We start from the raw sequence: 141,132 nt of genomic DNA on the forward strand, positions 1-141,132 counted from the left end.
CCTCTCTGAATGTCTGTTTTTACCTTCTTGGGGAAAACTATGGTTTGGTTGCTTTGAAAGTGGATCCCAGTGGCCATGGTAGAGTTGGTGGAGAAGCTGTAGGGCTGTAATGCTGCCAGAGCCTGCAGCATCACTGCTGTGGGCTCTCAGGGACATAAGCATGTGTGCCTTACAGACATGCAGGTGATCTTTGGTCATAAACTCAACAAACATATCAAGCTATACATTCCCCAGGGCAAGATAATTTGCTCTCAGCTTTCCCAGGCATGGTGGGTTTTTGTAAGGTTATCCATGGTTAATTTTTTCACCCTTTCCTGTGCTGCTGCCCTGTGTCAGAGGTGCCAGGTGCTCATACTAAGGATGCAGAGAGGGTGAGGGAAAGCCTCCTGGTCTCTGGAGGAGTCGGTGCCTGTTCATTGGAGGCTGGGGGATCTCCAAGCCCCGGGGGCTCTCCTGCAGCGTCCATCGAGGACCAAGCAGGTCCCATGTGGTGGCACGGTGCAGCTCCCCAGCAAGCTGCCACCAGCAGAGGGGACTGCAAGACCATTTCACAGAGACTGGGGAAAATCCACTTTCCATAGACAATGAAGTGAGAGTGTTCAGATAACCTTTAGCACCCACTTACACCGGGTCAATCTCCGGTCAAAACTTAAAATAACAAACGCAAAGCTGCAGGTAGAGCTGCGGGATTTCTGCCTGCTTAATCTTTCAAGCTGCTTGTAATACAAAGTCCCTATTCTTTCCTAGGAAGAATTAAAAGACAGAATATGAAATCAGGAAAAGGCAACTTGTAAATGATCCCCTCTAGTTGCTATTCTAAACTTCTGAGCTGGAATCCCTAAGAGCTCCAAGGCTGCTTTAAAAAACAGGGAAGGATTTCTTTTCATCTCTTTAACTTGTTTTCTTTAAATGCACAATCTTTGGGGATCCTTTGCTTTGCTTTTCATTCATCATTTCTGCAACCAGCAAAATGAGATATTGCAATTTTGATTCTTTCCTTTAAACAAGCTCCTCCTCAAAGCCAGGGACTGTGGCCCCCAGGTGAGTGCCAAACAGCAATCGCTGTCTGGAGGAAACTGAGCACATTTCTCACATTTTAACATACACTGGTCTCCTCTGTTGTATGAAAAGGCAGGGAAAGCCCATGGCACTTGTTTCAGGCCTTCTTTTGCCATAGAGGTTGGAGGTGATGGCCAGAGATTGGAGACCAAGTAGGAAGGGCTGCTCTGTTCAGCCCCTTCCTTGGCACAGATGCTCTGCTTCAGCACTGCAGCTCCCAGCCCCCTCCCCGCACCTTCCAGTTTGTCAAAACTCACACAAAGTTACTGAATGCAGGATAGAACACAGCAGCTAAAAGCTGGAGCCTCACAAATGGAAATGCAGACCGGTTAAGATGCCTGGTGTTGTAATTCTCAGTGTGGAAATGTGGGTGACCAGCAGGATCATATTCCTGTCCTCTTGGTTTGACCTGATCTTGCTCTGAGGATCAGGGGAGAATTTACTGTTCTTAGACAGAAGGATTTCTTTGTGTTGTGGCCAGAAAACAAGTGCATTTGAAGCAGTTAGGATGTGGCCAGTGTGTCCTGCTGCTCTCTGACCTCTGAGCAGCAGGATGAAGTGTTACAGAATCCCAAAGGGATTTGGTCATCATGTCAAACCCCTTCAATGACAGTGTGCTGTGTTACTTCCCATTCATGCTGTGGTCAGTTGAGAGTTGGGTTTTTTGTGGAGGTTTTTTAACTCCTTGTTTGATTGCATTTTGGTTTTACACAGTTATTACTAATAGAAAAGGAACTTTCAGCAATTCAAGCACTGTCCCAGAAAACACAGAAGAAAGAATGTATATTATCCAGTTAATCCCTATTCTTTACAATCAGCAGTAATTGTATGTGATGATGTCAGTGCTCCAAACCTCTGACAGAGGACTCTTGCCTTGATCATGGGTGTTAGACAACAAAAGCAAGCAATGAGTGCAGTGTGACTATTCCCATTTTATGGAAACAGAAACCAAGATATGAGCAAAGAATTTTTGAACATGGATTTAAATGTAGTGAGAATTTTCTGCTTCTGACCAGCTTTTGTTATCTATAAAGGCTACTAGGTTGGACCTTGTACAGATATATCTTTTCACTCCCTCAGGCAGGGTTATCTTGAAAAAAATCAAGTAGCACAGATATTCCAGAAGAGCAATTACAGAAAAACTTATTTGGCAATAATTATGCTGGTTAGTGATTCAGCAGAGATGAGGAATTATATTTCAATCTCTGCAGAGCTGGCAACATTTAATCATTATGTTTGTGCTCAATTCCCAGCACAATGAAGCCCTGATTTCCACCTGGTGCTTCCAGACATGTAACAAGGCAAATTAAAATGAGTAACACTCAAGAAGTACATAACTCCTTTCCTGTGCAGCCTCTCCTATCTTTAAGCCCACTCATTCTTTCCCTGGCACAGCAGACTCCCTGATATTTTTAACCCAGTTCTCCTCTTAGGACATCCTTGGATTTTTCCCTAAAAAAAGCACCTGCCTTTCTGGTTACACTATTTCCCTTTCTCTTTTGTTGTGGGAGCATGTTTTCAGTTGGATAAATCCTCTGGCTGACACACAGTGAAGGACTGGCAGGAACATGCATATCCTCCCAGCTCTGGAGGGTTCTTTTATTTCCTTCTGCCCCACAGCTGGGCATTCTCAGGCCAGACTGTGCTGGGTGGCAAGAAGAGCTTCTTGGCCATTTGAACATTTGACATCTGCAGCTCAGCCTGCAGCCTCTCTCCTAGGGACAGCGCAGTTGTTACAGCCCATTTCCCTGCTGCCAGCCCTGCATTAATTATGCCACACTATAATCTTTGGCTGCCTTTGGTGAAGTGCTCTCTCCTTCTGTTATTTGTTTCTAATTGCTTTATTGCCTTATTTTTGAAAGAGTAAAATTCAAAACTGTCCAAATGGGTTCTGAATATAGCAACGGCCTGGTCACCTGATGGGCTCCTCAGCTGGGGTTAATCAGAATTGCTCCAGTTAACAGGGCTCTGCCTACCAGTACCAAGCACAGATCCTGCTCAGCTTTATGGAACCATTAAGAGATTTCCTTAAAAAATGATGGCTTTAAATCTTCTTTTACATAAATGGACTAGTGACATGCCTGGGGAAATAAAAACTCTTCACCTCATGACTGTAACTCAAGGACAGGTTAAATAAACACATTCCCAGTCCTTGCACCCCAAAACCATGCAAAATCATTTAACAACCAACCATGCTCAATCATTATTGAACAGAAATATCAAAGTCTTATTTTAACATTGTTATAGCCATTTAAGCATCAGAGAGACGTTGTCTGTGACTCTCTTTCCACTGGCCACAACTGTTCTGCAGTGTAATCACCTGTGTATGATAAAAAGGAAAGCTGAGGCACATGATTTCTTTGGTTTTGTTTTTTTTTGTTTTTGTTTTCTGGAAGAAACAGCACGTTCTGACTGAGCTGAGCCAACCAGGTTATTACATTAAATCAAGTGCTCGCAGTCTTTGCCAGAGTTGATTGTTTCAAATCTTGATACTGGTGCTAAACTGTGCTTCAGACATCTGGTGATTTAAATCACTCACTGGTGATTTAAACTGCCTGGTGCGAAAGGAGGTAGATCCTTAGGGGACAAGTATCAGCACTTTCTAAACAGCCAGCATCTCATAAACATCTTGAAGCCAAACGAATCAGCCCAAATGACTTCTGAAACCCTTGCAAAACCTCCTCAGCAGTAATTAAGGCAAGAGGAGCAGGAGGCTGAAAGGTTCATTCATTGCTCAGGAGAGGCTGAGTTGGCCCTGCATGAGCAAGGCCCTGCTTGATAGCATTGAAAGCCTCTGTGAAACAGGTCAGTGCTTTGGCTTACATGTTATGGTCTGTCAGAGCATCTCTCATGCCCTGAGCCGCAGGAGCACAGCCCCTCCACAGGCACAGGCACATTCCTGGCTGGTGGGCACATACTCCAGGCAGCCAAGGAGTTTGCTGGGGCTTTCCCTCAGGCCTGGGAGCAAGTTTTGCTTTTGCTCATGGGCTTGTCTTACTTTTCCTGAGAAATCCCCAAGGCAAACACACAGCCCAGGAGCTCAGGCTGCTGGCTGCCTTGAGATGATGTCTGACCAGTGTCATTAGCTGACATCCAGAGCTGCTGGAACACAACAGCAGCTTTGGAACACGCAGTCAAGGAGATGGGGCTCTCTGCTGTGCTGTGACCATCACAGAATCATTTCAGTTGGAAAACACCTCTGAGATCAAGTCCAGGCACAAACCCAACACTGACACTAAACCATGTGCCTAAGGGCCACATCTACATGTCTTTGGTTATCCTAAAATGCAGCAGGCTCTGCCATCCTCTCACTGATTATCATGCTGCTGTTCACCTGCCCCAAGTGCTTCCTGTTCATGGAAGATCTCTGCTGGGTTTTCTCTGTGAAGAGCTGAAAACACAACCCTTTGTAGCTTTCTAACAGGGATCGTTTCACCGAATTCAGCAACTCTTTAGAAGTCAAGATTTGAACCACGTAACATTTCAATTCCAAGTGGTTTTGACTGAAAACTGGCAAAGAGGATGCACAAATATTTTAGATGGAAGTGAAAGGGTACTAGCCCTGAATAAACCTGTTCATCTGTAGAGAGTTGCTCAGCTGCCTGAGACCAGCCAGGGTGACAAAGCACATTTCTGCAGGAAAAGTAAGACTTGGATGCACATAGCAAATAGCAGCAGGCTGTAGCTGGCTACAATAAATATACCCACAGAATGAGTAAATGAAAATAATGATGCTCTTTGCTAGGCTTACAAGATGACTTTGCTGTTTTGATGCATAATGCCTCTTAATTACATTTCGATACTTCTCTCAAAACAGTTTCAACAGGGGAAGCTTTTTGGAGATGAAAAAATTTGTAGTAAACACAAGATGCATTATTATATGTTATTTCGAGTTATGAAACCCATGGTAAGGAATTAATTTGTTTCCAAATCAGAGGATTATTTGAGACTCATTGGAAGCAGGCACAGGCATTTCTATCTGCTTGTTGTCACAGCAGGAAGGAGCAGCAGTCTGCAGTGGGTTGAGTCAGGATGTGGATTTAATCCATTTAGCTCTCTGGCTAAATCTAAGATTCCTGGCGGGGACCCTGACTGTGACTGGAGTCACAGCAGAGCCCAGCGAGTCCTGCCACCAGTCACTTGTCACAAAATCATCATCTTCAAGAATGCCACTGCAAACGCTTCACTGTTGGGCACAGTGGGAACCTCTTGACACAGGATACAGTGCATCACGAGTCAAGAAGGTAAGAGAGAGTGGGGAGGAAAAATAAAGCCAAAATATGAGCCAAACCAAAGAGGGCATCTGCTTGTAGGAATTCCTTGAAGAACAGCAGTGGGATCAGGTGGTGTGCAAGACCTGCAAGTTGCAGCAAGACTTGAGGAACTGTATATTTGGGCTGGGTGTTAACTCTAGAGACAGAGCCTGGGTGAGGGGACATTGTGTACTGGGATCCTGGGTGAGGGGACAGCCGTGTCTGGGATCCTGGAACACCCATGTGCTGGGATCCTGGGCGAGGGGACACCCATGTGCCGGGGTCCTGGACGAAGGGACACCTGTGTGCCAGGATCATGGGTGAGGGGACACCCGTGTGCGGGGATCCTCGGTGAAGGGACACCCGTGTCCGGGGTCCTGGGTGAGGGGACACTTGTGTGCCAGGATCCTGGGTGAGGCGACAGCCGTGTGCCGAGGTCCTGGGTGAGGGAACACCCGTATCCGGGATCCCGGGCGCCTCACGCTGCCTCTCTCCGCCCGGGGCCGCCGGGCCCTCCGCTCCCACCGTGCCAGCTCCACTGTACCTGATCATACATATTATGGAGTATTTAGGGAGAATTTCTTCACAGAAATTATGATTAGGCATTAGAAGGAGCTGCCCAGGGAGCTGGGGGAGTCATTTTCCCTGGACGCGGCTCTCAGTGCTCTGTTCTGTCACAGGCTGCACGCGACGATCTCAGAGGTCTTTCCCAACACCACCGATTCTGATTAGTAAAAAGCCCCGTGTTTTCACCCAAAAGCGCTTCTGGCTGGACACCACACGCCACCCAAAAAAAAAGGGCTTTTCCGTTTGGTGTTTCCTTTTTTTTTCGCCTTTTTGCCCCTAACCCCAGCGCCCGCTCGCCACCTGCCCCCCCACCGCCCTCCCTCTCCCTCACGGCCACACGCGCGCGCGCCCCGGGAGGCGCGGCCGCCCCCAGCCAATGGGCGGCGCGGGCGCGGGCGGGGCGGGGCGGGGCGCGGCGCGCGCCGGCCCCGCGCGGCCAATGCGGGGCGGGGCGGGCGGCGCGAACGGCGGCGCCGCGGGGCGGGCAGGACCCGGCGGCAGCGCCGAGCGCAGGTGAGCGACCCCGGGTACGGGGAGACCCCCGCGAACGGAGCCCCCCGAGCTGCGAGCCCCGAGTGCCGCGCTGCGGGCACAGCCCGCGGGGACAGCCCACGGGCAGCGTCCCGGCGGCGGCGGAGGGGACGCGGGTGGGACCCGGTGGTCGGCGCGGGTGGACGCGGGCGGGCGCCGCATCCCCCGTGCTGCGGGAGCCGCCGCCGCGGCGCGGCCGGGGATGCGCCCGGCAGCTGCGGCTCCGGAGGTGATGGTTTTACCGAACTCAAAAATAAATGGGAAAAAATTAAATCCTTCCGAAAGCTGGGGTTTTGAGCAGTGTGAGCAGTGCCAGCCATCTCTCGAGGTGGGCAGAGAAGAAGGTGAGAAGTGCGGTGAGCTCCGTGCAGGTTTGTCACGGCTTCCTAACCCTCCTTGCTGCCCTTGGGATCGGCCTGAGCTCCTCAGAGTTTGGGTTTTCTCGTGGGTGGGTGCCCCGGGCCGGGCTGTGCTATCCTGCCCCAGGCCGGGCCGTGCTGTCCCCCGGGCCGGGCCGTGCTGTCCCCCGGGCCGAGCCGTGCTGTGCTGCCCCGGCCGTGTCTCGGAGCACACACCTGGCAGCCAGGCTGGGTGAGACGGGCTTATCTTCCTCTCTGCTTGCCTTGGCTCTGAGGGACAATAACCTGCAGCTCTCTGTGTGCTGTGAGCAAGGAAAACTGCTGATCCTGCAATGGTACCACTTCCTTTAGCGGCTCTGATGAAGGTAAAATTAACATTCTGTTGTAGTTGTAACTCAGTGGAGAAGGTTTTGTTTAATAGGAAGCTGTTGCTTTTCTGTTTACAGTAGCCTGCAATTCCACATTAATCTTCCCATCATGTGTTAACTTCCTCCCTGGGAGGCATTTCTGGCAGCTTCAGTTTGTTCTGGAGTTTGACACGGGATGGCTTTGAAGTGTTGCTTTCCAAACTGGATAAGGCGAGCAGAGCGCTGCTATCTCAGTTGCTGGAAGAGAAGAACCAAAGCCAGCGTGCTGGGGCTGTGCTCCAGCGTGTCCTGTGCATGGTTTGGGTGTGAGCCCTGTGCTCGGGCTGGGGTGCATGGTGTGAATGGGATTAAACTCCAGGCAGAGCAATGATTTTGCTTTCCTGGGCTTGTTCCCTTGGCTTTTGCCTGGAGAAGGTCAGATCTTAGCAACCAGGAGCGTAAGCACCAGGCTTTTATCATTCCAGCAAGGAGTTGAGGCATGTCATGGGTTGGTATGGGCTGAAGGCTGGGCTTTAAGTCTCAGCAGGTGCCAGGCCACCAGGTCCCAACAGATTTCTTTCCTCAAGGGAAGCTGTGTTTGCTGGTGAGAAGTTCCTTCTGTCTGGAGCTGTCTCCAGCTATTTCTCCAGGAGTTTGGGATGGCTCTTGTGGGTTGGTGTGGGTTATGTGTGAGTGCTCCCAGGACAGCTCCTGGCTCAGAGAAGGTGGGCAGAGCTGCCCATGCAGGTGCTCCTGGAGTGAAGCTGTCAGGGGATCTCACCTGTCCTAGCATTGCTCAGAGCTGTGAGTTTCCCCTTCACTCCACACAGCCAGAGGATGCTGTACTTCTGCCATGGCAAGCAAGTTACCCCTTCATCTTTGGGATGAAAGCAAGGCTGAGCAGTCAGTCCAAAAGCCAAGTACAGAGTTGGCATGAGATAAAATGTTCTTGGCTTGTGTCTTAAACTGTAGCAAAGCAGACAACTCTGAGGACAACAATGTATACAGTAACCCTTGTGAAAATTCTTCCTCTTGTGTCTTTGTCTTCATTGTTGCTCCTCTGATTTTCAGTATTTTTTTCCATTTTTTTGGAGGGGGGCACAGGATGTCACTTGCTTTAAGAAGCAAACATCCAGCATGGAGGAAGGTGACCCAGTCACCAAAAATAAGTGGTTGAAAAGGGAATGTGTGTGGCTAGCTGTGGGAATGATTGAAGTGTGCAAATCAACTGTTGACATAATGCAGTCATCCAGGCAGTCTGAAGGTTGGTTAGGGATATTTGTGATGGATAAAGTGTTAGGTACAGCTGGTAAGTGGATAATACAAAAAAATGCAAAAATACCATGTGGTCAAGTATGTTGTTTTAATTAAGACAGTGGTTAAGCTTAGCATGGTTGGAGAAAAGTGTCTGAAACCTTCTAAATAGAACAGATCCTAATAACTGATAAAGTGGAGAAGGATGCTGATCTGAAAGATGGTGTGGTGGGAAGGAGCCACAGTGATTTCCATCCATGAGTGGGAGGGTGGCTGTTGGTTTGTGCTGGTGGGTGAGGTGTGAGTACATGTTCCAGCCCTTCAGAACAGGGGTGTTTCAGGCTTGTGTATTTGGGCACAGGTGGTGACTTCATGGATTGAGTCCTTAATCACAGAAAAAGATTTTATAGACTGTGTCATTGGTGCTGAGGTGCAGTCAAGGACTGCAGAACTTGCAGTTCTAACCGGCTTAGGAATTTGCAGCCTGGATTTGTTGGTCACTTCTAATGGTTTAAGTTTTTAGAAAGATTTTCATGTTTCATTGCACTCTTCAGTTTTATCATATATTTTGTATATTAGATATTCACTTTATTTTATAGTTTTGCACAAGTGATATGGATATAACCAGAGGGAGAAGCACAAATGTCATATGTCAAGTACCTGACAGTGTAGAAATTTTGTTTGTTTTCAGGTGCTGATGTCCCTGGATGGGGAAGTTCTCCTGAAAGCCCAAACCCTTTTGAGGACACAGCTTCTCTGTGGGCTGAGGCTGGCAGCTGGAAGGGAGGGCTGTCCCATGGCAGCTGGGAGCTTCATATCCCACAAAGCTGCTGCTTTAGGGAGTGGACCTGGCTGAGTATAAACCCTTGTGTTTTATTTCTTGATGGCACCCAGTGCATGAGCTGAGTCATGCTTTGTGCATAAGGTGTAGTTTGTTGAGGACTTGTTTCTTTTGGGTTGTTGCCCTGGGAAGACATTACTTTTGGGTGAGTACTGCTGAAATAGTTGTAGTTTTTGCTAGAATCTGTGTGGGATTAATTTAGGCTGCTTGTGTCTGGGGTGATTTCAGTGTTTCTGCAGAGTGGTGGCTGTGAAATGTTGTGATGAATTCTTCAGTATTGTTCAGAGAATCGATGGTGAAGTTGTTAGCTATTTAACAGTGGCTGCTCTAATTATTCTGGTGTGAGTGTAAACAGCAAGGCTGAGATGTGCTGGAGCAGCACTGGAATATGTGTCTTTCTGAGAGCCAGACAAGCTTCTCCTTTCTCCTGTTCCCGGGCTTTATTCTCTGTGTATGCCTTGGACAAGCAGAAAAGCCATGCAAGTCCAGCTTTCCTGTCTGCTGCTCCTGGTGCCATGTGGCAACTCCTTCCCTGAGGGCAGTGGAGCCAAATTCTTGGCCTCACTTTTTCTGCTGCCTTCTGCAGTTCCCTGTCTCCAGTGGTTTGCACTCACTCACTCACTCACTCACTCACTCACTCACTCACTCACTCACTCACTCACAGCAGTGGAAGTGAGGACTGTCCTTTTTAGAGCTGGGAGGTTGGTGGGAGTCCTTGCTGCAGAGCAGATTGAGCACAGAGCTGTGTGCCAAGGTGGAAGAGAGCAGGTCCCTGAAGCCTGCAGCTCCTGTGCAACATCCCATGAATATTTCTGGGGTGTGCTGATTGTTTTTCTCAGCCAAGTGACACTGTGACCTTGTGAGGACAGAGCATTGAGTGCTGGGGAAACCCAGGCTAAATGACACTTTCTGAGGATGTGCTAGTGTTGTATTTGTGACTGGTTGGGATGGAGGTGAGTGTGAATCAGTGGTCCCAAGGGGTGTGAGATCATCCTGCCCTGCTGACCAGGGCTGTGGTGCCTGTGTGTGGCAGATCAGAGCTGTGCTGGAGCCCTGCTCCCAGCCAGGTGCAGCTGCTCTCCTCCTGCTGTTCCTCAGCCCTGCCTCTGCTGCAGAGATTGGTCACAATTCTGCCTTGCAGTCTTGGGAGTGCAGCAGAGCTTGGACCACCCACTCCATGGTTTGTCTTGGTTGTGCTTTGCTTTTGCAGGGTGTATTTATTAACTCCAAGATTGTTTTGCTGTCATGAGACTGTCATGGGTGCCTGTCTCTTCTTCCCTCTCCCACTCCCAGCAGTAGTTCAGATTTCCGTTCTACACAACAGAAGTGAGTCCTAAACCCCCAAAAGAGGTGCTGAGGATGGATTTGCTGTACACAAATAATATGGGCACAGCCCTCTGAAGACCACAATTGGAGTTTGTCACATCTACAGTAGATAAAGCTGAAAGAATTGGGCAGCAGTAGCAAAAAAAAACCGAGCCAGCACAGCTTTGCAGAGCAGTGTGTGCATGTGTGTACCTACCTGAGGCTGCCTCTAATTATCACAGCTCCCCTGCTGTCCTGCTGACGAGTCCAGCCCTGTCAAAGTTACTCTCAACTACCTCCTGCCTTTGTGCTTCCTCACCATGGTGCTGGCAGCACGCAGGCATTGCCAGAGCTCTTCTCCTGCCCCTGCAGCTCCTCATGTGCTGGATGCTGCTGGTGGCCTCTCTGTGCTCTGCTGCTCTAATGTGGTCTCTCAGAAGGAATTTGGGATGCTCAAAGGGACCCCCCTGCCTAGAGGAGGGTCTGTAGCTGTTGCTCCACGATGGGTTTCTGCTTCCAGACCCTCCCTCTCCCTCATGCCAGCCTGCCCATGGAGTCCTGACTGTTTGTGGACAAGGAGCTGAAAGATGTGTGAGCTGCCTGCTCATTAGGAGCCTGGCAGGGATGTGATGTGAGCATGAACCACAGCTCCTCTGGGGAGGGAGGCTTCCTCCTGCAGTGTGTGAGCACTGACTGATGGCAGCATCAAAGAAAAAGGATGGATTTGCCTCTCAGTGAGTTGAGTGCTGCCTTGGAGAAGTGGGTTCTGTTGCTTCAGAGCTTCCTCTCCTGTCCTTTGCCAGTGCTTAGAGGTCAGTGTGGAAAACTGGGAGGGAAGGAGAGATGTAAGAGCCTGATTGAGAGATGTGGGACTCCAGGCAGCTCTTCAAAATGCAATTTATTACATCCAAGGTGTTACAGCAGTCATGGGTGACAGAGCTGTGCCCACAGCTGTCAGCTCCAGCTGCAGGCAGGCCTGGAGACCCTGAGTTTAGGTTACAATGCATTCTGGACTTTTCTTTTGGTTACAATGCATTATATACATTGGTTTTGGTTACAATGCATTATATACTTTTCTTTGCTGAGCATCTTAATACAGTAGAACAAATCTATACCTTAACTTTTATCTATAGCCTATCATAACTACTATAATTACCATTTTCATGTTACTGTTCTCCAATCACTAAAAGTCAGTACATTACAGTTTAAGCTAGAAGTTGTTTCTCAGTTTTTCTTGCAGTGGAAAATTCTGAGACCTTTTTTCTACCTGCAACATTTGCTGACTTGTTTGTCTGTGCTCTCTTTCTGCTTGGTAAAAACATCTTCTTGTTTGAGGTGGGTTTATCCTTTCCTCTAAGCCATAAAAACCCCTTCTGACTAACACACCCTTTGCCTTCTTGGTTATCCAGTAGGACTGGCTCAGCAATTCTTTTCTTCTATATCAAAACTTGCTTTAATTTCTATTCCTTCTTCAGATTCTACATTCAAAAATCTTTCTGCTAAGCACACATATCTGTGAGACTTTCTTGTCAAACTTTCATCCTTCCCAACAGAGAGAGAACTGGGTTTGGATACTGGTGATGTGTAGAAGGGGTAACCCTATGCCAAAGAAATCAAGGTACTTGAAAGGTAGGAGAACTTGGGGCAGTGTTCCTGTGACAAATTATTACAGTACCCGTGTGGAAGCCAACCACTTAAATGAGTAAAGTCCTAATTTTGACACTTCCTAACACCTGGTTTGGAAATGCTGTCTGGGTAGTGCTGTTCTGGGATATTATTTGTGCTGGACCCAAGGGTTTGGGTCTGCTTGCTAATGGTGTGCCTGCCTCAAGTGCAGTATGAGGACAGGAAAGTCATCTGCTGGCCTCTCACTGATGAGGTGCTTTGATGCTGAAATCTGGGCTGACCTTTCTGTGGCTGCCAGGCAGCTAGACTGACAAAGGTTAATGATATCTGAGGCCAGCAGGCAGAGTGTAAAACAGACCTGAGATGAGACCTTTAGCCCTTCTGTGTCAGCACCTCATCCCCAGGCTGACAGATGGGGCTGGGAAAGTGAAGCATGTCCCAGTGCAGGTTGTTAGGGCAGTCCTTGCTGAGTGCAGGGGGAACAGGGACCTGTCCCCTCAGGGCTGGGGTGTGAGCAGGATGTGAATTGTTACAGCAGTGAGAACAAGGGCCTCTGGCTCAGCTTGTCCTGTGGTAGTAGTGAGCACGAATTTCAGTGTTCTCAGCTGTGTTATTAATGTGCAGTCCCAGGTTAGAGAGATCAGGCCTCTCTTCCAGGGGGCTGTGTCCTTTCTCAAGCAGTTTGATGTGAGCAGTGCTTGTAATTTGCCTTGAAGAATGGTGCAAAGGCATGCTTTATTCATAGCAATTGCTGGAAGTCCATTCCTTAATGCCAGACAGATTGATTTAAGTCTGAATACAGAATGGAACTGGTATTTTTGGTTAATTTTCAGAATTTGCTGTTTCCAAGGAGCTGAAAAGTGTCTGTACTCCACCTGAATGCCACTGGATCTGTCTTCCATGCAGAATGATTATCAGAGATGCAAGAGGACAATCTGAGATTGTCCCACCTGTGGGAACCGATTCTTGTGTGGCACATCCTCTCAGCCACCAAAGGAATGAAAGAGCAAAGCCAATGCAGCTTTCCTTGTGCTCAGCCAAACATCTGCCTGCTTGCCTCATTGTTTATTGTGCTCAGAGCATAAACCTCACAGCAGGGACAGCATTTTCTCTTTGCAGCATCAGGCCCAGGTGCTAACACTGAAGTGCCACAGTAATGGCAAATAAGCCTCCAGAACTGAGTCAAAAAAATGGCACTGCCATTTGCTCTGGGGATGCACAGGGCACTCTGTGTTACCTAAAGGGATGTCGTTTGTTGGACTCCAAAAGCTGGGCTGCCTTTGGTTCAGTGCCTGCCCACAATCCCAGGGGAAGCTCTCCCTGCTCTCCCTTGCCTGCTCCATGCCTGGTGCACCAGCCTCCTGCTGATGCCATGGCTGCAGTGCCAAGGTATTTCTGAGGTTTTGCTGTGAGCTGGACAAAACCACCTGGGTTCATTGAGGGTGTTTTGTGGTTACTGCAAAGTGCTGAGAGTCTCATTCCACTCAGGCCTTGTGGAGCAAATGAAAGCCAGAGTCTTTAATATTCCATGCTCTTTAGGTATGAATAAATTTTTCCTTGCCCTGAAACCTTCTCCTGCTGTGAAATCCATTCCAATCTCTTTGTCTAAGACAATCAATCTCCTTCCTTTCCTCTCTGCTCCCATGCCCCAGCTTTTTATTAACCTAGAAATGTGCTGACATTTCACCATCAAACTGGTTAGGGAGCTCTGCAGAGTATTTTTGCAAGTTGTCAGTGTAGCTGCCTGCAAAAGAAGGGGAAGATGGCTCAGAGTTGCTCATTTCCTGGGGAATTTTGTTTTCCTAGCTGATGGCTTTCTGCAGAAGTGTTTGACAGCCCTGTCCATGTCCTGGTCTATCTGTTCCCCTCAAAAGGAAGGGCACCATTGTGTTTCAATGCATTTAGTTTGGCAGTGCTGTGGCAATCCCTGTCCCACCATGCAGGTGTACTGACTGGAGCCTGTCTGGAGTTGTCCCTTCCACTCTCATCTCCTGTGGATCACTCAGTGCCTCTGCAGTTGTTGTTCTGATTTTTTTGGCAAGAAGCCTGTGCCTCACACTGACCCCTCCCTGCTCCACTGCCCAGGAGGCTGAGGTGTTCCAAAATGTAGGAGCATCGGGGTTAGCAGGGTCGGGATGAACGGAGACGAGAGATCTCTGCAGCCAGGTCTGGAACTTGTGGTTTATTGCAAAGGGCCTGGGTGCAGGGCCCTGCTGGGATTTGGGGTTTATTGCAAAGGGCCTGGGTGCAGGGCCCTGCTGGGAGCTGCCAAACACAGCTCAGAGCAGGCTGAGAGAAGAGAGGGGCAGTGAGGATGAGAGGGTGAGAGAGTAAAAGCATAAGAGAGTAAACAGGGTAAGAGGCAAGAGCAAAGAGAGCAAAGTTCCCATGACAATATAATAAATCTTCTTCTGTGCTGAATATTCTGATTCTCACTAACCAATCCAGTACAATATACAAATCCTATAGCATTTACATCCAGCCTATAAGAATCACTACATTACCATACTGTGTTACATTTTAAACCCTAAAAACTCCTCTTTGGACCCCTTCTGCCAAGCTGTAGGGTCTGCCCTGACCCTTGGGCCTGTCTGCAAGCAGAGGGTGTTGTTCCATCAAAAGGGGATCACCTTCAGCTGGCCACACCATTGTTTTTCAGTTGTTCAGTAACTGAGGGATCTCAAAGCTTGCTTTCATTTCAATCTCACTTACAGTTTCCATATTCTCAAAATCTTTTGCCAGACAATCATATTTATAAGGCTTCCCTGTTTCATCTTCCCCACCACCCAAAGGAGTTGTTTAGTTCTGCAGTGAGCTGGGTTGGTGGCAGGGTGACTCCTGAGGGGCCTGAGTGCTTTCCTGGAGCAGGTGCAGGTGGCTGCACTGCTTGGGTTGGACTGAGCTGAAGCTTGTCTGGACCTGACAGCTGATACCTTGAAGCAAACTCATCCCAGCCACTCCTTATTTGCTGACATTGAGAAACACCATTTCCAACAGCAGCTTGGCTATTCCAAAGTCCTTGACCTCCTCTGAACCTGTCTGTGACCCTGGCATCTCCCAAGCTGGTAGCTGGGAAGTCTGAGCCGAACAAAATCAGCTTCTGATGTTTTCCAGCCTAGCAGTGCCTGGCTGTCCTGCCCTGCCCTGCCCCATCCCCTGGCTGCAGAGATTCACCAGAGCCAAAGGATTTGGGGGATCTGCTGAGCAGCTCCTGGAGCGGGCAGGAAGCCAAGAGCTGCAGCTCAGGCTGCTGAGATGCAGGGGGTGGGAAAGCCTGTCCAGAAGGGACTCTGAGGTCCTCTGAGGTCACTGTCAAATGTGAGCAGCCACAGCATCACACAGTTGTGAACTGACCTGCTAACCCTGGAGCCTTAAAGGTTGTGACAGGGAAAGGAATAAAACACCCCTCTGTTGTGCCCTTGGGAGCACACATCCTCCTTGCCTTGCTCCTGTGCACTGCTGGGTGTCACTGGCACCAGCTGAAGCTGCTCAAGGACTGAGGGGAGCAAAGCAAGGCAGTTCCTGTACTTTGGGAGCTGTAATGGGAACAGCTCCTGGGCGCTGGGGAGGGTGGTGCTGATGCTGATGAAAGCAGATTCCTGCATTAATACCAGATGGAATGCAGCTGCTCCTTCCTGTGAGAAGCTGGAAGCCTTTGGGTTCCCCACACCTCTCACAGGTGCTGGGAAGCAGCTGCTCCTTGTGTGGTGCCAGGCAGGTCCCACATCCAGCTCTGTCAAACCAAACATGCTCTGCTGATTGGGCTGGCCAGAGTCTCCTGTCAAATTATTTGTTCTGGCTGCAGTTTTGTCTGCTTTGGAAACTTGTCATTTTCTAGTCTTTGGAGACCACCTCCCAGAAAGCATGGAAATTGTGAGTATTTAGACATATAATAATTATGTAATTAAAATATTTAATTTTATTTTTCTTCTTTGAGTGTAATTCCTTTGATTTAAAGGGTGGTAGTAGCTAATTGGATTCTGGGCCAGACTTGCACAGGCAGCCAGGGGGGAGGGAACTGCAAATGAGTCTAGCCAGGAAATTGCACATTTAAATATAGTTCTTGGTAGGGTCAGCAACACACCCAAGGGACAAATTAAGAGTAAAATTTCTACTGTAATGTGTTCATTTTGCTGCAGGCATAATCTTAAGGAAAACAAGGAAGCTTGGGAGTGAGAGGAGCAAATTTCAGGTAAATGTCCCTTCTATAGTGCATTTGTTTGCTGCTGCAGGTCTCTCATTGGCAGGTGCATCCTTCTCCTGGCCCTGGGCTGTCTGGTACATTGGCTGATCCCAAGAAGAAACCACTGAAGGGATTTTTGGGTTTGTGGGTGTTGGTGGCTTCACTGGAGGATGGAAATCTGTAGTTTACATAATGCTGTGGGGCTGCTGCTGCTGTTAGCAGCTTTGGCACCACAGATCACACTGTGGGAGGGACATGGGACCAGCCACCACCTCACTGCATTCCTTGGGTTAATGGGGACAGCTTTCCCTGGGATTCTGCTGCCTTCTGCCTGCCTGGGATGGGGCATGCCCTCCCATGGCTGCTGCCCTGTGTCTGAACAGGCATTCAGGAATGTGGCTGGGCTCTGTGGCAGGAGGTGGATTCAGCCTGAAAAAAAAAATAAATCAGGGAATTGAAGCACTGAATTAAATATATCAGGGATAAATTAATCAGGGAATTGAAATTGAAAACCCCAGTGTTTGCAGGGGTCTCAGGATGAGGGAACAGACGAGGATCTGACTCCATGTTTCAGAAGGCTTGATTTATTATTTTATGATATATATTATATTAAAACTATACTAAAAGAATAGAAGAAAGGATTTCATCAGAAAGCTAGCTAAGAATAGAAAAAGAATGATAACAAAGGCTTGTGACTGACTGAGACAGTCTGATACAGCTGGGCTGTGATTGGCCATTAATTAGAAACATCCAACATGGGCCAATCACAGATGCACCTGTTGCATTCCACAGCAGCAGATAATCAATGTTTACATTTTGTTCCTGAGGCCTCTCAGATTCTCAGGAGAAAAAAACCCTAAGGAAAGGATTTTTCATAAAACATCTCTGTGACAAAGCACTGGGATTGTCCCTTTGGAAATCTGCAGCCTTGTGGTTTTCCTGTTGGGACCTGTGACCCTTTCACAGATGGGCAAAGTCATTGTCCCTGCTGGGGACATGTGAGAGGAGAACAGTGAGGGGTGAGCAGCCAAAACCCAGGGTAGGACATGGAGCACATCTGGAGTAACCCCTGGCTGAGAGCCAGCACTGCTCTCAAGTTTGACTAACAACATTAATTTTCCAGCGCTGCTTATTTTATTTCTTGATTCAGGCCTAGCTCAGACCATGTGCAGCAGAGCTCACCTCCTCCCTGGTGGCACTTGGGAACAGTCTGAGTTAGTCCTTGGCAGTTGTAATTTCCCTTGAAGGGTAAGTTAAAGAAATGTTGCTGGTGATGGGAGATGCAGGAGAGCAGCTTGGTTTATGTGTCCCAGGACCTCAGAGCCAGCTCTTGGTGCTTCCCCTTTCATTTTGACTGTGTCCCCAGGGGAAGGGCACATGTTCAGGGAAGGAGGCAGAGCTTGTTGGGAATGAAGCCTGATCCCACATCCCTGCCCTCTCTGCAGAGCTGTTCACTCAATTTGAATAAGATTCCACAAAAGCTGGGGATCATCCCACCTCTCCTGCAGTGTATCCACTGGCAGGTCTGCAGGTGTGACCAACTGCACTGTGCATCACTTGTTCTGTATATTCTAATTAAATGGTTATTAATTATTTTCTCTTCTTTTCATATCCCATTAAACTGTTTTTATCTCAACCCAGAATTTTACTTTTTTTTCCCCCCATTCCTGGAGAGGGATCTGTGAGCAAGCAGCTGTTTGGTGTTTACCTGCCTGCCAAGTTAAACTACAACTTTTAAGCTTTATTTTTAAAGCCTGCTTTGATTCTAAGCCCTTTGAGGCAAAGCTTGCCTTTCTTAAAGCATTAAGCACAGTGGGGCAGTGAGCTCTCTATTAATTGATGCTGTTGCCAGGCTATTGAAAAGTTGTAATAATGTGGCCAAATTTTCAAGGGTGGTCGAGGCTTTCTGCCTGGATGTCAGAAAGGGAAAGCTAATTAGAGTGTGAACCAAGGAGAACAGGCTGGCTGGAAGGAAATGTCATTAAGGTTCTCCTCAAGTGCCAGGTCAGCCCATGTCAGATCACAGCTGCCTCAACCTCTAAATTTCTTCCTCCTTCCCTTAAATTACTTCCAAGTGATTTCTTGCAAGTGCAACCACCTTTTATAACAAGAGAATGAAAACTGGCTGTTTGCTTTAAATACAAACAATAGAGGCTGGGCTGGGGCTGCAGAAGCAAATAGAAGAGATCATTTTCTAACCTGGGCATTTCCTGCTGACCCTGGGCTGTGGTCATGGGTGTGTGTGTGTGTGTGTGTGGTTTGTCCTCTCCCTGTGGAATTGGTGTTGGGATGTCTGAGCTCCCCTGTTTGTCTGGCAGGTGTGGCACAAATTTTGTTTCCTGAGCAGTGCTTGTCATGCTGCAGAGCTCAACTGCCCACAGAGCTGTGGAGACTGAGAAAATAGCTTCAGATGGGTTGTGGACAAATTCAGATGTGCTGCCAGGGCTCCCTGAGTGGCTGCTTGAAGCCAGGAGGTGCTGCCAGGAGGCCAAACTCTAAACTTTTCCTCATTATCACGGCTATTTTTAAGCTCTTAGTTTCTGCAGCAGCACTTCTCCCAACATCCACTGCTGGCCACTGTTAGAAATCAGGGCAGGGTGGATACATGGCTTGACTCAGAGTGGCTTTTCCTATAAATGCTCTGCTGGATGGTTTTCTAGAAGCTCTTGACTTCCAGCTCAAACTTGGTGCTGGTTCAGGAGGGAACAGAGTCACAGTTCCATAATGCACATGTGGGGAAAGTTTCATCTCTTGCAGCTCCCTCTCAACATGGAAGGTCTTGGTGTCAGCTAGAGCTGGGTAGGATTAGAACCATGTAAATCAGAGCTTTCTGTAACAAAAATAATTTATTTAATCTGTTTTCCTTCTGAAATAAGACTCTGTGTGAAAGACAAGCTGGATACCTGCTGTAAGTCTCTGTCTGTCAGTCCTGTCTCTCACTCTGCAATCCATCAGCTTCTGGAGCCTTTGTGCTCCTGGACTCAAGTGTCTTGCAGTGATTAGGGCTGCAAGGATTTATTACAAGTTTTCAAGGAAATGGGTGTCCAGGTAGAGGGGGAAGATGTTGTGGTGAGGGACAAGTGAGGGGCTCCATTCATTATTTCTGCTCATACAGGACACGGTGGCTTATGCTGCTTTCCTCACCTTCAGTCTCGTTCCTGCCATCATTCCTGTGCCCTTCTTTCCCTTCTCCTGCCCTTGATGCTTGCTTCTGGAGAATCCTTGTCCTGTGACCACATCTGAGGGTCAGCAGGGACTGCTCTGATTCAGGGCTGGGAGGGCACTGCTGGCCAAAATTGGGGTTATTTGGAGAAGCAATGGACAGTGATGGTGGGGTGGGTAAACAGCAAGCCTCAGAGCTACTGCAGGTTCTCTGTGGTGGAGCAGAGAGCCTGGGGACACCTTGGAGGTGCAGGATGCAGGGAGATTGCCTGACCACAAATTATACAGAAACCTGAACCCTCTCTTCACTGCACTGCCAACAAGGCTCACTCACATGGTGCCACATGGCCAAGCCATTGCTACACTGATGGAGCTGGTGTCACTTTTCATCCTCTAGGATGGCCCACCTTGGACTGCCATCCTGAGCCTTTCTGAGACTGTTTTTCCCTTTAAAATTTCACCTGGGAGCTTCCACAGGACACAGAATTTGTAGTTCTCTAATACTTAATTTTTCTCCTGCAGTGTTGAGCCCTCTTGCCCAGAGGGAGGAAGATGCTGTGGTTGGAGGTCAGGGTGAGCTGAAGAGTCTCAGGTTAAGCACAAATTTATATCATTAAAGGAGCTGGTGGGATGTTTGCATGTGGGTAAGAGTGGGCAAACTCAATCCAGCTCAAGTGCTGGCTAATAAAGAGTTTAGTACGGAAAATAAGATCCTCAGAGGAGATTTAATAACTGGGGAGAATAATTGTAAACTACTTCAGAATATTAACCAAAGGCTGAATGCATCCAATTAGCTTAATGAAGCTGGGTGGTTGGGTTCTTTTTTAATCAAACAGATGGGCAAAACATTATGCACAAAAAAATGAGATCTGAATACAATGAACACATTAAATTAACAAATAAAAGACAGAGAAAGGGTTTGTTTTTCAACTTGAGGAGTGAAATCCTCTACTGCACCAAATACTCAAAAAAGAATCTTAAATGTCACGGTGTCTTGAAAGTCTCAGATACTTAGAATTTTTATCTGCAATGGCTCCTGGGTTAATCAGGTGTGAGATCAGTGTCCTTGGTGTCCTGAGGAGTGTTTCCCTGCTGCCCTGTGCTGTGCCCTCATGTGTGGAGCTGCTGCTGGCCCCAGTCTGGGAGATCAGCTCCCACCAGGTTTCTCTGTCCTTGCTGCACCATTCCTGCTATTCCCAGCACAGACAAACTCCTCTCCTGTCTGTCTGACCAGTTTTACTGGGCCACAGGAACCTGGTGCAAATCAATGCCTTCCCTCTCCAGACAGGAGAGTCCTCTCCATGCAGACCTGCAGTGCTTATGTAAGTGTGAAATACAGAGCTGTAATATCAGCCTTGCCAAGGCTGGGAGTGTTTGCTCTAGCCTAATAGGCTGAACAAGCCATTTTGATATTAAGCCTATAATAATAACACCTTGTAGCTAAAGAGTGTGTTTTCCCCCATTGGTGGATTACTCAGCCCTTTTCTTTTGAGGCAGTGTTGAACAAAAGCAGAGACTTTCCCAGACTATGTTTAATTAAACACAGCTCGGAGATCTCTTCATTTCAGTGCTCTGCAGTCTCATCTCCAGGGCAGCTGCAAATGCAACTTGTGCTCTGCCCAGATGTGCCTGTGCAGATGTGCCCAGTGGTGGGGAAACCCCAGAATTGCTCCCATTTCTGGGGACCCACAGGCTGCAGCTGCTTTTGAAGCTGAGTAGGGATTGTTCTAAGCTGTGTAGCCCATGCAAGGGGCAGCTCAGCCAACATGCAACTCAGATTTGGGGTCCTAATTTCTACCTGCTCCCTTTTTTGGTTGCTGATGTGGCTTTGGGAGCATTTGGAGTGCAATGGCCTGGTTATCAACAGTCACATACAGAGTGAAGGCTTTAATTTGAAGGCTCCTCATTTCTGCCTTAGGAGTTACCCATGAGCAGATGGTGATTTGCTCTGGTTTTGCTTATTCTTGCAGATTATTTGCCAGATAATTTTTCTGACTAATCCTTTGGCCCATAGACTGTTTATAAACCTGGAGTCAGGTTTCGGGTAAAAGCCCTTGTGTTTGCATATTTGAAAATCTGTTCCTGTGCTGGCTTGCTGGTGTCACTGTGAGCAGGAGTGGCAAATGCCCTCTGCACCATGGGGGAGAGGCAGCTCCTGAAGAGGAACCTCCTTCCCAGTCACAGGATGAAAAGAACTATATTCATGCCTTGTTTGGGGCTTATTTTATTTTAACCTGAAGTCCTAACCCCAGCATCAGTGCTGTCACACATATTGACCTCCTGTGAGGTCACATTGATGGTTCAGATGGTGTGGAACTTCTGCTGCCACAGAATTTGTGCCCACAGCTCTCCCTGAAAAGTGCTGAAAGGCTGTGGTGATGATATTATATTATTGTTATTATTATTATCATCATTATTATCATTAATTGGCAGTGGTGATTATATTATTATCAATATTGTTGTTGTTATTATTGTTGTTATTGTTATCATTATTGTTGTTATTGTTTCCCCCTCATCTCTTACCACCTCTACCTTTTAAAAACAAAATCAGTCTCTTGGATGTCTCTGAAGAGCTGGCAGTGCTAACTGCCTGACTGATTTATTCTGGTGTTTTAACATTTACTGGATTTACATAACAGCCAAACAATCTGTTTCAGGAGTTTAATATAAACCCAGCTCTAGTGAGTCACATCCATGTTAGCAGCAATGCAAAGAGAGGCAGCTGGGGGAGTGAGGAGGTGACTTTTTCTGGCATTCTGCATGAGAATATATTTCAGGAGTGGCTGCCTGAAATATCTCTGACACCTCATAGCTGAGTGATGCTGCCAGTTCTCCTCTGCCGTCAGGGATTTGTTCTTAAACTTTGAAAGAGCAGTGGGTGCATCACATTGCTGCTCCCCCTGGGTCTGGGGGCTTTGTGTCCCTAGCCCCTGATGTGTAAAATACCTTTACCTGTATGTGCCTGCTTGGAGGAGGGAGTGTGGCTGTGGGAGCAGCAAGATGAGGCCTGTGGGGATTTGCTGTTTGTTTTTATGAGTTCAAAACCATTTGTTTGTGCCAGACTTTGTGGGGTTGCTCCCCAGGATGTACAGATCAGCACAGCAGCAAGTGGGGTACAGATAGTGCCAGCATTTCCACCTGGGCTCTGCTGACCCATGGGCCAGCTCTGGGGACAATCTGAGCTGGCCCTGTGTCCCTGGCAGCCACAGCAAATGTTGGAGCTCTGGGAAATCCCTGCAGGGCTCTGGGACTCCCCTGGCAGAGCCAGGTGAGCAGAGTTTGTTCCCTGGGCACAGCAGGAGTGAAAACCATCAGCAGGATTAACAGCAGGGGCTTCCCAAAGCCTGCTGTGTAACCTCAGGTCCTTTCCAGGCACTGTAACTTTGGGATTCCCTCCAAAAGGAGTTTTCTCCTATAATTGTATGAACACAGCAAACCTGACATGGGCAGCCTGTCCCCTCTGCTCCAGAGGCTCTGTCCCCTCTCTGCTGGTGGGGCTGTGATGTGGCTGAGGAATGTGGGTCTCCAGCTTGAGTTTTCACTTCTGAAAATCCCAAGCAAGACCCAGCTGGGTTTGAGCAGCCTGGTGTGTGCTGCTGCCTGGGTTTGAGGTCACTGTTTTCAGCTTCTCTTGCTGCTTATTTGAATTCTTGTCTTCAGAATGGAAAATAAATGCTGGCTGATGAGATCTATTACAGCACTAATTTTAGAGCATGCCAAACAGTAGGAAATTGTTTTCAATCTTCACTCTCATTTCTCCTTTATTTCACCCTTCCATTTGTGAAAATTGCCTTTGTCATTCTTCTAAGTGCCCAGTGATGTCCTGCTCGCTGATATCTTCAGGCATTCTCCTTCCAGCCCCGTTTTCTGACATTTCTTTGTTCACCCACTTGACATTGCAGTCAGAGGAGCTCTCTGCAGGCTTCAGGCAGCAGTGCTGGCACGAAGCAGGCACTGAGTGCTCAGCCAGCTGGGGTGTGAGATGCCAGCAGAGCCCCCTGTGAGCTGGGGGAGCAGGGGAGGCAGCACCACAGTGGAATTTCTTATCCTTGTGTGCCCAGGGCTCTGTAAGTCTTTCCAGCCCCACCCCAGCCTGCTTTCTTGATGAGCAAGAGGGAAAATATGAATTTCCCTCTCTTCTGGGGAAGAGTTTAAGAAGCAGTCCCAAAGCTTCAGTGTTTGTCCTTGGCATTAATGAATACCTGAGCCATTGCTCAAGAGGTTGGAGCAGGCAGCAAGTGAGGAATGAAAATGCTTCATCAGTGCCAGAGGGAACAGTGGTTCACAAAGTCTGGATTTTTAGGACATGATTCCTTTGGAATCATGGAAGGTCTCACTGGTTTGAGAAGAGCTGGGATGGTGGTCTGCTCTGACCAAGGTGACAGCAGACACCAGTCCCTCCCTGGCCCTGCTCCTGGCTCTCAGTGCTTAGCAGAGCCTCACTGAGCTCCACATTAAAGCTGTGGCACAACTCCAGTTGTTTCACCCTGTGCACTTTTCAGAGGCTCTCTGGAATACATTTCGTGGTTCTGGCACCACGTGTCCCTGACAGCAGCTGCTGTCACCATCAGCACAGAGACTTGGTGCCTGCCCTGGAGGGCTTTGAAAATCTCCTTCTCTCTCCTGCCCCCAGATCCCTCACCCCTCCTGCTCCTTCACCTTCCTGTCATCCCTTGGCTGGCAGCTGACAGTGGCTTTATCTCTCAAAAAGAGCTGTCTTTTGCCCTTTCTTGTGCTGGAGAGGGGTAGAAAGCTCCCTGCTCCTACCAATTACCATTCCATGCCTGTCCCGGGTGTGCTCCAAGGTGTCAGTCCCCAGGAATTCAGTGCTGAATGTCTTCAAAGTCTTTGTGAACATAGCTGAGATTAAACCCTTTACTGAACTAAATGTGGTAACAGCTAATCCCCTGGAGACAATCACCTGGGCCCTGCACAGTGAAAAGAGGCTTTGCTGCTCTGGTTAACTGCCCTGGCAAGAACAGTAACTCCTGGCTCTTTTTGGAAATGAAAAGCACCTCTCTGGGAGAGCTGAAGGGATTAGGTACCAGCTGGAATGTAAAGGTAGGGTTTCTGCACCTTCCTGATAAATTTGTAGCTTAAAACTCAGGTCAGGCCTGGTGGGATGGGTGGTTTTGGCTGAGTGTCCCTGGGCTGTGGTGGAGAGGGGACTGAGGGTGTCCCTGGAGGATGGTGGGGGTGAGCAGCTCGTGGTGCTGACTGCCTGTCCTGGGGAGCCAGCGGGGCTCTGGGGCTCACTGTCATAAACTGAACCCTGTCAAACTGGCCAGCCCTCCCCAAAGGGCTGGAGCTCATTTAAACCTTGCTAAGAGCCAAATGACACTAACCTTTTCCAGCCACTTAAGGCAAATGCCAGAGGCTGTGGAGAGCATTCCAGATTTCTTCACAACCCTGGTTTTCTTTACTGGGGGGAGATCTGCACTAATTTCTTGATTATTACTTTTTAACACAACAGTTTATTTCAAAAGCCTAATATAGAAATTCTGTCTACACTAAAAGCAAAGCTCCTGTATTTCAGTGAAGGTTTATTGGGCTGTGTTTTCAAGGTCAGGATTTTATCTTGGTGCTGGTTTCTGTGAGGCTGCATGGACCAACTGTGCCCTGGCAGGGGTGCAGCCTGAGCAGAGAGCATCACATGTGGCACTTGCTGAAGAGAGCTGCAGACCAGCAGCCTGACTGACTGAATGGATTAAAACAGGTGTATAAACTTTGTCCATAAAATAAGGTAAGACTGAGAAAAGTTTAAATACTTGTATTAAGTATTCTTTGTTCAGAGTAAATTTGAATGCTCAAGCTAGTTCCAAAATTCTGTTACCTTTCAACCTGTCTTTCTCCTGCAGAACTTTCTATTTTAAGTAAATAGCACAGAGTTAGCTCAGAAGGGAAAAGATACAAGTGTCACTGTTCAAAGTGTGCTTTATTGGTTAGATATTTATGGGAGACATTCAGGAAATTAGTAAACACTTGAAAGTATATGTATTATTTATTATTGTAGCTGATTCATTACCACTTGAAACCTTTTGGTCGGTGCTGTGGCTCTCTGCAGTCTTCACCAGGCAGTGCTGCTGCAGAGTCTAAGGTGGCATTTGTCCCAGTTAAATGTTTCAGGAGGTGCAAGTGCTGCAGGGGGAGTTTGAGCAGTGGAAGGTGACAGTGTGGCACTGAGGTGTGGGCCTGGGAGGTGCTGGGGATGGCTCAGCCTTCCAGCCCCAGCAGGAAAATTGCTGTTCCTAGTTTGTGGAGAAGCACCAAGGTGGGGTTAAAGTGTCTGATTCTGTCTGATGAAGTGATGACAGTCAGGAGTTTAAACTTGGCTCCCAAGCACTGGGCTGCCAGCAGGGAATTCTAAAATGCTTCTTCACTGCCTCTACAGCAGTGGAATAGAGATGTGCTTTGCTTTTTTTATAAAGCAAAGTGTCCCAACCATGCAACTGGTTCTGGATCCAAGGGCTCTCAGGGCACCCTCCAGCAGCCTGCTGGCTCCACGTGCTCCCTGCACCCATTACTTTATGTGAGACCATGCACCAGCATCTCTGTTCCTGCCCAGGCTCCTGAGCTGTGCCTGGAAATCCTCTTGGATTCATGCAAAGCCTGGTTGTGAGCAAAGCACAGATCCCACCCAGCAGTGCCTCCTGAAGCAATACATGTCCTCAAGCATTTGCTCAGCTCTAACAAGACTTAAGCATACAAAGCATGTGTTGAGATACTTACTTAGCTCTAATCTGCACATCTTGAAAAACAGTGTGATAAAATCACAGTGGAAGGGGTGGCAGGACTCTCTGCCTACAGCAAAGTGGATGTCATGCCCAGTTGCAATGGGAGGAATCCTTTCTACCTTGCTGTCACTGGCCATCCCTGCAGAAATTTTCTCATTTAACCCTTCCACAAAAAAAGTTTGCAGAATGCTGCAACCAGAAAAGTTCCTTCATCAAATGACTCCTCTGTGGGAGAGGACTGAGTGGGCCTGGAGAGGAGTGGAAGAGTCATAAGAGAGAAGCATGAAAATGCTTTTTATGGAATGAATGATTTCTGTTCCGGAGGCGGCAGCGTCGTATTTCACTCTAATTTGGGCGTTTTTGGGGAGCGCGTGATGGACGCCCCATGAGGGGTGCAGGAGGCTGTTTCTCAGCAGGCTGTCATTGCCCTGCTCCATTCACCTGGCAGCTCTCCTTGGAGACTTCTCACTCTGGTTGCCATTATCCATTTCCCACAGCACATCTCTGCAGCCTCTCCTGGCAGCCAGTGGCACAGGAGGGTCCATCCCACCCCTGCAGCCCCTCTGGAGCTGTGCTGAGGCTCCTTTCTCCTGGCTGTGCCTTTGCTGCACTGGAGAGCAGGAGCCTTCCTGCCCTAAATCCATCTCTGTCTGTGCCTTTGCTGCAGGTGAGCAGAAACCTTCCTGTCCTAGGTCCATCTGTGGCTGTGCCTTTGGTCCAGGTGAGCAGAAACCTTCCTGTCCTAGGTCCATCTATGGCTGTGCCTTTGCTGCACTGGAGCAGAAACCTTCCTGCCCTAAATCTATCTGTAGCTGTACCTTTGCTGCATTGATGAGCAGGAGCCTTCCTGCCCTAGGTCCATCTGTGGCCGTGCCTGGCCTCCCCAGCCCTGAGCTGGATGGTGTTACATCCACTCCAGGCTCACTCCAGCCAGCTCAATGTGCTTTTCCTTACTTTGCACATGCTCAACCCTGGCTCCCCTCTGTCCCTGACATGCTCCATCCCCCTGGGAAAGGACTGGCTCTCGCTGGGCCCAGACTCTGCTGGATCAGGAAGGTGCTGCTGGCACTGGGGCTCTGCTTTCTTCCATACTGGTAGTCCTGCCCTTATAAAAAGGGCCATTAAGAGTTTTGTTTTGCTGCAGTATAAACTTCAGCCAACTCCTTCCTCTTGTCCTGTCTCCTTAATGAGGAGTGTGTGTGTTAAATGCTGTGAGCCCAAGCAGAGTCCCATTGCAAAGTAAACAGCAGAGTGGGGCTTAGACAGGTCTGTTGTTACTGCTGTACAGGGCTTATGTTAATAACAGCTGCAGAGATTGAACCCAATCCCTTATGAGCTTTCCAAGAGTCTGATTAATCTGTTTAACAATGGATCTGGGGTTTTGTTTTGATCTTTTCCATAGGAGTTAAATTTTTGTCCCTTTCAGAGTAGCTGTGGATCATGTAAGCTCAGCAGTATTTTCCTAATTGGCTTCAGGTTTATTTCTATCCTTTATGTTTAAGGGCTTACAAGATGCACCCATCACCATGCATCAAAATGCTTCCTATGCCAAAAACACTTGATAAAAGCATACATGCATGTGCACACACTTATTTTGGTCTGTTGGAAAGTGCAAAGACATTCTGATGGAGGATCAGGTTTTTGCATGATTGTATTCTCCAAATAGTCACCTTTGCAAATCATGCTTTTCTGCTCATGCTGGCTCTGGTCCATGTGCCATTGGAGAAAGATGTCTTTCCAATGAGCTTTGGGCCAGGCCCTGTACAAGCAGAATTTTGCATTTATGTTGTTAAAGGTTCATACTGGGTGATGGCACTGGTGCAGTACACAGATAGGGTTGGTGACAGACCCTGATTGTCTAAAAATCAAGATACAGCAAACAGAGGAGAGAAGGGTGGGGAAGCAGGGGAAAGAGCACAAATTTTTAGCCAGACAAATCTCCCCTGGGCAGACCACAAATGCTCTGGCCTGCTTTGACTTTCTGAAAATTACAGCAGCAGTATGGGGAAGCAGAACATTTAAAGTGAAGATGCAGATGTTGAAGGTAACAGGATTTAAAGACTGTGTGGCGCAAAATACAAGGAATGTTCCACTATTTATAGCAGAAGCTTTTTCATCTCTTGATTCTACCTCTTCTTGAATGCACTCAGTGTTTGCTTTTCATGTGTGAATGCTTGTAAAAAATGGAGCTCCCTAAACAGACGTGAAATGTTTATATGAGTTAATGACTTCAGAGAGCTGTGCTTGTTTAACCCAGAGTGGCAGTGAAGCTGCCTTGGCTGCAGCCAATGCCCCTCCATGGAGCAGATCCTGTGCCAGCAGTGGGACAGGAGGGTGGTGGCTGCACACAGAGATCCATCCCTGGGGAGCTCTCTCATTATTGACCTCACTAATGAGCTTATGCTGGGATGGGAAGTGTGTAACCCCTCTGGGACTTGTGCAGAGTGAAGCCCTCAGCTTGAAATGGGGGCTTTATGGTCTTTACAAAGTGTTTTACCCTGGGTGTTTTCCTGCTGCTTCTTTGCTTCCCTCTGAATTAGTGGCCAGGAAAGAGCTGTGGCATTGTGTTGCTGGTCACCTTGGGCCAGTCCTGCCTTGTCCATGGGCTGGATGCAAACAGCTGAGGGGAAGGATTTGCAGAGGTGAGGTTGTCCTAAGGCCTCTGTAGAGAACTCCCAGAGAAAGGGACTAAGGAAATCACTATACCTGCCTCTCTCTTCCCCCAGGGTACAGCTATTTGTCTGCTCAGGGGATCCATCTGTCCTTGAATTCCCTTGTCACCATTCCAGAGGTATAAATTCAAAGGGCCATGGCACCATGCTGGCCTGCAGTGCTCCAGCAGCCCGTGAGTGATGGCCAGGGCAGCTGGAGGGGGCAGTGAAGCCCTGCTGCCCTGTGAGTGCTTGGCAGAGTGGCTGGACAGAGGCACACACACAGAGCAGTTATCCCAGTGGGGAGCAGCAGATCTCATGATGCTACAAGCACAGCAGAAGAGCTGGTGATTGTGTTTTGAAGGATGCCTTTAGCATGAAGGACAGGATGTGTTGGCCTGAGTGTGAAGTGGATTTGTGTTGGAGCTGCTGTGCACTCTTCCTGAAGGCTGTTGGGTTTTCCTCCCTCCTGGAGACATTGTTGGTGCATCCCATTCCATCACCATGGACAGCAATGGAGGGTGATGTGCTGGTGGGATTGCAGCTCTTCCCTTTATGCTGTGTGCCCAGGTGTCTGGGAGGGTGTGTGTGAGGGCATGTGCCATCCTGGGAGCAGCTGGGCTGCTGTCACTCCAGGGACCCCCATCCAACCCCTCTGGGGGTGAGTGTCAGCCCACTGCAGCTCAGAGGTGTTTGCTGTAATGTGCTGAAAACCATCTTATCCTCTGTTCATCTTGTACCTGCACCTGCAGGCAGCTGTAAGGAGCCTTTGTGGAGATTTTCAGCCTTTTCATCTTTCTTCATCAGTGCTGGCAGCTGCTGCTTTGTGGTAGCGTCAAACTTTTTCTGGGCTGTTGCTTTGTGTTTGTCTCTTCATCCTCAGGCCAGCCTGTTGTGTGGGCTTTCTTCCATTCTGCTTCCAGAGCTGGGATCTTCCCTTTTAGTTGATTATTTTGTGGTGAACTTGAAGTTCTTGGAGGGATGTGGGATGTAGAAAGGTGGTCAGGAGCCATGGGCAGACATGCTTCAGACAAGGAAGATCACTGCCACACCAGCACAGCAGATGTGAAACCAAGGCTGACTGTGTTTAGGGGATTAAGTCCTGTTATTTGACCTCAGATTGTGAGTTGTGGTGACTGGATTTAGAGCAAATGGATGAAAAGCTTTCCTCAGTGCCAAAGGGAATAATGAAGGCAGAGCAGCCTTGGCTCTGTGGAGGAAGCAGGTGGGTGGTGGCAACTGTTAATATATAGTCCAGCAGAGGCAAATTGCAACTTCACCCCTGATGAGAAATCTCTGTTCTATTACCCTTGTTAATATAAAGGCAGATGCTCACAGGGCTGGCCATTCAGGTGAAAACCCTGGCTGTGTTCTCCTGTGATTCAGAAAAAAAAAAATTCAGAAAACCTAAAGCTGTGGAAATGCAATGTCAAGGCACTGCTCATAGTGTGATGTCAGAGGAATGGTGTGGAACAACTTAAATTATTTTGAAGTTATTCCGCTTACAAGTGTACTTTTTGTGCTGTGCTGATGGAACACAGAGAAATCAGCAGCCCTGAAGAAAGGCTGTGCAGGGGGCTGCAAACCTGAACAGACTCATCATTTTGGGGGGCCCAGGCTGTTTGTGGGGGCATCACTGCTGCTGTGCTTAGGGCTGGGCTGTGAGGGGCCCTCCAAGGACAGGCCAGACCTCACCAATGTGCTCACCAGCATTTAGGAAAAGGGCAGGGGGACATCAGCCCCAGATCTCCTGTTGGATCTTAAGGTAGCATTTCAAAGACATCAAGGTATATGTTGGGGTCTGTTAAGAAGGATTCTTGGGGATCACATCTTCTCCCCAGCCTGTGAATGTATCCCAGAGGATGTTTGTGGAGATGAGCAAATGTGCATTGTGAGGTGCTCATGTTCCTCCAGAATGCAGAGGTATTTAAGCCTCATTAGTGGTTTGAGTTAATGCTTTTGCAGCTTCAGATGTGAGCTTTTGGGAGAGCAACAGGAGGAGGTTGAGAGCTTTTGGCAGCAGGCCTGGCACAGGCTGCAGTGAGCCCTGCTGGCATCCTGCTGCCAGCAGCAGGGCTGGGTTTGCCTTTGCAGTGCTGAGCTGCACAGGGGCTGTGCCAGTACAGCTTCACTCAAGTGCTGGCTGAGGCTGGAGGCATCTCCAGAGCTGATTTTCAGAGTGCTGTGTAATGCAGATTTGCCAGGTTTTGCTCTGCAGGGTTTCCTGGCTGTGCTCTGTCTATCAGAGCAGGACAAGATAAGCTGCAATTACCTTGGTGTTGGAAACAAGAGCTGCTTCCTGGCCTTGGAGTGCTGCTGCATTAATGTATGAAATGGATAAATGGTTTAGGTAATGAAATGACTTGGAGATGGTTATGGATTGAATAAGATTTCCAGAGCCAATGTGCTTACTCATCAAATGACTCATGTCTTAGTCACTTTTAGAATAAGTGGTTCTCTTTTGGGTGCTTCCAGAATGGGATGGGTGGGGATGAGCTGAAGATTCCACCCCTGCCTTTGATAATTTTTTTTAATAGCATCTAGAATCTGATGGAATGTTTCATCAGACAGAAGAGGAAACAGCTCTATCTTGTGAGTATGGTGTATCCCAGGGGATTTTCCTTAATTCCACAGCAATGTAAGATTTAAATGTTGCTGGTTGCTTCCTGGTCAGGCAGAGTGAGCTCAGGCTTTAGATTAGGCTTTTCAAGCTTTGTTATCAGCTTACTCTAGTGAGTCCCTTTTGTGGGTAGGTGCAAGTCAGAGTCTATTCTCAAACTCCTGTGCCACCAGCAGTGAGTAAAAACACCCTCAGATAGAAGCTGCCCCCTGAAACAGTCAACATTGCTATGCAAATAAAACCTTGTTCTCAACTTTTATTTTTATGTAATTATATTTTTTCTATTACCAAAATATTGATGCAACTGAGTTATGATTTTTCAGGAGCATGCACATGTGTCAACAAGTGAGTAATATATCTGAGAGCCTAGAGAAATTCCTTTATAATCCACTGTAAGCTTTATAAAGCAAGTAAACCTATCTGATCTTTCATCTCTCTGGTCTCACAGTCATAATGTAGGCAATTCCTGATGAGTGTGGGTTCCTGGTGGATCATTTGAGCTCAGTGGCACAGTGGGATGTCACTTGGTCCCTGTGGCTGGGCTGCAGCTGAGGGGACAGAGTCACACAGGGCATGACCTGGGGCTTTGCTGCTGGCTTAGGCTTTGCTAAGCTGGATGTGGTAAACTCTGATCTCTGCTTCCAATGATGAAAATGGGAATGCCAGGCTGTCAGAAGCAGGTCTGGAAGCACAGCCCAGTTTTGGTTTGTGTCAGGAATGGTGATGTGGTGTTGTTATAGGTACTCTTACAAAGGTGTGTTCATTATAGGAAGAGTACAAAGGTGCATGAAACAGGCAGAGTTCAGGAATCAGAAATTTGGGATTCTCTCACTGACCACTGAGGTGGTGTCTGGGTGACCCTGAGCAAGAGTGTCTCTTCCCAACTGCTCTGTGTAAATGTGGTTTTGGCCCTTGGTGAATAAAACACAGGTAGGTCATGGCAGGTGACAGGCACTATGGAACTGCATTAGGCAAGATTTTCAAAAACAGCTGAAGAATTGGATTTTATTGTTAAACAGAACTGGTGAAAGGAAAGCTAAAAATAGTTTTCCTATGTGTGTCTTTTGTCAGGTAATAGAGAATAATTCACAGGCTTGTAGGTTTTCAGTTTTCTGTAGTTGCCTGTGCTAGATCTGCTGGGTCACAGGTGTGGAGGATTTCATCAACAGTTCCTCTCAGATAATTCAAGTCAAGAGGAATCTATCACTTCCTCAAGAAGTTTTCTTGTTTGCTTTGTCTCTTAATTGCAGAAGAAGGGGGTTTTTTGAGGTTCTGTTTTAAAATATTTTTTCAATTCACCTAACTTATTTACCTATAGTTGCTAGCCTCAAAAGCAAAAGAATGGTACTTATACATTATAATATTATGATAATAATAATAATGATAATAATGGTAGTAGTAATAGTAATAATGTCAGTGTTTTGCTGTTGTTACTGAACAAAAAGCCCTTCCAGATGAGGATATTTCCAAAGCTGCCTCCAAGGGAATCAGCTCTCCTCACTGACCATGCAGAGCTTTCTGAGTTGCAGTGTGCTCTGGTGAAAGGAAGAAAGATGGATGGAGGTAACCCCTCTTAAGAGGATTAATGCAATGAGAGTTACTCTGATAATGCCTTGACAAGAGCCCTGCAGGCCTAAGAAAATGGAAATGTGGAAGAAAATGTTGTTGGCCTCCTGTCCTCCTGGGAAAGGAGCCCTGGGATGGCTCCCACAGTAACTGGGCAGCTTTCTTTCAGACACATGTGAAACACATTTCCCCAGACACTCCTATGAGCATTTCCACATGTTTTAGGCTGAGATTTTTTGTGTTGTTCACGCTTTGGCACATGGGTGATCATCCCTTGTGATGTCCTGAGAGCTCAGTTAAAGTTCAAGAATGTGTTTAAGTGTTTTACTGGAGTGGAGCCAGCATCTCCATCCCAGAGGTGAGCAGTGTGTTGGGAAACCCAGTGGCTGCACACAGGCAGATTGTTCTGGGATGCAACCTGGAAGGTGCTGAGCACCCTGGCTGGCAGCCAGCAAGGCTTTTAAACACATGCTTTATTTAGTTTTCCACGTTGTTACCAGTCTTGTTCTTTGATTTTTCTTCCCATAGCAACTGGAGAAGGATATCTGAGTAGCCAGAGCAGTGCAATTCGTTTGCCAGCAACACCTCAACCTGCAGCACAGGGATTTCTTCTAGGACATGGGATACAGCTGTTGGGATCAGGTATTGCTACCAAAGCCAAATTGGCTTCAGAGTTTTCCTTCTTTGTTCCCTTCCTGGGCACGGAGCAGGCCAGGCTGTGTGAGCCATGCTCAAACTACATTTGTCAACCACATCCCATCCTTCCACATGTCTTTGCTGGCTATTAAACTGCACACATCATATTTCCTTACCACCTTTTCCTCTGAGATTGTGTTTGCTTTTCCCCTGCCTTGATAATTTTAGCAGCAAACAGCCAAATTCAGGTTTTATTTGCAAGTGGTATCAGCTGCAGTGGAGCCCAGGGCAGGGAAGAGAGGAGCCCAGAGATCCTGTGGAGGTTGATGGCTTCTAACTCTTGTTTTCAAGGTTTTGGCTTTGCCTGCTGTAAGCAGGTGGAAGGTGCTGCAGCCCAGGTGGGAGGCTGGGAGGTGGCTGTGCAGAGAGGTGGCCCTGAGTGGCTGTGTCTGTCTGTCCCTGTGTCTGTCTGTCCCTGCAGCTGGGACAGTGCCCCCTGAGCTCCCTGGGGCATGCAAGGCAGGACTGCACCCTGGCTTGCCAAAAACTCTCTGGACACCTCCTTGCCAGCGGATTTACTCCCTGCTCTGCTCCTGCACCTGCTGTGGTGACCAGAAACTTGCCTTGCTCCCGTGGCTTTGCAAAAATTGTAGCACTTGAGAAAGAGCCCAGCTGGTCGAGTATGTTAAAAATGAGACCAGACTCCCAGTACTAAAGTAATTTCAGCATTTATTATAATAAAAGAAAGGGTTAAAGCACGGGGGCCTGGGCCGAGCAGGAGCGTTCCTGTCGGGCATGGAGGAGCGCCGGCGCTGGGGCTGCTCAGCAGTGATGGTCCTGATGATGGCCCCAGTGTTCCAAGTGGAGCAGCATGGATTCATTGGGTCAGATACTCCTTTTTGTCCTGTTTTTTGTCCATTTGGATTGGTTTCAGTTTGGATTTCTGTTTCTGTTTAAGGCACTCAATTGGCCCTTACACTTCTGTCCAGGCTGGCTCGTTTCGCTTGGGGGGTGCTGCACTTTACTGAGGTGTAATTTCTTTTAACTACCCTTTTAACCCCTCTTACCATAACCAAACTACAAGTACATGCTAAAAACGAGACGAGATTCCCGGTATTAAAGTGATTTCAGCATTTATTATAATAAAAAGAAAGCCCTAAAGCAGGCTGGGCAGGAGCGTCCCGTCAAGGATGGAGCAGCGCTGGCCCCAGTGATGGCCCCGATGTTCCAGATAGAGCAGCACAGCTTCCCTGGGTCAGAAGCCCCTTTTTATCCTGTGTTTTATCCCTTTGGATTGGTTTCTGTTTGGATCCTTCATTTGCATGAAGGTTTAAGGTGCTTGATTGGCCCATTACACTTTACTGAGGTGTGTTATGGTACCTGGGGTACTAGAGTTCTTATAACAATCCTTTTAACCCCTTTTACAATATAACAACCAAGCTAACAGTACATGCTTAACAATTATCAACTATTTTCCAACAGTTTCTAACCTATTTTTAACAGAGTACAATGCACAGCACTTATCCTGAGCCACAAGAACAGGGACACTGCTTTGGTGTCCCAGGACAGCCTGGAATCCCAGCCTGGGTTCAGCCTTTTCATATTCATTTTTTAACTAAAGCTGCTCCTGGGAACTGTTGTTGGCCCTTTGGTGCTGTAAAGCCTTTTTCACTCTGACAAATGCTGAGTTGTCATCAGCCTGAATTTCAGGGATAGCACTGCAGTGACTCAAAAGAACAGCTTTCTCCCCAGCAGCCTTTGCCTGGATAATCTCCAGTCATTGACCTCCCGGCTTTGAAAGTGCATTTAGGCTTAAAGGGCTAAAGCTTAAGGCTTCAAAGGAAGTGGGAAGCCTGCTACCCTTTACATGTCCAAGTGTGGGTTGTGTGTGCAGGACAAGGGTAATTGTTGTGGTGTACCTGGTTCTGATTCCTCTGGGATCTGCTTTTCATCCCCCAGAGCCTGTTCCCTCTGTCCAGAGCCTCTCTGCTGCCTTTGATGCTGTGCAGGTTATCTGAGGACATGTTTTCAGGTCCTGGGGTTTCTGAAGACGTGAGGATTATCAGAAGATGGAAGTTATCCATGTGGAAATAGAACAGATACTTGGAGCTCTGAATTTGAAGTCCATTTGTCTTGTCAAACAAAACAAGAGTTCACTGGTTTTGTCTTGCCCTGTGCAGTTCTGTGCTTTGCCCCTTGCCTGGGGCTATTCAGATTGGCAGAGTTGGTGAAGCCCTTCAGCCCAGGGACATTTAGAGATGGGTGCTGGGATAATTTCCCTGCTTTAAAACTCTTTGCAGAGATCACCTTGAATAGAAATCTCTACCCGTGTTTGTATTGCTGGGAAGAAGAAAGCCTGCAGTGTTCTGTGCTTACACTTTTGCTGTAGATTTGCAATCCTGGAAGAGGTGGAAATTAATGTTTTTAAAATGCTGAAAAGACTTTTCACTGCAGCTGGCTTACAGAACTAAGCAACTTGATATATCCCCTGAAATACCTCCAGATCTCTGCAAGGCAGCTGAAAGCTTTCTCCTTATCTGGGAGGGAGATAAACCTCTAAGACCTGACATATATAAATGCTAACTTGTTCTGCCTGGTGGCTTGTTCAGCTCGTTGTGGATGCTTTTTAAACAATTGTTTAAACAGCGCTGCTCTGTGCTGGGAGATCTAAGCCTGGCAAAGGTGTATGATGCTGAATTCTTCTGCTGTGTTGATGATCTGTATGTGTCCTTTCCCAGATCCCACTGTGCTGCTCTTAAGCTGAATAACCAGCATTGTTCTGCAGTGATTTGCTTTCTGACATTGAATTTTTATGTATTGAGCAGCAAGAGGGATTCTGTGAGCACCTGGAGAGCAGAGTTAGCCATGGCAGTCAGTGGAGAAGGTGCTGTGGGTGCAGGGGAGGCAGGCAGAGCTGAGAAATGGGCTGGTGAAATGAATACACTGGGGAGGAGGGCAGAGACACATCTGGGTGCCAATGTGCAGCTTGGGCTGAGCTCTGCTGTAAAGCAGCAGCCTGTCTGTGCAGCTCCAGGTGTGCAGCTTCCCTCCTCCCTAATTGATTTAATTACCAGTGTATCTCCTGGGCTCTGCTGTGGAGGCAGTCCCACAAGATCAGCTGCTGTGTGCACTTGGTTTCTGCTCCTCAGGGTGACAGATTGGTGTGTGAGAGCTGCCTTGCCTGGCTGGCAGGCTCCCTGCTGCTCCAGAGCCTTTGCTGCAGGCTGGGCTCACCAGGCTTGAAAACCAGAGGGCAGGTGCCTTGTGCTGTGGCTGCTCACACAAATCTGTGCAGGAGCTCATTGCTGTGAATTCTGCTCTCAGTTCTGCTTCCCTTCCATTCCCTTTTCTCTCTCTCTGTGCCACAGAGGTGCTTTCCACAGGCTGCTTGTTCCTGCTGTCCAGCAAAGCCACCCAAAGGCTCTGGAAGTTGCACTGGCTCAGGGACAGGTTTGGTTTGAGTGCCTGGTTCTGCTCCAAGAGATCAGTGGGGATTTGGCCATTGTGGGATATTAAATTTCGCCCTTGTAGTCTGAGAGGCTGCTCAGATCCTTTTTATTTCTTCATTTTCAGATTGTTTATCACAACAAACAGTGATACATGAGTCTGTATCATCTTCTGGGGCAATTTTGAGGTTCATTATGGATCACAGCAGAACATGGCTCAATTGAGACCAATCTCTTTCCCTTAGAACAACTGAAAACCTTATTTTTCTTTAACCTGCCATTTACCTGGCTATGGTACAGATGTTTGGAAAGCCATTATTGCAATGAAAGCCCTAAATATTAAAGCCTCCCTGCTTCTAAGGCAGTTGTTTTGCTCATTAATCAAAAAAGTTTGGCTACTGCCTTACTTGTTAGTATTTTACAAATAATCCAAGTCTTTCAACTTTCATATAATCTGACATTCTCAGTTATTTTTTTGAAGCACCCCCTCACTGGCTGTTTAAATCCACCTCCAGCAAGCTGTGCTCCCTGCCAGGGCTGCCTCCTCTCCTGGGAATCACACTGCCCTCAGCCCAGCAAGCGACAGCAAACCATGGCTCTTCTTCCTCCTCTTCCTCCTCCTGCTCTCCCCTGCTCGTGTTCAGCCCCAGGAGCTGCTCCCTGCATGGCACAGGTCCTGCACTGACCCTCCTGGAGGAGCTGCTGTGCCCACCTCAGGCTGTAGCACCAAGCACTCTCACAGGTGCTGCTTTTCCATGGGATTTTTGGGGGGAGCAGCTTTCCCTGTGCAGCATGCAGGTTGTGTTTGGGGTATTTCCTGCATTCTTGATGCTGACTGCAAGAGGAGATTGGGGTAGGCAGGCTCTGAGGTCTTGGGGTCTGGGAAGAGGAGATTGACGTCTGAGCTGGTGTTGTCTGAGAGCAGCTTGAGGAATGGGTTTTTGTTCTCCCCTGACACCTGAATGTCCATGTTGTTCAGGCTGTGTGTGCATATTAACATGCCAAAATCCTTTTCATTGCTGTCCCTAGGTCACTTGGAAGTGGGCAAAGCACCACTGAGGCTGGTGGTCACACAGCAGGACTGGACCTGGGCTCTGTGCCCACACCTCCATCCTCCCACCCCTCACTGCCCCCCTGTAGAAGCTGGGATCAGGCTGCCACAGTGGCCAGGCTCCTTCCCCATAGGGCTTTTGTGTCCCCTGTCACGAGGGCAAATGGGATTTGTTGCAATCTGAGCTCAGGCTGTCACCAGAGTCAGTGAGGAGGTGTGTGCTGGGATGTGCTGGTTCGTGGTCACTCTGGGCTGCTGCAGGCGTGGTGAGTCACAGCACCTGGCATCACTGAAAGCAAAATCTGTGGGATATGTGGGCTGAGTGCCTCTCATTGCCTGTGCCTCGTGCTTTCCCAGCTGTAATTTGCAAAATAAAAGCTGCTCTGATGCTCATACACTGATAAACAGCTTTAAGAGATTACAGCAGAAGTGAATATAGTCCAGCAGCAGGAGCTGATGCCCACAATTCTCACTGAACCTCTACTGTGGAACACAACAAAACACAGCAGCCAAACCTGTCCTGCCAAAGTCATTTGTAGCCAGGGCTTGAGTACAAAGGAGCTCAACTCCTCTTCAGTTCTTTGGTGTTGTCCTCACCAATGACGTGGTTAAAATGTGCCAACAGAGCTGCACTCAGATAATGCTCTGGCAGGGCTCCTGTTTCACCTGCATTATCTGGAGTGTTTAATGTTAATATCACTCTCACTTAGATAGACTTGGCATTCCTCAGTGTTTTCTTGTTACAGAAATTTCCTTAAGTAGAAACTTTTTTCTTCAGAGCAATTTTTGGTTGATTATTGCTTATATATGCAATTAGTGTAATTGCATCTGATTATGCAAATGTATTTAACCATATAATTAGAACATGGAGGGATGAAATATAATGCAGTTGGGAAATCTTTTGTAAAACTTTCTAGGCTCAGGACTGCACAAGGTGATTGTTATCTCTTGAATTGTAGGTTGGTGGACTGGAGATCTTGGTTCAGCATCCTGGCTAGTTTCAAAACTTCTTTTAAATATGGTATTAATTGCTCTGAAAAGTAGTTACATGGCCTTCATGGTGTGTAGTTTCTGTTTTTTATATGAAATATTAGGAGATCACTGCTGAGCTCAGCCTGTGTCCCGTGTGTGCATCTATACTTTACATCCAGGGCCATGAAAGCCTCAGTCCTTTTTCAGATCAAAACCCCAGATTCTGCCTTCAGATGGGGCCTCTCAGGGAGAAGAGATGAGAGCAGGGAAGCACAGAGTTGTGCACCCTGGATTGCTTGTTTTCTGGGGGCAAGCAAGGCCCCAAAATCCCTTTGGAAGGCACCTGCCTTGAACAGGGCTGAGGAGGAGGAGGAGGTAGAACACTGCATTTTCCAGGCTGTGGTCTGGAGGTGTTTGTTGTCATTTAAAAAGTCTGGCAGGAAGCAGGGGTCTAAACTTGCTTTTCTGATTTCTCACCCAGTGCTTGAATGGCAAAAGCTGCTGTTCTTTCTCATTCCCTGGTTCCTGTTAAAGCTGTGTGAGGAGCTTCACACAAGGCATCAAAGCACTTTGCTGCAGATCTGATTTTCAGCTGTGGCACAACAGCCAGGCTGTCTGCCAGGAGCTGTGCAGAGAAGAGGGGCTGGAGGATTACAGCAGAATTGAGTGATTTCTCAGCAAGATGTGCTTGTGTGTGCCCTGAAACAAGAGCCCTGTGAGCCCTAGGACAAAGCAAACGTATGGGGTGTGTGCAAAAAGCACCAACAGTGTGTTCTTATTTATTGTTTAGGTTGTGGTAATGTTCTTCTTCTGCTTCTAGTCAGAAATGAGTACCCAAAGTGATTATTGTCCCTTCCAGGGAGGACACAGTCCAAATGAGCAGTGTACACCTGCCTTCATTATCTCTGCAAAGACTGCAGGGATTTGCTTCATTTCAGCTTCACGGAGCTGCAGCTTCTTATTGTCCTTTACCTCTTGGTTTGGGCTGCCTTTTGGCCAGTGAAGTCTGAAACTGGTTGTCACAGATGCCAAGGAGCTCATCTGCTTCTCCAGGGCCTGATTGCTGGCAGCAGCAGTGTGAGTGGAGATGGGCAGAGGCAATCTGACCCTCAGGTGCCCCACTTGCTGTGCCAGGGGTGGGCAGAGCTGCAGTGTATGCCAAATGTATGCTCTTAATTTAATTACTGCAGGGAAAATGAACCTCTGGCTGCTCTCCCACTATAGCAGTGAGACCCATCAATGGCTGGTGCATTAATCTGCAGTTCAGCGTGTTGCCAGCTGCTTGTGGGGTTTGTGGCAGCTCAGAGGTTGCTCCAGGGCATGGCTGTGGGTTCCAAGTTCCCCTCAAACTTCTCCAGACCAAAGGTATTGGAGTGGGCTTGGGGCAAGTGCCTCCCACATGTATAAAAGGTTGATGGGGTCAGGGTGAGGTGTGGCAGTGTTCACAGGGGTCCCAGGATGAGGGAAGAGATGAGGATCTGACTCCATGTTTCAGAAGGCTTGATTTATTATTTTATGATACATATATATATATATATATATATATATATATATATATATATACATTAAAAATATACTAAAAGAATAGAAGGCTGGCTAAGAATAAAAAAAGAATGATGACAAAAGCTTGTGACTGACCAGAGAGTCTGAGCCAGCTGACTGTGATTGGCCATTAATTAGAAACAACCACATGAGACCAATCACAGATGCACCTGTTGCATTCCACAGCAGCAGATAATCAATGTTTACATTTTGTTCCTGAGGCCTCCAGCTTCTCAGGAGGAAAAATCCTAAGGAAGGGATTTTCCATAAAACATGTCTGTGACAGGTGAGGGGTGTGGAATTATCTTTCATATCGGGGTAGCAGTGCTTGGGGAAATCCTGCAGAACTGGGAGCACAGGAGACACTCCAGGATGGAAACACTCCTAATCTGTGCTGCTTGGTGTGAGGAGACAGCTTTGGCTCTGGAAGGGACTTGCTGACCTGAAATGTTATTGGAGGAGCTGTCCAGGGCCTGGCAGCCCAGCCCAGGACGTGCTGCTGCTCTCCTTACAGGGAGATTCTGCTGCTCTTGGCAGCAGTCAGAGTGGATTCTTCACTGGGGCAATGTCTGAAAAACACACACAGGACAGGGCTGGGTGTGCTGCCAGCCCTGCCCCAGCAGGAAGGGGTTCCTGAGGGGTCTCACCTGAGCTGATGGATGCTGGTGATGGGGATGACAGTGGATGACAGTCTTAACCTGCACCAAGGGAAATACAGGTTGAATATTAGGAAAAAGTTTTTACAGAAAGAGCAGAAAGAGTGATAAAGTGCTGGAATTGCCTGCCCAGGGAGGTGGTGCAGTCTCCATCCCTGGGTGTGTTTAACAAAGCCTGGATGTGGCACTGGGTGCCAGGGTTTAGCTGAGGTGTTGGGGTGGGTTGGACTCGATGATCTTGAAGGTGTCTTCCAACCCAGTGATTCTGTGTCAATTCTGTGTCAATTCTGTGACATCCCCTCTGCAGGCAGCCAGTCCTGGGACAGGGATCCCTGCACTGATTGGAGAGCCTGGCCTGATCCCTGCCCTTGCTGAGCAGAGCAAAGCCCTGAGTGAAGCTGCTGTGATCTCTGGAAGCTCTCTGTGTGACAATCCTGTGGGTGCTGTGTGGTCAGGAGTAGCTAAAGGCTGTGCCAGCAGGGAGGGGCTCAGGAAAGATCCTCATGAGGTTGTTTGGCTTCCAGGGTCACATCCCTGATGGGGGGGGATGCCAGCCATGAGCATTTGCAGCCTCTGGCTGAGCAGCAGCAGAATCTGCCTGAACTTTTCCTGTGCAAATCCTCATTTCAGTAATTATTCACTGGGATTCTTTTCCTGCAATGGCCTCAGCACAGGGCAGGTGTGTTCTCTGGGGCACAAAGGAGAAGCAGCATTCCTCTAAACCTGGAACTGCAACAAAGCCATAAAGTCACTTTTCTGCAGTCTCTAGCAAATTTGGGAAATGAAGCTGGGTTTTCTGAGGCTCAGGGCCTTTTACCCTCCCCATCCTTTCTGACAGGAACATTTCTGGTTAGCCAAGAGGATGAAGAACCAGGCAGTAAACTAGATTTACATTTTTTATTTTTCAAACAGTGCTTTGGAATACTTTATTGAGCAGCAAAATGAATTGCATCTGCTCATCTCCCACTCCCACATAAAATACAGAGAGGTTTTCTCTGGGATTATATTTCTTTCAGAAGGGTTTTTTGTACTATTCTCTGCTCAGTGCCAGTCTGGCAAACATATGCATCCATTTGATAAATATATTGTGAAAATCATGGTTGAAGTGGCAATCTGCCTGCAGCAGAGGAATAGCTACAGGGAAAAATGGTAAATAAGATATCTGTAAGTAAATTAATTTTGCTCATAGAAGCTTGTTTGCAGCTTTGGTTCATGTCTGCAGCATTTTCCTCTGCTCTCCAGCAGGTGTTCAGTGTTGAGGGGATCAGCAGGGACAGCAAAGCTGTGCAGGAGATGAGAGATGGTGGAGGCAGAATTTCTGTTTTGCTGGGATTTCCCACCACAGCAAGGAATGGTTGTGCCACAGCCTGAAAAACTGCAAATCCACCATTGATTTAGCCTTGCAGAAATTATTGGGTTTTTTTTCTTTTGCACTGAGTTTATGCTGGGCTGCACATAACTGATTGGCTTATTCAGAAATCTTTGTTTTCCAATACAGTTTTGGAGGATTTATCAGTGAAAAGGAATCCTTCAAAACAGAACTTGAAATAAAGCCCAGCTCTACAGGTGAACAATTATTTTATTTAAAGTCTTGCTGGATTTTTTAGCCTGCTTTTAGCAGCACTGTGCTATTTGTTTCAGCAATGTATGGGTCTGTTTATTTTGATGGGATGAACTGATTTATGGGGTTTATCTTTAGTTTATCTGGTTCAGTTGTCAGTTAGCTGAGGATTTATTTTGCAGCCTGTGCTGTTGGTTAGAATTGAGCAAGTTTGCTTTTGAGGGGGAGCCACCCTGTGTGCCTGCTCTGGGTGCTGAGGAGCTCTCAGGTGACTGGCACAAGCATCACTGTTTGCTGGGCTGCTCTTCCCAGAGCTCCTGGCCTTTTTTCCTGCAGGCTGAGCAGCAGGAGACTCACAAATGTTCACTCCAGGTGGGTGGTTTGTGGGCTTTCGCACCCATCCACGCAGCAACACGGGCAATTCTTCCTTCCCCTTGCTCCCACAGAGGGGAAAAACCTGGTGGCAGGAGGAGGGAGGAAGGTGAGGAGCTGCAGGCTTCAGTTGCAGGTTTATTTTAGCACATTTATTTTCCTCTTGGTGCTGCCTGGGACTGAGGTGAGGGGCTCAAGCTGCATCAAGGAAAGGCCTTGGGTTTGTTCTCTATGGGCAGAAGAAAGCTTTCAGCACTGGGTGACCTGGAGGTTCCTCCTGAGCTTTGGGCAAGCTGGGTTAAATGGTGGCAGCATTTTTACTCCCTCCTTGCCTTCATTCAGGATGATTTCTGTGATGGACCAGCCTGGCAGGGGCTGCTGACAGCAGGGATGGGGATGGGGCTGGTGCAGAGCAGCCCTGATCTGCAGGCAGGGCTGGGGACTGCCTGTGCCTCCCTGGGGCTCAGGAGATGACCTTGTCCTGGAGCCAGGCATGCAGCCATGTCCCACAGATGTGTCACTGGGAAATGTGCAGCTCCCCAGGCTTTGCAGTGCAGAGAAAGCTCTGCAGAGAGCTGGGGTCCCTGCAGCCCGGCTGTGGCCCTGACATGATGCTCCTTGTTCGGCTCAGAAGCTCTCCAGGCTTCACAAAAACATTTTACAGACAGCAAATCCTTGGTTTGAGCTCCCCACAGGTTGGTTTGGGCCCCCCACAGGTTGGTTTGGGCTCCCCACAGGTTGGTTTGGGCTCCCCACAGGCTGGTTTGGGCTCCCCACAGGCTGGTTTGGGCCTCCCACAGGCTGGTTTGGGCTCCCCACAGGTTGGTTTGGGCTCCCACAGGCTGGTTTGGGCCTCCCACAGGTTGGTTTGGGCCTCCCACAGGTTGGTTTGAGCTCCCCACAGGCTGGTTTGGGCTCCCCACAGGCTGGTTTGGGCTCCCACAGGTTGGTTTAGGCTCCCCACAGGTTGGTTTGAGCTCCCCACAGGTTGGTTTGGGCTCCCACAGGCTGGTTTGGGCCTCCCACAGGCTGGTTTGGGCCTCCCACAGGTTGGTTTGGGCCTCCCACTGGTTGGTTTGAGCTCCCCACAGGCTGGTTTGGGCTCCCACAGGTTGGTTTGGGCTCCCACAGGTTGGTTTGGGCTCCCCCAGGTTGGTTTTGCAGGGTCACTGCTGGTTTGCAGCTGGGCAGGGGTTTCTGGCAGAGGGGAGGTTCCTGCTGCTCTGCCCTGGGTTTGTGGGGCCACAAACAGTGCAGGGTGTGCTGGGCTGGACCCCAAAGCCTTCCCCCACTGCTGAGAGCCACCCCCAGTGCCTGCACCCTGGCTCCAAAGGGGATTTGTGCTTTGGGATTGATGTGTTTAAATATAGTTTTAATGGAAGCTTTTAAAGCTGATCTCACCATTTCATTGCTGTTTTGAGTGAATGACACTTCTGTCAATTAGTTTCAGGCAAGCCTGCAGAAAAGACAGGAGGGGGGAAAGGAGGTGAGCAGTGATGTGGAAGGAATATCTCAGATTTGGATATTCCCTTTCTGACACACTGAGTGCCCAGCTTGGCTATGACTGGCACATGACTTAGGGTGAAGCCTCCAGTCAAGATCTTCATCTTAATCAAAATTTTAATTTTCTCATTGGTATAAAAGCTTGAGTTTGGCTGACATGGGGCACTCAGGAGCTCATCCCTGTGCGGCAGAGTTCACTGTAGAGTGTTTAACTGAGCATTTCTGGGTAGCTTTGAGCCCAGCTCAACCTGTGCTCCTTGGCAAGGACTGTGAGTGCTCCCAGGCTGGTGCTGGATGAGGCTCTGTGGACTCACTCACCCCCACCCTGTCCTCATGTAAATGAAATGGAGATGCAGGTGTCACCTGGCTTGCAGGGGTTTTATTCCCCACCTGCTTTGAATACAGAGAACCACAGGTTGCAATATTTCAGGGTTGAGCCCACTCTGGAATTCACTGGGATGCTGTGAGTGAAGTCAAGTTCTCCTCCTGGCCCCAGGATCTGGGCACAGGGATGGAATGATGCAGTGCTGCATCTTCAGGGGTGATTAAGTGTTGGCAGCCATGTGCTGCAGAGCATAATTTCCTGCACTGCACTGTGCTGGGAAGATTGAAATCTGTTTTAAATTGAGACTGAAATTAGCATCCAGGAAACAGCAATTTTATGCAGCAGTTTTAGCTTTGTATTGCACTGTAGGTCTTTTCCCAAGGAAAAGCTGGTTCCCACCACACTTTAATCATTAAGTATTGTTGATTTGCAAATCACTATAGCATTTATATACTGTGGGCAGCAAGATTAACTTGTGTTTGCACACAGACTGCAACTATGTGGGGCCAAGGGCATCCCTAGAACCAGATTTGCTTTTAAATTCTGCTTTTGCTGACCGTGTTGCAAATGGCAGTGTGGAAATCAGCAGGCTTGGCTGTTCTGTGACACTCTCCAAGGCCCTACAGGGCAGCAGAGAGACTCTGGGGAACCCTAAATGGCTGTGGAGTTGTTGTTGTTGTGCCTGTTGGGTTTCAGAACATGCCAGAAGCTCTTGTATCCTATAAATAAGAATTTGAGGGGTCGAGAGTTCGACCCTTGGCCCTCAGCTGTTGGGATGCTTCTCCCAGTATTGTAAGCTCTGCCTGGCTGTTGGTGTGGCTGCAGAAGGAGTTCTCTTTAGCTGTGTCACTTGTTGCACATCAGATAAAATCTCATTTTTATCTCTTTCCTGTCTAGCTCAATGCCTGGGTTTGCCTTTTAATCTGAGTTTGTACCTTGTTTACAGCCTGCCAGTGTTTTGCCTTCACTTTCTTGCATGCTGGAAGAAGCCAGAAATGACTGAAAAAATGTTATGTTTGTGTTGAGTGATCATTTTTATTCAGTTTTCCTCTGTTTGTGATTCCTCTCAGGTGTTTCATGGAGCCTTTGAGCACTAATATCACTGCTCTCTGTGTCACCATTTGAGAGCAAACAAGCTGAACACAGCCATGGGGGACTCTCCAGCAAATGTCCTGGATGGAGGCATGGACACACAGACTGAGCTGGTGGAGAGGGTGGCAGCCATAGATGTGTCTGTTGTCCCAGACAGAAGTGACCAAAATGGTGAAGACAACCCTGAAGAAAACGACACAGTCTTTTCTGATAACATAAAGGACATCCAGAGAAATGGAGTCAGCAGTGACGTGGGAATCAATGAATTTCTGCCTTCCCAACAGTCAGAAGATGCTCACTTGAGGCACGTTCCCAAGAGACCTCTAACCAGACCTGGTCTGTCCAGTAGGAAGCTGTCCCTTCAGGAAAGATCCTCAGGAGGTTATTTGGCTTCCAGCAGCACTGCAGGCTGTGGTCCCTATGCCACAGGGCCATCCCCACGAATAATGAGGAGACCAACGATCGAGTCACACCGGGTCTCCATATCAGACGCTGAGGTAGGCATGTTCCCCCTACAGCTCAGGGGTTCAGGTAAGTCTGTCTCAGGTGTAATGGGAGCCTTCAGGCTTCTGGAGTAGTAGATCTGAAAGCACTGTTGTTTCTAAGCAGGGGAAAAATCCCTGGAAGCAAGGCATGATATTAGCTTGGAATTGGCTGTAGCCCTGGCCCTGACATTTGGCTCCTTTAGCCCTGGGACAGCCTTGCTAAGGGACCATGACCCCTGTGTCATGGTAGCACACAGGAAATCTTTCAGGTTGTTCAGAGAAAAGCCAAATGACTTTGCTCTTGTGTCCCTGCTGGAGGTGCCCTTTAGGAATTCACCAGTCACAGCAGCTTTGCTGATGGTATTTATGGATTTAAACTTCTGGAGATTATGCATCTACTATTGTGTTCTGCCATAATTGAAGCCACAATTTAATTTTATAAAGAGCTTAAATGCCTGGCTCCTGTCAGGGTTTTCTTTTCTCTTTAAAGCGTTTGTAACAGCAGGGACCCAAACCACTGGAGTTTAGACTTTGCCAGTGTGGGTGCAAGGAACCTGGAGCTAAACATCTGTGTGGCTTGGTGATTCCCTTGTGAGAAATGAGTGTTTTCCTTGCACATCTGAGAGGATGGTGGTGCACACCATCCCAACCTCTGGGGAGCTGTGCAAGCCCCATCAGCTGTGGGATGGGAGGTGCATCCCCTGCTGATAAAAGGACACATGCAGAAGGTGCACTGCAGAGACTGCAGCTTCTCTGGCAGCAGCCATATGCTTTAATAAGGGAGGCAGGGAGGGAAAGGAGCCAGTTCTTGGAAGCAGGACGTGACTTGAGTGCCAGCTCTCCCATCCTGCAGTGCTGTGACTGTGCCAGGAGCGAGGCTTTTCTGAAATCTTTCAACATAACTGCAGTCAAGTGTGACTGGCACATTCCCATCTGCAAGCAAATTCAGAGTTCTCCATCCTCTTCCCCAGCATCTGCATTTTGGGTAGCAGAGGTCACTGCCTGGGGGTGAGCACTGCTTAGTTTGAAATGCAGATGGGGAGCTCTTATGCCCCTGCTCCTGCAGCAGCTCTTGACACAGTGCTGCCTTTTTCATGGTTATTTGGGTATCACTGAGAGAGCAATGGTGTGCTGACCCCAGCTGTGCCTGTTGGAAACCATCATTCCTATTAATGGGGAATTGCTGTGGGAAGGGAGCCTGGGTGAGCTGGGAACGTTCTGGATTGGATGTTTGCCCTCACAGAGGAACTCTCAGGAGCTGTGCTGCCCTTCCCACCTCACAGGGATAGCATCTGTGCCCCATAAGGAGCAGAAGGATCAGGAAAATGCATGCTTGGTTGGATACAGGGTAAGATGTGAGGCTGGGCACTGAATGGTGTGTGACGCCCTGCTCCAGTGCCACCACTGCTGCTGCCAGGTCGCTGTTTAGGGGTTGTTGTGCTGTGAGAGGCACTGCCAGTCCTGATGCCAGCTGTGCAGCTGAGACACAGCGGGGAGCTCTGACAGAACTGCACAGCAGGTCTTCTGTTCTCTGTCCGGGATTCTAAGAGTTACCAGGGTCTCCATGTTGGGGCTTTTGGTCCTGTTGGGGATGAAATCAGCCTGTAATGAGAAATAAGTCATGGTGCACTTGGCTGGGTGTCTGGTGGTCACTCTAGGCAGGCCCTCAATGAGCAGCGAGGCTGGTGGGTCACTGACAAGATCCAGGTTACTGACAAGGTCCAGGTCACCAGACCCAGCACTACCCTGCCTCAAATGGCTCCTTGTTCCAGGCAAGCTGCACATTTGTATCCCAGTCAGTGCTTCTCACCTGCTCAAAGCCATTTGGGAGTTGGTTCTTTGTTGTCATTACATTGCAAAGGTTCCATATTGTTGTCTCCTTAGTGCAAGAGTTTCATTCCTCCTTGGTGTTTCTCACAGTCAGCTCCTCCAAGCACTGACTTTCTTCTTCTCACAGCAGCCAGCTGACTCCAATTCCCCTCAACCAGCCAATCCACTCTTTTATAACACTCTTCTTACTGATCATAGCTGTGGCCTGTTAAAGTCAGGCCTACTCCTAATCTTTAACAATTAACCCAGCTGCAACTCTTTAGGGGGTAAGATTACTTTCTATACTACCTTTATTTACTTATATTCTGTCCCCCTACAGTTCTTTGCCCTTGCTTTGGGTTTGTGGCTGATCCTCAGCCAGTGCCCTTCAGCAGCAGAGCATCCACTGCTCCAGCTCAGTTTCAGTCTGTGCAAAGCTGCAGTTCAGGAGCACTCAGGCTTTATCAGCAGCCACTGTCAGTCAGGAGCAGGGATGGGTGGCACTGCTGCATGTCACAATTTCCTGTTGTGCTGATAGCCATCTCCCCTGGCTCTGCCTCCCTCTCCTGCAGGATGGCAGCTCAGTGCCTGCCTGTCAGTGATGCTGTATCCTGGAGAAATACTGGAGATGTGCTCTGCAGAGAGAGCGGGGATGCAGCAGAGCTGGATGCTCTGCCCTCACTGATGAATTATGGAAGAACACTGTGTTATCTTAGGGAGATACTGCTGAGCTTTTTAATGATGCTTTAATATTTGTTCACAGGCTGGGGGGAAAACTTCTGTTCAGGGATCAAGAGGCACAAGAGCTGAAGCTGAGGGAGGATTTATCAAGTGGCAGCAGCAGGCAGTGAACTGGGGCTGTCCTGTCACTGGAACCATTCCACAGCCACCTTCTGAGCACAGCTTTTGGGTTTGTTATTTAGGCAGGTGGCAGGACTGCAGCAGGGCTGGGGTTTGTTGTCTTGCACAAAGATCATTTCCAGAGACACCAATTAGCCAACTGCCCTTGGACAAAGAGTTGGCAGCTGCTGGTGTCCTGCAGCCACTGCTGACAAGGCTGGCTCTGCAGTTTTAGCTCTGCAAGAGAAGTAACATGTTCTGCTCTCCCTGTTCTTAATTACCCTGATCTGTCATTCCTCTATCAAAAATTGAGCTGTAATTTTAAAAGCTCCCTGTTTATTCCCCTCCTTTCTTAGCTTATCCATGGCCTATGGCCTGGAAGGTTCTGTCAGAGCTGCCTTCCCTGGCAGGAGTGCCTGATGGGGTTTCTGCTGCCTTGCTGCCTATCAGTGCTTTGCTCTGACAAGGGAATGGCTTTGCCCTTAGCTTTGGCACAGAAGTGATTAGGCTGAAGCTATTAAGGGTACCTAAAGCTGCAGAGCTGAGGCACAGCCCCAGAGTTTAGGCCCACTGACATTCCTGGTTGCTGCTCCGTGCTGGCAGCAAGGCAAGAGGAGAGGATTTTCCAGAGACTGCTAAAATCACCTTCTACTTTCTGCCCAGATGATGCCCTGGTGTTTGTGTGTAGCAGGGAAAGACTCTGAAATCTTGTCCCTGTGTGACTGACAGAGCTTGTCCCATCTATAATACCAGGTCTTGTGAAAGGGGAGAGGTGCTGTGTGCTGGAATGAGGCATTTGAAAGTTCAAAGTGGGTTTGGTTTGTTGGGTTTTTTTATCCTATTCTGTTATTTTAAAGCAATTTTTTTTCGTTAGCCAAGAAAATCTGACTTGAAGAGTGGCTAGGAGAAGAATAAATTGTCTTTTTTCAAGCTTTCCCCCCAGACCTGCTAGCACAGTTAACTGCTTTATACAGTCTCTTCTCCAGTCCCTTCCAGTTGATTTTCCTTTCCCTTTCACATGTTCCCTTCCTCTCCCTGAATCCCACATCCCCCTGCCCTGGTGTCCACGTTGTCTCTCCACCCTCTGGGATGTAGGAGAGCATTCCAGGTGCTCCTGCAGCCATGGTGATCAGCTGTGTGTGCTCCAGCAGGAGAGGAGAGGATGAGTCAGGCCAGTGCCTTCTCCTCCCTGGAGATGCTCCTGGCAGCAGATGCAGGGAGGAGAACGAGCTGACAAAGGGAATTTTCCTATGCTGGGTTGTCCATGGCTTACTCCAGAGGCATGGAAAATAAATCACTTCTTTGTCCTTTCTTTCCTTGTTTTTTTCTCGTCTTTATCACAGCCCCCTGCTTGTTTGGCCAAGTGGTTTGGAGCAGCTGGTGCCAGGAGCTGAGGCAGTGCCCTGGTGCTGGCCCAGGTCTCACACTCCTCCAGGGCCTGGGACCTGCCTGGTTTTTCTCTCCTCACAAAGTGATTTCCTTGCTGTGCACAAAATAAACTCAGGTGGGGCCAGGGCAGAGGCAGGAGCTGAGCTTCTGCTCAAACCAGAGCTCTTGGAAAGATTAAAGATGCTTGGAAAACATTTCTCCAAAGAAGACTCCCTCACATGGCTAATTTCTTTTCCTTGGATTAATTAACCTTATGTAAAGTTGCATTTCCAGCTTGTCTGAGGGTGAGGTTTGAGAGGAGGACAAAGCCCAGAGCTGCAGCTGGAGGGGACTGGGAGGGTCTGCCCTGGTCCCACAGATCCCAGGCTCTGCATCAGCTCTGGGCTCTCAGGTGGGTGAGCCCAGGGCTGAGCTCTGCCCACCATGGCCAGGGCACTGCAGCAGGGCTGGGCTTCCTTTTTGCACTTCTTTTTGGATGTTCTTTCAAAATCTGTTTATTTTCTTACGACCACAAGGTCTGGGCTTCCTGTCTATCCTTCTCTGAACCTGAACAACTTTCTAATTTGAATTCATTGCTGCCCTCAATACCCATTTTCTGGCTTTTCTTTTCATTTTTGCCTGTTTTCAGAACTGCCTTCACTTCCCCTTCTAGGCAGGATGAGTTTAAACCAGTGCTTCCTCATTTCTCTTCCATGCCTCTCTTTAAGGTTTATCTCTGAATTGCTGAAAATTCTTTTCAGATTGGGGGATTTGGCTTTGTTTAGGGGACAAAAATCTCCATTATATATGTATTTTCCATTATATGTATGTATTCTCCATTATATAGCTATTCTCCATTATATATGTATTCTCCATTATATATGTATTTTCCATTATATCTGTGTAGGCTGTCTGTTTTCAGAAATGTCTGATTTTGGAAATCAGGGAAATCAGATTATCCCTTCCCATCCATGTATCTCCTCTGGGACAGCTCAATTCTCAGTTTCTCAGGGTTTCTGTCACCCAGTGGTGGCCACAGTGGATTTCTGGAACTGAGCCTGGACTGCATTTTGCTTTATGATTTTTGACCAATTTTTGTTTTCTGTGGCATTGATTTCCCTCCCTTCCTCTCTTGACAAATACCTTGGACTTGTTAACACAGAGGGCATCTTGTTTTTTAAGGTGAAACAATTATTGCACATTTGGACTGGCTCAGCCTAATTTGGTGACAGCTTTTCACCAAGGGATCTCATTAAAGTTCTGCTCTATTTGTATTTATCAGCAGCTGCAAATACACCAGCCTGATGAAATCAAGAGAATTGTACAATGTTATCTTAGAGAAACACTTGGCCAGAGATAGGTGTTTTTCTCTGATAAAGGAATAGGACAATTATCCCACTTCCTGCAGGAGAACCAAATAACAGAATAACAAATGCAGCAACACGTGGCAGGAGTCACTTCAGCAGTGAATTATGGGCTTTTCAGCAAGAGGAAAAAAACATAGAAAGCACCTAAAATCTGGTTTGATTTTTGCTGAGTGCAGCTCAAGTGCTGGAAGCACTGCAGAAGATAAAGGGATGGTGCTTCCCACCAGGAATTACCTGAGTGGAGAGCACTGGGGTGTGGGCCAGGAGGTGACAGTGAGTGTCACCTGTTTGTTATGCACTAAGTTCAGGGTAAATTGAAAGAAAAACCAAATAATTTATTTGTTCCTTTAAAGAAAGTAGAGAAATTCATAATTTCATTTATTTGCATAATCCAAAATTCTTGCATTACATTTGGGTTAAAAAAATTCTGTGAAAAATTTCAGAGATTTTTTTTTAAGAGTGAAGGACCTTCCAAGGGGTGAACTCTGAGGGGGCTGTGCTGCACATCTGGTCATTGCCTTTCCCTCGGAACTTTCTGGGTGTTCCCTCCTGGTGTTTGTCCACCCCTTTCAAAAAACTGTCCCCAAAAATGGGAGTTCTGGTGTCACAAGCAGCAGTGAAACACCAGGGAGATGCTTGAGGTGATCACTCTGGTGGGGATAAGAATGTGATTTGTGGTCAGAGTCAGAGGAATTGGTGGCATAGAGATAAGGCACAGTCCCTGCTCCTGCTTTGTGAGGATGGATGGATGGATGGATGGATGGATGGATGGATGGATGGATGGATGGATGGATGGATGGATGAGGGATGGACTATGACCCACACAAAGGACTCTGCTCCTTCTGGAAGGAGGGGAAAATGCCACCATGACTTCCCTGGCAGTCTGAGCAAGAAAAAGCAGGGTTTGTGCTTTAGAGATGCCACCTTGACTTGAAACAAGATGCTGAGTGCAGAGCAAAGGGCTGATGACTGTGTGTAAGAGGCTTCATCTGCTCCTGCAAGGGATCCCTGCTCAGGGAGGAGGCCTCCTGGCAAGAGCTGGTTTGAAGAGCAGGAGATGTGAGGTGGTTGGAGGCTTTCTTGGAGGAATGGTCACTTTTCCTGCCTGCCCAGCTGCTCCAGTGGGTGTTTCACCCTCTGCAGCACTGCAGTTTTCACAGGACCAGGCGAGGGGCACAAAGCTGAGCACAGAGAAGCCAGGACAGGAGACATCATCAGAAAAGTGTTGCTGCTGAATTTGTGAAAATCACCACAGCCTCACAGTGGGAAGTGAATCTGCTGGCACAGTGTTAGCAGGGGAATTTGTCCTCCTTGTGTCCATACCCTGGGTTCCTGCATGCTGCCCCCTCCTTTCATGCCTTGCATCTTGGCTTTTGCTGGGTCCTCTCTTGGTGCTCCTAGTTCTGATGGATTGGTTTTTACCTATGGAAAGATATGTGCTCTGCTAGCAGCACAGTTAATACCGTCCTATGGCCCCATTACTCACAGATGGCTGCTCTTCCCTGTCAGGGAGCTGGAAAAAGCTTCCTTCCCTGGCAACAAGATCAAGATTTAAACCATTCCTTGTATTCCTGACAAGCCATGTGGGAACAAAGTCCTCAGTCCTGTGATGGTGTTCACAGGGGTTTTTGGATTGGGGAAGAGATGAGGATCTGACTCCATGTTTCAGAAGGCTTGATTTATTATTTTATGATATATATTACCTTAAAACTGTACTAAAAGAATAGAAGAAAAGGTTTCATCAGAAGGCTTACTAAGAATAGAATAGCAAAGAATCATAACAAAGGTTTGTGGCTCGGCTCTCTGTCCCAGCCAGCTGGCTGTGACTGGCCATTAATTAGAAACATCCAACACAGACCAATCACAGATGCACCTGTTGCATTCCACAGCAGCAGATAATCAATGTTTACATTTTGTTCCTGAGGCTTCTCAGCTTCCCAGGAGGAAAAATCCTAAGGAAAGGATTAAAGATGTCTGTGACACAGTCCCTCATTCCTTTTATTGTGATGATCTGTTCATCAGGAGAATTAGGAATGTTTTCTGGTTGGTGATGGAGAAGAATTATCATTTATCAAGATTATCATCTCCCACACCTGTGCTGGCCCTGAGAGGTAGAGGAGTGTTGCTGTTGGGAATGCTCTGGGGCAGGGACTCTCCACCCCTGTTCTTACAAAGGGACTGAAGGCATCTGGCACTGCCTTTATGTTGTGGTGCTGCTTCTGTAGAGGTTATTTTGAGGTTTATGGGAAGGCCAATCTACCTGTCTGCATGTTTTAGATCAGCTTTGTTCCCAAACAAGTGCAGAGGCTGGCTGTGAATTTCCAGACGGCTTTAGTGCTTGGCAGTTTTGGGGAGAAATGTTCAAAAATGCAGGCTTGGGAAGTGCATCCCATCTAAAGCTCAACCCACACTGTGTCCTGGGGTTGGAAACTCCTCCTTTTCCTCACCCCTCCAAGGTGGGGGCTCTTCCCTGCCCTGCAATGCAGCTCAGGGCTCAGTGAGGACAAGGCAAACTGCACTGCAGCCTCTGTGCCTGGTGCCAGCACTGCAGAGGTGCCAGCAGCAGCTCCAGCTCTGCCAGAGCCTGGCTCTGCAGAAGGCGTGCAGCTCCAAAGGCAGGGTGGCTCCAACACCAGCTGGCTTTGTGGATCCTCTGTCCCACCTTGTTCTGCCCCTTGGCCACCCCTGGTCTGGGAGGAGCTCAGCATCAATCACTACATCCCCACCCCAGTCAGGGCTGGGTTCCTCAGCAGCAGAATCAGAGCTGCTCTGGGGTGATTGATCTTAGCAAATCCCATGTCAGTACCACTGTTTGTTGTAAGAGCCTGAATGACAGATGCAGGACTCCAGGCAGTCTCCAAAATGCAGTTTATTCCATCCAAGATGTCACAGCAGTTGAGGTTGTGGGCGACAGAGCTGTGCCCACAGCTGTCAGCTCCAGCTGCAGGCAGGCCTGGAGACCCTTTGGTTTTGGTTACAATGTGTAATAGACTTTTCTTTTGGTTACAATGCATTATATATTTTTTCTTTGCTGAGCATCTTAACAAGCAGAACCAATCTATACCTTAACTTTTATCTCTAGCCTATCATAACTACTATAATTATCATATTCATGTTACTGTTCTCCAATCACTAAAAGTCAGTACATTACAGTTTAAGCTAGAAATTGTTTTCAGTTTTGTTGCAGTGGAAAATTCTGAGACCTTTTTTCTACTTGTAACATGGGCTGACTTGTTTGACTGTGCTCTCTTTCTGCTTGGTAAAAACATCTTCTTGTTTGGGCTGGGTTTATCCTTTGCTCTAAGCCATAAAACCCCTTCTGACTAACACACCCTTTGCCTCTTTGGTTATCCAGTGAGACTGGCTTGGCAATTATTTTCTTCAATATCAAAACTTGCTTTCATTTCTATTCCTTCATCAGATTCTACATTCAAAAATCTTTCTGCTAAGCACACATATCTGTGAGACTTTCTTGTCAAACTTTCATCCTTCCCAGCAGTTTGTGTTGCCCAGCAGAGGAGCTGGGCTCTGTGTGCTCTGCTGGAGATGCAGGTGAGGGTTCCTGTGGTGCAGGCACAGCCAGAGGGGCTTTGTGTTTGCCAGGCTGGTGCTGGGGAGGGCACAGGCTCATGCTGGGACCCTGGGCTGGATGCTGGGGGCTGCCAGGCTGGGCTGAACCCGGGGCAGTGCTGGGGAACTGGGGTGGTTTTACACAGCACAATCAGAATCAGAATTCAGCCCATAATTGTTTTGTCTTGGGTTGTCAAAAAAAAAAACCAAAAACAACCAACCAAACAAAAACAAAAAAAAAACAAAAACAAAAAACCAACCCAAAACAAAATAAAAAAACCACCAAACCAAAAAAAAAAAAAACCTAAACAGTGCTTATAGTGTAATATACACCCGTGTGAGATTAAGTCTTTAATTATTCAGCACTCTGCCACTACTTGAACCTGATTCAGACTCTGTCATTTCCTTTACCAATACTCTAATTATGTTCTCCTTTTGATCTGCAGGACTGTGTGCAATTAAACCAGTACAAGCTGCAGAGTGAAATAGGCAAGGTGAGTACTGGGGCTCATGTTGGTCACACCAGCCTGTGTCACACGTCTGAGCAGGGCTGGAAAGGCTGTGCCAGCCCAAGGGACCTCACTGGCCAAGGCTCCTTGCAAGCTGTGTTTGGTTTGGGGGCTTTTCTGATTATTTTTGAGGGTTTTTTTCCATATTAATTGGAGCAAGTTTTGTTCAAGGTCACAGTGAGTTACTTCCTTTGAAATCTGGATTTATTTTTCCTCCCTCAGAAGGTGGTTAAGCTGGCTCCCTTTCAGGGGTGTTTGCTTGCCAAATGTAACACTAAGAACCTTTGATACATTAATACAACACAACAAGGAAAAAAAGCCCAAAAAGATGATCAGGGCAGGTGTTTGGTCCCCATCAGGATTAGTTAAATGTTTTTACATCACATGAAATGTTTGTTTAATTCTAGAGCACGTTTAAAAGCTGCAGAATGATTCAAAAGTGGTTCCTGTGAAGTTATTTAGAGGTCTGGGCTGGTGAGCAGCTCAGACACCTGCACCTCTGGCCATGTGCCACCGTTGCAGATGGCTCCACAGGCAGTGCTGTGTCTGGGAGCTGTGTCTGCCTCTGCAGCTGAACTGCAGGCACAGGAGGCTGCACCCTGAGCTGCACAAGCTTAAATTAATTAGCCCAAATGCCTCCAAAATGAGAGGCACCCCACCATCTGTGCCATGGTCAGGGGTGAGGGTGCAGGTGGCACTGCTGTCACAGCAGGTGCCATCCCAAACTCACACACAGCTTCAGACCCACTTAGGCCTTTGGGGTTTTAAGGAGAGTGTGAAACCTTCTCTGAGGTGGATTTGTCCCTGCCTCCCTCCTTCCCTGTGGGTCACAGCAAGCAGGTGGGCACTGTGAGGCTGATAGAGAGTCTGCTGTGCTTCTGAATCAGCCAGATGGCTTGTGAGTCTCCTCTGAGACCAGAACCTTATTTCAACTCTCAGTGAAGTCAAGGGAAATATTTTGAAGGCTCTGGTGTTCATCCCGCTCATTTATTCAATAGGCATATGTCAGGGGTAATACCTGATCATGGCTTACTTGCATAAAATGAGTGTTTATTGGGACTTTGTAAAAGCAGCAGTTTGGATGGAGTTTGGCTTCAGAAGGCTGTCCCTGGAGCTGTGGGTACAGCAGCAGTGCAGGCCTGCACCTGCCTGGGCAGCATCTGCTTGGTGGAACAGGAAAGGTGCTCATGCAGAACTTCCAAATTTGCACCAATACATTTTTTCTCTCTGCTGCCCATCCCTGTGTGAGTTCAGACAGATGTGATGGCCTTAGCTCAGGGCAGGGGTGGTGGGGTAGCACTTGACTCCTCCAGATAGGGATAATCCTCCAGAGCTGCCAAAACATTCAGCCCTGCTGTAGGGTCACATCACCTGCAGACTGCTCAGGGCAGTTGGGAGTTGTTTTTTCCCAGCTGTGGTCCACCAGTACAGGGATGTGCTCTCTGCTGACACAGTGATAAAACTCTCTTTTGTTTCCTTAAAAAGGAAAAAAAAGCTTAGAAGTTTCTTTTTTTGATTAGGTAAAAAGACACTTCATAGAATTTAGGAAACTTCACCTCAAACTTAAGGATGGCCAAGTGGACAGGAGCCAAAAAGTCTTGCTTAAGGAGTTTACTAAAAGAAAAGAGAATAAAGAAACTAATTGCTTTTGTGAAGTGTTTTACTAGGAGCAAGAACTTCTTGCACCTAGCTCAGTTTTTCTCTGTAAAGACTTTTGTTATTTTGCCTTTCATTAAAACTTCTGTTTCCAGCACTACTACAGAAACCATCTTGCTAATTTTATGCTTTCTAAAGTAGCTGAGCTATCTTGAGTGTGATATAGATCTCTAAAAGCTTATAAGACATGCCTAGAAGAAACCATATATCACCCCAGCCTCGAGCAGCAGGAGGATGAGGTGGAGCTGCTGAGCTGACCCTGCAATTCCTGTTCATTTCCAGGGCTCCTACGGCGTGGTGAAGCTGGCCTACAACGAGAATGATGACAAATACTATGTGAGTGTGCCTCTGCTCTGCTCCTCTCTGTGCTGCTGTCCCCCCTGGCAGCTGCTCTCAGTTGTGTCCCTGTGATTTTTTGGGGGGCTTGCAGGAGCTGCTGCGAGGGAGGGACGGGTGGGTGCCTTATGTAACAGGCAGAACATGCTGCTGATCTGCCTTGGCATTTTCTAGCTATGAAGCAGGTCACCTGAAATTAGAGGCATGTGGGTGGTGGTGTTCAGCACCTGCTGTGCATTGGAAGCCTGGCCTGGAAGGAGCAGGATGGAGTAAATCAGGGCAGCCCTGACAATGGGGAGAAAATGATGCATCTGACTCCATGGTTAGCAGAAGGCTAATTAATTCCTTTATTATACTATATTATTCTATACTATATTACACTACATCTAAACTGAATTTGCACAAGCACACACTGCCCAGAATCTTGTGACTGTCAGTGACAGTCCCAACACACACACACACACCTGGCCCTGACAGGCCAAGGAAACAAAACCCCATCACTCTGGCTAAACATTCTCCACATTGCATTCTGCTTTGGCACAAACACAGGCACTGCAAATGGTAAGAATTGTTTTGATCATTCTCTGAGGTTCAGAGAATGTGAATCTCAGAAATATTCTTGGGAAGATGTGCCTGGCTTTTCTCTGTGAAGGTGAATTTCCCTGTGAATGATGAGGAGGACTCCATGAATATAAAAAGGCTAATTAATTACTTTATTATACTATACTATTCTATACCATATTACACTATGTTACATTACATCTAAACTAAATTTGCACAAACACCCAACTGCCCAGAATCTTGTGACTGTCAGTGACAGTCCCAACACACACACAGACACCTGGCCCTGACAGGCCAAGGAAACAAAACCCCATCACTGTGGGTAAACAATCTCCATATTGCATTCTGCTTTGGCACAACACAGGAGCAGCTAATGAGATAAGAATTGTCTTGATCTTTCTTTTTTCTGTTTCTGTCACTGCTTCTCTCAGGTTCAGAGAATGGGAATCCCACAGCAGGAGTGTTTTGGAAGGAAATGTGGAGTTTCTCAGGAAAAGGCTGAGCAGAATGGTGTGGCTGGGCAGTGGGCAGGCCCACTGCCAGGACATGAGGTGTAGGATGCAAGACTGAAGGCAAATCTTGGGGTTTAACAAAGCCAGAGTTGGAGAGTTTCATATTCCAAAAGACTCCTGCTCTGGGCTTCCCCTTTCAGAGGCAGCTGAATCCCAGCCATCCCAGCTGGAATTCCTGTGAAATCTGCCTGCAGATGTGCTCATGTCCCTGGGCTTGCCCTGTGGCTTGTTTTGTTCAGGTTGAGAGCAGGAGCTGGAAGGAAGGAAAATTTCCTTGCTATGTGTGGCTGTGCCTGGAGGCTTCTGGAAAAACTTCCAGCAGTTTCTGATGGATGCCAGGGCAGGAATCTGCTGAGCTGTGGGGTTGCAGTGCTGTTGAACCTCAACCAACAAAGCCCTGCTGTTCCACACTGCATTTGGTGAAAGTGGGATGAAAATGGGCCCCAGAGCAGCCAGACAGGCTGGTGTGCTGCCTTGGGACAAAGGGGAACAGGAATGTGCTGTGGAACATAAAGCTTCCTCATTCCCCACTGCTCCTCAGGTAGTTTTTCCTCCCTGACTCTATTACAAGTGGCACACCAGATTGAAGTGGTCAGGTGGGAATTGTGTGCCTGTGGGTATTCCCCAGCTTCCAGCAGGGATGGAACTGCAGCAGGAATGTCTTGAAATGAGGGATGGAAGAGATGAGACAAAAATCTGGACAAGGTGCCCTGGAGCTAGCCAAGGGAAGGAGCCACAATTCTTTCCATCTCCCATCCTTTCCAAGCTGATTCACAGATGCACCAGAGCTTTTTCCAGTGGCTCCTTTTCTCTGCTGCCCTCCAAATCCTCCCTGCCATGCCCTGCAGCAGAATGGTTTGTTCTGAGTGATGGTGCCAGCCCTGGCTTCCCTGACCCATCTGTCCCACCAGCACAGGCATGCCAGCACCAGCAGCACAGAGTGGGAATGCATCACATCCATAAATCATGTTTATTTCCAGCTGAAAGTATTTTTTCCTTTGAAAACTGGCATCCTTACATTTTGGCACTGCCTTTTTGCTCAGGAAATGCCATTGAGGTGCCAGAGGTGGGCAAGGCATGTTACAGCTCAGCCAGGAGAGCTGGGTGTAGGGTAGCACTGCCTGCTGCACTCCTGTCCCTGTTCTGGATGCAGATTAACCCCATGGGTGTAGATTTAGCTTGTCACATCCAAACCAAAGGGTAGCACTGCCTGCTGCACTCCTGTCCCTGTTCTGGATGCAGATTAACCCCATGCATGTGGATTTAGCTGGTCACATCACAACCAAAAGTGAAAGCCTGTGTGCAGGTTAGCCTGGTGTGTGTCAGTTAATCCCCACTTAATCTTGGATTCTAATCTAAGCAAACCCTTTAAAGGTGCTGCAGCCAGGAGGGGCACAGTGACTGGGGCTGTTTGAGCCTCACCTGGGGGCAGGCAGGGCACAAAGACCCCCCCTTAGTGCCAGCCCTGCAGGGATGTGCTCTTGGTTCACCCCATCCTCCTTTTGGGGTTGAGCTGATCCTGGCTGGGAGGGTGATGCTGAAATGTGTATGCAGGGATGGGCCTCTCTGAGCTCTGTGTCCTTGTCCTTGTTCCCCTCTTGGCAGGGCAGGGGGAGCTGATTCCCTCCCCAGTGCAGCCACATGCCTCCATCCTCATCCTCCCAGCCCCCTGTGCTTGTTTAATGGAGGGCAGGCCTGGTGGAGACACCTGTGCTTTTCCAGGACATTAATCCAGCTCAGGAGCTGGCAGGCTTTTCAGAGCTGCAGGGAAAGAGCTGATTGCATAACTGGCTGAGGGTTGCTCAGCTCTCCACCTGCCTGCTGTGCCTGACCCTGGGGCTCTCCCAGAGCTCAGACAGCTCCATCCTGCCCTGCCTGTCCTTCCCAGCCCTGCTCCTCAGCACAGCACCCCAGGGCTGCCCCATGACTCTTACCAGCAGTTAAGAGAAGCAATTGGGATTCTAACAGTTGGGAAGGGCCTGTTCTGTGTGCTTGTTTTCCCCCAGATTTAGCTCTGGAGGGTGTTTTTTTTGTCTCAGTGGTAAAAAAGCAGCCCTTGGTGATTTCCTTTAGTGATGGGTTTGGGGCACTCTGGTCTAGTGGAAGGGGTCCTTGCCCATGGCAGGGTGATGGAACTGATGATTTTTAAGGTCCCTTTCAACCCAAAGTATTCTATGATATTCTGCTTCTATAACTGATTTCCATTTGCAGAGGTTCAGCACGAGGCCAGGGTGTTGCTGCCTTTATTGTCTTTTAGCTTGTGTGCTGCAATAACAAGGACCTAAATTGTAAAAAAATAAGAAAAAAATTATTTAGGTGTATAATTCAGAGTGTGGCTCCTGATTCTTGCTGAGGTATGGGACCCTTTGCTGGCTCCCTTCAAACAGGCAGAGTTTAGAGGGAGCAAGGACTGAATAGAGCTCCTGTCAAAGCCAAAGGAAAGATTGCTGCTGCTTTAATGAATTTTGGATCTGGCCTAGAATTAGGAAAAACTCTCAAGAAAAAAATTCAACCACCACATTTGGGAAAAAAAATGTAGATGGGTTGTGTTTACTTTGTGGGTTTTTTACCTTCCATTAAAGATGAGGGAGTGCTTCTAAGAGCTTTGCCCTTGGTTGCTGTGAGCACCACAGTGCCTGGCAGGGCTGTGAAGTGTCCTGGCTCACATCCCTGGATGCAGGGAATGTGTTAGGCCATGGAAACTGGAATTTCCAGCACCAGGTTTGTGAGCCAGTGCTGCCTCCAAGGAGGAGACCCCAGTGGAAAGCAGAGCTGGAGGACCCTCCTGCCCCTGGGGCTCCTGGAGCTGTCACAGCTCTGAGCTCTGCCAAGGAACCCTTCACACTGCAAAGGTTTCAGTGCCTCAGTTTGAAGGAGATGCTTTGACAGTGACTAAGGGGAAAAAATCAAAGGCCAAATTCTGTGAAAAAGCAGCAAATAAAAAGCAAAGGCAAATGTGTCCAATGAGAGATCTAGATTGGAATCATTGTGCTGATGGAATTTGATTCTTTGATGCCTCAGGTCATGTCTTCCTCCTATTTTCAATCTCTAAATCAGCTTGCAAAGAAAAGTGGTTATGATGGGCATTTGTTATGCTACTGCTGGAAGAAGGCAACAGCATTTAGATTGTTAGTGGATTTTTCTTTTTTTCATCCTTCTTTTTTAATCTTGTTTCCTAAGAAACAAGATTTGTGTGATTGTGCTCTCTGCCTCTGTTTGTACCTAACAATCCTTGCACAGAGGGCTGTTTCCTACCAAGTCTCAGTGATGGGGAGAAATTCCCTCCAAGTTTCTAAAGGAGTGGCTGAACAAAGGGCTGCAGCTGAGGAGGAGCCCAGCAGCAAGCCTTGAACTTCCCAGCCCCTGGAGAACCCACTTTGGTTGCCATCCAGGAGGGAAGGGAAGGCACAGCTCCTGCATTTCCCATCCCCTGGCTCACACAGCTGCTGAAGCACTGCCAGAGCCGTGGGGAGCAGGGAGGGGATCTCTGGCTCAGTGCAGCACCTCTGGTGTTCAGCTGAGGGCTTTGAGGGGCTGGCTCACCCCTTCAGGTGACAGCTGGGGACAGGGGAGCTGCAGGACTCATCCCTGCTGGGGTGGCACAGTGTGCATGGGGCACAGCCTGATGGTGGAATTCTGCTGCTGGAACAAAACTCAGGACAGGATTTTAAGGCCATGGCAGCTAAGCCTGTCAGGTTTAGGATTTTCTTTCAGTTCTAACATTCCTCTTTGCCAGCAGAGCTTCCCTCTCAGCTGCTTTGTCTGAGGGATGTTGTTGTTAGGTAGGACGGGTGAAGAAGGGCTGGGAACACTCTCTGGTCTGTTCAGCATTCCCACAGAGTGCTCTCATGCACTAGCAGAGGATTTAGGTGGTTGGTAGGGACCTTTGAGCATCCTACTCCCCCGGGAGGTGGAGTTGGGACTGTGCACAGCCTTCTTGCCTTGCAGCACAAATCTCTCCCTTAGCAAATAAAATGACATTCTGAGCACTATGAGAGCATCAGCAAGGACAGGTGAACTTATCACCTTCCCTTTCAGGTGATAAGTTCACTTGGCTCAGTCATTTTGTCACCCTTCCCTCCCAAAACCAGTGGCCTTTTTGCCCTTGTCATTACCCACAGCTTGTGTCCTGCTGCTGTGTCACAGGCATTCCTCCTCTCCATAAGCCTGGGATCTCCTTTCCCTTAGGCAGCTTCCCTGTGCTTTCCAGCTTGGAGGGTTGATAGGAAGAGAGCAGTAAACTTAGAAAATAAACACAGATCAGAGAAAAGCACACAGTTCCTGCTGTTCCTCCAAGGGAGATGTCAAGACCCGCGTCCACGCTCAGGAGGATGTGTGGAGGAAATCTCCAGGCTCCCTCTTTTCCTGAGAATACTGTGCAAAGGGAAAATCCCTCAGCTTGGCTCTGAGCTGGTTCTTTATCAGAAAGGCATTATCTGGGTAATTAGCCCTGCCTGTGAGTACAAATGTCTTTGGCTCTGCCTGTACTGAGCCTGGAAGGAGAGGTTTGCTGAAGCATCCCTGAGGTGCTCCCAGTGCAGCAGCCACCATTCAGGAGGGAGCCTGGTCCTGCCAGCTCTCTGAAATTACAGTGAGCCTTCACTGCCACGTGCCCTCCTCTCTGCTCTTGTGATAATTAAGTGCTTCTGGCCTGTTGCATGGTGAACTTTGGTGTTTGTCAGCGCAGTGGGACAGGTCCTCTCTTCTGATCCAGCCCTGCCTGTGTGGTAAAACTGGTATAAGCATCTCCTAGTGCTTCTTCCAGCAGTAGTGGTGCTTTGCAGCCAACTCTCCTGCAATGCAGTAACCCCCCACTGCCCCTCAAGTGTCCTTCAAGGAGTTTGGGTGACAGCAGGAGCTCCCGTTCCCCCCATTTCTGTCCCCAAAAGCAAGTCCTGTCTTAGCTATTTCTCCTCTCTGTGCCTTCCTGCTCCCTCCAGCCTCTCCTGGGAAGGACTGTGCTATTGTGGGCATGGCTGCTGGTGATGGTTCAGTCCCTCAGGCTGAGGCCCCCAAACTCAGGAGCTTTCAGCAGCAAATTGCATCTTCTATTTTGTCCTTTTTCTGAAGCTCCTTGCCAGAAGGCAGCAAGGACTTAAGATGGGATTGGAACCGGAGGAGAGTTCTCCTCCTGGGTTGACAGTGGTTGAAAGAGAAATGGGTGCACTAATTCCTTTGATTTTTCTCATAAATTTTCATTATGGAGAGATAAAATGAGAAGCGTAGGAAGTCCTCCAGGCTTGGTCCTGGCCGTATTTGGAGGTGGTTGTGCTCATCTTGGATCCTCTTCCAGCAGACCATGAGTCATTTGGCTGCCTGTATTGGACACAGATCTGTGCTAAGTCACAGATAAGCACTCCTGAGTCTGTCTCTCAACATCATCATTTCTAACAGTTGTTTGGAGCTGTCAGGCAGGATTGAAACACTGCTCAGTGTCTCCTCTCAATTACACGGGTGCAAATCCAGAGGATTTCACTGGATCGGTACCAAAAATAACAATCCTTTCAGCAAGCCATGAACCTGGAGCACTGATGGCAGGTGGGGATGTTTGGGCACGTGGTGCCATCACTGCCAGGAACAAAAGCTTGGGAAGGAGCTCACTGGAGTGGGTTTGGTGACCTGTTCCTGGTATGGAGGTTAAAAACAGGTAACAATGGACAGAGACCTTTCCTCTGTGGCACTGATGCAAAATTCCTGGGGGTTTGACTGTGTGCTGCAGGACCCTTGGTTAGTTAGATTGTGTAGGAATCACTCCAGTGGTAATTAGATATTGGATGCTATATTAATAGGAATATTAATAACCTTCCCCTTAGGGAGGGGAAGGAGGAAGTGACCACCCCAGCTCCTGGAAGCACTGACTGTTTTCCCAAGCAAATTGTACCATGAGCTGGTTTGTCATTAAATATTCATCTGCTGGGCTACTTTGGGGGTTTGAGTGGCCCTCCAAAAGGTTATTAATGCACAGAGCAGGTGGAGGCACAAAGATTATTTATTAAATTCAGATTGCCTTTTGCCACTGTGCTGGTGCCAGCCGGATGACAGGAGGAATTACCCTGACTGTGGTGGTGTTCTCAGGGGTCCCAGGATGAGGGAAGAAAGGAGAATCTTGACTCCATGTTTCAGAAGGCTGGTTTATGATTTTATGATATATATTATATTAAAAGAAAATTATATACTAAAACTATACTAAAAGAATAGAAGAAAGGATTTCATCAGAAGGCTAGCAAGGAATAGAAAAGGATGAAATTATAATAAAATCTTGTGACTGACCAGAGTCTGAGCCAACTGGACTGTGATTGGCCATTAATTAAAAACAACCACATGAGACCAATCACAGATGCACCTGTTGCATTCCACAGCAGCAGATAATCATTGTTTACATTTTGTTCCTGAGGCCTCTCAGCTTCTCAGGAGAAAAATCCTAGCAAAAGTATTTTTCATAAAATGTGTCTGTGACACCCTGACCCCTTCCCACACCTCAGCTGCCTGGGCTCAGTTTCCTTCTTATACCTCTGACAAGACCAAAAATAAGATGAAGCAGCCTTGAAGTGGCTCTGAGCTGGAGAATGGCCTTAACATCATTTAAAACAGTGGTTCAGCCAGAGGAACCCACCTCCTCCCTCAAACTTCTGCCCCAAATGCAGAAATGAGGCTCCTTTGTCCATTTGGAAATGAATCTGAAATCCCTTGAAATTGAAATTCATTTGAAAATTAATTTGAAATTTTTTCATGGGGAAAGGTGAATGGAACAGATGGTTAGCAGTGCTTTCAGGAAAGCTTTTGGGTCAGTGTCTGTGTGGCCAGCACTGACCAGGACCCTGCTGTAGGCTGAGGAGCAGCCCTGAGCCAGTCCCTGATGCCCAGCACACCCCAGGCCACAGCAATCAGCTCTTTGGCTCCTGTTCAGTTTTAACACTGCTTTTTTTCCTTCCTCCAGGCTATGAAAGTCCTCTCCAAAAAGAAGCTCTTGAAGCAGTATGGATTTCCACGTGGGTATCTCACATTTGGAGGCCTGCTTGCTGTCCTCAGCCAGATTTCTCTGTGGAAACCTTGCCTGCAAGGGGTGCAGAGTGGCCTCCTGTGACAGTGCCCATGTTAAAATGGAGCTGGTTAAAAGGGATGGTGAGGGGGCAGAAACAGCCACAGGCAAATCCAACACACTCAGAAATGAGATGCCTGGCTCTGATTTTTGTGAGTCTCTTTGAAGTGCTGACTCTTCCATATTCACCATTTATGAAGCCTAATTAAGCACTGCAATTAGGCAGGGTGTTCCCCTCCTTTCCTTCCCCTGGGATAGCACCTGGCTGCAGGCTGAGCCATGGGATGCTGTCAGGACCCAGATCATCCCTCTGGCTGTCCTGGATGGCCAAGAGCCCTGCCAGGGGGCTCAGAGACTCTGGCACAGAGCCCAAAACACCTGTGGGTTTGATTATGACCTGTGGAGCAAATTACCAACCTTATATGAAGATCTGCAAGCCATGACAGTTTAAGTAGAATGATAGTGAAGTTATCACAGGGTGGAAAAGTAGATTTGGGGTTTTTAGAATGGGGGTTCAGGAGGCAAGATGGAGGGATCTGGCTGTGTCCAGCCTTTCTCCTTCTTCTTCTTCTTGGCCTCCATCTTCTGCTGTGATGTTGGCACTTTTGGATTGGTTTAGAGTAGAAGCTCACTGTCTAACATAGGTGATGGGTATTGGAAAGTAATTGTAAATATTGTACAGGTAGTTTTTAGTATAAAGACATAACACTGCCCCTGGGGCAGGCAGAGTGCCTGGAACTGTCCTGCTGGATGGACCTCGACAGAACAGGAGAAAAAATTTTATAGATAAGATACAACAAACAGCCTTGAGACTGAGAAATGAAGAGCCCTGACTCTTTCTTCAAAGAGACCGGGCTGGGAAAAGAGACTTTCCAACTTTCCTTGGGGTCACTCTGACCAGCCGGAGACCCCAAAAGAATGTCCCAGATCCAGCTGGGAGCAGCTGCTCTCAGTGGGACTTGGAGAGCTCAGCTGCAGCTGGGATACTGCAGAGCTCTGGGATGAGAACAAGGTGATGATGAGAACAAGGTGGTGATGAGGATGATGATGAGATCTTGCAGAGGGGCCAGTGCTGCTCACGTTGCTGCCAAAGCAGGAATTCCTCACTGTGCTGTCCCACTTGCAGGTCGGCCTCCTCCCAGAGGGTCCAAAGCATCCTCAGGAGAGCAGCCCAAGCCCATGGCACCCCTGGACAGAGTCTATCAGGAAATAGCCATCCTCAAGAAGCTGGACCACGTCAATATTGTTAAGCTGATAGAGGTGAGCTGCTTCTCCACCCTAATTTATGCTGAAAAAAAATCTGGTTTGTATTGCAACAAGAGGGTTTTTCTTCAACTGTTCTTACTTCAGCCAGAATTGGTTTAATATAGATGTTCAGAAATTTAGGCTGGTGATTCCAAGCAAAATCTTACTGAGTGTGACTCTCAGCCTGAACTCTGGGATGGTGCCCAGGAGAAGGCAGCTCACTGTGCAGGTAGAAATGGCAGTGAGCTTTGATCACTGAAACTTGTGTGCAGACAAGCCTGGGAAGGTGCACAAGTGCAAGGCTCCAGTGCCATTTTCATTATTGACTGAGGGCAGTTTAGGACAAGCAGTACCTTTATTGGTAGGCTGTTTCTCTAAATAGAGGCAGAAGCCCAGATTTTTCTGGAGACAGGAAAATCTGTCCTACAAAACCCCAAAAAAAAACCCTGTCCTCCAAAACCCCACTCTGCAGGACTCTAAATATTAGCCTAAATTGTTCTCAGTGTTATGCAGCTCAGCTCAATGTACTGGGAGTGTTACTTGCTTAAAAATCTTTTTTTTTTCTGCTTTTTTTCACTTTTTTTTTCTCTTTCCCCTTTTTTCTCTGTGATCTCTCAGGTCCTTGATGATCCTGCAGAGGACAACTTGTATATGGGTATGTGAGTTTCATAAGCTAACAGAACCCTCTGGGCTTGGGCCTGGTGCTGCCAGTGCCACATGCCAGGACTGGGGGTCAATACTGCAGGAAACTTGTGCCAACCTCTGCAGACTTTTTTGTTCTCTGCCAAGTTTAAATGCCTGTAAATGCAGCTGGGATGGAAAGGCCCCGTGCAGTAGGGTAAGGCAGCCTTGTGTCAGCACAGCTGTGCACACCTCTGTGCCATGGGGACACTGAAAACACCTGGCAGCTGCTCTGTCCCTGCTGATTCCAGCCCCAGAGGCAGGAGGGAGGGGAAGGGTGCAGGATGGTTTCCTTGTCCTCCTGCTGTGAAACTTCTGTAGGATGGTGGTTGTGACTCCAAAGTCACTCCAGTCTTGTCTGGGAGTGTCCCCTGTGACCCCTGGTGAGCCTCAGGACCTCCTGAGGGAGCAGCATGGTGAGGAACCCACCTGGGTTCCTCACTGGGTGTTTATGCAGAGGGTGAGGCAATTCCACCCATTTTGTCTTCCTCTCCTCCAAACTCTGACAGTGCCAGCCATCCCTAACCCCAGTTTGGGTAAAACACTGAGGGACAGGCCTGGGAGGGCCTGAGGTGCCCTCTGAGATGGGCTGGAGGAGGGGATGGCTGACCCTTTTACATCTCTGCTTCCCCAAACTGTTTCCTGATGAAGCAGGTTCAAAGACTGCTCCTCATGAAATAATTATGGGACACTTCTGAAGCTGCCTGGAGGAGGACTCTGCCTAGCAAATGAAGCAATTTGCCTTTGAAAGGCCACTTTTCCCTCTGGGCTGAAGCCCCAGTGGCATCTGACAGCATCTCAAAGTGATGGCACTGGTTGTGGGGAGGGTGATTGAGGCTGTTTGTTTGAAGGACTGAACTCCTGGGGATGGAGGAAAGGGGAGAGATGAGGTCGAAAGCTGCAGAGAGGAAAAAAAACCCAAAACTCAACCAAAAATGCCCCCAGTGCAGAGCAGATGTAGATGAGGAGGTTTTTGCTCCTTGCCTGTGGCTGCTGGGATCAGGCACTGATGTGAGCACTTGGAATGGGGTGTCAGCAGGCACTGAGCAACCTGCAGAGGTGCAGAGAGGCTGAATAATGAAATGCTTCCACAGAGAGGTTGGATAATGAAATGCTTCCACAAGCTGCAGCTTCTGGAGGGCAAGGTGAGCCAATTCAGGCTGCCCTGTTGTGTTTGTACCCAGTGCTTTGGGGAGGGGATCTGCTCAGATTTTTTGGGAGGTGCAAGCAATCCCCATGTAATTCATGAGGAAAGAGCTCTCCTACTCTAGGTAAAAGCAGATCCTTCTCCTGTTTGTAGAGCAGGATGAGAAAAACACTTTTCCCCAACCTCCTAACCAGACACACAAACTCATGTGCTCTGCAAACCTCAACTCACAGCAGCAAATCCTCCTCAGTGGCTCCTGCCAGGGAGTGCTTGGCCGTGACAAAGCTGTGGCTGTGCTGCTGATTGACACAGCAGAAATGGAGCAGCATGTTCCTACAGCATCTCCTTTGCTATCAGCAGTTTAGTGGGAATATCACACCAAACACCCTCCCTTGGAGGTACAGCAGGGCTCAAATCAAGCAGGGCTGGCACCCAGAGCAGCAGCACTGTGGGTGATAAGTTAGCACCCACTGTGTCCCTGTGCAGAGCTGGCAGGAGGGGGGATATTTGTCTGTGCTGAAGAGATGAATATTTTCATTTTGCATCCTCTGGTGTCCTTGTCATGGGTGAGGGAAGAGAAATTAGTGGAGATAAATTGAATTTGCAGGTATGGGAATGGATGTGTGTTTGTAGGTGATGAACAACAAATAAGCTCAGGCTGCTCTTCTCATTCATTCATGGTTTATTTCCTTTTCTTGCAGTGTTTGACCTCATGAGGAAAGGGTAAGTAGCCCTCCTGGGACCCCTTATGTTGAAAATTTTGGTGTTCTTCATCAGGTTCTCATGTGAAATGGAGGTTTGATATGTCCCATGGGGCAAACCCTGTCTGCAGGGCAGGCAAAACTCAAAAATTCCAGGTTGCTACAGCCTGGAATGATGTGGTGAATAAAAATGGGTTGGGAGGACATGTCAACAAATTCTTTGACAACTCCTCATCAGGTGCCTGGAAGAAAAGGTTTGAATAGGAACATTCTGGTGGGTTCCCTCTGACACAAGGGGTGTGTGGTTACACCAAGATTTACTTGGCACCTCAGCACTAACCTCTCATGGGAGGCTGTGCTGTTGGCAGATTTATTTTCCATAGTAAAAGAGGGGATAAGGTGGTAAGAGGTTCCTCTCTGCTCTTTGCTACACCTGCACTGGCTCTGCAGCCCCACTGAGGTCAGGATTTCTGTGCCCAGCATGGAGGAGATTCCCAGAGGGGTTTTTCCTCTCTGCCCCATGAACAGGCTGCCCGCTCCAGTGGGTTGGTGGCAAGAGGCTCCTCAGTCTCCCTGGGGATCAGGCTGAGGGAGCTGCTGGAAACAGCTGAGGCTGGGGAACCTGTGCCTCACCCAAGTGCAGCCTGGCTGCCTCTGGCAGGAGGCAATTACACTCCATTAGTGGCTCTGCCAGCCCTGCTCTCACATTTCTCCCTGGTTCCAGCAACAGAAAAATGTGCATAAAAGAGGGAGGGGAGGCAGTGGCAGGAAAACACGAATGGGAGGTGAAGGTCATCAATCCAACGGGCAGCCAGGGAGAGGAGGGAAATGCTGCAGGGAGGATTTGCTGCTGGGTGCTGAGGGGAGCAGCCACAGTTTTGGCAATGGCTGTTCTCTGGCAGGGCTTGGCTGCCAGGATGGGGTCCCAGGAGCACTCAGTGGATGTGTGTGCACATGCAAAGCCAAGCTGTGAGCACAGGCAGGGTCAGCCCCCAGTGCAGGTCCTTTGTTGCAACAGGGCACAAAATTCACGACACACAGAAGCTGAGATGTCCAAGGTAAAAAATGCATAGTTTATTTTTGAACTCTTAATATTTATAGACTTTCAAAAGTGGCTATGAATTGGAGGATGAAATTGCTACTTCTCCAGCCACACTAGTCAAACTAACACTATTCTTCTTCTTTTAAAAAGATTTTTAAAAAATATTTTAAAATATATATTTAAAATATATTATATATTTTAATATATTTATATATATTTAATATATTTTAAAATATAAAATTCTATTATATTATATATAATTTATATAATATATAATGCATAAAATATATTTAAATATATAGAAAACATATTTTAATGTATTTAAAATATATAATAAATATATAAAAATATAGGAAATACAAAATAAATATATAAAATTATATTTTATATAATATACAAATAAAATATAAATAAAATATAAAATATATTTTAATGTATTTTAGTATATTTCTAATAAATTTTTAATATGTTTTAATAAAATATATTTTTAAATGTATTTTAAAATATTTTTAAATCTATTTTCTTCTTTTAAAAAGAAACACAAAACAATCATTATTTACATTAAAAGTATGTGGAAAAACTCCATTATAAAAATGTAAACATCAAAAAAATTTTAAAAAACTTTAAAAAAACAAAGCAATAGTTCTTAGCTCCAGCCATTCATCCACAAGGAGACAGCAGATTGTGACTGGCTCTTAGAGCCTTTTTGCCCTGAGCTTTCAGCAGGCATAGGCAGGAGAGGGGCTTGTAGAGCCCTGTGCTTCCCTCAGCAGTGGCAGCATTCAGAGGAAAGGAGAGGAGAAGCTGACCAGGTAACCTTGGCTGTTCAGGGCTGAATGGCTGAGCTCTGGTGGTGGCTGAACCCTGAGCAGCTCAATAGGCTTTTAAAGCAGTTCAGCACAATGCACAGAAAATATTCCCATTTAACCTTTGAGCCAGTGGTTGGTGTGTAGACTCTGCCTCAGTGATACCAGCTGCACGATGACATTGTGTCAGGCCTGAGCCCAGCAGGCAGGACATGCAGAGCACAGCCACAGGCACTGTCCCCACTGTCCCAGTGCTGACTGGGATCTCATGGCAGTGCTGGTGCTCACAGCATGGGCAGCTTCAGCAGGAAGCCAAAGCCAGGTCCAGCTTTGTTCCTGTGCCATTGGGACTGTCAGTGAATAGTTTGTCTTATTTGGTGCAGACAGCAGCATGATGATGCTGAGGGTGTGGCTCAGAGCTATGCAAAGCCACCCAAGCTCAGTAACCAAAGCATCACCACCTGTTTTGTTTGCCAGGTTTTTTTGATGGGTGTTTGCTTCCCCTCTTTCCCCCCAGTCAATTCATTTTAGGTTTCACAAACAATATTAAGCCAATAATGTCCGTGCCAACAAATTGTGATTCTAATCCTGCTTCCTGATACTTGCAAACCCGTTTGTCTGGGTGAGCAATTTGTGTCAGCTGGCTTCTTCCCTGCCTCCCAAATAACTCTGCCACTGTTGGGAAGGCCAGGCAGGCTGGGAACAGCTCTTGTGCTCCAGATGCCAGTGGTGCTCCAGCTCCCCTGTGGAATTAGCATCACCCTGCAGGGATAACCCATCTCTGCACCTTCTGGGAGCCTCAGTGCTGGCACTGGTGATGGAGCACAAGCTGCTGCAGTGTTTGGGTGCTGCTGGCCTCGTGCAGAGCACTGAGAGGCTGTCCCTGTCCCCAACAGGCCCGTGATGGAGGTGCCCAGTGAGCAGCCCTTCAGCGAGGAGCAGGCTCGGCTCTACTTCCGAGACATCGTCCTGGGCATCGAGTACTGTGAGTACCCAGCCCTGGCACAGCCTCTGCCTCGGCCCCGGGGGGAAAAAATGGATGCATGGAAAATTCTCCAAGCCTGCCAGGAGGCTCACACAGTGTGCATCTGTATGCAAAGCTGGAGATAAGAAATGCTGACTTAGAAATGCCATGGAATAGGACAGATTTTGTTGAGAGAGAAATGGAGCTAGAAACAAGTTTCAAAGGATGGCCTTGCAAAAAAGACTGGATATTGTAAGTGCAGGTCTGCTGACAGGGGAGAGAATGGTACATCTGACTTTATGTTCTCAGAAGGCTAATTTGTTACTGTATTACACTATATTATATTAAAGAATACTATACTAAACTAAAGAATACAGAAAGGATAGTTACTGAATGCTAAAAAGATAATAATGAAAACTTGTGACTCTCTCCAGAGTCCAAACACAGCTTGGCCCTGATTGGCCAAAGAGTGAAAACAACTCACAGCAGAACCCAATGGAACAATCACCTGTGGGTAAACAATCTCCAAACACATTCCACATGAGCACAACACAGGAGAAGCAAATGAGATAAGAATTGTTTTCCTTTTCTCTGAGGCTTCTCAGCTTCCCAGGAGAAAAATCCTGGGCGAAGGAATTTTTTCAGAGAATGTGAATGCCACAACTAGATACTTTGGAGAACTAGAACTATGAAAGATGCATTGTAGTAGGATCCACAGGAGTTAATTTAAGATGATTGGCTTTAAGGCATTCGCAGCATGGTGTGGCTAAAGCTGATAGACCAAGAAACACTTACAGTGTATTGGAATTAAGACATAGTTGGCTTCTAATTGTGATAGTGTGAATTATAACTTCTGTATTGTCCCAGCCTTCTCATGAGACTGAAAATAGAATAAAAAGTTTTTAAAACACCTCTCAGTTACCCATCTCTGGGTCAGAAAAGGGCTTAGTCCAACACCCCTGCTCAGCTGGGGAGGGGCATCTTGGCCCTGGGGGCTGTTGGATGAGGCACAGAGGTTGTTACCTTGTGTTTCAATTGCCAAACAGCTTTTGATTAGATCCATTAACAGCAGCTCATAAAGCAGCTCCTAAATCTCTTAGGTTGGATCGGCTCTTGTGGATTAATAACAGACAATCAAGGAAGTTGGAATACAGCTTTCACAACTGAGAAAAGTCACCAGTACAGTTAAACAGGAACCCATAATGTGGGCTAGGTTGTTCAGTGTATTCCTAAATGACCAGAAAAAGAGTAGAGAACAATAAGAGATTGGTGATGGCACTGAGATATTCAGGATAGTTGTTGGAACTGACTGGGAAGAGTGGCAGGAAATAGCCATGGTAGCAAGTGATAAAATGGCAGGTAAAAATTCATGTTTCTTACTTCAGACTAATGCATGAGGGAGAGAAAAACTGAAAATACATACAATGTGATGGGCTCTAAATTATCTCTTCTCACTCAGGCTTTGTTCTGGATAGTCCTCTTGAAAATGCCAGCCCATTACTTAGTGACATTCAGCAAGGCTAACAAGATTTGGGGAATTACTTGGAATGAAGGAAAGAAGAAAGTAGAAAATGTTATTGTGCAGTTGTTTGGATCTCTGAGAGCTCTTAGGTACAGACAAGGAGTATCCTGAATATTATGTACAGCTTGTTGGCTCAGCCTGTCTTAGAAGCAGAACTCCCTAGAACTGAGGCCCAAGAAGGATGATGAGAATGGTCTGGAATACCTTAGGTTGAGAGGTATGAACAAAGCTCTTAAGACTGGAAAACTATCTTGGGAAAGGGTGCTATAGCAGAGGCTTATAAAATCCTAAGTGTCAGGGAAGTGCTGGACAGGAAATGAATCTTTTCTCTCTCTAAAAACACAATATCTAATGGATAGCAAAGAAAATAACCAGGTAGCCAGTTTAAACCAAAAGGAATTACTCACTCTCAGCCACTGAGGGAGAACAAGTCTCTGAGCATGATGGGCCTTGCTGAGGCAGAGGAGCATGGTTTGAGGGTCTCAGTCCCTCTCCTCATTGAAATGCAGCACCACCTCACTTTTTGTCTAAAACCAGCAGGGAATAAAATCACTGTTTGCAAGTCTGACAGTCCAGAAGCTTCCAGGTGCTGCCAAAATTAGTCAGGTCACCCCAGAAAGTTGGTAGAATTAATAAATGAATGAGAATCTCAAGACTGTCTTTGAGTAGAGCTTGAAGGATAAAGATGCAGCTTTTTATGTTCCCATTAGCATTCAGATTGCAGCAGAGCCTGTGTGCCTCAGCTGGGAGAGACAAGCTCTGCTGTGCTGGGTGCTGCTGCAGGAACAGTTCCTGCTCAGAGGAAACTTTGAGTTTAGTACACAGGAAAAAAAAAAAACCAGCAATGTGTGGGTAGTCTTAAGCAGAGAGAATTAAATTCAACAATAAATTATAGGATGCCCAAGCACTCCCAGCAACAGAACAATAGGATGCTTTGTTTTGGACCATTGAGTAACCACTTATTTTATTAGCAAATGAACGTTAAAAATGGTGTTCTCTCTGAACTGCTGGGTAAATGCATGGCAATTATTATATAATTAAGAGGAAAAGTGCACTGTTTGTGCATGCTGAAGGAAAAGTGTTGCCAGGCAATCCAGAGATTGCAAGGTAATTTTAATGTAAGCATCCATTGTGCAATTTGGGAGGCTCAATAACCTTGCAGCTGCTTGAAGCTCCCAGTCATCACAGCAGCAAATGCATCATTGTTGGTTGGATTTCATCAGGTTAGAAGTTGGAACCTGCATTCCTGTTGGAGCCTGAGAAGTGTTAGGGGTGAGCAGGAAGGGGGAGCCAAGGTGGTGGGAGATGTGAGCTGGCCTTTTAAACACTGGTGGTGCTCTGTGGGCACTGTGTGTCTGTGGGGACTGCACTCACTGGTTTTTCCAAAATATGGAGTGTGCCTGGGGTGGAGACCTCCTGCAGGAGGGATGACTGTGGTCCAGGTGATGAGAGCTGGGTGGGAAACCTGGCTTAGGCGTGGTGGGAGGCTGGGACACAGCCCTGGAGCTCCCTGAGCCAGACAGTGGCACTGAGCTGTCACCTGCTTTAGGCTGGTCTTAGTGTGTTCAGTACCAGGAATGCACTTTGACACAAACACAGTCCCAGATTGTTCAGGATCTGGGAGTCAGGGAGAGCTGCCCATGGTTGTCTCCCTTCCTCTGGCCCTGCAGGGCTATTTGGGAATACATTTGGAGTTTAGGCATGGTGGTGTCACTGATTCTGGTTTAGTGTCCCTGTCCCAGGGCTGGCTCAGGGGTGTGTGGAGTGTCAGGAGTTGTTCAGGAACATGCAAACTGTCACCCCTGGTGAAATGGGCTCTTCACAGCAAAGTGGTTCTGCTCCCATTTTCAAGACTTCCCCAGTGCTGCTGGCCCTGCACACCCCACACAGTCTGGCCTCTGTGTCAGTGCCAGCAGAGTGGCAATTCCAGAGTGTGCTCAAGTGGCAGCATCCACCCCACAGCTTCTGCCAGGAGCAGGGGCTCAGCTGGGATGGAGCACAGGGGGAAGCTGAGCCCTAACAAAGGGCTGGGTGGTGCTGAGGCTGCAAAACTTTGGGCTTCAGCAACTTATCCAAGTGGCAGAGGCTTAATGGGTGCAGCAAGAGAGCAGCAAAACAGTGGAGAGAGGTGACAACACCACTTGGGATGGGAAAGTTTGGATCATTTGAATGGGAAAGTTTGGATTATTTGTGTTGTTGACCAAAGCATGTGCTTAAGCATCTCTGTCAATTAGGGATATGTGCAATTGCCACCTTTCCAATTGTACCTCCCCTCTGGTAGTGCTTTAAACTTCAGTCTCCCTTCCAGTAGGCAAACTTTGCTTTCATAGAGATACTCAGTAGAAATGTTTTATATGTATCATTTCTAAAGGAGCTGTTAAAAAGCAAGATTGTGTTAACCTGCTGGATCTCCAAGGTTTCCAGAGGCAAATTCAGTGAAAAGCACCTTTTCTAAAACGACTAAGGAACTAACTCTTTACCACTTCTACCTCTGATCCCTCTGGGTTTTCACTCCCTGTTAGTGGATTTGATGATAGGAAATGGTCACCGTGCTTCATCAGCAGGCATGACGGATATGCCAGGTGGGTATCCCAGTTTGATTTTAGGGCTGGGACATGAGAATATTCATTTAGTAAGAATTCATTAAGAAGTTTCATTCCTTCCTGAGTAAGGAATGAGAATAAGCAGGCAGAAGGGCTGTGCAGGCAGGAGCTGGCAGTGAGTCTGGCCAGGAGCACACAGTGCAGAGCACACACAGTGTGGCCCAGGGGAAATCCCTGCTGACTTGCACAGTGCAGATGAAGCACAGTGACTGTCCCTGCTGCTCTGGAGCTGCCAGCTCAGTATTCCAGTCACGAGAAGCTAAAACAGTTTCTGTCAGCCTGGCTGGAGAAGGAAAAACCTTATTTCCTATAAAAGCCTGCTGTTTTCCTCCTGTGACTGTGTCTCAGGGGGGTCAGTTTTGGTCTCCCCTCTGCAGAGGAAGGCTTGTCTCCTCTGAGCTGTGGGGTTGAAGGGAGGGTAATGGCATACAGCTAAAGCCATTGGGAAATTCCCTTTCCAGCAGTAGCCCTCTGCAGTGAGAGCTGCAGTGACCCAGGGCCCTGCATGCTGAGCCTGCAGCCTGAACAAAGCTCTGACTTCTCAAAGCTGGCTTTTCTGAGATAAGAAACTTGGTTATCAATCTATAATTTCCATTACCTTAAAGGAAATTTAAGCAAATGAGCCAACACAGGGTTGTGTGTTCTGAAGAGTGTCTAGTGCAGGGTGGGTGCGCCAAGGCATCAGTGCTGTAGGTGGTTTGGTCTGGTTTGAGGTGAGTTCTTCATGCTGGTGTGGGCCAGCAGAGCTGGGATATGGGTCTGTGGTGGGGCTGCTGCAGGCTCTGTGTGATTGCCAGCAAGCTGCTTGCTCCCATGTGGGAAATGGGGACCTGCCTCTTCTCTGCCTCTGTCCTGTACAAGTTTGGAGCTCCTCAAACAGAGCAGGTTGAGGTGAGAGCTACAGCTGCAAGGTTCTGGGTGATATAAATGACACCACCAGGAGAAGAGAGGCTGGTTTATGTTTTATCACATGCAGACAAGCTCTCCTTAGCTGATAACAACCAAACAAAAAAGCCTTTCATGAGCAGCAAGTGTTGCTGATACCGATCGATAAGGACTGTACAAGAGTGAGAGTAATTAGCTGGTGGAGGAGATCAGAGAGATCTGCTGGAGCCTCTTCAGATCAGGCAGTTTGATTTCTGATGTTTGATGCAGTTCTGTGGCTGCTCAGGGTTAGAGCAGCCCTGGCACAGCCTGTGCAGGGTGTTTGGTACCTGCAGTGCCCTGGGGCGCTGGGCTGGGTGCAGGCAGCTCTGCACTCCCTGGGGCTGGTGACAGGTGACAGGGCTGTGCTCAGCTGGGCTTGAGGTGCACAGGGACAGCCTTTGCCAGGGTCACCTGTCCCTGTTCCCTGTTGCTTCCTGGTGGTGTCACTGATTCATGAGCTCTGGTTTAATATCCCTGTCCCAGGGCTGGCTCAGGGGTGTGTGGAGTGTCAGGAGTTGTTCAGGAACATGCAAACTGTCACTGGGCTCCTGGTGAAATGGGCTCTTTTGCTCCCATTTTCAAGACTTCCCCAGTGCTGCTGGCCCTGCACACCCCACACAATCTGGCCTCTGTGTCAGTGCCAGCAGAGTGGCAATTCCAGTGTGCTCAAATGGCAGCATCCACCCCACAGCTTCTGCCAGGAGCAGGGGCTCAGCTGGGATGGAGCACAGGGGGAAGCTGAGCCCTAACAAAGGGCTGGGAGGTGCTGAGGCTGCAAAACTTGGGCTGAATCAACTTTATCCAAGTGGCAGAGGCTTAATGGGTGCTGCAAGAGAGCAGCAAAACAATGGAGAGAGGTGACAACAGAGCTGGGATCCTGCCCTGCCTCTGCAGAATGGAGTGTTCCCCTTGTCCCCCCTGTCCCCTCCATCCCTTCCCCACACAGCCCTGAGGATGAGCAGCCCTCTGTTCTGAGCTCTGCATGGTGGTGCAGCAGTTTCAGGTTCTCTGAGTTGCTGCAGCAGCTTCCTTGGGAGGGTGTTAAATCATTCCTTTGCCACAGGGCCAATGTGAGAGCAATACTAAGCAGGCTCTGCAGTAGCTCCATATGGATTGCTTTTGTCCTTGGATGGGAATGGGATTCTGGATTTAATCAGCAGAATTCAGCACTGGCCTCAGTAAATAGCAGGATGTGTCAGTGCAGTGCAAAGTTTTATATGTATCATTTCTAAATGGGATTTTAGCAAGTTTGTGTTAACCTGCTGGATCTCCAAGGTTTTCAGAGGGGAATGCAGTGGAAAGCACCTTTTCTAAAAGGAATAAGGAACAAGATCTTTTTCTACCACTTTTAAATATGCTCCCTCTGGGTCTTGGCTCCCTGGTGGTGGATTTGTTGGCAGACAGATCCCAGGCATTTGCCTCTGAGTGAAAGGGAAAGTTCTGGAATAGCCTGTGGAGTCTGGAGTGAGGAGTGTTTGTGAAATGGCTGTGTTGTCCCACCTAGGACTGAGCAGAAAGGAATGATGGCTTTGCTAAGGAGCAGGGGGGCAGTGGCAGAACTGTGGAGACCCAGAGAGGAGTGCACAGATAGGAACCAGCTGGCCCAGCAGCAGAGAACTTCCCCAAAATCCTGCCTCTTCTCCAGCTCCATCTACTGCATCACAGCTGGCTGCTGGTGCCAACTCGGTTCAAACACAAGGTAATGAAGAAACAAAAAAAAGAAAAGCCCTAAAAAGCCAGAATTTCAGGGAGATGTTTAATTTTAGGCATTTTTGTCATTAAACACCCAAGTACAGGGTTTTGTAGGTGCAGCATGCCTGCCAGAGCTCTGAAATCAGGAGGGACAGGGGAAGGATGCTCCTTTCCCAAGGATTGCTCACACCCTGAGAGCTCTGAGTCCTCCTTTGGGGTTGTATCCTCACAGCATCAGCATTCAAAGCATCATTTCCTTGTTTCTGAGCACCTTGGAACTCTGGGTCTTGACTAAATCAAACTTCAGCTATCCCTGGTCAGGATTTCTGACACAAGTTGTGTAAAATGTTGTGCCCAGGCACTCACTGCCCTGCCGGCTGTTCATGGGGTGGCTGTGAGGATTAATAAATAAGGATTTCTACTGCATTTGAGATCTTTTCCTGGATGATGCTCTAGGAATCCATGGGATTGTTATCCAGATGCAAATAGGCCTGAAAAAGGGTTATCTTTCCACTGCCATGAAGGATGGGTCTAATAAAACCAAATTTAACAGGGTGCTGCATAGTCAGACTTTGTCCTGAGGGCTCTGTGATATCTTAGGTGGTTTCATTTTCATTATGAAGAAAAACCAATCCATGGCAGCACAGAAAGTGCAGGGTGGTTTGGAGCCCAGGGAGGTCATTCTGGTGAGCTGATCCCTGCTTTAAGAGCAAAACCTTTTCCAGGTAAAAGCAACACATGGAACCATTTTGTCAGCGCGCCAAAGCAGCTTCAGCAAAGGGGCAGAATGTGAAAATTTAAATATGAAAATTTAAATTCTTTGCCTGGGCAGCTCAGCATCGATTTTAACCAGGGGAGGGGTGCAGGAAAGTGCATTTGCATGGGGATGAGTGGTTTCAGCTGTTGGTGTGGCCTTGGGCATGACTGAAGGGCAGCACCACTGGGATGGTCCTGCCCAAGGCATTCTGCATCCAGCAGCCACATCCCATCCATGTGGCTGGGCTGGCTCTGAGGGGACTCTCTGCCTGCTTTGGGACTCTCTCTGTGCTGTAGCAAGAAAAAAAACCAGAGCCTTGCACTTAGAGCAGGACACAGAGTAGCTGGAGGTTCTCTCAAAGGCATGGATTCAGCTTAGGAGTCCCAGTGTGGTTGTGACAGCCTGGCCAGACCGAAAGCCAGATAAACTTTCCCAGGAATTGTTCTGGGGAGTTTGAGAAGGCGTAAAAAGCTTCCTTTATTAGTCTCCTGATATATTATAACCAACACTGTTCACCCAGAACCTTATTGGTTCTTAATAACCAATTCGTAATTACCCACTGGTTTATTAGGAACCACCCTTTGGTAAACACCTTATGAGAAATAACTATTTAAAACACTATCTGCAAGATTGTTTGTAATTCTTTGTCAGTCTTCTCAAACTCCCCAGAACAATTCCTGGGAAAGTTTATTTGGTTTTCTCTCTCTGACCAGGCTGTCCCAACCACAGTCCCAGTTGCCCATGAAGGGAACTCAGGGGAGGCCATGAGTTGGTCTAAAAGAAGAATAATCCCCAGACCCTCATGGAGCATATTTAAGTGCAGCAATACAGATCATTCTTTTGGTTATGTTTGTTTAAAGCACATTTAGGGGTTTTATTTACATGTTGAATAAATGAGCCTGATGCATCCCTGCTCCTTTTGTGTCACAATGTGTCCTTCATTCCAAGGACAGGACAAGTGTTTTGTTTCTGGGACCTCTGCTCCTGGCTTCAGTGAACTAATCTCAATGTGAGTGCCTTTCCTACTGCTGCTCTTAAATCTACAGAGGATGAAACTTGCTCCCAAATGCTTCAGGATAGTGAAAGGAGAGGGTTAATTTATGCTGGTGGTTGTGTTTGGCTGTGGCTGTCCCCTGCTCCCCTTGGGGTGGGTCCTTGTCCCTTCTGTACAGCCATGAACAGGCTGGAAGGTGCCATTGGTGGCAGGCTTTAATTTCCCAGATGCTCAGCTCTCCCTCTGGAGTTGTGCAGGGATAACACCATCCTCTCCTCTGTGTGCTGTGCTGGAGATGCAGATCCTGCTGGTTTAGCACCTGTGCCCCAGGGCAGCTCTGTCCCTGGGCTCCTGGGGCAGAGATTTGTGTCAGCTTTGGCCAGTCCTGCTGAATTAACTGCTCCCTGCCTTTCTCCCTGCAGTGTGGATCTGCAAGAGCTCTGCAGTGGCAGCAGGAGTTGGTGGGTTGGGAAGTTTTTCCAGGCTCACTTATGTTGGTGTCCTGCAGGTGAGCAGTCCTGCAGCTCCCAAACAAACCAGCTTTTGTCTGTTGCCAACAGGCAGACCTCTGAACGATTTGGGGGGAATATTTTACTCTGCATTGTGCTGAGCTGTCCCAGTGGCAAGGCACAGCACAGCAGAGGATAAGCCTGTGCATTTTGAAGCCCAAAGCCAATTTTGGGAAGCTGTGCAGGGGAGGATGCCCACAGCAGCTGGCAGGCTGGGACTTTGAGTTACATTTCTTCAGGGCAGAACAGAGATTTCAGGTTTCCTTCATCAGGTTAGCAGCTCCACACCAAATCATTCCTTGGCAGATGTGAGCACTTGCTCTTTCAGTTTTTGTGGGTGTGATGCTCATTTCCACCAGCTGCTGCTCAGTCCTCTGTCCTTCCCCCTTCATGGATGGCTGTATGGAAATGTAAGGCTGGATGGAAAAGGGGATTTGCAGCCAGCTGGCAGGAGACTTTGGTGGCTGTCACACAGTGTGTGGGTGGGACACTGCTCCAAATTACCTCCCCTCTGCATCTGTCCCCTTCCCATCCCAGTCTGGTATTACTTTAGATGGATACCAGGTGTTTTAAAGCACTTGGGATGTGACATTGCAGAGGCCAGGCTCACTTCTTGTATTATTTTAAATGGATGCCAGGTGTTTTAAAGCACTTGGGATGTGACATTGCAGAGGCCAGGCTCACTCCTGGGCTCCTCAGCCCTGCAGGAACTTGTGCTGAGTCTCTCCTGAGAGCACCCAAGGTCAGACTGTCAGAACTGTAATGTTCTCACCTGGAAACTCAAACATTCATTGGCCATGTGAGCCATTGTTTGATGGCTTTGCTTTGTGCAGAGGATGTGTTTCTAATTTCTCTGTTCTTTGTTTCTGTGCCCAGCAGTCAGCAGTGTCCAGACCTGCTGGGGACCAGCAGCTGCCCACAGTGTTCCTCAGCTTTCATTAGATGGTGCAGAGGCAGGGAATGTATTCTACAAAATACACAGTTACATGAGAGAGAAAATGCTTTGTGGTTTTATTTTGTTTGTGTTTTTTACTTTCCTATAAGGAAGAAATAATAAAAAGCCTGGAGTACTTGCTTGCCTTAATTTCCACATTCAAATTTTCACATTCTGGCAAGCTGCAGGGATGTGCTCATATTGTCCATATTTGTTTTGGGTTTTTTTTAGAGGCTTTGGGAATCTCAGCCCTGTGGTATCAGGCATGACAGCAGACGCCTGCCTGAAGGGCAGCTCATCATCTCTTGAAGGAAAACCTCACTCCCCCCTCACCCTTATTTGCTCTCCCTCTATTACCATAATGAAATGTCAGCTTGCCACACCAGCTCTGCTGCTGAGCAGATGTTTCCTCCTAATTGCTGTTGTTGCAGGGTTTGGGTGTCTATCCTGGCTGTTAGCATTAACTGCCTCCCAGCACAGCCTGGCCATGCAGTTGGTGCACATCTGGAAGAAGATGTAAGAACTGGTGCTCTCCAGCAAGTTTCTGTCTGCTGGATCTCCAGAGCAGCTTTTTAATGTGCCAAGGACAGCATCCCCCAAAAATGCTTTAAACTGAGAAGAAGGCTTTGCAGAAAAAACACCTGCAATTGTGACCTCCCATCCCCAGGCATGGCCTGCTGGAAAGTTGGTTTGAAAAGTGCAGAAATTTAAATAAAATTTGTTCATTCTTGGTCCCAAAGCACAAACTGGGATGCTCCACAGGGCAGGCTGCCTTTGTGGCACTGTGCAGGTCAGGTTTGTAAAGCAGGAAAGGGTTAGACCAGCATTTTCCTCCACCCAACATGTATTTCCTAGGAGATATGAAAAGTGCTCATGGAGGTATAAAAACAAACATGCTCTGTTGGCAAGAAGGAAATGTGAAAACAGTGCTTGGAGCCAGGGGAGGAAGGAGGCCATGGGGTCCTGGTCCTCTGGGGAGGGCAGGATTAGAGGATTTCCTCCTCCTCCTCCTTCAGTAAAGTCTCTTGGGTTTTCTGTTTTGGGGTCATTCCATGTTCTGAAGGTTGGTGGGTTTTTTATTTTTCAAGTTCTCTGAGTTCCTGAGAAATCAGCCACCTCCCTACAGCTCCCTGCTTCACTCAGTGGCCTGAAAATGTCTTTCAACTGCAATATTGCACAAGAGAGGTGGTTTGGGTGTTGTTTTCAGTGCATCTCAGCCTCCAGGCTCTCTGCAAGGGTTTTGTGTCATGTTGGATGTACAAGCTGGTGCCTTCATGGAGTGGGACAGAGCTGGAGATTCATGGAATGAAGGGCCAGGTCTGGCTGCAGGAGGGGTGAGAATGGCTGGGGTGATGCAAAGCAAGGTGAGGTTATTTCTCTGTTTGTGGGCTCGATTGAGAAGTTTAACTAAATAAAAAATGCCTCTTTGGGGTGCTGGTGCTTGCTCCAAGCTTGGAGCTCCCTTGTCCCACCTTTTATCTCCATTATTCCACCTTTTGAGCTGGAAATGCCTACTGATTTCTGAGCTGTTGGCTGAACCTGCCCTCAGCTGTTTGTCACCTGTTTCAGATGGTTCTGCCCCTCTTGATGAGCTTCACAGCACTGCAGTTTCAAAATAAATAAACTCAAAGTGAACCTCTTCATTTGGCTCCCATAAACCTCTGATACAGCAGATGGCCCAGCCCATCAGCTGGTGTGGTGAGGCCAAGCAAATCTGCAGGATCTGAGTGTTCTCCTTCTCCAGCAGCATTGGTTGTTCCCTCTGGCCGAGCTGTCCCTGAGTTTGTGGCTTTTCTTTGCATAATTCTGGATGTATTTCTGAGAATTGTGTTCCAGTGAGGCACCAAACAGGAATGGCTGTAGGAACCATCACGTTCCATCTCCACAGCAGCTGGGAGTGTGGTGCCCGAGCTTGCACCTTTATTTTCCCCTCCTGGGAAGGTTTCCCCGGGTGTGTTGGCTGCTCTGGCCAATTCTGCTCCCTTTTTTTGGCTGTTTTTCAGTGCACTACCAGAAGATCATCCACAGGGACATCAAGCCTTCCAACTTGCTCTTAGGAGATGATGGCCACGTGAAGATTGCTGATTTTGGTGTCAGCAATCAGTTTGAAGGGAATGATGCCCAGCTCTCCAGCACAGCAGGGACTCCAGCCTTCATGGCCCCTGAGGCCATCTCACAGACTGGCAAAAGCTTCAGTGGAAAGGTGGGTCTGTGCTCACAGGGGCTCCTGGGACCCCAGCATGGCACAAAGGGGTTTCTGCCACACCTGCCTGCTGGCTGTGGTACCAATTTGGGCTGACATTCAGTAAAATTGAAGCTCTCATTCTCTCCAGTCCAGCCAAAGCTCACATTGGTGGCTCTGTGACACTTTGCTGAGCATCCCTGCTAGGCAGGAGCCATGCCAGAGCCCTTTCCCTGTCCCAAGGGAAAGGAGGAAGCCTTTGATTCCCTCCCAAAATTAAGAAGCACAGGGGGCTGCTGAGCACCAAGGGCATACCTTGATTTCCTGGAAGTGACAGACACTGCCAAGGGTGATTTTAGGGATAACAGGGATTTTTTTTTGTCTGGAGAACTGTTGAAATTCAGCCTTGAATGGTGCAATTTCCTGTAAGATGGGGCTGCTTGTGCTCACAGCAGGGCAAGGGAGCAGTGCCTGGCCCAGCACAGCCCTCACTCCTCAGGTGTGCAAGAGCTGCCCTTAGGGGCCCAACTTCAATGGGACACAGAAATGTTAAATCCATACAAAGAGTGTTTTCTGAATTGCTGGGGAAATCCAGATCAGCTGTGTTGCCTCTCCTTTACCCTCTGTTCATGCTCTCTTTCAGGCCCTGGATGTGTGGGCCATGGGAATCACCCTGTACTGCTTTGTTTATGGCAAGGTAAGCTGCCTTTCAGTGCTGGAGCCCTGCTCTGCCTGCCTTTTGACTCATTCCTTTCCAAATAAAGGCAAATATTAGAGACAAAGACTTACCCTCTGTAAGCTCCAAACCCCCCTGCAGATCAGAAGGGGCTGAGGCTGTGATATGTGGAAAGGATCATTCCCAGCACTGGGCCCTGAATGCAGAGCTGCAAACCCAGAGCAGCATCAGCAGCACCACCAGCAGTTTGTGGGGGGTTATTTTTATTTTCTGCATTTAGAGATGAGCCAGATAGAGACATAGGGCTGATCCCAAACTGCTGCAGCCCTTTGGGAACCAGATTGCAGAAAGCTCTGGCTGCCAAAGCTGAGTTGGGACTGATGGGGGGGTCCAGTTTGGCAGAGGCAGCTCCTCAATGCTGTCCTGTCATGGCCTTTCCCTCCCCTGTGGCCAGAAGCCCCATGTCCCACCCCTGCTGTCCCTGGATGAGCAGAACAGGAGGTGTGAGCACCTCTGAACCCCTGAGCTCTGCAGATGCCACCACAGGCACCCAGCTCTGGGTCAGAAGTGGCCAGGAGAGGTGACAGAGGCACTTCATGGTCACCTGGCAGGCTGGATGAAGGAGGGATTCCAGTCCAGTTATGTATTCCCCAGATGCCTCTGCTGTTCTTCTGAGTTTTGTTTTTTTTTTTTTTTTAATAAGGAATGAATCCATTTATTGTGTGTGGGAAGATTTCATTTATTTCCATCTCTGTGTGAAATCCAGGGAGTGCAGAGGTTGTACTTGGTGTTACATGAATGACAAATGCCTGAGTGATGCCAGCATCTTGGACAACTGGAAAATCTCTTTGTTTGTTTTACAGTGCCCTTTTATAGATGAGTATATTCTGGGTCTTCATAATAGGATCAAGACCAAGCCTGTGGAGTTCCCAGAAGAGTGAGTAAACTTTGCTCAGCTGCTGTAAAATAAAGTTCAGTTTTCAGCATTATTCTCAGTGTGGCACAGTGGTCACCAAGGGGGATGGACGTGGGTGAGGTGCTCTGTGTTCTCCTGGGTCCTTCACGAGGGTTTTGTGCTGCTGTTGAGGTGTTCAAAGTGCTTCTGCTCTTCCTCTGGCCTTGTGCAGACAGGGACTAAAGGGAGTGGCTCTTTGGAAGTGAAGGGGTTCCAGGATCTTGGAAGTTCTGCCCCACCTGCTGACCCTGGGGATGTTGGATGGTTTGGTTGAGGTTTTCTCTCTCCCTGTGCAGAATGATTTAATGTTTTCATTTTCAGAAGCAATGTGGTGATGAGCCTTGGTCTTGGTCTGAATAAACACATCCCCCTCCTGTGGCCTTCCCTTGGAGCAGGGGAGCTGGCTGATGGAAGGATGTGCAACCACAGCTCAGCAAATCCCTCTCCTCCAGCACACCCCAGGAACACATGGCTTTGTCTTCTGCACTGGAGAGAGGAAAAAACCTGGCAGTTATGGAAAAACCAGGAATTAATTCACCTGGGATCTACTGAGGGTCTGCTCCCCCCTGCTTTGGTCAGGGAAGGAAACCCCTGTGGGGCACAGTGCAGGGCTGGGGTGGTCACAGAGTGTCCTCAGCAGGGCAGGACAAGCCAAGGCCACTCAGTGGACACCCCAAGGCCACTCATCCTTTTCCCTATGACTTTAATCCTGTGTTGTGCAGAAATCAGTCTAATGCCCAGAAATGTGAAGTGATTTTATATCACTTAACTGCACGGAGAAGTGCAGGTGCAGTACTGAGCTGTAAGTGCTTGTGGGCAGAGTGGCAGGAGGGTGACACTCCCTGTGTGCTCAGTGATGCTCACCATTCATGGTGCTCCATGGTCACCATTCCTGCAGCCTCAAGTGCTGGCCACTCCTCAGCATCTCCTCCAGCTTCAGGCCTTTGGTGACTTCTGCTGGTGAGGAATTTGTTTCCCCTGGTTCCTGACAGATGAATTAGCCAGAGCTGGACTCTTTGTTTTCCTTCCCAAATCCACACATTAGTCAGGCAAAGAATTCTTGACCTAATTGCTCATTCCAATAAAAATCTACAGATAAAATGACTTGATTTGGAGAAGCACAAATGAAAACTCCATTGAGAGGCAGGTGTGGTATTGGAGAGGCAGGGAGGGATGTTGTGAGGCTGCCTGTGGGATGTGCATGTATCCAACATCTATGGCAAGGCAAGACTTCTATGAGATGCTCACTGAATTTTCACATCAGAGTAAAGAGCTAACTTGGCAGTCCCAGACTTCTGAAGAAGAAAAGGGGACACTCAGGGTGCCCTCTTTAGACCCCTGGGCTGCATTAATTACCCTGCACTGAGAGGAGCCACAGCCCTGCAGGCAGCTCAGCCCCTCAGTCCTGCACAGGACTCTGGGGCTCAGCCCCCTTTAGGGCACACACAGACCCCAGGGTGGGTAAGAGCACCTCTGGCAGGCTCAGGTGGCTGAGTTGAGGCTTTAGGAGCACAGAGGCTGCTCATGCTCCACTGCTGTGTCCCCACCTGCAGCTGGAACAGGACTTTGTCTTGCAGCACAGCAGCCAAAAACCCCAAACCTGTTTATGTTCCCCTGGCATTTTTCTCCCTTGCTCAGGGCTGCCAAAACTGCCACCCCTCCCTCAGCCACCTTGTATTTGGGTTAGCAGTCAGCTCACAAGTGACTGTTCCCATCTGTCTCTGCAGTAAGTTATTAACATTTAATGGGCTAACAGGCTTGTGCTGAGATCTGTTCCTTCATTCAGGCATTTCCTTCAGCCATAATTGGACTGCATGATTTATGTGGATTCCTCAGTGACCTGTTCTCCCAGTCTAAAAAAAGCTGCACCCCTGATTAGGTTGTTGGAGGAGCTGAGGGTTACTAGGTGTTGACAGCTGTCCAAACCACATCTATTTGTTAGAGGTGGCCACAGAGATGGAATTCACTGGAGTGGATCCACCCTGACCTCCCACAGAATTAGCACCTCTCTACAGTGAGGAGTATTTTGGTTTCAATTTATTTCACCATGGCTACAAAAGACACATTCCTGTTTGCAGAGAGCCCATGGAAAACTCCTTGCCTGTTTCCTGACAACCTTTAGGACAGATGGATCTGACTGTAACAGTGTCACCATCCTTAGAGACACCAGGATAAATATTTATGGCGCTGGAGTTCTCATTCATGTCACTGAGTCCTTGGCAGGACAGGAGGCAATGGGCCTAGCTCACCCCCTGAGGATCCTGGCATGACTAAAAAGCAAAGCTGAAGCTTCCCTTCAAACATGTGGCAGCAGAGGCAGCAGCTCTGCCAAGTCTCTCCTGGTGAAGCCCAGGTCAATGTTCCCTGACCTGCAGGCACCCTGTAAAGTGAGCTGGGTGCTGGCAACCCTCCTGAATGGATGCTGAGCTCTGTGCTTGGCATCTTCCTGAGGGCTCTTACAGGCTGTGAGAAATCCCAGGCAGTGCAGGCTTTTCCAAGGAAAAATGCCACTGGGCACAGAGTTCACCCCGTGCTGCAGAATGGAGAGAGGGAAAGCAGACTGATGTGATCTGTTACCTGGCCATAACCCACCTGACACTGGGAGATCCTTTTCCCCATGACTTTAATCCTGGGTTGTGTAGAAATCAGTCTGGTGCCCAGAAATGTTAACTGATTTTACATTCCATTTATTTTACTTCAAGTAAAATTGTTGACACTTTGGCACAGAACTGATTTTGAGTATTTCTTTTAAATGCCATCTCACCTGCATCAGTGTGGTGTCTGGAAGGAATCTGTTCATTCTGAGCTGCTATATCTCTTCATTCTGAGCTGCTAAATGCACTGTCACTGCCCATGGCTGTTCCTCTGGAGCTCATCTCAAGAGCAGCACTGTTCTTTCCATTCCAACTGAAATTGTCACCCGAGTCTCTGAGGACTCATCCTGTTCTTCCCCTTGTCTGGTCACTACTGCCTGTGTACAGCCGAGCCTTGATGCAACTCTAAGTGTTTAGACTTCAAACTGAACCCCCTTCTTGCCTCTGAACAAGCAGCATTTCCTTGTGGTTGTTTGTAAAGATCTCATAGCCAAAGTCCCAATAAAATATTCATGAATTATTAAACAGCAGCTCTGTTTTCATCAGACTGAAATATCCCTTGCTGTGATGTGGTTTGCATTTTGGTTTGTGATTGTTTATTCCCTTCTCTGCAGAGCAGGTGGGCACAGCACCTGGTGCTCACTCTTGTTTCCAACCTTCCTGGGGAGTGACATTTTGTGCTGCTGAGTTGCATCTCCATGAAGAAACACAATTCTTCAGGAGTCATTTGTGACACAGACTTTCAACTGCCTAATGCAATCCAGTCACATGCTGGCATTTTACTGCAGCAGCACTTTGATCATTCAGATCTGGTGCATTTTAAAGGCATCTCCTGCATCATTAACCACAGGAATCATTGCAGCCTGTGGGCTGCAGGACCAAGGGCTCCATGTCAAGGGAGTGGCTTCTGGGTTCAGGTGCCATCACGTTTAGATCTTGGAAATAGGGTTAAAATTTTTGATGTATTTATCTTATTTGCATTTGTTCATTCCCTCCTGTTGTTAGCCCAAGGCTGAGCCTTGCAGGTAGAGGATAGTGAGTTACAGGCTGCCTGCAATCTGTGATCTGGAAGCAAGTTAAATTACAGAACCTGGAAGAATTTAAATAACACAACCTGGAAGCTTAGCTGGGAACTTGAATGTCAGATGGGGGTGTTTTATCCAGCATACCATTGCTCATGATGCAGGTTCAGCAAATTAAGCTCTGCCCCTCTTGATTCACAGAGTTCATCTCCACTTCTGCTCTCAGGAGCACTTTGTTCTTCCAAATCTCCCCTCAGAAATTCCCTGTCTTCAAGAATGTCCTTAGACCCTCTCACCTGTCCCTCATGCTGCATTTTGGGTGTGTGCTGCTGTATTAGGGGGCAGGACAGGATAACCAAGCCAGGATAACCAACATAGAATAACCAAGCCCTGCAGCAGTGACTGTGGTGCCTTCCTTTTTTCCAAGCCAGCTTTGCAGAGAAAATACCTCCTGAGCAGAGCAGATTCTCTGCCAGGTAACTGCAGTAAGAAATGTGCATTGCTGCATTTACAGCTCCCTGGTTAACTGTGTGCTGATGTTTTCTGTTTTCTTCACTCAGGGCACAGATAAGTGACGAGCTCAAGGAGCTGATCCTGCGCATGCTGGATAAAAATCCAGAAACCAGGATAACAGTCCCTGAAATAAAGGTAAGGTGGGCCTTGATGTTAGAGCTTTGTCTCAGCTGATTTTGTGTCCTTTGGTACCTTCTAATGAGGCAGAGCTGTCCCAGTGTTTGTTTTGGGAGCTGTCTCTAGCACCCTCACTTGGAGAAGGAGAGCACTCATTTTGCAGCCACAGCTCCGTCACTGCTGCTTGCTTGGGGAATATTGACAAAAGCTTTCTTGTTTGCTTATTTAAATGAAAATTACTCAAAAGCTGGCTGATCTCAGTGAATCCCTGGAAAAATCAGCATTGTCAGGGGAGCTGCTGGCTGCAGAGCCTGGGCTGGCAGTGCTGGATGTGCATTCCAGGGACTGGATGTGTGTTCCTGCTCTGGTCCTTGTGTGCCCAGTGGCCTCAAGGGAGCACATTTTTTTCTATCACCATTATTTGGGAGATGTTGAATAATAGAAAGAATGAACAGGCCTGGCAGAGCACAGTGCTTCACAGGTTGTGGTTTCACTCTGGGTTTGTGTGGGCTTGCTGTCCTCCTGTCACCCCTCACCAAGGCTTTAGGTGTGCTGGAAAATTTTCATAGAGATCCATCAGCATGCTCTACAGGGCAAGCCCTGCTTTGCTTTGTCCCAGGCCAACACCAGTATTGCTAGAAAGGGTGAGCTTCAGGAAAAAAAAGGGACATCCCTTCCTTCCATGCCCAGGAGGCCAAAGGCAGTTTTGGAGGTGTATTTATGGGATTTCACTTGACAGCAGGTTTGGAGCCGTATTTATGGGATTTCACTTGACAGCTCTTGCAGACACAGTGTGGGATCCTGTGGGTAGAAGAGCAGAGCTGAGTGCTGGCCCTTGTCCCTGACTGGTGTCCCTGGGGACTTGGATGCTGACAGAGGACGTGTCAGGCTGGGCTCTGTGCTCAGCCCTTACCCTCAGACAGGGCTTTCCTCCTGCTCCCAGCCAAGAAACCATCCCATGAGAGGCAGCAAGAAAAGGGGGCTTTGCTCTGCTGCATGCAAGACAAAGAATGAAAATGCTCCAGATAACTCAGGTTACCAAAGTGTTTCAAACTTGATTCAAGGGATGCCATGGTGCTGGTGGGAGGCAGCAGTGTGACAGCACTGAGCCAGACTGCAGCCACTTCCAAGGGAGCTGGTTAAAAACCCCCTCAGGCAGCGGGAGAGGGAGCAGTGCTGGCAGCAGGGAGCCCTGTGCCCCGTTTGTGTGTTAGCCCAGAGCTGTGTGTCCCTGCAGGTGCACCCCTGGCTGAGCCGGGGCGGCGCCGAGCCGCTGCCGCTGGAGGAGGAGCACTGCTCCGTGGTGGAGGTCACCGAGGAGGAGGTCAAGAACTCCGTGAAGACCATCCCCAGCCTGCCAGCTGTGGTAGGTGTGAGATACAACACATCCTCTGAGCTGGGCTGCAGCCTTCTGCTGCTGGGGGAGGTTTGGAGAGGGGACATTGGGGTGGGGTTCACAGGGATCCCAGGATGAGGGGAGAGAGGAGAATCTTGACTCCATGTTCAGAAGGCTGATTTATTATTTTATTTATTATATAAAAATATTATATTATATTATATTATATTATATTATATTATATTATATTATATTATATTATATTATATTATATTATATTATATTATATTATATTGTATTGTATTGTATTGTATTACTATAAGAGAGTTATATACTAAATATATGCTAAATACTATATATAATATATACTATATACTAATATACGAAATACTATATACTAAATACTAAATACTATATACTAATTATATGCTAAAACTAAAAGAATAGGAGAAAATATTTAATCAGAAGGTTAGCAAAGAAAGGAATAGAATAGAAATTATAATAAAATCTTGTAACTGACTAGAAAGTTTGAGACAGCTGACTGTGATTAGCTATTCATTAAAAACAACCACATGAGACTAATCAAAGATGCACCTGTTGCATTCCACAGCAGCAGATAATTATTGTTTACATTTAGTTTCTGAGGCCTCTCAGATTCTCAGGAGAAAAGATCCTAAGGAAAAGATTTTTAGATTTTTCATGAAATATGTCTGTGACAGGACACGTGTGTTCCTGGCATGAAATCTCAGCCATTTGACCTGGTGTGAACTTCTTGTGCCTGAGTGCTGCAGCAGCCTGGCTCTCTCAAGCAGCTTTGCTTTGTGCTCTTTGCTGTAAAATGTCAGCTGAATTATTAAAGAAGCTGTTGTTCCTCCTTTGAACTGGCTTCCAGGAGCCAGCCCTACTGTTCTCACTGCTCTGTTCTGTTCCTCACAGATCCTGGTGAAGGCCATGCTGAGGAAACGCTCCTTTGGGAACCCCTTTGAGGTCCAGACAAGGAGGGAGGAGAGATCCATGTCTGCTCCAGGGAACCTGCTGATGTAGGTACCACAGCCATGCCTGCTCTGCAGCACGGCCAGGGCCTGTGGGGAGGGAGGGAGGGTGGAAAAAGCACTTTGCAAATCTTTCTGTAGCATTTAAAGACAAAACTCCCTTCTGCATCAAACACTGGAGATAAAATCTACCCCAAGTCCTCTCAGACTAAATTTTTATTTATATAATTTTTTATTTTTCTATTTTATATATATATATATATATATATATATATATATATATATATATATATATATAATAAAACAGTTTTTAGACTGCAGCCTAAAAACTCTTTTGTAGATGCAGGTCTCTCTGTAAGATGGGCTTGGCCCAAACACATATAAGGTGCTAAACTTGAGTCTGTTTTTTCACCTGTTAATTTATAATGCTGTGATCAAAGTTCCATTAGAGACTGGTGAAATGAAATAAATTTAATTAGGGTCTAGCTTGGATATATATTGGAAGGTTTAATTCTTCTTTCCTTTCTATGGACAACAGAAATGGTACCAAATGAGCAGTTTATGTAGGTTTTTTCACTCAAAATAGGATTATGGGATTTGGCCTGTGGTCTGGGGCCCAAGTCTGGACAGAGACATCATGGTCAGACAAAAGAGAACACTTTGAAATTGCTTTTTCACTTGAGAACACATAGTGTTTTTCACAGTTTTCTGACAGTTAAGGAAATAGTGGAACACATTGCAAGGGGATACTTTGGAGGTTGGGTAGAAATTACTATATTGGGATTAAAAAGAGAATAGAAATATTGATGACTAATAGATTCAGCAGCAGTTTTTAACCATGATGGTGTGTACAGGGAGAGAATTCCTCTGTCCTTTTCTTGGTTCTTACTCTTTCTCCCTCATTTTTGTCACTGATTCCTTTTAGAGCCAGGATTCTGGGCCATCAGTCCAGTAAATAACAGCTGGACCTGATCTGGGACAATTCTTTTTATATAAATAAAGCTTTCACCTCACAGGATCTATAAGGCTGTGGCAGACAACAAAGTTGTGTTGTCCCAAAATGATTCTTTTCCACCCAGAATCCCAGTGCCCTTCCCAGCAGACTCCCATGGGGGTGTGCTGAGCCTCACTGCACCATTGATAACATACTTAGAGGAGTCTCTCTCTGTCTCTCACAGGTGTGTGGGGATTTCAGGGCTCAGCTCAATTAAGGATGATCATTTTCTATGTCCCCAGCTGAGTGTTGGAGACGTAATGAAGGCTTTGTCGTGGTGTCCATGGGCAGACACCAGTTTGGCATTTAAACACCCTGCTCATGAGTGCTGCTGTGGGACACATCTGGAGCATGGCAGCCACAGCTCTTAGCACAAGGGATCTGCCCTGATTTGTTCCTCTTCACTCAGTGCATTCCAAATTAGTCATTGCTAATTGGACACATGTCTCTACCCATATCTTCACTATCATTGCTGGTCACTGCACTGCATTGCTCTGGAATGGGGAAACATTTACTAAATTTGAAGAAAAATGTATTTTATTCTTCCCACTATCCCAGAAAGGTGACTTGGAGCAAGGCAGAATTTCTTTTTAAACCCTGCATGAACTGATATTTCAGGGTGGTAACCCTGAGCCTGTTTCCAAAAGGGATCTGTTCCTTTCTGCCTTCATTTGAGGTGCTTGAAAACTCACCCAGGTGGAGGGAAAACCCCTTGACCCTTGATGCTGATTCCTGCCTGGAGCTGGGTGCTTCAGTATCTGCTCAGAAAAAACAAAGCTCATTTGATCTCAGGTAGCTGTGAAACTTCTGAGCAGCCACATTATCAATATCTTGTCCTTTATAAAATATTCTTAGGCTTTCAAAATGAGCTGTAAGCCTACACTTTTGTCTCCTTTTTAAAGTTGCCAGTCAGATTTGTTTCAGTTCATTGAAACCCAGCACCTTTCCCTGTCTCAGCTCATTCTGCTCCTCTGTGTTTTCAGGCTCCTTGTACAGACTGAAAAGTTTGTTTTTTAAAGCATTGTGTCATTTCCACTGTTGTGCTGCTGTGTCTGGTGCCCTCAGTTTACAAAACCAAACCAGGGATGGAGCTGCAGCCATGCTGAGCTGGCCTCTGCCCAGCTGTGAGCACTTAAAAATATCCAAAATCAATATAAATGTGCCAGTTCTCCACTGCACCAATCCCTGTGCTTAATTTCTCAGTCTCATGCCATCAGTGCCAATTTTTGGCAGTAACAATTGACTTAATCCTAAATTATTTCATGCACATGCAACTGGAGCTTTGAGAACCCATCTCAAAACTGTTGTTTAAAAGAAAGATACTTGCCAAGCCTCTCCAACAAATGGTGTTGTATATTAAACACCACAGCAGGGATGCTCCTTTTAAGGCATATGGATTATTATTTCAAACTTTGGAAAACGTTTTACTGACTGAATCTAATGAAAATAACTTCAAATTTAAATAAATGTGTTGGCTCCAATGACATTAATCTCAAGTGAGCCACAGCTAAATGGGAAATATTCATTGTTCAGTGAGTTATCTCTTGATGACAGTGTTATTTCCTCAGGGGCAAACAGAGTAGACACCAAGCTCATCCACTTGTTAATTCATATTACTTGTTCCCTGGAAAAACCACCCTTGCTACAGATATAAAGTGCCAATGTTATGATTACAGCTGTGTTAAAATAACTTTCAAGTGAGCCTGGATTTCTGTAAAGCTTTAGGATCTTGCAGGAGCAGAAAATATTGCTGTAGTAAGGCTCTGCAGGATTTCTGCATGTCCATCACCCTTGTAGCTGGGCAGGGGACCCCCAAATTGGGACCTGCCAGGAAAGCAGTGCCTGCAGCCATCACTGTGCTCTGGACATGTGGCTGCCCTGGAGGAGCTGAGAGAAAAATGAGACACACACTGCCAAGCTCTCCTGCACAGAGCCCCTTGTCCCAGTGTGAGGTTCTTTAGAGGGACATAAATCAGATTTTGTAATATTGCATCTCCTGGTTGTAGGTACGAACTAACTTGTTGTGTTTCTAGGGAAGAAAAAAGGAAAGCCATTAGAATACTCCAGTTTCACATTCAATCTATTTAATTAGGCTGCATGTGAAAGTGCCAGAGCCCCACTCAGTGCTGCCTCAAGCATCTCACATCTGTGCCATTTCTGGGGATATACTCTAGGAAATCCTCTGGCACTGAGCTGAGCTCTGCTACCAGAGCTTTCTGCTATTTCATGCCTAATTGATGACTCTTAAAATGGAGCTGTCCTTCAAGCTCACTCCTTGGGATTTGGAGAGGAGGAAACTAAATCACGTGGCTGCATCTTTTTGTAATTTCTCCCTGCATTACCTGCACAGCATGCTGGGCTCTGTCCCTGGAAATGCTCTGGGCTGATGTCTGTGGTAGCAGCAGGGCTTTGCTGTGGCAGCCTTGATGCCTTTAGAGGACACCATTAAGACACCACTGATATGAAACAGTTCTGGAGCCAATACTGGGAGGACAGAACGTTTTTTAGACCTGGAAGAAGTGAATCCTCTCCTGGCTGTTATTTATTGCTCTGTTTATCAGCACTGAGCAGCTTAAAAGGCAGATGTTCAGTGCAGACACACTCAGCAGGTGGAGGGGAACTAAAAGGATGATGCCCCATTTAGCAGTTGCTGTGTTGCACACCTAGAATGGTGTGAGAGCTGCCAGCTGTCACCTCCCTGTCAGCTGGGCAGTGGCCAGGTGTCACTGCATCCTGCCTTTCCTTTCCTGCAGGAGCTCCCAGGAGAGGCAGTGATTCATGGAGTTTACACATCCTATGGCCAGGTTCAAGCCCATCATTAATGGTGGCTGCAGAACCAACTGATATTTTCTAATTTTCCAGCTTTAGAATATTTTTAAGCCCAGTTCAGCATTCACAGCTAAGTTCTGGATTTCTGATAGCAGTGTTTTCTGCATTTCTTCTGCCTGCTCCACATTTCTCCTAACTGAGTCAGCCCTGGCTTCACCACATTTTATTGCTCTCATTTATTGCAAGTACTACCTATCAAATTAATTGCTGTGTTTTGACAGACCCAATTTACTTTCCCATTATGGCTGCTAACACTGTTGACGAAATGTGGTTGTCAGCTCCTCTGTGGGGGATCAGTTGGTATTTTAAAAGCTTACCCTGCTTTCAATCTTCCCAATAAGAGACCCAAAAGGTCACTGCCCTTAGGTCCATATTGTCCATGTGGGTTAGGCACAAGGGGAAAAGGAGGTTTAAAAAGTGGCTGGCCAAGGTCTCTGAGCAGAAACACTCCTCCCAAAGAGAGAACTGCATGTTTTGTGGGAAATGATGCCCCACATGCAGGTGGTGTCCTCTCAGGGCTGTGGCACAGGATGTTCCTCTGGGGGCCCAGTGCTCCTGGGGCTCTGCCCCATTGCACAAGGGACACAAAAGCCCAGAGGTGCCAGGGCAGCACAGCTGGACACCAGCTGGACATGTGCTGGGAGCTATTTGGAGCTTGGGTTTGTACCAGTGCTGCCAGTGCCTGTCCTCACCTGTCCTTAGGTAAATGTGGCTGATGTTCCATCCCCATTCCACTCTGCGCTCTAGGCTGGACAGGCACAGAAATACAAGCTCCTTCACCTGCTGCCATTGTCTTCATGATCACTTTCTTCCTTTGTCTCATTGTTTTGCTCTCAGGGACAGATTCCTCTTAAACACATCTGTATATTTGCATCCATCTTTAAGGTAATTCCATGTCTGTGTTTCCCCTGGGTGCCGTAGAAACCTGTGTCCCCTCCTCACCCTGTGTGGTTTGTGTGGTAGTGACAGCATTTGGCTCCATCCTTCCTTCCTGTAGGAGCAGTTTTATTGCAGTCATTCTGTGTGTGTCACACTAATGTTTATGTGTGCTCTTTATTATTATTTCTATTTGTGATTCTTTGAGCTGTTTTTAGGGAGGGAGGGGTGAAAAAAACAAGTTGGGTTTTAGCAGGAAGTGGTGCTCAGCCCCATGTTTGCAGAGGGAACAACTACAGAATTTGGGAAAGGCTGAGCTTTTGAATTTGAGTTTATTATTTAGTGGTTGTGCAAAAGAAAAGGCTGGAACCATCTCTGCTCCAGATGCTCCACCACCCCTTGTGCTTCTGCCTCTGCTGCAGCACTGGGAGAGCTGTGGCAGACCAAAATTGGTTGCTCCAAGTGACCACCCCAGCCAGGACTTCATCAAAACATGGTCACTTGTCCAACCACTAGCACAGACCCTTCTAGGAAGTGTTGATCCAGTTAATTCTGATAAATAACAAAATAACATTAATGCAAACCATGATGAGCTGCTTACAGACACCTCAGTGGAAGTCCTAGGATCCAGTGGTCAGGCAGGACACAGCCTCCAGACAGGCTGGAAGATCTGGGCTGAGAGACTGGGAAACAACCACACATCTCTAAATACCTTTGGGAGCAGCTCCAGCACTCTGGAGACTCTGTCTGGCCTGGTTTATGGCTCTGGGACACATGGATAGGCCACAGCCAGGATGTCACCTGCTCTGAGTGAGGAAGGACTTGCAGAGATTCTCCAAAAATAGCCAGGAGAAGGGAGGCAGAGGGAGATGGGGACTGACGTGATGCCACTGCCTCCTGCTGCTGCATTTCCATGGGGAGGAAGGGACTTGAGCAGCCTGCACTGAATGGGGACTCTTGGAGAAATTAAGCACTTGCCAGGGGTGTGTTTGTGCTGTGTAGGTGTCCCACACCCTCCCTGTGCCCTGCTCCTGTGTTTGGGAGGGCAGTGTGGGGAGGCTCCCTCCTTGTGGGACACAAAACTTGTGTGAATCCTCAGTGGCTGTGATCCCCCACAGCCTGCACTCTCCTGGGGACCTGCACAAACCAGGCCCTGCTCCCCTGTGATTTACAAAATGTAGGAGAAATAGAGGCTTATTTCTCACCAGGAGTTATTTACTGGAGATTCCCACCCAGCCTCAGGCCTCCCAGTAGGAGCCTGGCTCCTGTGCAGACATGGAGCTCTGGTATTGCATCTCTGCTGCTTTTTGGCTGCTGTTTGCCACCCTGAGGGTCCTCTCAGCCTGCCATGGAGGTGTTTGGAAAGGCAGAGGCTGCTCAGAGTGCTGGGACAGCCCTGACAGGAGCAGGATCAGCAGGATGTGTCAGACAGGGAGCTGGGCTGTGCTGAGCTGCCACAGCACAGAGCCTCTGCTGCTAAATGAGGTGATCAATCATTTGAAGAGGGGGATGACAGGCACTGAAGGCAGGGCTGTTCCTCAGCCTTTCCTGCAGGGAAATGGTCCATGAGTTCAAGGTCAGGTTTACTGCAGGTTTTTGCTGAAGTGGAGGGAGAAGGGAACACGGTTTTGGATCATTTCTGGTTTCTTCAAAACTTGGGTTAGCCCTGTGTGTACTTTGTGTTGTTCCTAGGTAGGAAATACCCCCAGAGCCCCCAGACACTGTGTGCTCCAGGCACTGACACTCCACTGCCAAGCTGGCTGTGTAGGTTCTGCAGAATGCCCAGAGCAGCTGTGGCTGCCTCTGGATCCCTGGCAGTGCCCAATGCCAGGTTGGACAGGGCTTGGAGCAGCCTGGGATGGTGGGAAGTGTCCTGCCCATGGCAGAGGGTGGAACAAGGTGATCTTCAAGGTCTCCTTCCAACCCAAACCATTCCATGATTCTGTGGTACAGCCAGACTGGTGTGAGCAAGGCTGGACACACCTTGGGACACAACTGCTTGGAGATGATCACCTCCTTTGTGTTGTGGATGGAGAAATGGATGTTCTCCATTTTCACCTTTGTATGGTGAAGAAATGGATGTTCTAGGTGAAGTCACCTGCCTGTGATCGGTTTCTGCTGTGGGTGGCACCTGGAGGTGTCCCCTTTCCTCCATCCAGTGACACTCTCATGCTGTCTGGGGTGGCTGGGCAGGGTGGAGGTGCTGCTCCTCGAGGGTGCCCTGGAGTGCAGTGCAGCTCAAGCCTTCTGTATGAGAAAACATCAAAAGTTAGGAGCAGGAGGAAAAGGTTGAAATTACTGTGGTGTATGTGCAGTGCAAGTTTTTGGGAGCAGAGGCCAAGCAGGTGTCCAGGCCGAGCTGCCCATCCCTGCAGGGATATTATGCTGGGATATTGCTGAGGTGTTCATTGCTGGTTCATTGCTGCTCCCTATTGATATAAAAACCACCCCTGCCCTGCTGTGTGCCCACAACGTCTTTATCTCCAAAAAGAAGAAAATGCCAATCACTTGTTTTTAAGATTTTAAAAGTTTAATAGTAATAAAATGGTTATAAAATATTAATATAATTAGAGTAATAAAAATTTGGATTATTAGGATTAGACAATATGAGACAATAAAAACAAAGAGTTAGGGACAGTCTGGGTACCTTTTTCTGGGCAAAATAAGCCCAAAAAAGAACACCCATTAACAGAGGATTAACCCTTACAAGCAACAGCCTGTTGCATATTCATACACCTCATACATGATGCATAAATTCCATTCATACGCAGGATTCTGTCTGGTCAGTGTCAGCTTCTTCCTTTGAATCCTGAGGCATCTCCAGGGCTGAGTGAGATGGGAAGAAGTTTATTTCTTCTGATAATGGAGTAATAAATTCTTTTTCGCTGAAAGATTTAGGTGTCCTGCTATTTAGGTGTCCACCTTTAGGTGGCTGCTATCTCGGTGGGGGTACCTCAGTTTTTGGGAGCAGAGGCCAAGCAGGTGTCCAGGCCGAGGTGTCCATCCCTGCAGGGATATTGTGCTGGGATATTGCTGAGGGGTTCATTGCCGGTTCATTGCTGCTCCCTGTTGATATAACCCTCCTGTCCTGCTGTGTGCCCACCATGTCTCTCTCTCCCCACACCCTGCAGAACGCAGGGCAGCAGAGAAGCCGCCCGGGACCCGGAGCTGCCCGACGTGAGCGAGGACGAGCCCGCGGCCTGAGGGCGCGGCTGCTGCCGGGGCCGCCATCACCCTCAGCGCCCTCACCGCCCTCACGGCCCAGCCCGGGGCCTGCCCAGCAGAGCGGAGAGAGCCTGGCAGGAGCAGCCCGAGCCCAGCAGGAACCGAGGGAGCCGGGAATGCCCGGCGGGAGGAGCCGGGCAGTGGCGGCAGCCCCGGCCGAGGTGCCCGCGGCTCCTCCGTGCGTGCCTTGTGCTTCACCCGAGCAGCCGGGCTGGGCTCCCCTCAAGGAGCCTTTCCCCCACAGAGACTTTGTCCTTGTGTTGTTGCATTATCTACATCAAGCATCAGGGGAAAAAATCCTAGTATTGTACGGGAGGGCAACTGTTTTATTTTATTTTATTTTGTGTACGTCAGGAGTGCTGCTACTGGTGTGGAGATGAAGACAAAATGTCTTTGGGTATCAGTGAAATGAGGACGAGATGCTGCTGTTGGAGTGAACATCGTCCCTCCCTGTGTCTTTCTTTCTCTTTCTTCCCTTTTCCTTTTTCCCTTATCCATTGATTGCTTCTAAACTTGGGGTTAGAAGCTTCATCTCAATAATTCGACAACTGGTAAGAGATTACACTTAAAAAGGTAAATACAAAAAGGGAAGAAAGAGAAAGACAGACACAGGGAGGGATGATCCCTGAGTTTTGCACAGTGTCAGTCCTGCCCCAGCCGTGGCTTCAGTCAGGCAGAGCAAAGCAGAGGAGTCCCAGGAGATTCCCTGGGTGTGGGTGAGCCCTGGGTGGCACAGAGCCCTGAGCATGGGGATATGCTGGCACACAGAACAGCTTTGTGCTCCAGGGACTGCTGCCAGGGCTGCTCTGCCAAAGAGCTGACAATGCTCCCACTCCTGCACCCACTCCTGCACCCATGGACCATGGTCTGCAGCTGAAAAGAGTGGCAGGTTTGGGTTTTATTTTATTTCATTTCCATCTCTTCACTTAATCTCTTGTGTACCTGATGCTTTTAAATTTCCTGAAAATGACCCAAACTGGCAGAAGTTCCTAGGATGGAATGTTGGTGGAGGGTTTTTAGGAAGATACAGAGCACAAGTTCACAACTTGATTTTTAAATTTTTTTTTTAAAGGCTTTAATTTTTAAGACTCTGATTTTTATGCATGTACTGATGCTGCTATTTTATGCATAGATTGCTTCTAAACTTGGGGTTAGAAGCTTCATCTCAATAGTTTGACAACTGGTAAGAGATTACACTTAAAAAGGTAAACACAAAAAGGCAAATACAGTCATTTTTGTGGCTGTTGATGTACAGACTGTGTGGATAATCAGGAATTTCACTCTTCCATTCAGAGAGTAAAGACCAGTGACATCCATCTGTCAAAATACATGTCATTATTTTCCCTTGAGCCTTATGGGGCCTGAACGTGCCCCTGGGAAGCCGGTGGGATTGCAATCTTATTTTACAGTACTTAAAGAAAGGGAATGATTAAATTTGGTTCCTACATAATCACCTTAGTGTCTGTTTTTAGGTTAATCCTGAGGACTTGGGACATTGTTCCCTCATTTTTTGTGCAGGGGGACACATGTGTGAGGGTTGTTGGTAGTGGCTGGTGTATCCTGGTGCTCCTGTTCTGTTTGCTGCAATCTCATCTGATGCTTCCCAACATTTTCTAGGTGGGCTTTGCTGCTGGTGCCTTCTGTCTGTCCCCAGCCTGTCACCTCCCCTCACTCAGCATGCCAGTGTGATGCCCAGCACTCCCCAGCCTGGGCTCTTCCTTGGAAATATTGGCAAAATGGGAAAGAAAATTGCAGCTTCTCTTTTAAATGGAGACCTTTAATGCTGAAAGCTGCTGTTGGATCCTGTCAGGGTTGCTGCTGTGGGGCTGAGCTCTGCATTGCTTCTTCCAGTGCTAAATCCTGCCTGGTTTTTGGTATCTGCACCAGCTGTGAGTTCAGCATCCCCTGAGGAGCCTGCTCCTGCACCTGGAGGGTGCCCTGATCCTTCCCCCAGCATGGGACAAGGGACTTGCTGTTTGTCATGAAGATTTAGGTACCCAGAGGTAGGGAGTGAAAAGTCTGAGAGCTTTTTCATCTCATTTCATGCAGGATTTCAGGGCTGCAGGGGATTCTGCAGATGGGAAAGGTTGTCCTGGTGGAACTGCTGCCTGTGGAAGGGACAATCTATGGATACAAACTGATCTCTCCTCCAGTTTGTGGAAAAAACTTTCCCTAAGACTGGACCAGGGAGTGGCCTTGGAGCAAAGACACATCTCAGGAACGTGCCCTGCCCCAGGGAGAAAAGGGACCTCTGGTAATCCCCATCCCTGTGGGACTTCTGAAGTCTTAAGTCCTGGGTTGTGCTCTAAGGAGGCAATCATGATGTTAGTTATTGTATTTTTAATCTGTGGCAAGAATAATTTGCTAACCCAGGCAGCTGGGGTTATTTTAGTGATGCCCAAGGCTGTTCTCAGCCTTAATTAATGCAACCAAGCAAATGATGAGTTACAAATGAGCTCCATATGATGTTCCTTTAGTGGTACCTAAATCATCACTTCAGTTTTGGAGAGGAATGGATGTTTTTTATTATTATCTCAAAATGTACTTTGAAATATTTGCCCTTTCAGCTAAAAGAAATCCTTCTGGAGCTGTTCCCCCATGTCCAAGAACCACCTCCTCCAGCTCTGAGTTCGTGTCACACCTTGTTTCTTCAGCAAATCTGCCAACAGGCTTTCCTTTATCCCCCTAAAAACCACCCCTATGGTGTCACAAACAGCAGCCTGAAAACCTGCATGAAATGAGATGAAAAATGTGCCCTGGCAGCAGGAGAAACGCTCAGATAGCAAAACCAGGCTCTTCTCACTCACTGCAATGAAATCCCTGCTTGTTTATGTGCATGTTAGAGCAGCTCAGGGCAACTGGTTCTGCTCTGAAGAGAGGAAGAGGCTGAAGAGAGGGGATTTGTTTGAGAATAAATATCCCAGGCAAGGCAGCGCTTTCAGCTCTTGAGTAAAATCATTCTCTTCAGCTGGATGGGTAAATATTTGTCTGCTCCTCTCTGATGGAGGGGATGGGGTTCAGTGTGGCTGTGCAGAGCAGGTGTGGCACACTCGTGCTCTGTGATTTTCCCCTCCAAATCCTCTCCTCTGCTGTTCCTGGAGCACTGGGATGCTCTGGCCTGGGTTAGCTGGGTTTGGAATCACCAGCAGGCCTCCTCTTTCCCCCATCACCATTGCATCTGCTCAAGTTTTCCAGACTCTTCCAGAATTAGGATGATTTTCTTGAAAGAAATTTCTCATTTGGGGGAGCAGCACATATCTGTGATCTCCAGGAGATGGATTTGTTTGTCTCACTCAATTAATGGCTCTTGGCCTTTGGTTCTGGGGTAGTGCTAAGTAAAATCCTGGTCAGGTCCCTCCTGTCCTGCCCTGGGGAATGCACAGTCTGTGTCTTTAACCCTTTGGGCAGGAATGTGCTGCTGCCAGTGTCACACCTGCAGGCAGATGAGGTTTGCAGCATCAGGGCTGCTGACTTTGTGTGGGGCTCCAACCAGAGGGATCCCAACAAGGAACAGTGTAGCTGCTCCATGCAAAACAAACAGTGGCTCCATAAAACAACTCCCAGGGTGCAATTTCATTCCTTATTTATTGCCAGACTTGCAAGGAGGAGCTGCTGGGAGAAATTTTGTGTTCCTTCAGCACAGCTCTGCCCTGAAGCCCTCACAGAGCTGCCATGGGGGGGTTTCTCCATGTGTGGTGTGTGGCTGGGAGAATGTTTGCTCTCCCCAGCTCAGTGCTTTCCCTCCCATCCCAAATTGCCCAAAACCCCAGAGCTTTGTCCCAGCCCCGAGAGGCCCAGGCTCCCCCAGGGACAGGGATCCCAGTGGATTCCCAAGGCAGGAGGGCTGTGCTGGGGATGCCACTGAGAGCCCGAGCACCTCTGGGTGCAGCAGGGAGTGGAGGGGTGGTATGGAAATGGAGCTGGGATGAGGTGCCAGAGCTCTCTGCTGGTTTGTAGGGCAGTTTGCTGAGCAGAGCTGTGCAAGGCTTTCCTTTCTGGCCCACATCCTTCTGTTCGAGTCCCTCCCAGGCTGAATTAGCCCCCATTATGCTATGACCCTGTTGCTGTGAATGCAGCCTTCCATGGGATGAGGGAAGGAAAGCAGCTCCTCAGTGCCTGCCCTGCTCCTTCCCTTCCTGGAGAAAAGCCATGTTTGCTCAGAGCTGCTGCTGGCAGAGCGCAGACCCTCCGTCAGTACCCACAAAGCCATCAAAGTGCTCCCAAAAAACGGTGTAAATGCAAGAAAACATGAATTGCAAGCCTTGAGGGTACAATGCAGATCCTCTGTGCTGTAATTTTGCTGCTCTTTCTGATTTCTAGGCCTGTTCTGTTGGTATTTCTGTCTCTTGTTGCACTTGAAGCTGAACCTCTGTCCCTGTATGTGCTCTGCTACAATTCCAGCATGAGGTAAATGCACTCAGTACTGTGACAGCACAGGGCTGTTGCACTGTAAATATGTACCATGAAGAGAGAGGCTATTTTTTGCATGCTTTTGTACTGTAGAACCGATGAGAAAATGACAATAAATTCCACAGAGATGACGCTGGCTGTGAGTGCAGTTCCTGAGGCAGTGCCCCAGTCACAGTCCCCAGCCCGAGCCCGGCTCTGCGCTCATGGCCGCCTTTAGCCCTAAGGCCGGGCCCGGCTCTAAGCCCGCCCTAAGCCCCGAGCGCAGCCTAAAGCCGCCCAAAGCCCGGCCCCGCCCACTGGCTGTCTGTCACAGAGCGCTCCGCCTCCCAACCAATTAAATCGCTCAGTCACCTCCTGGCCCCGCCTGTCACAGAGCCCTCTGGTTGTCGGCCTGGTGGCGTCGCGGCCCCGCCCCCTGCATCTCCGAATCGTCACAGAGGCCTCCACTATTGCTCCGGCCCCCATTGTGTCGTCACAGAACTCCTATTGGCTGTCGGTGAGTGGGGCGGGGTTTCAGCCGCCTATATAAAGTGCGGCGGGAATGCCGGGCTTGGCGAGAGCGCAGCGGCGGCGGCCGGGGCTGGCGGAGCTCTGCGCCCTCGGCCCCGCGACGCCGCAGCCTCGGGGCCGCCCCTGCCTCGCAGCGCCGCGACCCTGCGCGCCCGGGCTACGGGGGGGTGCGCGCCGTGCTTGGGAGGGAGGTGGGAGCGCCCTTTGTGGCTGCTCACTGCTCCCTGCGCCGGCCCCGCCATCTCCCCCGCCCCAAACAGGAGAGGGACAGAGTGCCGGCACCCCCTGAGCGAAGAGGGACAGCGAAAATGCCGGCCCCTCAAAATCGAAGAAGGACAGAGAGCGGCTCCGGCCGGTCCAAGCCACGTAGGTCGCAGAACGGCCGGGGGCCGCGAGGACGGCGACAGCGGCGAGCCCCCGCAAACCGCAGGGGCACAGAGAGAATGGCCCCGCAGAGCGGAGGGCGATGGAACCACCGCACCCTAAACCGAGGCGGGGGAGAGACCCTGCGCCGGCCCTCCCTGAGTCGGAGGGACATGGACACAATGCCAGGTCCCCCCGCATCTGAGAGGGACAGACGCAGAGGGTCCTCCCAAAAGCGCATGAGGACCGAGGCCGCCCCCAGCCTTGCCAAGGTGAGGAGGATCGAGAAACTGCCCATCATCCTGCAGGATGAGACGGGCGAGGACACGTCCTTCCCAAGCGTACCCCAGAACGAGGGGAACGGAGACCCCTCGAACACCGCCCCTTCCTCCCCTGCCCCCGTGGACGAAGCACAATAAAATTGGCAGGAATCCAGTTTAACTGCACACCGAAGGCTTTGGCTGGTGTTTGTTTTCCCGACGAGGGGAAAGGAGCCGGGAGACCCCTGAGCCCTTTCCCTAGGCGAGAGGAGGATGAGACCTCCTGGCAACCCCAAAGGCCAGATGAGCATGGGGAAGCCCCCCATGCCCCCAAAAGAGAGGAGGAGGGGGAACCTCCTGCCCCGCCCCAGCCAAAGGCAAGGATAAACACAGACCCACTCCAGCCATCCCCAAAAAGGGAACTTATATGATTTCTTTATAGGAAATCCTTATTTCACATATAAGGAGAGAGGGCTATATTTACATTTCAGTGACATCTTCACAAAGCTAAGTGCATTTAAATTTGAATTCTACCCTTTTATTCTCAAGCAGCACATTCATTTGTCTTCAAGTACACAGGTAGCAAAGTGATGACAGACAACACTAGCAGATCACGTTCTTACTGTCACAGTGACTCCCAGCTCACTTCACCAGATCCTGTCTGCTGTTTTTTGCTGCCCAGTGAAGAAGTTACATTTTCTTTGTCTGGTTGTCAAACATTATATCCTGCTTCTACCAGTCCTTCACATTGCTCTGGCATTTCATCCCTTAAATGAGAAAAAAATAGTCATTGCCATTTTAGGGCAATCCGTGAGGGGGAAATGGCCACCTCCAAAGAAATGGGGATAGACTGGGGAAACACCCACAGGTGCCAAACTCCCACAAGCTTCCCACGTGAGGTGGGGCCCTGGCACCCCCCAGTGACACAATCTCCTCTGGCCTCAGCACAAACCATGGGCTGACCGGACACCTCCAGCTCTCAGGGGCTCCGGGCCCAGGCAGAGCGGGACGGGGCCTGCGGTCACTGGCAGCCTGGGGCTGTGGGGACACGGGGACCTCCTGCTCCTGGAGGAAACGTGCCATGGCCCTTGGAGAACTGGCAGTCACCGCCCACAGGACGTTGGAAAGGGGATAATGATCACTCCCAGCTCAGCCTCCAGAGCAGGGCTCACACTCAGAGCTCTCACCATCCCCTCATGGTGGGGCCTGCCTGGAAGGATCATGGCTCAGGTCAGGCCTCCAGGCAGAGACTTGGAGACGCATTCAGGGTACAACACGGTTGGAGCCCTCATAAAAGGGAGGGAAAATGAAAGAGCAGGTGCACTTATGTAAAAAAAAAAAACATAACTTTTTCCCAAACCCAGTGTTGGTAGGCCAGGGCAATAGACAGAAGGTGGCACAGGTTTGTAGCTGGCACCTGCCCAAAGGGCCAGGGCAGGCACCCGAGTGCTTTCCTGTGACCACACTGCTGACTGCAATTTCCATCTCCACCAGTTGTTTGTAGGGCAGAGGAATGTAGCAGCGGGGAACAAAGTGACATGGGCCCCCTTATGCATCCCTAGGAGATGGCTTTATTGTAAAAATCTTCCACTTTTTATACCTTTGAGGTAGGTTGCAGTGCTGGTCAAAGGCCAGTGCACTCACTAGAATATACTTACTCATTTTCTGCTGTGAGATAGGACTAGGAAGAGGTCAAAGCAGGCTCAGAACTTTTAAAGGATGTAAAGAGAGCTTTATTAACAGTAAGTAAAAGACAGAATAATAGAATCAGATTGAAACCTTCAGAACACTTCTCCGCCCCCCAACATCTTTCTTTCCCCCTCAACCCATACAGAAACAATTCAGTCAGGTAATCACTTCTAGAATAGTTTTTCTGCAGTTCACTTAGAGAGAGGAGTCCCTCCAGTAAATTTATGGAGACTACTCCACAAGAAAACTCTAATTTCAATGAATAGCACCTGCCTGGGAATCTGCAATCATGAAGTCCCTCCCACTTCCACAGCTCTGTTTCTGGGCCATTTCCACAGCACAAGTTATGGGGTATTATTTAAGGATGAGCTGTACAAAAACAAACGTTCTCTTCATCTATCTCTGAGATCATCTTCATCTCTGGGTACAGAATTCTTCTTCTTCTCTCCCTGGGGGCACAGCTGGAGAACACGGAGCCAGCACAAACCTCCTTGGGCCTTCAGGACCTTGGCTACATGCTTTATGGAGATCCCACTGGGACATATCGGGATGACTCCCATCCAACACCACATCTCATGGGTATTATTCTGGTCCAGGCTGTTCCCAGCAATCCCAAATAAAAGATCACTGTCCCTCACAGCACTGTGCCTCCCCTGTTTGACACTCTCCAGCACCCAGAGAAGGCAGTGGTACTTGGCAGAGCCAGGCTCTGGTGGACAAGGGCACTGGGATCAGCTAAAAGCAGAGAGGATGCTCAGGGAGCTGAATTGCCACAGGATTCTGCCACCCTGAGTGGGTCAGCCTGTGCTGGGAGGATGCTTTGCATGGCTTTGGCCATCGGGGCCCTGCTGGCCATGGCTGCACAGCCATGGAGGGCTGAGCTGAGTGTCAGACACCCATGGAGAGCCTGGCAGACTTGATCTCCACGGGCACTGTGCCTGCTGAGCCCATGAGGTCCATGAGGCCCATGGCAATGGCCTTTACACTCTTGGTCAACAAAACCATTATTAACCGTCGTTATTTGTTGGTTGCACAGCCCACACAGCTCCCTCCCCACCAGAAGCACTCACTGTGCCTGTCAGGTTCTGTAAATACAAACAAAGATGGTCATTCCAAGCAGTTTCTCTCATCCTGGAGAAAAGGAGGCTCAGAGGGAACCTTCTCTCTCCGCACAATTCCCTGAAAGGAGCAGTGCCACCTCCTTGCTGGCCCGCTTCCCAAAGGAGTTCAAGCCCCTTTGGGAGCATTCCCACACCCAGCCAAGCCCCAGTGTCCCCTCATGATGACCAACAGGGTGAGGAGGAGCCGCCATTTTAGGGCAAACCGTGATATTTTTTCAGTGGGTACAATGAGCCCAAAACCGTGGGAATGACTCCAAAAACCTCAACATTTCCCGTGGGCTCCATCCCTGTGACTGATGACGCTGCAGTCCCAGCATGTCAAATGCCCAGCCCTGCTTCCTTTTTCAGGGGAAGAAAGAGGAACAATTTTGCCAGGGCTAAACCTGTAATGACATTTCCCCACTTCTCATTATCTACAGCTTTAGAGAGGAGCAAGGTGTCTGTTCTTGCCACCTGGTGGCCCTTGGAATGCAAACCCAGGCCCTTGTGGCACTTCAGGTGACTCCAAGTTGCTTTGTCAGTTTAGAAGGCCAGCTGTTGTTTCACTGTTGCATTTCTTGCCTTGCTAAAGCCACTCCTACCAGTACTACAGCCTGAGCTTGAAGACACAAAACCACCTACAAGGAGGAGAGGCATCAAAACCTTGACAAACGCTGAAGAGAACACTCTGATTTCCCCTTTTCCCAAGAGGTTTCTTTAGCCGGAGTTGCTAACAAGGACCAGACGTGACAGCCCGCAATGGGTTGGTGGCTGGTTTATTTTTGCAGCCCTCGGTCCTGCGTGGGACTCGGTGCCTGGGTGCTGCGGGGGCTCCAGCCGGGCATCAAAGGCGCCCGCCCCACAGCCAAGGGTGGCGCCAGATGTCCTCCAGCTCGGCCCGCTCCACGGGGTGCTTGCCCAAACACCAGCGGATCAGGTGTTGGCACTCTGGGGAGAGAAGGCAGAAAGCGCCGCTCACTGGCACCAGGCTCCTGCCCGGCCGCTCCCGGCAGCGCCTGCAGGAGCCGGGCCAGGCTGCGAGTGCTCAGAGCCGCCCTCGGCGGGACAGGGGCACGGCAGGACACGGCCACCTCCTCCAGCCCGGCGCGCCACCCCAGCCCCTCACGGGCCGCCTCCTGCGGCCGGCCCTCGAGGGCACAGCGAGCTCCCGCCCAGCTGCGGCAGGGCCGGGCCGGGCTGCGCGCTGCCGTCTGCCAAAGCCGCCTTCTTGAGGCCCACACCTGCTGCTCCAGAGGGCGGTGCAGGAGCAGTGCCCTCGGGCAGGGAGCTCATGGAATCACAGAATTCTTTGGGCTGGAAAAGTCCAGCAGCTCCCCAGCTCTGCCATGGCCACACTCACCTGTCCCCAGTGCCACATCCATGGAGGCTGGGTCCAATGGCATCCCCGACTCCATGTCCATGTGTTTGTGGGAGATTCAGAGTCTCATGAACAGCCTGACAAACCCTGACTCCATCCCCAGTGGCCTCTCCACCTGTCCTTGTCCCCTCTCCCAGGCTCCCATTGCTCACAGAGGCAGATCCAGAGGTGACACTGGTGACAAGGCAGGCACAGGCAGGGTAGCACCAGGAGCAGGAGCTGGGACTGGCTTGGGAAGGAGGGCCAGAACTTCCAGGTGGATGATTTCAATGCTCATTTTCTCCCAATACTGGCATGGAGCTGGAATATTCAGAGCCCCAGGCTGGGAGTGAGATGCTGCATAATACCCAGTGTAAAAACTGCAACCAGCTGCTGGTAAAACATTTCCAAGAGTCTTTTTTCAGGAGGAAGAGCCTTGATGTCAAGCACTTGGTGCAATGAACACCCCAGCAGCAGAGCTGAGGTCTGAGAGGAACAATTATTCTGGTTTTCCCACCAGGATAATGCCCTCCTGCTCTGGGACATGCAGGAGTCCTGGCAGCTGGATGCTCCATCAGAGAGAGAATGGCCTCAAGCTCCTCTACAGTTCCTGGCAATATCAGACTTCAGCAAAACTCACCCCTGGGAATAAAAGCATGTCCTGGCTGTGAGGAGGAGGAGGAGGAGGAGTGCAGCTGGAATTGCAGGCCCTGTGCATGGAGAGGGGTCAGGGAAAGCAGGGAATGTGCTGGCTCTGTGTCCCAGGGATGCTGGTTTGCCCTGCAAACCCCCAGGGGTTCAGCTCCCTGTATAAGGAAGGAGAAAACAGAAAATTTAAACTAAGAAATTTTTGGCAGCATTCACAGGCAGTTGGAGCAGTGTAGCTCTCCTTGACTTATACACTGAATAATGGTGTAATTAGCAGCTGTTAATGAACCCACACCTGGCAAAATGCCGGGGGAGGAGGGGGTTACCATATGCCTCCTCATTAAAAGCATTAATTACAGGCAGGAAATGCTGGTGGCAGCCACAGGCTTTAATCACTTCACCTCAAGCTGGTGGTGGCTCAGCTCCTGCTATTGCCATCCCTTGGTGGCTCAGGGCTCCCATCCCTGTCCACATCCCACAGCAAGGCTGAAGGGACCAGCAGGGCAAGGATAGAGATACTTACTCTAATAATTTAAAAAAACCTGTTGTGGCAAAATATTTTCTTCCACAGGGATTTTTGCTGGCACAAACTGAGCAAGAGCACCCCAACCCTGTGGAAATTCCAAATAAAAACTAATGGAGATGGACAGAGAGAGAGCCAGGCACTGTGAGTTATTCCAGCAGCTCTTCCCTAATGTGTTTGCCCATCACACACCATAAAATGGGATGGGAGTGAACATTCCAAATGCTCACTGGAGTTTCCAGAGAGCTGCCCCTGTGCTGCCTCCCCTGCACCCAAACCCTGGCAATAAAATAAATGGGGCAGGGAAAATGGGCATTCAGCTCCCATTAGTGGCTAAACATTGATTTACTTGAGCAAAGAAACTCAGTCAGGGCTTGGCTGCTTGTGGTTCCTGGCTGTGTTTGTGGGACATCCCTGGAAACTGTTAGAAAAGAACATGGTAAATGATTTTTTCCTACTCAAGGAGAAGAAAATGGAAAACCTGGAAATGTCTGGCAACAAAGGAATCATTTTCACATATTCTTGAGAATTTCTTTTCCCCCTAATTAAACCATAGGAGAGAGGGAATGGGATTAAAAATGAGGGAGGGGGGCCTTGGAGACAGCTGTGCTTGGTGTGGAGCAGCATGGACAACAATAAAGAGTGAAGTTCATGATTCTCCTTTGCTGGGGACTGGAAAAATCATGTCCCTCACACAGCTCTGCATGGCTTTGGCTGCTTTCCTCATCCTGCTCTCCATCCATCTCACCCTGCTGCAGTTGGGTTTGGATTGGAAGGGACCTTAAAGATCATCTATTCCTTGTCATGAGCAGAGATGCCTCTTACTAGACTAGGTTGTGACAAAATCATTGTAGGAATTTAATTTCAGCTTGAAGGGGAATCAAAAAATAAACAAAACTAGAAAACAAACGAACTAGAAAAATAACATTGAGGCAAGATGGAGCCTTTGGAGGCCAATCCACTGGGTGGATCCTGCCAGGTGGTGATGCCCCAAAACTGAACACTGAACCCAATGTTCCCAGCTATGACCCCTCTGCTTGGGCTCTGTCTTTGTAGCTCTGATTAATCCTGTCCCCTTTCCTGGGCAGTGCTGTGCTGCTGGGGATTCCATTACCCCTGATTTCCCCACAGGAGGGAAATCCTCCTGCTGCTGTGTCTGCTTATCCCTCCTAGGCTCTTATTACTCCCACTTACACAATTCAGAATATGAATCCCTCCTGTCACCTTAATTTCTAATAATTAGTATTTGGTGTAACACTGCAGCAGACAGCAGCTCTTAATGAATATTATAATAGGCACTAAATTATAATTTACTGCTCTAAAAATCCATTTTGATACATAGCCCACCTACAAGAAAATTAAGGGAGGCAGACTTCAAGCCATTTACCTGGCTGGATCCAACCCCAAACTGAGTCTCCAGCAAGATTCTAAAGTCCAAGGCATTTAGTGGCCTGAGATGTGTCACTGACCATGTCAGGGCTGGATGTGTTGTGGTGGCAGCAACGTGACCTCACCAGGACTCTGCATTCCCAGGGAAACAGCAATTCTGATTTCAGTCTTTTATTTATTCCCTGACAAAATGCTGGGGTATGAATCCACCTGGAGTGGATGGACAGCATTAATCCAGGAAGAGACCTTGTGCAGTAAGGAACCCTCAATGTTCCCATCTCCAACCTCAGCCTCTGCCAGTCCCTCCTATGGAGCTGTTTCTCTTCCTTTTGTGGTGGTGGTTGCCAGGAATTTATTTATCCATCAATTAACAGCTAGGTTTGGCATTGGCAGCTATTGGGGCCCGTTGTGTGTTTGAGCAGAACACAGAGTCCAGGAGTGGTTTGGGTTGGGAGGGATTTTAAGCTCCTCTCATTTCACCCTGCCTGGGCAAGGACACCTTCTACAATCCCAGGTTGCTCCAAAGCCCACCCAACCTGGCCTTGGACAGGGATGGGGCAGCCACAGCTGCTCTGGGACAACATTGCCAGGGCCTCCCCACCCTCACTGGGAAAACATCAGATCCTAAGCATTGTATAATATAGAAGCAATAAAGGAGAATTTCTTTGGGGTCTTTATTGAGAAATATGAGAAAAGTCTGGTAAAGACTCATGGGGGTCAGAGTGATTTTCACTGCACATGCTAGGCATGTGTGGATGAAATAATTCTATTGCATATCCTGGCCAGAATGAAGGGAAGCCTGCTTCTCTGACAACGAGAAGATGTTGTTGGAGAGTTTCTGTTTTTCCTGCAGTTTTGGTGACACACAGAGTCCAATGCCATCTTCATGGGCTGCACCCAAAGGCTGCCCTCTTTGGGAACAGAGCCAGAGACCTCCATCCTGATTTACTGCTACAGAAACATAAAGCAAATAAAAGAAAATAAAAAAGGAAAAGAAAAAATAATTTAAAAGTGTTACTTTTCATGTTCTCTTTTCTCGGCACTGATTTATGACCGGAGATATCTCCGGGATGCCACTTGCTCGGTTTCTCGGCTGTTTTGGCTTGTAAGTTTTCTGGTGCTGTTTAGGCTGTTTAGGTGTTCTGGAAGGGCCCAGGGATGGCCTTGAAGAGCCCAGCGCTTCAAAGGACGAGGAGAGACTTCTGATCTTGTCTCGGTCTTGGTGTTTATTAATTGTTTATCTAAAAGATTTTCTTTCAGCCCGACAGAGGTCTGCACAGCAAGTCAGCCATGGGCACACTCCCCAAGCCCCTGGGCGGTCACTTATCTTAATACCCTAAGTTACGTGTACAATATTTATAATTTTTCTCCAATACTTTCTACTCTTATTAACCGGTGCACTTTTAGTAATAACCAACCCCCAAGTGCCACCATCACCACAGAAGATGGAGGCCAAGAAGAAGAAGAAGAAGGACAGGACACGCCCCAATTCCTCCATCTTACTTCTTTAGACCCCCCTGTACCAAAATCCTAAACCCTGTGTTTTACACTTTAATTAACTTATCCCTTCACCATTCACCCAGTGAATTCCTCCCAGTCCTCATACAGGTCTCATCTCCTGTGTAGGATCAAAGTCCAGCCACCAGACACCTCTGGCAACACTCCAGGACTCCCGAGCCCCCCAAGGGTGTTCTCAGCCACTCAGCACCTCCATCCTGAGGTGCTGAGATCCCACAAAAAGGAAATATATAAGGTTTCTCTGCTTCTCTCTTCTGAAGGGGATTTTGGGCAGTCTCCATTCTCCTCTTCCTTAGGGGCATCTGGGTGGTCTTCATCCTCAACTGCCCTGTTGGAGACCAGGGAACCTTTGTGCACTCTCCCTTTCAGATGGTTTGGGGATCTCTGTCCCCTGCATTTGTCCTTAATTTTGGCCAGAGCATCCTGGGAGCCATGGATAGGGAACTGGCAGCTCCAGGACACTTGCTGCTGGAACACTTGCCTCTGGGAACATCTTGGAGAGGGCCGTGCTCCCCTTTTTACTTCCAGGCATTTCCTGGCCATCTGCATCCTCAGGGATAGCGGCTTCTGCAGACAGCTGTGGCTCTGAGGGGGCAGACAGTCCTGTACAAAGTCCTCCACCTCTGGTCCAGCAGCTCTCAAGAAGGCAACGGGACTGGTGGAGATTTCTCACCACGATTAACCCAACTGTGGAGTTCTTCCTCTTGTCCTGCTCCTCCCCTGCCTGTTCCAGAACATGAGCTGGACATGGGGACAGCTGCATTTGCTGCTGCAGGATCTTGCCCAGCACCACACCAAGGCTCTTCTCCTATGGCACAGCTGCATTTTCCTCAGAGCCACGGAATGGGAAATAGCAGCACCAGAATATTTGCTCCTGGGACACATCCTTCTAGGATTGTTGTAGTGCATTGCGCTGGGTTCACTTCTTTGCCTTCAGTCTTTTCCTGGCCATCTGCATGCTCAGAGATGAGCAGGTCTTGCTGAAACCAGTGTCTGTGAGGGAGCACACAATCCTGTCCTAAGGGATTCCTCTGCACTCTGGAAGACAAATCAGCCTACAGGGAGAAAAGGCATCAAAAGCTTAACAAAGGCAGGGAGGAACACTCTGATTACCTGTTTTACCAAGAGCTTTCTTTACCTGGAGTTGCTAACAAGGGTTAGCTGTCAGACGTGACAGCCCGCAATGGGTTGGTGGCTGGTTTATTTTTTCTGCCCTCGGTCCTGCGTGGGACTCGGTGCCTGGGTGCTGCAGGGGCTTCAGCCGGGCATCAAAGGCGCCCGCCCCACAGCCAAGGGTGGCGCCAGATGTCCTCCAGCTCGGCCCGCTCCACGGGGTGCTTGCCCAAACACCAGCGGATCAGGTGTTGGCACTCTGGGGAGAGAAGGCAGAAAGCGCCGCTCACTGGCACCAGGCTCCTGCCCGGCCGCTCCCGGCAGCGCCTGCAGAAGCCGGGCCAGGCTGCGAGTGCTCAGAGCCGCCCTCGGCGGGACAGGGGCACGGCAGGACACGGCCACCTCCTCCAGCGCGGCGCGCCACCCCCAGCCCCTCACGGGCCGCCTCCTGCGGCCGGCCCTCGAGGGCACAGCGAGCTCCCGCCCAGCTGCGGCAGGGCCGGGCCGGGCCGCGCGCTGCCGTCGGCCAAAGCCGCCTTCTTGTGGCCCACACCAACCTGGAGACACCTGCCGCCAGAAGAAGAGCTGCCCCGACACGGTGTCATGGTCGTCGCGGAAGGGGAAGCACCCGCACACCATGACATAGAGCAGCACGCCCAGGGACCACACGGTGGCCGGCTCCTCGCGGTAGAAGCCCAGGCAGAGCCACTCGGGCGGGCAGTACATGTGTGTTCCTAGGGGAGACAGGCGGCGCTGGCCGGGCGCAGGCTGCTGCCTTCCAGAGCCTGGCGCCAGCCTCCTGCCAGAGGCAGGGCCTGCACCGGCGGCCACAACTTCCCCCAAGGCCACCCTGCATCCCCAGACAATTGCCCAAAGCCAGGAAACCGCTCTGCAGGCAGGGAAGGCCAGAAGAGCAGCCCAAGCCCAAGCAGGCCTGCCAAGCCCAGGGGCCGGGGCCTGGCTTCTGCAGCCCCCCTCTGTCGGCAGGGCCAGCAGCGGCTCCTGGGGCACAGCACCTGCCCCGGGGCACAGGGCAGCCGGCAGCCGGCTGAATGCCGCAGCCACAGCCCAGGGGGGAATGGCACAGTGCAGGCCCTGACAGTGGGAGCAGGGCCCGGGACGTGGGCTCACCGGCAAATTCCCTGCAGGGGTGATCGTGGAAGAAGGTGCCGCAGCCGAAGTCGATGAGCTTCAGGCTGCCACTCTGCGGGTCCACGAGGATGTTCTCGGCCTTGATGTCGCCGTGCCAGACGCCGCAGGCGGTGCAGTGCCACACGGCCTCCAGCACCTGCCAGAAAAGCCAGCGCGCCGCCTCCTCGCTCAGGAACTGCTGCTCCCGCAGCAGCTCGAGCAGATCCCGCGATCGCTCCGGACGCTCCAGCACCAGCACGAAGCTGTCAGGCAGCTCGAACCAGTCCAGGAGCTGGATGATGCTGTGGCAGCCAGAGCCCACCTTCTCCATCAGCACGATCTCCATCGGAACACGGGTGCCGTCGGGCTGCGAGGACGAGACATTGCCTGCGCCAGGCCTGGTGCTGCCCTGTGCCTCCACTGCCCCCTGCCTGGCATGCCCCGGTGCCCCCTCGGGCAGCCTCCCTGCTGCTCGGGATCCCTCCCGCCCAGGGCACGCTTGGCAGCTGCCGCCCTGCCTGGAGCCAGCCCCGGCCTTCGGCATCCCCGGCCCCGCCGTGCTCCGCCTCGCACGCTGAGCCCACGCCCGCTGCCCCCGCCATGCCCCGGGGCCCTCCCTCGGGGCCCGGCCTTATCCCTGCCCGCTCCGGCCCGCTCCGGCCCGCTGGCCCCGCTCACTCACCCGCTCATCCCAGCGCAGGACGTTCTCCCGGGCCACGCGCTTGATGGCCACCTGCAAGCCATGGACACACGGGCTGAGCTCCAGCCCTGCCCAGCCCCGGCGCCGCGCCTCCGGCCGCGCCCGCCCGTGCCGCCCACTTACCGGGCTGCCGTCCGAGAGGCGGCTCCCCGCGAAAACGGTGCCGAAGCCGCCGCCGCCCAGCTGCGGGCCCAGCTGGTACAGCTCCTGCAGCTCCCTCTTTTGCCCTGCAACAGTCCGAGAGCGAGCCGTCAGCCCTGCGCCCAGGAACCCCCCAGAGACCGCCAGGGCAGGGCCCGGGCCCCCGCGGGCCGCGCTGCTCTCACCTGCTCCCTGCTGCGCGCCGGGCAGCGGCCACCGCCCTGCAGCCGTCGGGCTGGCGAGCGGCACGGCCGGGCCCGGGCAGCGCGCACAGGCGGCTGCAGGAGCCCCGCTGCAGCGGGACACGGCGGCACCGTCGCTGGCCCCGGCCTCCGGGCCTGCACTCTGCTCTTGTGCACGGCCGGGGCTGCAGCCCGAGCTGTCGCGCAGGGGGGTCCCAGGAGCAGCTGCAAACCACGCAGGGATTGTTTGAAGCCATCAGAGGCACTGAGAATAGCCCGGGACTAGGCTGCTCTCAGAGGCCCTGGCCTGGCCTGGCCAGGGAATGGCCCTCAAGAGCCCCAGGGGAGCCGCAGACAGCTCCTCACCAGATCTCACCTTCTGTTAGGGCCTCCTTGGGAGTCTGTGGCTGTCTCGGAGCAGCTTCCTCGAGATGGAGGTGCCCAGGTGTCTCGAGGGGCGTCTCCTCCACCAGGCACAGGCTGTTGCCCGCTGCCACAGCGTCCTGGCAGCTGTGGGCCGACAACTGCCGGCTGCAGGACACTTGCTGCTCCTGAGCCACCTGCTCCTGAGATGGCTCCCCTGCATCGGGCTGGGCTCCCACTTGGACTCCTGGGCTTTCCCTGGCCACCACAACGCTCAGGGTTGTGCCCGTGATGTCCATGAGTCCAAGGGAGCCGGGAGACCTGTCCACGGGCTCTGCACCTGCTGCAGGCTGACAGGTCTCACTGAGCCTCTGTGAGAGTTGGAGGCTGTCAGAGATAGTCGAGGCTCCTGGCAGGATGGAGGTTCTCTGACAGCCTGAGCTTCTTGCATGGATGGCCGGTGTCTGCTGCTGTGCCATCCTTGCAAGGCTCGAGGCTCTCCCAGGGATGGTGACTCTTCCTGGGAGCTGCCTCCTCATGGGATGGCGGCGCCTGGGGGAGCGGGACGAGCCACAGCAGGGCAGGTGGCCTCGCCTCACCAGCTCCCGCAGCTCTTTCCTCAGGGCCCGCCACATCCCAGAGTAGAGCGGCTCAGATGTCCCATTGCCAGCCCAGAGCAAGGCCATCAGTTCCCGCAGCTGTCGGGCCACTGCCACGCAGGGGCCGCAGCTGCAGGAGCTGCCCAGGGGGCTGGCGGGAGCACCTGGCCGCTTGCGAGGGGTGGCCCGAGGCCTGCAGGGCCTGGCAGCCGCAGGGGCTCCCCGGTTCCTGCGTGAGCCTCTGGGCCGGACCCCGGGGCGTTTGCACCTGTTTGGTGTCCTGGGCTGCCGCCTCCATGGCTGCCAGTGGCCAAGGGCCCAGCAGACAGCCACAGTGGCCAGCAGCAGGACAAGCACAGTCACGAAAGTGTCACCGTCACCCATGGCTCCGGCACGTCCCATCGCGACTGCACTGGCCGCTGCGGGGGCTGCCCCGGCTTATATAGGCCTGAGGATGTCACAGTGCTGTGGCCAGGACAGTGTGTGACATCACAGACCGGCCCCACCCCAGGGCTCCCCATGGCCACAGGAGGGAAAATGGAGCTCAGCCTTTGGGCCCTTTTGGCCCTCTGGAGCACAGGGGATGGACGATTCTTGTCTAAGCAGCACACAGGCATGAGGAGGGCAACGGTGATGCTGTCACCTCCTTGCTGGCACAGCATGGGACATGGATTGGCCCATGGGACACTGAAAGGTGCCTGAATGCTGCAAGCCCTGGTCAGCAACATCCAAACCATCTGTGTGCTATCCAGTACAGTCCCATCCTGAATGCAAACCCAGCTCTGTGCCACTGTCTGGGAAGAAAATGGATCCTATCCCATTGAAAACCAGTACATCACCTCTTCACCCAGCACACCTTGTCCCTGCCCATCTCACACCTGATGGAGAGAGAATCCAGAAGGATTCTCTGATGGACACAATCAAAACTCCTCTTCAAATCCTCCAGTAAAGCCTCGATTGCCTTCCCATCTTCCACAAGCCAAGTGGCCTTATGGCAGTGGGATAATCAAGCAGGTAGAGAGGAATTTCCCTCTGTTACCTCATGCTGCCCATGGCTGACACTGGTGTGTCCTTCCATCACTTCCCAGTAGTGCCCCACGTTCGTCTTCCCACCCTTTTTCCTGCTACCATGGTTTGATTGAAAGGATGGAATGTCCTGGAGAGTTCCAAGCCCTTCCTTTCAATTTAGATACAGCTGGAGAACACTGAGCCAGCATGGAACTCCTTGGGCCTTCAGGACCATGGGTAGATTATTTAAGGGGATCCCACTGGGACATAATGGGATGAATCCCATCCAATGCCACATCTCATGGGTATTGTTCTGGTCCAAGGTGTTCCAAGCAATTCCAAATGGAAGATCACTGTCCCTCACTGCACCATGCCTCCACTGCTGGATGCCCTTCGGCACCCAGGGAAGTCATTGTTTGCAAAACTGTGGAGTCACAGCTTTAATTGTAACTGAGCATATCAGACAGTTCACTAATCCTGAGAGCCTCACATTAAGTTATGACTTTGTTCACCAAATGAGCCTCTCATAGAATGGGATGATCTAGAATGAAGACACAGGGAAGCATTTAACCCCAGTACATCTTTAACTGGTCCTGAGGGAGGAGACCGTATGGAAACTCATGACTGCCTTTAGGTAATGGATCTCTAGATGCCGTGGAGATATTAAATTATCCCCCTTGGAATTAATGTTTGGGATTTTTTTTTTTCTGGAGTGGTAAATTTGGATGTTGATGGAGGTTTCTGGTTGTGTTCCCAACATGACAGCCATTTGGTGCAGCCCACGAACACAGCGTCGCAGTCCACGTCGGTGTAGGACAGATCCTTGTGTTCTGCTTCTTCTGCTCCCCGTAGCAATGAGGGTGTTCTGGGCTGAGTGAGGGCAATGCAAACGTGCAGCAGCTCAAGGATCCACTGCCTCTGCACTTCCCGGGATAGGGCTGCCCTGAGCCTTGGCATGGAGGGAGGATCTCCCTTCTCTGCTGGGTCTGACCCTCCTGCCCCAGCCTTGCTGGGTTCCATTGAAGTTCATCCCATGAGGGACACTGTCCACCCAGATCCTGCTTCTGATTCCTTGCGTCCACAGCACTATTTTCCCTGTATTTTAGCCTTTGTAAGGGGCTGGGGTACGCAGGGGACAGTGTGTTGAGCTTTCCCCAGCTAGCATTAGCGGTTTCAGGCCGCCAAGAGCTCTTGCGTCTCCCTCTGTTCCCTCCTTCCCGACTTTTCCCCTCAGCAGCCCCGAGCCTTTTCCCGCCCTTTTTCCCCTCAGCGCTGGCCCCGCCCCCCTCAGCTCGGAGCGGCTCCCGCCCTCCCCTCCTCAATTAACGCCCTTAGTTCTTCCCTCATTAATACCTCACTCATTAACGCCCTGGCGGCCAAGAGCAGGGCTTTGGAGGAGCTCTGTGGGACACCCTGGCTTCGTGGGGCAGGTCGGTGTTGCCCTTCGCTTTGAGGGCAGGGATCCAGGGTACCCATGACCCCTCGAGAAAGATGCTCCGTCCCAGCCCACACCTACATGAAAGGGAGACGAGGAAAGCAGGGTGCCAGACTCACAGAACCCTTCAAGAGTTCCCCAGCTGTGTGTTCTGCCCCCCACTGTTCCCCTTCCAGCTCTGTGCCATGTTTACAGGAGCTCAGAAAGAGGAAAAAAAGAGAAGTAAGATCCACAGCAAATTCTTGAAAAAAAATCCCATCGATGGCCAGGAGGCTCCTATGGCTCCTTCCTGTGAAAATCTAGGCTGTGGGCAACGTGGCACAGGGTATCCCTGGACACAGAGATGGACACTGATCCCTCCTGTTTCTCGTTGGCATCCATCCCAGGCAAGGATATCCTCGATCTGTGCCAGGAAAGTCCCTGCTCCCTGTGTGGGTCAGGAGGGGTAGAGGTGGCTCTCTCACTCTCATTCCACTCATTCCCCACTGTGCTGGCTTTGCCCCTGGGGCCAGGGTTCTAAAAACCACAAAGCTCAGAGCTCCAGGCACACTGCAGCTGCAAAATCCCAAGGGGAACACAAAACTGCCACAACATGGCTGCCTCCATGGCTTTTTCTTGGAACCAGCCTTAGCCCGGGGCTGCTTTTATTGCCTAGGATTAGGGTTAGGGTTACACCCAGGGTTAGTGTCTCAGAAATCACAAAGCACCCTCCTTTTTGGGGTGTCCAGTCCTGTTCCCATGGGGAGGGTCCTTGGCAGCACCCATGGCATAACCAACCTTTGTGGGAGGCTGGGAGTGCTGGTGAGGGAGGGAGCTGTTCCTGGTGAGCAGAAACTCGGCTCTGCTGTGTGCCAGGGGCTTTCTGCCTGCTGGGCAGGGGAAACAGCCCGTCTGAGCTCAACCCCACAGCCACTCCTGCCCACAGCTCCTCCAGACACCATCCGCTGTGGACACGTCCTCGCTACTGTCCCTTGGCCAGGACACTCGTGGCTCATGCCACACCCTTCTTCTTGCCCAGGGAGCCTCCCCCCAGTTAAAGGGGTCCCCCTAGATCTCAGGACTCTCCAGCTCAGCCCCCTGAGAGCCAGGCTGCAATCTGAGCCCCACCTGCCCTCAGGGATTGGTGGCCATCTTGGCCACAGCAACCACACATAAATTGAGTTTCAAACCTGTGACAATATGAAAAGGGCCAGCAAAACCTCAACTTGGGGCATGAGGAGAGCAGACTTCAGACTGCTCAGGGAACTGGTAAGCAAGGTCCCCAGGGAAAATATTTTTGCAGGTGCCGGGGTCCATCAGTGCTGGTCACTTGAAAAATCACCTCATAAGGTCACAGGAACAGGCAATTCCCAAGTGTCAGAAACCAAGAGGCAAGTTAGAAAGCTGGCTTGCCTGAAGAGGCATCATTTCTGGGAAAGAGGATGGAAAAGGAAGCTGTGTGCCCAGTGGAATCAAGGCCAGGAGAAGAATATAGAGATGACTCTTGCCACTGTAGGGAGAAATCTGGTGCAGTGAAAGCTCAACTGGAGATGAAAGTAGACAGAAATGTGGGGCACAATAAAAAGATTTTTTTAAATTTTAAACAATTTAAATTTTAAAATTTTAAAATAATTTAAAATATGTTAAAGGAAAAAACATTGCAGAAATAATATTGTCTCGTTCAGGAGGTGGATGGTCACCTCACAAACAGGGACAGAGACATGGTACAGCTGTTTAATGCATTCTTTGCCTCTATCTTCAACACTCATCCCTCCCTTCCCAGTAGAAAACATTGATTGCACCAACGAACACTGCAAAGTCCATGAAGAGGGCAAGGCCTAGTCAGCAGAAAGCAAACCACATCTGATTGATCCAAAGCATTCCCACCTTGAATCCAAACCCAGCATGTGCCAGCTATTGGGAAAAAATGAACCCTGTCACAGTCAAAACCAGAGAAGTGGGAGCACCATAAGAGCTCTTTGGAAAATCCTGATTTATTTAGAATAGAGGTGTTCCAGAAGTTGGTGAGCTGCTAACAAAAAACAGTTCTAGCCCACGAGAGCCATTTCAGGAGAGCTGCCCAGAGACAAGGGAACTTCAACTCCCTTTGTCTCGGAGGATCTTCACAGGCAAAAAATAGAGGTTGTGTGAAGTTGATACAACTGCAACATCCTGGGAGCCATGGGCTTGACACTGGTGGTAACAGCAGAATTCCTGATGTGCTGCCACTAGCTCCAGGGTATGACTGATCCTAAGAGGCTGAGCTCTGGCCTTAGGTCCGTGCCTCCAGGCTTTTTCTGGACATATCCATCTTCAGGGATGAGCCTGTTCTCCTGATCCCTGGGGTGGGGCCGGTCTGTGATGTCACACACTGTCCTGGCCACAGCACTGTGACATCCTCAGGCCTACATAAGCCGGGGCAGCCCCCGCAGCGGCCAGTGCAGTCGCGATGGGACGTGCCGGAGCCATGGGTGACGGTGACACTTTCGTGACTGTGCTTGTCCTGCTGCTGGCCACTGTGGCTGTCTGCTGGGCCCTTGGCCACTGGCAGCCATGGAGGCGGCAGGCACGGACACCAAACAGGTGCAAGCGCCCCGGGGTCCGGCCCAGAGGCTCACGCAGGAACCGGGGAGCCCCTGCGGCTGCCAGGCCCTGCAGGCCTCGGGCCACCCCTCGCAAGCGGCCAGGTGCTCCCGCCAGCCCCCTGGGCAGCTCCTGCAGCTGCGGCCCCTGCGTGGCAGTGGCCCGACAGCTGCGGGAACTGATGGCCTTGCTCTGGGCTGGCAATGGGACATCTGAGCCGCTCTACTCTGGGATGTGGCGGGCCCTGAGGAAAGAGCTGCGGGAGCTGGTGAGGCGAGGCCACCTGCCCTGCTGTGGCTCGTCCCGCTCCCCCAGGCGCCGCCATCCCATGAGGAGGCAGCTCCCAGGAAGAGTCACCATCCCTGGGAGAGCCTCGAGCCTTGCAAGGATGGCACAGCAGCAGACACCGGCCATCCATGCAAGAAGCTCAGGCTGTCAGAGAACCTCCATCCTGCCAGGAGCCTCGGCTATCTCTGACAGCCTCCAACTCTCACAGAGGCTCAGTGAGACCTGTCAGCCTGCAGCAGGTGCAGAGCCCGTGGACAGGTCTCCCGGCTCCCTTGGACTCATGGACATCACGGGCACAACCTTGAGCATTGTGGTGGCCAGGGAAAGCCCAGGAGCCCAAGTGGGAGCCCAGCCCGATGCAGGGGAGCCATCTCAGGAGCAGGTGGCTCAGGAGCAGCAAGTGTCCTGCAGCCGGCAGTTGTCGGCCCACAGCTGCCAGGACGCTGTGGCAGCGGGCAACAGCCTGTGCCTGGTGGAGGAGACGCCCCTCGAGACACCTGGGCACCTCCATCTTGAGGAAGCTGCTCCGAGACAGCCACGGACTCCCAAGGAGGCCCTAACAGAAGGTGAGATCTGGTGAGGAGCTGTCTGCGGCTCCCCTGGGGCTCTTGAGGGCCATTCCCTGGCCAGGCCAGGCCAGGGCCTCTGAGAGCAGCCTAGTCCCGGGCTATTCTCAGTGCCTCTGATGGCTTCAAACAATCTCTGCGTGCTTTGCAGCTGCTCCTGGGACCCCCCTGCGCGACAGCTCGGGCTGCAGCCCCGGCCGTGCACAAGAGCAGAGTGCAGGCCCGGAGGCCGGGGCCAGCGACGGTGCCGCCGTGTCCCGCTGCAGCGGGGCTCCTGCAGCCGCCTGTGCGCGCTGCCCGGGCCCGGCCGTGCCGCTCGCCAGCCCGACGGCTGCAGGGCGGTGGCCGCTGCGCGGCGCGCAGCAGGGAGCAGGTGAGAGCAGCGCGGCCCGCGGGGGCCCGGGGCCTGCCCTGGCGGGCTCTGCGGGGTTCCTGGGCGCAGGGCTGACGGCTCGCTCTCGGCCTGTTGCAGGGCAAAAGAGGGAGCTGCAGGAGCTGTACCAGCTGGGCCCGCAGCTGGGCGGCGGCGGCTTCGGCACCGTTTTCGCGGGCAGCCGCCTCTCGGACGGCAGCCCGGTAAGTGGGCGGCACGGGAGGGCGCGGCCGGAGGCTCGGCGCCGGGGCTGGGCAGGGCTGGAGCTCAGCCCCGTGTGTCCATGCTTGCAGGTGGCCATCAAGCGCGTGGCCCGGGAGAACGTCCTGCGCTGGGATGAGCGGGTGAGTGAGCGGGGCCAGCGGGCCGGAGCGGGCCGGAGCGGGCAGGGATAAGGCCGGGCCCCGAGGGAGGGCCCCGGGGCATGGCGGGGGCAGCGGGCGTGGGCTCAGCGTGCGAGGCGGAGCACGGCGGGGCCGGGGATGCCGAAGGCCGGGGCTGGCTCCAGGCAGGGCGGCAGCTGCCAAGCGTGCCCTGGGCGGGAGGGATCCCGAGCAGCAGGGAGGCTGCCCGAGGGGGCACCGGGGCATGCCAGGCAGGGGGCAGTGGAGGCACAGGGCAGCACCAGGCCTGGCGCAGGCAATGTCTCGTCCTCGCAGCCCGACGGCACCCGTGTTCCGATGGAGATCGTGCTGATGGAGAAGGTGGGCTCTGGCTGCCACAGCATCATCCAGCTCCTGGACTGGTTCGAGCTGCCTGACAGCTTCGTGCTGGTGCTGGAGCGTCCGGAGCGATCGCGGGATCTGCTGGAGTTGCTGCGGGAGCAGCAGTTCCTGAGCGAGGAGGCGGCGCGCTGGCTTTTCTGGCAGGTGCTGGAGGCCGTGTGGCACTGCACCGCCTGCGGCGTCTGGCACGGCGACATCAAGGCCGAGAACATCCTCGTGGACCCGCAGAGTGGCAGCCTGAAGCTCATCGACTTCGGCTGCGGCACCTTCTTCCACGATCACCCCTGCAGGGAATTTGCCGGTGAGCCCACGGCCCGGGCCCTGCTCCCACTGTCAGGCCCTGCACTGTGCCATTCCCCCCTGGGCTGTGGCTGCGGCATTCAGCCGGCTGCCGGCTGCCCTGTGCCCCGGGGCAGGTGCTGTGCCCCAGGAGCCGCTGCTGGCCCTGCCGACAGAGGGGGGCTGCAGAAGCCAGGCCCCGGCCCCTGGGCTTGGCAGGCCTGCTTGGGCTTGGGCTGCTCTTCTGGCCTTCCCTGCCTTGCAGAGCGGTTTCCTGGCTTTGGGCAATTGTCTGGGGGTGCGGGGTGGCCTTGGGGGAAGTTGTGGCCGCCGGTGCAGGCCCTGCCTCTGGCAGGAGGCTGGCGCCAGGCTCTGGAAGGCAGCAGCCTGCGCCCGGCCAGCGCCGCCTGTCTCCCCTAGGAACACACATGTACTGCCCGCCCGAGTGGCTCTGCCTGGGCTTCTACCGCGAGGAGCCGGCCACCGTGTGGTCCCTGGGCGTGCTGCTCTATGTCATGGTGTGCGGGTGCTTCCCCTTCCGCGACGACCATGACACCGTGTCGGGGCAGCTCTTCTTCTGGCGGCAGGTGTCTCCAGGTTGGTGTGGGCCTCAAGAAGGCGGCTTTGGCCGACGGCAGCGCGCAGCCCGGCCCGGCCCTGCCGCAGCTGGGCGGGAGCTCGCTGTGCCCTCGAGGGCCGGCCGCAGGAGGCGGCCCGTGAGGGGCTGGGGTGGCGCGCCGGGCTGGAGGAGGTGGCCGTGTCCTGCCGTGCCCCTGTCCCGCCGAGGGCGGCTCTGAGCACTCGCAGCCTGGCCCGGCTCCTGCAGGCGCTGCCGGGAGCGGCTGGGCAGGAGCCTGGTGCCAGTGAGCGGCGCTTTCTGCCTTCTCTCCCCAGAGTGCCAACACCTGATCCGCTGGTGTTTGGGCAAGCACCCCGTGGAGCGGGCCGAGCTGGAGGACATCTGGCGCCACCCTTGGCTGTGGGGCGGGCGCCTTTGATGCCCGGCTGGAGCCCCCGCAGCACCCAGGCACCGAGTCCCACGCAGGACCGAGGGCTGAAAAAATAAACCAGCCACCAACCCATTGCGGGCTGTCACGTCTGGTCCTTGTTAGCAACTCCGGCTAAAGAAACCTCTTGGGAAAAGGGGAAATCAGAGTGTTCTCTTCAGCGTTTGTCAAGGTTTTGATGCCTCTCGTCCTTGTAGGTGGTTTTGTTTCTTCAAGCTCAGGCTGTAGTACTGGTAGGAGTGGCTTTAGCAAGGCAAGAAATGCAACAGTGAAACAACAGCTGGCCTTCTAAACTGACAAAGCAACTTGGAGTCACCTGAAGTGCCACAAGGGCCTGGGTGTGCGTTCCAAGCAAACCAGGTGGCAGGAACAGAGACCTTGCTCCTCTCCAAAGCTGTAGATAATGAGAAGTGGGGAAATGTCATTACAGGTTTAGCCCTGGCAAAATTGTTCCTTTTTCTTCCCCTGAAAAGGGTAGCAGGGCTGGGCATTTGACATGTTGGGACTGCAGCGTCATCAGTCACAGGGATGGAGCCCACGGGAAATGTTGAGGTGCTGTTTCACTCCCATGCTGTTGGGCTCATTGTATCCCCGAAAATATCTTCCTCTGTAGGATATGGGGTCAATGTTATTGAAGTTGCTCAGGCTTATGCTTACCAGAAGGCCCCATGGGCAAGGCTCAGCTCAGGGTGGTCGGTTGGGCATTGGTTGAATGGTGAGAGGCAGTTGGGAGTGAGCAGAGTCAGTTGGAACTGAGATTGTGATTGGCTGGAGGAACACATAGCAATTGCGTGAGCAGGAAGCTGATTGGCTGACAGTACGCGTGGACAGCATGTGAGCACGAAGGTGATTGGCTGAAGGACTGCGTGGACAGTGCATGAGCAGGATGCTGATTGGTTGAAAGGACGCGTGGACAGCATGTAAGCAGATAGCTGATTGGATGGTAGGGCACATGGACAGCAGCACGGCAGCTGAGCCAGGCAATGGGTGCCTTCTTTCTGTTAATTTCCGTGAAGTCTTGGTTTGGTTTCAGTTATGTCAGCTTTGTGAAAAATGCCATTCACTTGTGTCAAAAATTTAGAAGTTTAATAGGAAGAAAATAGTAATAAAAATAGTAATGCAAATTAGGGCAATAACAATTTGGACAATCAAAGTTAGGACAATAAAAAGCAAGAAATTAAGGATGTCCGGGCACTGTTGCCCTGCTACTAAAGCATGTTTTGCTAACAAAGGACTAACCCTTCAAAGCAATAGCCTATTGCATCTTTATATATCTTATACATGACTTAAACATTTCTTTCAAAACTAAGGGTGTTTCTGCTTAATGTCTACTTCCCCCCCCCATCTTGTCAATCAATCGCTTTGGTCCCTTGAAGTCTGAGTTGTCCTGATAAGGAGGCAATAATTTTTCTCTTAGCATCTTGGTGTCTTGTAGCTGTTATCTCTATGCAAAGAATTTTTGATTTCTTATCTGTTCCTCGAGTTAGTCACAAAAAATATCTTATATAGCATAGTTTCTATTTTAGTATAATACTACAGCCTAAAAACTATATTTACTTAAAAGAGATTAATACAGCATAAATTTCCAACATAATACATATAGGATTAATTTTAATATTTGCAAAAAGCCAATCATATAATATGCATTTTTCAAAAGGTTAAAATTGAAAAGTTGTGCTGGTTTTGGATGGGAGGGACTTAGAGAAGGGATGCAAAGAGAAGCTGCTAGCAGTTTTCTCTGTGTCTGACCAAAAAAACCAATCAGTAAATAGCTTTGGGAATTGACAATCCCAAAGTTAAACTCAATGTTGAACCACTGACAAAGATGAACACCTATGTAAAAAATGAAAAATCTGAGGAAATCCCTCTTTCTTTTCTGGCCGGGAAAGATGTAACAGGGGCCAGGTCAGGTGGCTGCGGGGCTGGACCCTCTTCCCTTGATTCAAATCCTCCCTTGAGTGAGAGATAAGGATAAAGTGCAGGCACATAGAGAAGCAACATGAAGACACCGAGGTCAGTGAAGAGGAAGTTATGTCCCAGGTGGGAGGAGATGCCTTGATATTGGGGCTGAAATTCTCTTGTAAAGCTATGGAAAAGAATTTAATTGATCCATCAATTTTTTTCCCCCCTTATAACGCATTGAAGAATTATGGGGGGACGGATTGTTCAAAGCTGTGTTGAAGCAGGCAAATGTTGAAAGAGCTGTGAATTTAATAAGAAGTTTGAAAAGAGGGAGAACTGTGATGAAGACCCTGTCCCCCCAGGGAGGGAAGAAGAAGGCTTCTGTACCCAGAGATGAAGATGATCTCAGAGACAGATCTCAAGACAATGTTCATTTTTGTACAGATCATCCCTAAAATAGCACCCCATAACTTGACATGGCCCCTAAACAGAGCTGTGGAAATAGCAGTGGAAATGGGAGGGACTTCAGATTTCCAGGCAGCTGCTATTCGTGGAAATTAGAGTTTTCTTGTGGAGTAGTTTCCATAAATTTACTGGAGGGACTCCTCTCTCTAAGTGAACTGCAGAAAAACTATTCTAGAAGTGACTGAATTGTTTCTGTATGTTGTGAGGGGGAAAGGAAGATTGTGAGGGGAGAACAAGGGTTCTAAAGGTTTTATTCTGATTCCCATTTTTCTTTCCTTTAGATACTGTTAATAAAGCTCTCTTTACATCTTTTTATAGTTTTGAGCCTGCTCTGACTTCTTTCTAAAACTATCTCACAGCAGAAAATGAATACGTATATTCTAGTGGGTGCATTGGCCTTTGACCAGCACTGAAACCCACCTCAAAGGTATAAAAAGTGGAAGATTTTTACAATAAAGCCATCTCCTAGGGATGCATAAGGGGGCCCATGTCACTTTGTTCCCCGCTGCTACATTCCTCTGCCTTACAAACAACTGGTGGAGATGGAAATTGCAGTCAGCAGTGTGGTCACAGGAAAGCACTCGGGTGCCTGCCCTGGCCCTTTGGGCAGGTGCCAGCTACAAACCTGTGCCACCTTCTGTCTATTGCCCTGGCCTACCAACACTGGGTTTGGGAAAAAGTTATGGTTTTTTTTTTACATAAGTGCACCTGCTCTTTCATTTTCCCTCCCTTTTATGAGGACTCCAACCGTGTTGTACCCTCAATGTGTCTCCAAGTCTCTGCCTGGAGGCCTGACCTGAGCCATGATCCTTCCAGGCAGGCCCCACCATGAGGGGATGGTGAGAGCTCTGAGTGTGAGCCCTGGTCTGGAGGCTGAGCTGGGAGTGATCATTATCCCCTTTCCAACGTCCTGTGGGCGGTGACTGCCAGTTCTCCAAGGGCCATGGCACGTTTCCTCCAGGAGCAGGAGGTCCCCGTGTCCCCACAGCCCCAGGCTGCCGGTGACCGCAGGCCCCGTCCCGCTCTGCCTGGGCCCGGAGCCCCTGAGAGCTGGAGGTGTCCGGTCAGCCCATGGTTTGTGCTGAGGCCAGAGGAGATTGTGTCACTGGGGGGTGCCAGGGCCCCACCTCACGTGGGAAGCTTGTGGGAGTTTGGCACCTGTGGGTGTTTCCCCAGTCTATCCCCATTTCTTTGGAGGTGGCCATTTCCCCCTCACGGATTGCCCTAAAATGGCGGCTCCTCCTCACCCTGTTGGTCATCATGAGGGGACACTGGGGCTTGGCTGGGGGTGGAAATGCTCTCAAGGGCCTTGAACTCCTGTGAGAATTGGGCCAGCAAGGAGGTGGCACTGCTCCTTTCAGGGAATTGTGCGGAGAGAGAAGGTTCCCTCTGAGCCTCCTTTTCTCCAGGATGAGAGAAACTGTGCTTGGAATGACCATATTTGTTTGTATTTACAGAACCTGACAGGCACAGTGAGTGCTTCTGGTGGGGAGGGAGCTGTGTGGGCTGTGCAGCCAACAAATAACGACGGTTAATAATGGTTTTGTTGACCAAGAGTGTAAAGGCCATTGCCATGGGCCTCATGGACCTCATGGGCTCAGCAGGCACAGTGCCCATGGAGATCAAGTCTGCCAGGCTCTCCATGGGTGTCTGACACTCAGCTCAGCCCTCCATGGCTGTGCAGCCATGGCCAGCAGGGCCCCGATGGCCAAAGCCATGCAAAGCATCCTCCCAGCACAGGCTGACCCACTCAGGGTGGCAGAATCCTGTGGCAATTCAGCTTCCTGAGCATCCTCTCTGCTTTTAGCTGATCCCAGTGCCCTTGTCCCACAGAGCCTGGCTCTGCAAAGTACCACTGCCTTCTCTGGGTGCTGGAGAGTGTCAAACAGTGGAGGCACAGTGCTGTGAGGGACAGTGATCTTTCATTTGGAACGGCTGGGGACAACCTGGACCAGAATAATACCCATAAGATGTGGTGTTGGATGGGATTCAATGCATTATGTCCCAGTGGGATCCCCATGAATCATCGACCCAAGACCCTGAAAGCCCAAGGAGGTCCATGCTGGCTCAGTGTTCTCCAGCTGTATCTTATTTGACAGGAAGGGCTTGGAACTCTCCAGGAAATTCCATCCTTTCAATCAAACCATGGTAGCAGGAAAAAGGGTGGTAAGATCATTGTGGGCACTACTGGGAAGTGATGGAAGGACACAGCAGTGTCAGCCATTGGGGGAGGCAGGGCTCTGATGGCACCCAGGGGAGGAGCGCTCGGGTGGGGCCGGTCTGTGATGTCACCAACTGTCCTGGCCACAGCACTGTGACATCCTCAGGCCTACATAAGCCGGGGCAGCCCCCGCAGCGGCCAGTGCAGTCGCGATGGGACGTGCCGGAGCCATGGGTGACGGTGACACTTTCGTGACTGTGCTTGTCCTGCTGCTGGCCACTGTGGCTGTCTGCTGGGCCCTTGGCCACTGGCAGCCATGGAGGTGGCAGCCCAGGACAGAAAAGAGGTGCAAGCGCCCCGGGGTCCGGCCCAGAGGCTCACGCAGGAACCGGGGAGCCCCTGCGGCTGCCAGGCCCTGCAGGCCTCGGGCCACCCCTCGCAAGCGGCCAGGTGCTCCCGCCAGCCCCCTGGGCAGCTCCTGCAGCTGCGGCCCCTGCGTGGCAGTGGCCCGACAGCTGCGGGAACTGATGGCCTTGCTCTGGGCTGGCAATGGGACATCTGAGCCACTCTACTCTGGGATGTGGCGGGCCCTGAGGAAAGAGCTGCGGGAGCTGGTGAGGCGAGGCCACCTGCCCTGCTGTGGCTCGTCCCGCTCCCCCAGGCGCCGCCATCCCATGAGGAGGCAGCTCCCAGGAAAAGTCACCATCCCTGGGAGAGCCTCGAGCCTTGCAAGGATGGCACAGCAGCAGACACCGGCCATCCATGCAAGAAGCTCAGGCTGTCAGAGAACCTCCATCCTGCCAGGAGCCTCGGCTATCTCTGACAGCCTCCAACTCTCACAGAGGCTCAGTGAGACCTGTCAGCCTGCAGCAGGTGCAGAGCCCGTGGACAGGTCTCCCGGCTCCCTTGGACTCATGGACATCACGGGCACAACCTTGAGCATTGTGGTGGCCAGGGAAAGCCCGGGAGCCCAAGTGGGAGCCCAGCCCGATGCAGGGGAGCCATCTCAGGAGCAGGTGGCTCAGGAGCAGCAAGTGTCCTGCAGCCGGCAGTTGTCGGCCCACAGCTGCCAGGACGCTGTGGCAGCGGGCAACAGCCTGTGCCTGGTGCAGGAGACGCCCCTCGAGACACCTGGGCACCTCCATCTTGAGGAAGCTGCTCCGAGACAGCCACGGACTCCCAAGGAGGCCCTAACAGAAGGTGAGATCTGGTGAGGAGCTGTCTGCGGCTCCCCTGGGGCTCTTGAGGGCCATTCCCTGGCCAGGCCAGGCCAGGGCCTCTGAGAGCAGCCTAGTCCCGGGCTATTCTCAGTGCCTCTGATGGCTTCAAACAATCCCTGCGTGCTTTGCAGCTGCTCCTGGGACCCCCCTGCGCTACAGCTCGGGCTGCAGCCCCGGCCGTGCACAAGAGCAGAGTGCAGGCCCGGAGGCCGGGGCCAGCGACTGTGCCGCCGTGTCCCGCTGCAGCGGGGCTCCTGCAGCCGCCTGTGCGCGCTGCCCGGGCCCGGCCGTGCCGCTCGCCAGCCCGACGGCTGCAGGGCGGTGGCCGCTGCCCGGCGCGCAGCAGGGAGCAGCAGGTGAGAGCAGCGCGGCCCGCGGGGGCCCGGGGCCTGCCCTGGCGGTCTCTGGGGGGTTCCTGGGCGCAGGGCTGACGGCTCGCTCTCGGCCTGTTGCAGGGCAAAAGAAGGAGCTGCAGGAGCTGTACCAGCTGGGCCCGCAGCTGGGCGGCGGCGGCTACGGCACCGTTTTCGCGGGGAGCCGCCTCTCGGACGGCAGCCCGGTAAGTGGGCGGCACGGGCGGGCGCGGCCGGAGGCTCGGCGCCGGGGCTGGGCAGGGCTGGAGCTCAGCCCGTGTGTCCATGGCTTGCAGGTGGCCATCAAGCGCGTGGCCCGGGAGAACGTCCTGCGCTGGGATGAGCGGGTGAGTGAGCGGGGCCAGCGGGCCGGAGCGGGCCGGGGCGGGCAGGGATAAGGCCGGGCCCCGAGGGAGGGCCCCGGGGCATGGCGGGGGCAGCGGGCGTGGGCTCAGCGTGCGAGGCGGAGCACGGCGGGGCCGGGGATGCCGAAGGCCGGGGCTGGCTCCAGGCAGGGCGGCAGCTGCCAAGCGTGCCCTGGGCGGGAGGGATCCCGAGCAGCAGGGAGGCTGCCCGAGGGGACACCGGGGCATGCCAGGCAGGGGGCAGTGGAGGCACAGGGCAGCACCAGGCCTGGCGCAGGCAATGTCTCGTCCTCGCAGCCCGACGGTACCCGTGTTCCGATGGAGATCGTGCTGATGGAGAAGGTGGGCTCTGGCTGCCACAGTATCATCCAGCTCCTGGACTGGTTCGAGCTGCCTGACAGCTTCGTGCTGGTGCTGGAGCGTCCGGAGCGATCGCGGGATCTGCTGGAGTTGCTGCGGGAGCAGCAGTTCCTGAGCGAGGAGGCGGCGCGCTGGCTTTTCTGGCAGGTGCTGGAGGCCGTGTGGCACTGCACCGCCTGCGGCGTCTGGCACGGCGACATCAAGGCCGAGAACATCCTCGTGGACCCGCAGAGTGGCAGCCTGAAGCTCATCGACTTCGGCTGCGGCACCTTCTTCCACGATCACCCCTGCAGGGAATTTGCCGGTGAGCCCACGGCCCGGGCCCTGCTCCCACTGTCAGGCCCTGCACTGTGCCATTCCCCCCTGGGCTGTGGCTGCGGCATTCAGCCGGCTGCCGGCTGCCCTGTGCCCCGGGGCAGGTGCTGTGCCCCAGGAGCCGCTGCTGGCCCTGCCGACAGAGGGGGGCTGCAGAAGCCAGGCCCCGGCCCCTGGGCTTGGCAGGCCTGCTTGGGCTTGGGCTGCTCTTCTGGCCTTCCCTGCCTGCAGAGCGGTTTCCTGGCTTTGGGCAATTGTCTGGGGGTGCGGGGTGGCCTTGGGGGAAGTTGTGGCCGCCGGTGCAGGCCCTGCCTCTGGCAGGAGGCTGGCGCCAGGCTCTGGAAGGCAGCAGCCTGCGCCCGGCCAGCGCCGCCTGTCTCCCCTAGGAACACACATGTACAGCCCGCCCGAGTGGCTCTGCCTGGGCTTCTACCGCGAGGAGCCGGCCACCGTGTGGTCCCTGGGCGTGCTGCTCTATGTCATGGTGTGCGGGTGCTTCCCCTTCCGCGACGACCATGACACCGTGTCGGGGCAGCTCTTCTTCTGGCGGCAGGTGTCTCCAGGTTGGTGTGGGCCTCAAGAAGGCGGCTTTGGCCGACGGCAGCGCGCAGCCCGGCCCGGCCCTGCCGCAGCTGGGCGGGAGCTCGCTGTGCCCTCGAGGGCCGGCCGCAGGAGGCGGCCCGTGAGGGGCTGGGGGTGGCGCGCCGGGCTGGAGGAGGTGGCCGTGTCCTGCCGTGCCCCTGTCCCGCCGAGGGCGGCTCTGAGCACTCGCAGCCTGGCCCGGCTCCTGCAGGCGCTGCCGGGAGCGGCCGGGCAGGAGCCTGGTGCCAGTGAGCGGCGCTTTGTGCCTTCTCTCCCCAGAGTGCCAACACCTGATCCGCTGGTGTTTGGGCAAGCACCCCGTGGAGCGGGCCGAGCTGGAGGACATCTGGCGCCACCCTTGGCTGTGGGGCGGGCGCCTTTGATGCCCGGCTGGAGCCCCCGCAGCACCCAGGCACCGAGTCCCACGCAGGACCGAGGGCTGAAAAAATAAACCAGCCACCAACCCATTGCGGGCTGTCACGTCTGGTCCTTGTTAGCAACTCCGGCTAAAGAAACCTCTTGGGAAAAGGGGAAATCAGAGTGTTCTCTTCAGCGTTTGTCAAGGTTTTGATGCCTCTCGTCCTTGTAGGTGGTTTTGTTTCTTCAAGCTCAGGCTGTAGTACTGGTAGGAGTGGCTTTAGCAAGGCAAGAAATGCAACAGTGAAACAACAGCTGGCCTTCTAAACTGACAAAGCAACTTGGAGTCACCTGAAGTGCCACAAGGGCCTGGGTGTGCGTTCCAAGCAAACCAGGTGGCAGGAACAGAGACCTTGCTCCTCTCCAAAGCTGTAGATAATGAGAAGTGGGGAAATGTCATTACAGGTTTAGCCCTGGCAAAATTGTTCCTTTTTCTTCCCCTGAAAAGGGTAGCAGGGCTGGGCATTTGACATGTTGGGACTGCAGCGTCATCAGTCACAGGGATGGAGCCCACGGGAAATGTTGAGGTGCTGTTTCACTCCCATGCTGTTGGGCTCATTGTATCCCCGAAAATATCTTCCTCTGTAGGATATGGGGTCAATGTTATTGAAGTTGCTCAGGCTTATGCTTACCAGAAGGCCCCATGGGCAAGGCTCAGCTCAGGGTGGTCGGTTGGGCATTGGTTGAATGGTGAGAGGCAGTTGGGAGTGAGCAGAGTCAGTTGGAACTGAGATTGTGATTGGCTGGAGGAACACATAGCAATTGCGTGAGCAGGAAGCTGATTGGCTGACAGTACGCGTGGACAGCATGTGAGCACGAAGGTGATTGGCTGAAGGACTGCGTGGACAGTGCATGAGCAGGATGCTGATTGGTTGAAAGGACGCGTGGACAGCATGTAAGCAGATAGCTGATTGGATGGTAGGGCACATGGACAGCAGCACGGCAGCTGAGCCAGGCAATGGGTGCCTTCTTTCTGTTAATTTCCGTGAAGTCTTGGTTTGGTTTCAGTTATGTCAGCTTTGTGAAAAATGCCATTCACTTGTGTCAAAAATTTAGAAGTTTAATAGGAAGAAAATAGTAATAAAAATAGTAATGCAAATTAGGGCAATAACAATTTGGACAATCAAAGTTAGGACAATAAAAAGCAAGAAATTAAGGATGTCCGGGCACTGTTGCCCTGCTACTAAAGCATGTTTTGCTAACAAAGGACTAACCCTTCAAAGCAATAGCCTATTGCATCTTTATATATCTTATACATGACTTAAACATTTCTTTCAAAACTAAGGGTGTTTCTGCTTAATGTCTACTTCCCCCCCCCATCTTGTCAATCAATCGCTTTGGTCCCTTGAAGTCTGAGTTGTCCTGATAAGGAGGCAATAATTTTTCTCTTAGCATCTTGGTGTCTTGTAGCTGTTATCTCTATGCAAAGAATTTTTGATTTCTTATCTGTTCCTCGAGTTAGTCACAAAAAATATCTTATATAGCATAGTTTCTATTTTAGTATAATACTACAGCCTAAAAACTATATTTACTTAAAAGAGATTAATACAGCATAAATTTCCAACATAATACATATAGGATTAATTTTAATATTTGCAAAAAGCCAATCATATAATATGCATTTTTCAAAAGGTTAAAATTGAAAAGTTGTGCTGGTTTTGGATGGGAGGGACTTAGAGAAGGGATGCAAAGAGAAGCTGCTAGCAGTTTTCTCTGTGTCTGACCAAAAAAACCAATCAGTAAATAGCTTTGGGAATTGACAATCCCAAAGTTAAACTCAATGTTGAACCACTGACAAAGATGAACACCTATGTAAAAAATGAAAAATCTGAGGAAATCCCTCTTTCTTTTCTGGCCGGGAAAGATGTAACAGGGGCCAGGTCAGGTGGCTGCGGGGCTGGACCCTCTTCCCTTGATTCAAATCCTCCCTTGAGTGAGAGATAAGGATAAAGTGCAGGCACATAGAGAAGCAACATGAAGACACCGAGGTCAGTGAAGAGGAAGTTATGTCCCAGGTGGGAGGAGATGCCTTGATATTGGGGCTGAAATTCTCTTGTAAAGCTATGGAAAAGAATTTAATTGATCCATCAATTTTTTTCCCCCCTTATAACGCATTGAAGAATTATGGGGGGACGGATTGTTCAAAGCTGTGTTGAAGCAGGCAAATGTTGAAAGAGCTGTGAATTTAATAAGAAGTTTGAAAAGAGGGAGAACTGTGATGAAGACCCTGTCCCCCCAGGGAGGGAAGAAGAAGGCTTCTGTACCCAGAGATGAAGATGATCTCAGAGACAGATCTCAAGACAATGTTCATTTTTGTACAGATCATCCCTAAAATAGCACCCCATAACTTGACATGGCCCCTAAACAGAGCTGTGGAAATAGCAGTGGAAATGGGAGGGACTTCAGATTTCCAGGCAGCTGCTATTCGTGGAAATTAGAGTTTTCTTGTGGAGTAGTTTCCATAAATTTACTGGAGGGACTCCTCTCTCTAAGTGAACTGCAGAAAAACTATTCTAGAAGTGACTGAATTGTTTCTGTATGTTGTGAGGGGGAAAGGAAGATTGTGAGGGGAGAACAAGGGTTCTAAAGGTTTTATTCTGATTCCCATTTTTCTTTCCTTTAGATACTGTTAATAAAGCTCTCTTTACATCTTTTTATAGTTTTGAGCCTGCTCTGACTTCTTTCTAAAACTATCTCACAGCAGAAAATGAATACGTATATTCTAGTGGGTGCATTGGCCTTTGACCAGCACTGAAACCCACCTCAAAGGTATAAAAAGTGGAAGATTTTTACAATAAAGCCATCTCCTAGGGATGCATAAGGGGGCCCATGTCACTTTGTTCCCCGCTGCTACATTCCTCTGCCTTACAAACAACTGGTGGAGATGGAAATTGCAGTCAGCAGTGTGGTCACAGGAAAGCACTCGGGTGCCTGCCCTGGCCCTTTGGGCAGGTGCCAGCTACAAACCTGTGCCACCTTCTGTCTATTGCCCTGGCCTACCAACACTGGGTTTGGGAAAAAGTTATGTTTTTTTTTTTACATAAGTGCACCTGCTCTTTCATTTTCCCTCCCTTTTATGAGGACTCCAACCGTGTTGTACCCTCAATGTGTCTCCAAGTCTCTGCCTGGAGGCCTGACCTGAGCCATGATCCTTCCAGGCAGGCCCCACCATGAGGGGATGGTGAGAGCTCTGAGTGTGAGCCCTGGTCTGGAGGCTGAGCTGGGAGTGATCATTATCCCCCTTCCAACGTCCTGTGGGCGGTGACTGCCAGTTCTCCAAGGGCCATGGCACATTTCCTCCAGGAGCAGGAGGTCCCCGTGTCCCCACAGCCCCAGGCTGCCGGTGACCGCAGGCCCCGTCCCGCTCTGCCTGGGCCCGGAGCCCCTGAGAGCTGGAGGTGTCCGGTCAGCCCATGGTTTGTGCTGAGGCCAGAGGAGATTGTGTCACTGGGGGGTGCCAGGGCCCCACCTCACGTGGGAAGCTTGTGGGAGTTTGGCACCTGTGGGTGTTTCCCCAGTCTATCCCCATTTCTTTGGAGGTGGCCATTTCCCCCTCACGGATTGCCCTAAAATGGCGGCTCCTCCTCACCCTGTTGGTCATCATGAGGGGACACTGGGGCTTGGCTGGGGGTGGAAATGCTCTCAAGGGCCTTGAACTCCTGTGAGAATTGGGCCAGCAAGGAGGTGGCACTGCTCCTTTCAGAGAATTGTGGGGAGAGAGAAGGTTCCCTCTGAGCCTCCTTTTCTCCAGGATGAGAGAAACTGTGCTTGGAATGACCATATTTGTTTGTATTTACAGAACCTGACAGGCACAGTGAGTGCTTCTGGTGGGGAGGGAGCTGTGTGGGCTGTGCAGCCAACAAATAACGACGGTTAATAATGGTTTTGTTGACCAAGAGTGTAAAGGCCATTGCCATGGGCCTCATGGACCTCATGGGCTCAGCAGGCACAGTGCCCATGGAGATCAAGTCTGCCAGGCTCTCCATGGGTGTCTGACACTCAGCTCAGCCCTCCATGGCTGTGCAGCCATGGCCAGCAGGGCCCCGATGGCCAAAGCCATGCAAAGCATCCTCCCAGCACAGGCTGACCCACTCAGGGTGGCAGAATCCTGTGGCAATTCAGCTTCCTGAGCATCCTCTCTGCTTTTAGCTGATCCCAGTGCCCTTGTCCCACAGAGCCTGGCTCTGCAAAGTACCACTGCCTTCTCTGGGTGCTGGAGAGTGTCAAACAGTGGAGGCACAGTGCTGTGAGGGACAGTGATCTTTCATTTGGAACGGCTGGGGACAACATGGACCAGAATAATACCCATAAGATGTGGTGTTGGATGGGATTCAATGCATTATGTCCCAGTGGGATCCCCATGAATCATCGACCCAAGACCCTGAAAGCCCAAGGAGGTCCATGCTGGCTCAGTGTTCTCCAGCTGTATCTTATTTGACAGGAAGGGCTTGGAACTCTCCAGGAAATTCCATCCTTTCAATCAAACCATGGTAGCAGGAAAAAGGGTGGTAAGATCATTGTGGGCACTACTGGGAAGGGATGGAAGGACACAGCAGTGTCAGCCATTGGGGGAGGCAGGGCTCTGATGGCACCCAGGGGAGGAGCGCTCGGGTGGGGCCGGTCTGTGATGTCACCAACTGTCCTGGCCACAGCACTGTGACATCCTCAGGCCTACATAAGCCGGGGCAGCCCCCGCAGCGGCCAGTGCAGTCGCGATGGGACGTGCCGGAGCCATGGGTGACGGTGACACTTTCGTGACTGTGCTTGTCCTGCTGCTGGCCACTGTGGCTGTCTGCTGGGCCCTTGGCCACTGGCAGCCATGGAGGTGGCAGCCCAGGACAGAAAAGAGGTGCAAGCGCCCCGGGGTCCGGCCCAGAGGCTCACGCAGGAACCGGGGAGCCCCTGCGGCTGCCAGGCCCTGCAGGCCTCGGGCCACCCCTCGCAAGCGGCCAGGTGCTCCCGCCAGCCCCCTGGGCAGCTCCTGCAGCTGCGGCCCCTGCGTGGCAGTGGCCCAACAGCTGCGGGAACTGATGGCCTTGCTCTGGGCTGGCAATGGGACATCTGAGCCGCTCTACTCTGGGATGTGGCGGGCCCTGAGGAAAGAGCTGCGGGAGCTGGTGAGGCGAGGCCACCTGCCCTGCTGTGGCTCGTCCCGCTCCCCCAGGCGCCGCCATCCCATGAGGAGGCAGCTCCCAGGAAGAGTCACCATCCCTGGGAGAGCCTCGAGCCTTGCAAGGATGGCACAGCAGCAGACACCGGCCATCCATGCAAGAAGCTCAGGCTGTCAGAGAACCTCCATCCTGCCAGGAGCCTCGGCTATCTCTGACAGCCTCCAACTCTCACAGAGGCTCAGTGAGACCTGTCAGCCTGCAGCAGGTGCAGAGCCCGTGGACAGGTCTCCCGGCTCCCTTGGACTCATGGACATCACGGGCACAACCTTGAGCATTGTGGTGGCCAGGGAAAGCCCGGGAGCCCAAGTGGGAGCCCAGCCCGATGCAGGGGAGCCATCTCAGGAGCAGGTGGCTCAGGAGCAGCAAGTGTCCTGCAGCCGGCAGTTGTCGGCCCACAGCTGCCAGGACGCTGTGGCAGCGGGCAACAGCCTGTGCCTGGTGCAGGAGACGCCCCTCGAGACACCTGGGCACCTCCATCTTG

At 50.1% G+C, this 141,132-nt stretch overlaps 1 protein-coding gene across 3 annotated transcripts; it reads left to right on the forward strand.

The window, feature by feature from the left end:
* Positions 1-6,333: 6,333 nt before the first annotated feature.
* CAMKK1 (calcium/calmodulin dependent protein kinase kinase 1) lies at positions 6,334-105,620 on the forward strand. 3 transcript variants are annotated; one of them, XM_058817675.1, is made up of 16 exons: positions 6,334-6,392; positions 46,193-46,711; positions 56,100-56,147; positions 58,101-58,154; positions 66,165-66,216; positions 67,393-67,526; positions 68,130-68,166; positions 70,041-70,062; positions 72,785-72,873; positions 84,794-84,993; positions 85,616-85,669; positions 86,512-86,585; positions 90,780-90,867; positions 92,087-92,215; positions 93,122-93,225; positions 101,008-105,620. In XM_058817675.1, exons 2-16 carry the CDS (start codon positions 46,271-46,273, stop codon positions 101,078-101,080), a joined length of 1,599 nt encoding a protein of 532 aa, XP_058673658.1. In that variant the 5' UTR covers positions 6,334-6,392; positions 46,193-46,270; the 3' UTR covers positions 101,081-105,620. The 3 variants fall into 3 exon arrangements, with proteins under 3 accessions (XP_058673658.1, XP_058673660.1, XP_058673659.1); XM_058817677.1 differs by lacking the exon at positions 6,334-6,392 and adding an exon at positions 6,517-6,754; XM_058817676.1 differs by lacking the exon at positions 6,334-6,392 and adding an exon at positions 6,708-6,781.
* The last annotated feature ends 35,512 nt before the right edge of the window (positions 105,621-141,132 follow it).

This window comes from Ammospiza caudacuta, chromosome 20, assembly GCF_027887145.1.
Source record: "Ammospiza caudacuta isolate bAmmCau1 chromosome 20, bAmmCau1.pri, whole genome shotgun sequence".
In the NCBI taxonomy this organism is placed as follows: domain Eukaryota; kingdom Metazoa; phylum Chordata; class Aves; order Passeriformes; family Passerellidae; genus Ammospiza; species Ammospiza caudacuta.

What these genes read in the sequence shown, in the direction of transcription:
- CAMKK1 (XM_058817675.1), top strand. Translation starts at nt 46,271, where the DNA reads ATGGGGGACTCTCCAGCAAATGTCCTGGATGGAGGCATGGACACACAG. An exon ending in TTTGACCTCATGAGGAAAGG is followed by an intron (nt 70,063 to 72,784) that starts GTAAGTAGCCCT and finishes TGTCCCCAACAG; the next exon opens with GCCCGTGATGGAGGTGCCCA. An exon ending in ACTGCTTTGTTTATGGCAAG is followed by an intron (nt 85,670 to 86,511) that starts GTAAGCTGCCTT and finishes TTTGTTTTACAG; the next exon opens with TGCCCTTTTATAGATGAGTA.